The sequence below is a fragment of the Lathamus discolor genome, chromosome 3 (genome assembly GCF_037157495.1).
Source record: "Lathamus discolor isolate bLatDis1 chromosome 3, bLatDis1.hap1, whole genome shotgun sequence".
Taxonomy (NCBI): Eukaryota; Metazoa; Chordata; class Aves; order Psittaciformes; family Psittacidae; genus Lathamus; species Lathamus discolor.
In genome coordinates, this window is record NC_088886.1 from 42,561,009 (window position 1) to 42,705,187 (window position 144,179).

The 144,179-nt window shown below is 39.2% G+C and overlaps 1 protein-coding gene and 3 long non-coding RNA genes across 6 annotated transcripts; 3 read left to right on the plus strand and 1 right to left on the minus strand.

Moving 5' to 3' along the window:
• Positions 1-5,025: 5,025 nt before the first annotated feature.
• PLOD2 (procollagen-lysine,2-oxoglutarate 5-dioxygenase 2) lies at positions 5,026-64,818 on the plus strand. 2 transcript variants are annotated; one of them, XM_065674901.1, is made up of 20 exons: positions 5,026-5,382; positions 22,409-22,500; positions 23,984-24,120; positions 28,297-28,460; positions 29,713-29,825; positions 31,813-31,876; positions 32,547-32,644; positions 35,923-36,024; positions 45,249-45,374; positions 46,135-46,256; positions 52,606-52,710; positions 54,198-54,323; positions 55,476-55,617; positions 56,859-56,921; positions 58,281-58,394; positions 58,797-58,862; positions 59,800-59,904; positions 62,046-62,192; positions 62,419-62,544; positions 63,603-64,818. In XM_065674901.1, the coding sequence occupies exons 1-20, from the start codon at positions 5,271-5,273 to the stop codon at positions 63,756-63,758; spliced, it is 2,280 nt and encodes a 759-aa protein (XP_065530973.1). In that variant the 5' UTR covers positions 5,026-5,270; the 3' UTR covers positions 63,759-64,818. The 2 variants fall into 2 exon arrangements, with proteins under 2 accessions (XP_065530973.1, XP_065530974.1); XM_065674902.1 differs by lacking the exon at positions 56,859-56,921 and having other exon boundaries at positions 5,027-5,382.
• A 2,959-nt stretch (positions 64,819-67,777) lies between these two features.
• Positions 67,778-73,997, plus strand: LOC136012098 (uncharacterized). The gene is made up of 2 exons (XR_010611576.1): positions 67,778-70,989; positions 72,925-73,997. It is a non-coding gene; the product is annotated as an uncharacterized LOC136012098 (long non-coding RNA).
• A 25,128-nt stretch (positions 73,998-99,125) lies between these two features.
• LOC136010951 (uncharacterized) lies at positions 99,126-113,679 on the plus strand. The gene is made up of 4 exons (XR_010611099.1): positions 99,126-99,385; positions 103,427-103,524; positions 109,869-110,117; positions 111,548-113,679. It is a non-coding gene; the product is annotated as an uncharacterized LOC136010951 (long non-coding RNA).
• A 9,878-nt stretch (positions 113,680-123,557) lies between these two features.
• LOC136010952 (uncharacterized) lies at positions 123,558-131,254 on the minus strand. 2 transcript variants are annotated; one of them, XR_010611101.1, is made up of 3 exons: positions 131,168-131,254; positions 129,146-129,250; positions 123,558-123,983 (listed from the first exon to the last, which is right to left on the minus strand). It is a non-coding gene; the product is annotated as an uncharacterized LOC136010952 (long non-coding RNA). The 2 variants fall into 2 exon arrangements; XR_010611100.1 differs by having other exon boundaries at positions 131,145-131,199.
• Positions 131,255-144,179: the final 12,925 nt, after the last annotated feature.

The following is a 144,179-nucleotide window of genomic DNA, read 5'->3' on the forward strand; positions in this document are numbered from 1 at the left end:
ATAGAATGCGAGAGGAATTAATTTGTTCTTTGTAACAAATGACTAATGACTGCTGCTATTGAAAATATATGGAGAATGACTGACTTTTGTCCAGACAACCCAGACTTTTGGTCATTATATGTAAAATTAATTGTTTGTTAGAAAAATGTTTATTATCTGTATTGAAGTAAAGGACTTAGGATACTTGCATGAGTATTGTTTTTATTTTACTTTATTTATTTTATTTTATTTTATTTTATTTTATTTTATTTTATTTTATTTTATTTTATTTTATTTATTTTATTTTATTTTGTTTTGTTTTATTTTAGGAATACTGCTGCTGTTAAATTGTTGACAATTCCTTTTGTCCCATGGCTTTCCACAGACCAATGCTGTTATTTTTCTTTTGTTTTTATTTCTGTCTAATGAACAATTTCAGTATGATCTTTAAGGTCCCTTCCAACCCTAACTATTCTATGATTCTATGATTGTAAGATTAGGGAAGTAAGCTTGTGTGCCCAACACTGCTCCATTTTAGCATCTGTGGAAAAAGTACTTTAGTGGGGCTCCAGATGCAAGGTGAGATGAGTTCAAGGACAGACACAGCACAGCAGGAGAACAGACTGTGTTTTTTTTAAATACAGTGAAATGAAGAGTAGTTAGAGGATGAGAAAAAGCTCTCTTATAAGAAGCTTCTGTAGTTTATAGAAGGCAGCTTCCTATGACAGGACTTACCTGCCTCTGGCTGCAGTGACAGGCTGGCGATGTAATGAACCTCATCTGTTTCCATTCCATGTGGTGCTAGCTATGCATTTTGAAATATAAAATTATTTGTGGTTTGGGGAAGATGGGCATTGCCAACCCCATGATGAATTCTGACAGGCAATTAGGAGATGGGGAAAAGGAGATAGGGATGGTCAGATACAGATGGGGTTGCTGAGACTGTAAAAGAATTGTTCAGACATCTGAGCAAAAGGCACTGAGGGAATGGGGATTACTAACAGTTCAGGAAGCTGTTATCTCCTGCAAAGGTCCTGTAGAATTTTGCCCAAATATCTGCTAGCTGAATTCCAGGTATTATTGCTGTTCTGTTGAAAATGCACTGATTCTGAAAAAAATATTAAAAAATTAATCTGGAACCTGATTGTGGGGTTGTTGTGGTTTAACCCCAGCTGACAACTAAGTATCACACAGCTGCTCACTCATTCTCCCCTACTTTGGGATGAGGGAGCGAATCAGTAAAAATTGAGAAAACTTATGGGTTGAGATAAAGACAGTTTAATAGATAAAGCAGAAGCTGTGCACACAAACAGAGCAGGAAATTTGCAGAAAAACAAGGAATTCATTCACCACTTCCTGTCGGCAGGCAGGTGTTCAACAATCTCAGGGAGAGCAGGGCTCCATCACACGTAACAGTTACTGGGAAGACAAATGCCATCACTCCCAACAAGTGTGTATGTTTGTGTCCCCTTCCTTCCCCCAGTTGTATATGCTGAACGTAATGTCATAAGGTACGGGATATCCCTTTGGTCAGTTGGGGTCTGCTGTCCTGGTTGTGATCCCTCCCACCTTCTTGTGCACCCCCAGCCTACTCACTGATGGAGTGGCATGCAAAGCAGAAGAGGCCTTGGCTCTGTGTAAGTACTGCTCAGCAATAGTTAAAGCGTCCCTTTATTCTCTACACTGCTTTCAGCATAAATCCAAAACATAGCCCCATACCAGATACTATGAAGAAAATTAACCCTATCCCAGCCAAAACCAGCACAGAGGTTAGAAATTACTGTTCACAGTGACTTTCTGAAGTGGTAACTGCTACCAGTTGCTCCCTTTCTGGTTTTGCTCACTATTGCTGGATTTTCAGAACAAGAAAACCCCTTGGGCTCCAGTGTTAAAAGCCCCATAACTAATAGTAATGAGCTCAATTCTCTCCTCCATGCCTATTTAACCAAAGTGATTTATCTTTCATGAAGAAATTGCCTTGTTGCAAAGGCAAAGGAAGAAGGGTTGATAACGTCAAAAGTCAAAGGAGTGAACAGTGATAACAGCAAGAACATGAGACTTTTTTGGGATATTTGTAGGAATTGCCTCTGGAGGAGACCTCTGTAGCATATGAGCATACTTGCATGTTACATTACACACTGTGTTATTCTTTAAAATTATTTTGATTTGAGGGTGTGTTCCTACTTAGCAGTTCAGAGATTTAAGTGTTCAGTACTCTAGAACAGTTTTAAGTACTGAAGCAGCCTGCAACAGTATTAGGAGTGCTGAAGTCTCTGCTAACCACCAGTTGCCAGTTCAGGCCTTGAAGTTGATATTTCTGGACAAAAGTAGCTTTTCTAACCCAAGTGCCTGTGGAGGGAGGGCAAGACAGAGCCCTTGGGCACTGCACAGCTGGCGTTGCTCTGCTCTGAAGTTTCACAAGCATTTTCCCTTCCATCGGCCAATGTTTGACTAAAGCCTCTGGGGATAGGAGATGTTTTGGCCACATCTGTCACTTTGAAAGCAGTGTTTCAGGGTAACTTTCAGCTTTCTCTCTGGGAGCAAAGCCTGCATTTTCTAAGAAGAGCTGAAAATGACATTAGCCTTGAAAAGATCAAGAAAAATTACAAAATGTAAAAATTTCTAGTCAAAGTCTGGGCTCGCACTTACAGGTACGAGCTGCATTTGGATCACAGTTCTCTCAACCCGTTTCCCTCATGCATTAGAAATCTATCTTTGCTAGCTATTTCCTTTTCTTTCATTATTGTGTATTTACAGCCCTCCTTCACTAACGCTTTTCATTTGTCATTGCTGCTTACATGTACTTTTTGATAATAAAATGTCTCTTACGGTTTCTCTCAGATGCTCGCTCTTCTTTATGCTTGTTGGTTTCCACCTAACAGGGCTGTTTCAGGACCTCTGTATTAGTGTCCGGTGAAACTAGCTGCTTATGACAGAGTTGAGGTGTTGGTCTGTGATTTCTCAGGGCTCTGTGTATGTGCGTGATACTCAGCTGATTTACACTAAATTTGCAGGGCTGAAGCTTCATCTGCTTCCTGTCCTGTCTGTGGGAGCCATGACATCATCACCATGGCATTCTGCAATGGTGCCAAACGGTCCTGTCTTTTTCCCCTCAGACTTTATTGAAGAAATCTGTCATTTCTTTCATAGTTGATGGTAGTAACTGTGCTCTGCATGTCTCTTGTGATTTAATTCCTCCTCAATAAGATTTTTTTTTCAGCCTTGTAATTACACTTTCTTTATATCTTCAAGTGTTACTGTTAAGCTGTTCTGGATCTGAGGTGAGGTTTGTTCTGTTGCAGATCTCTTTTGAAATGCTTGTTTACCTGTTTGCTATCTGAAAACTACAGCTGTGATTTAGTAACTATTCTTTCCATCTTTGTTTTTCATAGTCACCATTTCTTCAACTTGTTAAAAAATAAGAATAAATAAATAAATAAATAAATAAATATAGTAGAAGAAGTACTTGCAGTATTGTCCAGTCATGGCACTGCTCGCTTTCAGCTAATGCAGTCTATGTACCTATGTAAGTTGATCAGCAGCAGTCATAGTGCTGGTTCTTGGAAGAGTGAGCAGAGGCCATTCATGGATGTGTGCATACACGTGGACATCCTGTCTATGATCAAAAAATATTTCTTCTCTGGTGAATCCCTGCACACCTGACAGAGGGAACAGGAGAAAGTAGGTCATGAGTAACTGTGCAAGAACTGGAGGGTCTTTTCTGTTTCTCCTATAGTTAGCAACTGCAGCTTCATCATTGCATAATTACATTTTCAGTATTTCCCAAGTCCTGCTTTCACAGTCCTTCTTGGTTGTAGGAGCTCCTTCGCACTGAGGACTCAGTCCTTTTCTTTGGTTTGCTTTACCTTCATCGCTGCTGCGCGTGCTGCTTGGTCCAGAAAGAATGAGCTTTCTCAATTAGCTGTGAAAGCATGTGGGCACATAATGCAGGCTCTGATTTCTACTCTGGATTCCAAACAAAAGCATGGAGTTCTTATGGTTGCAGTAGCCAACATCAAATTTTGCCTTCTTTTCCCCTTTTTTCTTTCCTCTGTGACTCCAAAAAAGCACATCTGTTAGGCCCATAGAGACATTTAGGATAAAAAATGAGGTGTCTATTTGACGATTATATAGGTGGATCTCAAAATACATGAATCCTGCTTTCAGCACTAATTTTTGTTTTGGATTATGCCCTTGGTCCTCAAATAATATTTCCAAGGTGTAAATCCACAGAGATTCCAATAACTCGCCATCTGCTTTTATAATTTTATATGACTTCTAAGCATCTAAGCTATTGTTTATGCTATTTTTTATTTTTAATATACCTTGTATTGCAGTAAGAGTGGAGGTGGGCCAGTACACTTCATCATCAGTATCTTAGGGCTTGTCTTCCATAATTTGGTGATTCATTGGGTGTTTCTTTAATGATAAAAGTGTAACAGCTTTGTGTGTTGAGATTAGGCAAACGAACTGTTTCTTTTATGGAAATCTGCCAACTAAGGAGTGTTTGACAGGCAAGTCGTCCACAAGCACTGTGGATGTACAGTGTGCTCCTGACACCATCAGTGCTACCCCCATATGCGAAAGGGTCAGATTGTTTCTGCTGGCCCCTAGAATCAAAGAATGCACTAATGGCTTCAGCTGCCCACAATCTCCCGAACAACATTTTTCAGGAATATGTTTATCAGGACATAATGGTGGGCAACGGAACCACTGACAAAACGCTTGCAGGCTTAGGCAAGTATTCCCCACATAGCCAGCACGTCGGGAGTGTTTCCAGCAGCGGGTCGGAAAGGCCACCACGGCCCCTCGCTCCGACAGGTACCGAAAGTAGAGGCACCGCGATGGGCAAGACAGACACGACCCGCCCCAGAACTGAGCGCTGACCCGCTCCGTTCCATCCCCGCGGAGGCGCGGGAGCGTGTGTAGCTCCGCGCACCTACGGCGGCGTCCGGGGCGACGAAGACCGAGGCGGGGCTTGGCCGCTGGTCCCTCCCCCGGCGGCGGCGGCGGCAGCGTGTACCGGGAGCAGCGCCGCAAGGGGCTCCTGTTGCGCCGCCGGGTGCCCTCGCTGCCCGGGTCCTCCCACCACCGTATAAAGCCTGGGGCGGGCGGCAGCGCCCTTTGCTCCTGCCCGCTGCGGAGGAGGAGCGGCAGCGCGAGTGAGGAGGCTGCCCAGCACCGGGTTTTCCCCCCTCGTTTTCCATCCCCCGCCTCCTTTCCCCCACCCCTCCTCTCGGGGGGTGGTGGCGCGGGGAGCGGCGGCAGGCAGGCGGGTGCGGAGGGGGAAGATGGCGTGGAGCGGAGCCCGGTCGCCGCGCCTCCTCCTGCCGCTGCTGTTGCTGGTCCTGGCGCTGCTGGCGGCGGCTGAGAGGCACCCCGGGCAGGGCCCGGGCCCCGCAGGTGAGGCGCGACGCAGGGGTCGGGGGTGCGGTGGTGGAGTACCGCGTCGCGGCCGCCTGTGGGAGGTGCGTTCGGGAGCAGTGAGGGTGGCGGCGGCGGCGGGGATGCGCTGCCGGCCGGGCGGTACCGGCGGTTTTGTGCCTCCCGGGTCGCTAACATCCGCCAGGAAGGGAAAACCCTCCCGTCTCGGGTGCGGTGGCCGGGAGCCGCCGGTTTCCCGGTTATTTTTAACCCCGATCGCTTCCTCCACCACGCACTTAAAAATGCTGCGCGGGAGCGGGCCCGGCGGTGCGGGAAGGGGCTGCGGCGCCGGCGGGAGCAGGGCTCCCCGGCTGCCGTCGGGAGGAACCTCTTGGCTGAAGGTGGTTTAACTGCCGAGGTGGGTCGTAGATGCGTAATCCCCTTGGGGAAGAAAATACATAGAATAATGGGAGCTGAATGTCCATGACTTTTTCCCTTCTTCCCCGTCCTGCCCCCCCTCCCTCCCCCTTTTCTTCCCCTTCCGCGAGGCAAGGTGTTGATGAACGTGTTTTTCCAAGGCTGGGAAAAGCATACCGTCAGTCGCTTCTTCTCTGAACTGTAGCAAACGCTGATGATGCATGCTACTTCATGCAAAAGTCAGCTGGAGGCTTCAGTGCTCCTTCCTGTCCCGTAGAGGCTTGTTGGCTTGTTGTGTTTTGTAGTCACTTTAACTAAAAGGATTCAAAAGACAGAGGGAAATTTTATCTTCAGCACGTAAATAAAAGAATGTATATACAGGAAATTCCCTCAGAGAGGTGTCCAGGAACATGTATGCACAGCTATATACCAGAAAGTATTTCTTGCTGTAATGCTGGTTTAGAAACTGTATTTCATACAAAGGCATTTCATCCCTCTAGATTATTACCACATGAAACCCAAAATAGTTTAATTTCTTGGCTTGTTTACTCAAGAGTGTAATCAAGTTATTTTTAATACCGAGATTAATTTTCTTCTGGTGTGCATGAGGAACCTCCTATTTTTTTATTTTTTTTTATTTTGAGAAAAGCAAGTTCTCATTTTGGTAGAAAAACTGCTAACTTGGTTGATAACTAGTGTAAAAAAAATTAAATAACTAAAATAAAAAAGGGTGCTGATGGAGACCAGACTCCACTCAATGAATTTCTTATTCTGAGTTTTCTGAATGTTTTGCTGCTTTTGGTCATTCAGAGGATTTCTCTGAAGGTTGTGGTATGTGATGTGGTTCGTGGTCTGTTAGGGGAGTGTGAGCATTACTGATCAGTGTTCACTGTCCCTTGGTGGTGCAGCCTAGGAGGATAGTTTGGGTAAATAGTTGAGCTTCTGTCTTCAGGGCAGTGATATTGCAAGTTCAGGCTCCTTTGGAAATCAGTTACTGCAATCACAGTTAAGATTTCTTAAACATATCTAATAAAATAATGCATCTTTTTCAACCTCATGCTTGAGATGCGGGACCTCAAGCTGACACAAATAATAGCTAGCATGGCAAGGATTTTTCTTTAATCCTGCTGGTGTTCAAAGGTGTGAAAAGTCTAGCGTGTAGTCCAGACAGCACTATACGATTCAGCAAACCCAAAATAGACAGCTACATCTGTATAATTAATCAATATGCTACACAAATTGCAGTGCTAGGAAGCACTGGTACATTTATATATAGATGTTCACACAGGAAGATCTTAGATCTTAGTTTAAACGTGAGAAGCCTGAATTGTAGAAGGCTCTGAGTTGAAACCACTCCTTGAGTAGTTTCGTGACCCCAGCCACTGCCTGCTGTGTTGTTTTTATTCCAGTTTTAACCCTTAAATGTTTTCCCTGAGTCTGTGCTGTGTTACTTGAAGGGCAGAACTTAATTTGCTTCCAGTTCTAGAAATCTGGGTTTTCATTTCTAGTCTCTTGATACTTTGTACAACTTGATGTAAAGCAGCAGGCAAAGACATAATTTACATGTCAGGTTTTAAAGTGGTCCATTAATGTTACTGCTTGCTTCAGAAATAAGTTGTAACAAGAGTATCTGAAACCGACTGCCAAACTGCATCTATATTTCTGAATAAGGCTTTGCTGCTTAACACAGAAAGGCTTGGAAAAGTTAGGGCAAGAGAATGGGCTGTTGCACAGGAGTGGTTACTTGAACAGTGAGCAGCCAGAGGGGCCCTGTGGCAAACTATATGCTGAAATCCCTCCTGTGCTCCTTTTCTGCAGGTTTGTGTTTCAAGCAATACCAGAGAAGAGCATCATTGAGCTTTGAAACACTGACTCCTGTATGGTGAAGACACAAAAGCTTCTGTCTTAAAAGAACAGCGTTAAAATCTTTCTGTTGCACTGTACTTGCTGCATGCATGTTGCTTATCGTGTAATGTAGTCCAGGACATACAAGAGAGCAAGCGGAAAAGACATCTGTCATTGTGCTAGAAGCAGACACTGCTCTTGGCAACAGATGCAAATGATGTTCCCACCTAAAATGTTTTATTAGTCAGCTGTTGGCACGGGAAATGGCTTCACTGCCTTTAAGTCTGTTCCCCAGAGCGGCTGTGGGGACTGGGCCAGCTGGATTGTGGCTGCGCTGAGGCGCTGGGGCCACAGGTTTGTAACGGTGGCAAACAGGCAGGTTTTGAGGTGGGCCCTGTGGTTCATTTCTGTCTCTGTGCTTCCAGAATGTGAGGGTGAGGAGGATGGGTTGGGAGAGGGTTTGTAGAGGGTTTCCAGAGCCAGTGCGGCAGGCACTGGGAGCAACAGGCTTTCCTCTACCCTGGTATCTGTCAGATGCTGGTCACAAGCGCTTTAGGAAGTAATTGCTGACCGGTCTAGCTGTGCAAGGACCTGGAGATACAGCACATACAGCCATTTCTGTTGACTTCTTTGGGCTCTGCCAGAATGGTTGCTGTGAGTGACAGTGATTGATAGGCCTTTCCTTTTGAGGCACCTGTGTGCAAACAAGGGAATTTGGTCATTCAACCATCTTGACATACTTATTAGAAGTACTAAAAGGCATGTTGGCCTGCTTGGTGGAGGAGAGGCCATAAGTACAGCACTGTATGGCTGCTTCTGTTTCTCTGCCAAATTTTCATGCTTTTTCTCTGATGCAACTTTTGTCCCATCTTGTCACTGCAGTATCTAAAGCTGCTACATAAACTTGTGCTGGGGAAAAACCTCCTCTAGAACACTTAGGAGTTTCATGCCGGTTACGTGAGGACTGTATGAAGTAGCTGCCACCTCCCCTTACAGATGAAGAGTTAAGGCAGAGTGATGTACCCAGGACCCAACACAGCAGGCCACAGCATCTGGGCTAATTGTATTCTGGTGCATCATCACCCTGACTCCCTGGGGGCTCTTTTGGAATGCATGTAGCATCAGCGTACACCCCTTCAGAGGGTATCACTCATGTAGATACCTTTAGGGTCCACCTTTGAAATAAATGGTGAGTGACAAACAAAACAGTGTGTGGTGGGCTAGGTGTGTGTTTGGAAATTTGCTAAAAGTAATCAAATGTGCCTTGGTGGTGCAAAACAGCAGTCATTCTTCCATATTTTTAACTTTGAAAATACACATCCCTGAAGACTACTAGAGTTGGCAGTCTGAGTTCTTCATAGCACCTGGTTTAGAGGCTGCACAATGCCAATCTCTGTTGCAAAATAATAATAAAAAAAAAAAGGTGTTTGGTTTGGTTCTTTTTTTTTTTTTTTTTTGGTCAGGTTTTTTTTTCTTTCTTTCCTTAGGTGGACAGAATAATTAGGCAGTTAAGGTAGACCACAGTGGTGAATGTGACATTGCTTCTCTCTGAGATAATGCGGTGGGGTTGGATAAGATCACTGCAACTTTGACTCTGCAACATATTTCTAATTAAAAACAAGAAATGGTAAACCAGTTGTGACCTGTATCATCAGCATTTGATGCTGTAAGTTGCAGTGTAAAGGTACAGTGGAATGACCACCAGGGGTATATGAGTCAGGGAGGTTTTGTGTGAAACACATTCCTGATCTAAACCAACAGATTATTTCTCAAAGTTTTCTTAATGTTGGTGCCGTGTTCTGAAAAGTCATGATTTATGTGCAAGTTCTTGGCTTTTTCCCTCACTGTTGCTTACTTAAGCAAAAGTGACTTAGTCTCTTCATGGACAAGGGTTTTGTTTGTTGAATTAACACTATTACATTGTGTAATCAAAACCAGTATCTTTCTATTTGTGTAGAGCTGCTAGTCCAAAATACAAATTACTTGACACACTGCTCAAGTGAATTCCCTTGTCATGAAGAGTAAGTATGGTTGTAATAAAGGCATTTTTGTTTTCATTCATGATGTCAGTTTTTCTTAATTTTTGAGGGACCACTTGCAAGGCCAGAGAAGTCTGAAGGTGAAGAGTATTTTTGTTCCCTCTTAATTTATACGTAGAGGGTGTTTCTTTCCAGCACAAAACACAACTTGACCAAACAGATGAGTAGCAGGAATGTGTGTCTGTATGTGTGGGAATGTTGTAGCTCTAGAGAATAAATGGCAGTTAATCATCAAGGAGTACGTGTCTGCAAGCACAGCCTGATTCCACAAGTTGCTTTAGGTGGTTTAATCGAACTGCTTCTGGAGTATTTCCTTGAGGTGGATTCATTCCACTCTTTTTTGTTTTGTTTTGTTTTGTTTCCGCTTTTAAATCGGGAGCTAGAGTTTAATTTACATTTTGCAGAAGGAAAAACAAACAAATGAACAACAAAGAAATGAGAAGTCCTCTAAGGAAACAGTAAATCTTTCATTTGATGATCAGCATAATCTGTCTTCGTGTTCTCAGTATGTGTGCATGCCTTTTTTAATATAAGATTTTAATAGTAATGGTACCGACTCAGCACTGAGACTGCAGAAGCTTAGGTGCCTACTAATTATTGAAATATTGAAGTTATTGACAAATTATACAGCTGGCATATTTGATTATTTCGTTCTGCTTCAGTTTGAACCGAAATTAAAGATACTGTGGATTACTGTATAATTTCTTTTAAAATGCATGACTATTTTTGTAATGGAGTACTAATTACAGACAATTTCCTTAATAGCTCAAGGTTAAGCAGTAGAACTGTTCCTTGGCTTAAAACATTCCATTTGAATGTATAGGTCAGTTCTGAAGAAACCCTCTTTATTTTAGTTGTTGACTCACCAGCTTTTATGGTCTGGCTGTTGAAGATATTCCAGGGTTTCTTCTTAGACAAGTGGCAAATCTATCAATCCACTCTGTATTTCTTTAGAAAATAGACACGGGGGAAAAGAAAAAGGCAAGGGTGTGGGTATTTCTTTGTGATGATGGTACTGATTTTTGCAGTGTAACTGCAGGCATGTTTGTTAAAGCTGACATAGGCAGTATTTGTAATTAAGGCAAACTGTAAGGGGAAAAAGCAGAAAAATGTGAAACAAAAATACGTTTGGCATTTAAATGCCATTCCTCTGACAATTAATTATGTGACTGTGGGTCTAAGTGTTAATGTACTGAATGAGTCCGTTAGGGGTTCTTGATGAAATCATCTGTGCAGAAAATAATCAGTATCTGATAGAATTGGATTTTTTTTTCTATTAGTTTTGTAGTTCACATGAAACTAATACAGCAATGTGTTGCCTTAGGCTATTCTGTAAGCGGTTTACCAATTCTATTTTACATCACTGTAAAGCAATTGTACCCGTTAGATCAGAACCAGGCCCATAAACTTAAGCAACGGAAATCGCTGGGTCAAGTGTTTGATGTTAAAAGCATCTTTAACCATGACAGGTGCAAGGTCCTACACCTGGGCTGGAGCAATTCCAGGCACAGCTACAGACTGGGCAAAGAAGAGATTCAGAGCGGCCCTGCAGAGAAGGACTTGGGGGTGCTGGTCGATGAGAAAATGAACATGAGCCGGCAGTGTGCGCTCGCAGCCCAGAAAGCCAACCGTATCCTGCGTTGCATCAAAAGGAGCGTGACCAGGAGGTCGAAGGAGGTGATCTCCTCTGCTCTCGTGAGACCTCACCTGGAGTATTGTGTGCAGTTCTGGTGTCCTCAACATAAAAAGGACATGGAACTGCTGGAACAAGTCCAGAGGAGGCTCACAAGAATGATCAGGGGACTGGAGCACCTCCCGTATGAAGACAGGCTGAGGAAGTTGGGGCTCTTCAGCCTGGAGAAGAGAAGGCTGTGTGGAGACCTCATAGCAGCCTTCCAGTACCTGAAGGGGGCCTATAGGGATGCTGGGAAGAGACTCTTCGTCAGGGACTGTAGTGACAGGACAAGGGGTAATGGGTTAAAACTTAAACAGGGGAAGTTTAGATTGGATATAAGGAGGAAATTCTGGAATGGGTTGCCCAGGGAGGTTGTGAGTGTTGTGTTCAAGGCCAGGTTGGATGGAGCCTTGTGTGGGATGGTTTAGTGTGAGGTGTCCCTGTCCATGGCAGGGGGGTTGGAACTAGATGATCTTGAGGTCCTTTCCAACCCTAACTATTCTATGATTCTATGGTTCTATTAAATATGCATCCATGTCATGGTGTCTCGTATCACAAGTAGGACAGAAGTTTTTGGTGCTATTGCATGACTTGAAGGACTGAGTAGTGGAAGTCGGGGTGCTATACGTCTCTCAAGTGTGGAGTTTAAGTCGCTTGGTCAGACAGAAGAGGGATCTTTGAAAAGGATGTTTTCTTCCTTTTCCAGGGTTACGTGGTCTATGTTTCTGTTTAGAGAATTTTACATGACTAGTATCTGGACATAGGGCCAGATGTGAAGCTGCAGGGCAGCTTTTTCAAATGAACTGACTAATCAGGGTGGTAGCATCTGCTGACAGCAGGAACCATGGTGCAGGCATGGACATTTATGCATCTTCAGGATGGCTCCAGTTCCCAGTTCCAGCTCCACTTTGTCTCTTTTTTTAAAGCAAAGACTAGTCTAAGTGTTATTAGACACTAATGTTATTAGACACTATTATTATTATCTAAGTGTTATTAGACACTAGACTAACTAGTCTGTTATTGCAGATGTTACCTGCTGAATTTCACTGATGGATTGATTAGCTGTCAGAAAATGGATTTTAACAGTGCCTAGTGCTGTGTCTGACCACTTTGCTTTAAACAGCTGGAGTTGTTAAACAGCAGCTTAAGAACAGCATGCTTTTCTCTAGATACAAGTTTGAGAGACAGAGGGCAAGGCTACAAAAAGGCAGAAGCTGAGTAAACTTTCTCACTTAAACAGCTGATGTTAATTGTGTCCTGCTCTCAGCTGCACAGCCCTGATGACAGTTTATAGCAGGGCCATCCAGTCTGTGCATTCAAGCAAGACCCAGCCTGTGCCATGACTCCAGCCATTCCCACTCTCAAGAAGATTTTTGTGGTTTGATTGCTATCTGTATACTAATAAACAGCTGTAACCTGATCTGTTCCCTGCTTGTCAGGAAGTTAGGCAGCTCTTGTTGGAGGAGTTGCTTCATGCATGGCAATGTCGTTTACAAACAGCTGCCTTTAATTTTTTTCTTATCTGGGAACTAAGGAAAGTGTCTTATCTTTGCTTTACTACAGAATAACTGATTCAGTAAACAGGGTCTGACTGCTGCTGCTTGTATCTGGTTTTGTTCAGCTATCAAAAGGAGGAAATTTTGCATTAGAATAGATGTGGGCCTGAGCACTGCTCAGTGCTTCACCCAGGACTGACATGGGTGATTGATGAGTGCACATACCAGTCTTAATGAGCTCTTGTTGACTGTATATTCTGTAGTACTAAATGAAAAGAGTAAATTGAGAGCTGAGACAGAATCAGCTTTCAAATGTTTTTATGAAATCAGTTGTGTATTAATGTTGGTAGTAACATCTTTGAAAGCATGTGAATATAGATACAGAAATATAGTTACAGAGATACAGTATGTGGGAGGCTGTTTAATTTTTTAGAACTGGCTTTATTCAACAGTTGATCATTTCCATGTAGACATTTTAGATACTGTATCTGTGTGATATCAGAAATGATGTGATAAAAGGCAGAAAGCAGCAGCTCAACAAGCTTGCTGTTTCAGTCAGTATGCAGGGAAGAAGTTAAAGCCTGTTTTCGTCCCTGTGGGCTGTGAATTAAAGAATGAGAGATTTTTTTTTTTTTTTATGTGAGAAATCTTTGGTATTTTCCTAACAAACTTTAGATTCTGAAATGCACTGTTTCTACAGTACTGTTCACCTCTTCATAAATGGATTTAGATTGCAGATGACGTTTGACAATAATGGTGTGAGAAGTCTTGAGTGCTAAGTCTCCTTGAAAGTCTCAGAAAACTTTAGTTTGGATTCAGTTAGTAGAAAGGGGTGAGAAGCTGGGGAAGGGGAGGGGATACTTAGCATCCTGTCCAGTGGCTGTGTTTTAGCAGGTGCTAATATAGCATAAATTTCTGTATTACGAGAAAATTCAGAGCAGCTCTTGCTTAATATAATCATGCATTTCTGCTAACCCAGTTTCTTTGTTCCCCTAAAACACATGGGAAGAGGGAGAAGCCTGTGACAGGTGACACTTCACTCCAGCTAGGGAAGTTGCAACAATACCAGTTACTCAAAATTAACTGAAACTGCAACCGTCCAGCCAATTCCTTATCTACCCGAGTGGTCCATCTGTCAAAGCCATGTTAAGACGCAGATATTCTGAAGAACAGTGTCAAAAGCTTTACACAGGTCCATGTAGATGATGTCAGTTGCTCTTCCCTTATTCACCAATGCTGTCATAGGAAGCCATCAAATTTCTCAGGCATGATTTTGCCCTTTGTGAAGCCATTTCGTTGTCACAGTCACCTCCTTATTTTCCATGTGCTTTAGCACAGTTTCCAGGAGGGTCTCCTCCATGTTCTTGCTGGACCTTGAGGTGAGACTGACTGGCCTGTAGTTCTCTGGTTCTGCCTTTTTTCCCTTTTAAAAATGGGGGTCATATTTCCCTGTTTCCAGTCAGTGAGAACTTCACTGGCCTGCCGTAGCTTCTCAAATATGATGGACACTGGCTTAGCCAGTTCATCCTCCAGTGTCCCTCAGGACCTACAGATGCATGTCACCAGATCCCATGGACTTGTGAACCTTCAGGTTGCTTAGGTGGTTTCAAATCTGATCTTGTCTTACAGTGGGCAGTTCTTCATGTCCTGGGTAACCAAGTCTCCCATGTTTTTCTGGAGCAGGCCCATATTTCCCCTCGTCTTACTTTTATCCCTGATTTGCCTATAGAAGCTTTTCTTGTCACCTTTAACATCCCTGGCCAGATTTAATTCTGTCAGGAGTTTAGCTTTCCTGAAGTTCTTAATGGGACTTTGAAATCAGTCTGCCTCTCTGAGAAGCAGTTAGACGTGGCATGAGTGGAGGTGTGCAGCAAAGTGTTTGTGCAGAATAGAAGCTGACTGTATAATATAGCAATCAGATTAAAAAAAACCCAGAACTTCCAAATATGAAGTAGTACTGTTTATGTTCCAGTCATCTTTCCCCCTCCTGCAGTATAATGCACGTTTCTTTCCTGAAAAAAGAAGATGACCATGTTTGCTATTTCAGCGCATTGTCATGTTTCTAAAGAATCCTGGGGGGAAATAAACAACTGTTGGATAGTTCTGTGTTTTCCTTGTCTATGCCAAAAGTTTTATTTGACCACAAATTCTTCTGTTGGGTTACTACTTTCTTTGACCATGGGCATGTCATAGAAACTGACAGTGGGTAGATATATATGTTTAAGGTTTGTCTTTTTCAGGTTATGTTCTTAAGATAATTTTTGTATTCTGCTGGATTGCATTAACCAAGTGTATAACTTACAGTCTTGGTTACACTGCATATGATGGGTTTCTCCTGTTTCCAGCTGTTTGACATCTTTGCAGAGTGTGTGAATTTTCAAGTTTTATTTGACATAGAAGTTTAGGCTATAACTCCTATTTATAGGGGAAAGAAAAATCTACTTTTCGAGGGGTCTAGTATTGCCTTCTTGAGTGATAAGTGGAAGATCATGTGCTAAAAATTTGGATTTTGAAAGTGCTGTGATATTTAAACATTTTAGTTGATTTAATAATTCTTTGGGTTTTGAGCATGCAGCCTGAGTCCATATAAATAGGGAAGCTGCTGTTGCCACCATCAGGGATCCTTTAGCTATCTGTAGAGCTTCAGCATAGCTTGCAAGCATATGGAAAAATTGTTTTTAGTACAGTCATCAAAACTTACACGGATAGAGAATTGGCTGTCGTGACTGTATTGACTCCATACAGTGTTGTGTAGCCCAATGGTCCATTTCATTTTTTATAATGTTTTCTTTACTATTGGTGGCTTAAATCTTGTGCTGTATTCTCTTTAAAAGCTCTTCACAGCTTTTCAATTAATTGGGAACTCGGACTGTTATGTTACTCAGTTTTATGGAGGAAGCAGCAATTGCTCCTATAAATATATTTTCCAACAAGCTTTATATCAGACATTTTTTTGGATCCCGGTAAGCTTCATCTTGTTCAGAAGATACTGTAGAGCATACTACATTTTCCAGGATACCTTCCAGAAATACAACTCATCTGTTAGAGAAATTACAGGAGGTTAGTTGTATAGCAACACTGCATTCCTAAATAGTTTTTAGAGTTTTATGATTCCAAAATTTATCAGTTTTATCATGAGGATATGAGAAACTATATATTGCATGCCTGTTGCGGATCAATGCCTTTGCATACTGTAAGCTGACCCACACGCAGCTCAAACTGCACTAACTCAATATGCTTATCAGGGCAGTGATATTAAAATGGCATGTTCTCCAAACAGGGCTGGTGACATGCTGGAAAGCACCCACCAGGAGCTTCTGATGTGCAAGCAGCTAGGCTGAGGGCAGAGCTGAGGACTGTGATTTCTCTTCCAGGCACAAAAATATTCCCCTTTCAGGTGAATACAGTGGATGGGGAAGTCAGGGAAACTCCTAATTACATTTTGTGTCTAACAAGATTACTGTAAAAGTCTTGCAATGTTTTCTTGATGGAGCATGTGCTTTAGGTGAGCTGTGTAAGGAAGGAAAATAGAACTTGTTGAGGGCAATTCCTCTAGTCCACATTCTGGTTACTGGCTCAGTAAAAGGTTGGAAGGGAAGGTGGCATGGCCAAGTCAGGACTCTTAAGTTTGAGATGATTATATATGAGTAGGTTGCCTGCCTTGGAAATAAACAGCCATACGAGAACTTTAATTTGCACTCTGACATCTACTCTCGGTTCCGTTTACTCTTGAACAGTCCTCATTACTGTGTTGTTAAAGCATAACAGGAGGAATCCGGTCTGAAAACACTTTCAGTTCTATTGTGTGTTAGGGTGCCTTTCCAGTGATGGGGAAGGATGCTCCTGTGTGGTGTAAAGGCAAGCTAAATCCAGTCTATGGGATGGGTGGGGTTTTTTTTTTTTTTCCCCTTTTTGGGTGTGTGCGTGTAACCTGTTGGTCTGCCACATCTCTGGAGGTGTGAAAGACATAATAACAGGCACAATTACATTGCTTAATTAAAGGGCTTGGATGTATTCATGTGCCTCTTCTGGGTATCAGTCTCCTCCATCTTCTCCTCCAGGTACGTGCGCAGACCGTGCCTTAAGGTCATGCAGATCACTGCCAAAGTTACTCCCTGACCTTCCTTTGACAGCATGCGTGTATGGGTTTGTGGTTTGTTTCTTTTTTTTAAGCCACAAAGATATTCCCAATATACTTCCACTTCCTAGGTTTTTCCACCCTCTCTAGCAGTTTGTTTATTTGCTTGCTGGAAACCTTTGGTGAATTGTTTTTGCAGTTGTGTGCGTCTTTGCTCATTTAAAGGAGAGGCTGATGCACAGTTGTTACTCCATTGAGCAGTTCTGAGGGCGATGTAATCTGCAAAGGAGAAAGTAGATTGTTTTATATAGATACTAGAACTGTAAACTGTATTTGTTTACCATTGTAAACCACTAGTTTTGAAGGTAGAAATAGATTTTAATGACATAATGTAGTACCATGCACAGATGTCCTATGATCTTACAGCTTACTCCTACTCCAGAGAAGTCCGTGGTGCTTGAATCCAAGGACTAAATGTCAGCTCCCATGCGGCTGTGAGCAACATCCTCAGTTCTGGCTGCTCTGAATCTACTGTACTAGTGCCCACAACCCCTGGTAGAAATTATATAGTAATCTCTGTCAGTGTTCATTCAAGATAAATAAGAACCATGTGGGTGTGTGAGGAATGACTGCAGTTCTTTGCTTACTTCTTTGCCAAAGTACAAGGAGAGGGGTTACTGCTACTTAAAGCAATCTTGCCATGTCAATTCCTTGCTGAGACCTTGCCAGGCAATTCACTGACGACAAAGGCATTGGTTTATAGTTCTTATATGTGGAAATAAATATTTATGATTCAGTCAGATCCCTTATGGTAGCAGCACAAAATACTGAATAAGAGTGAGATGTTTTGATAACCCTTCACTGGATTTCCTAGTAAGCTGCATGTGCTCTCTATGCAGTGTTGTCTTTCACAACTTGAGTGCTAAAGGGTTTCCTAATTTGCATGTAAAAATGAATTCTTTTGTCACCGGATATACTTTTCTTGGCCAAATGCGTGCTCTTTCAGGCTTGTTTTCAAAACGAAACAGCTGTTTTGTGACTATAACTATCGGAAAGCTGTGTGGAATAAATTCACTCTAGTAACTTCAGCATACTCATACCTGGCATGAAGCTCTTCAGAGATGTTTTTCATGCCTTCCTGTTGAACTTCAGTGTAGGGTTTTCATTTCCTTTTTACACAAACTGACTTTACATGTGGAAATAAGTGCCAAGCTTGGTAATCCCCCCCAGTGCCTGCCAAGATGCCTCTGGCAGGCTGCGTGCTGGGAGAGCCTAGTGCTGCCAGGCAGTCTGTACCCTCTGTGGCATCCCAGTGCCCTGCAAGTGTGGAGGGCTGTGACCACTTGCGGTGTTGGTTGTTTCAAGTAAGTTTGCATTTTGAAGATGCTGTTACTGTTGAAAAATATTACTAAAAGTGTGCATTTGTCCCCTAATGTGGGGGATAGGCAGATTTAAAGATAGCTCAAGTCTACATGTAACACCATGCAGCACAGTGTCTTAGCATAGACACCTACATGGAGGTTGGGGCAGGGGTTTGTGCCAAAGAGGGTGGTGAAACAGGAACAGTGTCTAGCTGCAGACAGAACTCATTGTGGGGGTTTTTGCAAACAGAGAGTTTTGTGGCTCGCTCCATTGGGGGTACTGGGCCACAGTAGTAACTTGGGATCTGAGTAATTGCAGACAGCTTTCCGCTGCTAGGCCTAGGTCTTCATTGCACAGCTGGAGCCCTGGAGCTGGCACGCTGATGCTGCTGGGGACTCTGGGCCCGTCACTCAACCGCTCAGAGCAACATATGTGTGCAACTCAGCCTATGATAAGGGCTCTGGTGCTGCACTGAACATCTTCACCAGTGAGGCTCTTTGTGTGACCGAACCTGCTTTGCGCAAAGGGACACCGTGGGTGGCTGCAGCGAAAATAGATGTAGCTGAGCACATCCTGAAATGGAAATGGCACTTGGATGAACTTACTCCCCTGGGATCTGTGTTGTACTTGCATGTTGACACTCCTGTGAGTTCATGAAAGTCACTTTGGATTTACATTAAGAGACACAGCTGGGACAAGTGTGCTAAGAGGTTGTTGTATCTAAATGTAGAAAACAAAGCGTAGGTATTTCAAAGTGAATAAAATTTAAAGGTTAAAAAGAAATAAGCAGAAGTATTTGGTGGGCAGAAGCATTCTCTTCCCTCACGTAGCCTGAAAGAAACACTTATCTCCCATGCTATGCTTGATGGAACTCTGCCAGTAAAACTGGTGCAAGTTGTCACTTGCCTCTAAATGAAGTCATTGGAGCCTACAGGAATTACATTAATATTTTTGTGATGCCTTACTAGCTAGAAGACTTCAGTGCATTTTCCTCATTTGGTTAATAATGCCCTCTGTAATGTTCCAAGATAACTATAATTTAATGCACTTTGCATTGTCTGTCCATACTCACTACAGAGAGAGTAAAAAACATGCTTTTTGTGCTCTTTGGTCAGGCACAGATTACTAAAAGCAAACAAACAAACCCAAACCAACCAAACAAAAAACCCCTACCAAAACCCCCCAAAACCCAACCACAGAATCATACTGATCAACCAACCCCGTTACCTCCCCCAAAAACCTCAACAAAGGCTTAGTAGTCTACAAAGGAAATCTAGTTCTACATGGACTCTAAATGCTATAATTACAGTTCTGCTACACTTAAATAATTTTTAAGTGTCACACGCACCTAGAATTCTGTGGTGCAGCAGGGACATGGAAATAGAATCATTGGATGGTTAGGGTTGGAAAGGACCTTAAGATCATCTAGTTCCAGCCCCCCTGCCATGGGCAGGGACACCACACACACTAGACCATGTCACCCAAGGCTCTGTCCAACCTGGCCTACAACACTGCCAGGAATGGAGCATTCACTACTTCCTTGGGCAGCCTGTTCCAGTGTCTCACCACTCACAGTAGAGAACCTCACCCTTATATATAACCTAAGCTTCACCTGTTTAAGTTTAAACTCATTGCCCCTTGTCCTATCATTACAATCCCTGATAAAAAGTCCCTCTCTGCCATCCAATCAGAGGCTGCTATGTGGTCTCCATGCAGCCTTCTCTTCTCCAGGCTCAACAGCACCAACTTTCTCAGCCTGTCTTCATACAGGAGATGCTTCAGTTCCCTGATCATCCTCTGGAATGGCTCCAACAGCTCCACGTCCTTCTTATGTTGAGGACACCAGAACTGCACACAATACTCCAAGTGAGGTCGCATGAGAGCAGAGTAGAGGGGCAGGATCACTTCCTTTGACCTGCTGGTCATGCTCCTTTTCATGTAGCCCAGACTCTTCATCTGTAATTTTAAAAAATAGACCATTGGCAAGTATGTTAAAAGAAACGTTTCCAATGTGAATCATACATTTATAAAAATAGCTTCCTGTTTTGTGACTGCAGACATAACTGAGGCAGCCTACTTAGATCGCTTCATTGGCTGTGAGTGTAATACAGGTTCTTCTGCAGTTTCATGTCAATATAAAGGATGTTATTTGTCTGCTCATCTTTGTCCATTTATATAGCTCAGGTTGCAAATCCTTATGATTTGGTACATCATTATCTTTCATCTTATTCCACAAAACTCAAGTAACATACCAGGATTCATATTGAATCCTGAAATACTTGTGTAGGTGGAATTACTTTGTCATTCTCTTTTCATGGCATCCAATATCCTGTAAAGAACAGTAGATTATTTTTTGCTTGCCAAACTGTAATTGCACATTGATTTAATACTTTCTTTGACTTAATGACTATAGGAGGAATCTGATGCAGCCCATGTTTTGTCATTTGCATTACGTTGTAAAGTACAGTTTTCAAATCCATGCTAGCATTCCTCAGGAAGGTGTTGGTGTGAAATGTCTACTCCAAACCAAATTCCGTGGTTATAGTCAGTGCTTGACTGCTTGGTCATCCGGATCAAGGACTTTTCAGTCTCTCATCATGGAAACTTTCAATAATGGGCTCACTTGGCTTGGTGATACAGTCTGGTATGATCAGATTTTTCCTGTTCCCTGTAATTTGAAAATGCAGTGCTTGGCAAAAAATTAATCATAACTTAACCTGTTCCATAGAGAAAAACCCTATCCTCTGCCTTCATTTCTGTTTTAGTCATAGTCTAAGATATCATGTTCTTTATTTATTCTGTGGTGACTCCTGTAGAATTACTTTAAACTACATGACCTTTAGAATAAATGATTTTGAAGGTACAGAACCATTATTGCTGTGTTTAAGTCTGTCCATTAGTCAGTGTGTCTGTGGACGTATTGCACCGAAATCCTCTGTGGAGGTCCTCCTACCCTCCTGAGATGTACTCAAGGGATTTCCTTCTGATTCTTGCCTACAAAAGACAACTGCCACTTAAGTGGGAAAAAGATGGAGCAATTAATCTTCTAAAACTGTCTTACCAGAATTCATAGCCTGCTACATCTGTGGTGGTGGACAAGGCTGAAGGGTTAACGAAATGTTTTTCACAGCAACTGCTTTTAGCACACGATACTGTGCTGATGAAGATAAACCCAGAGGATGTTTTTTGGGAAAGTGAGGCAACAACAGGCACTGTATCTGGAATGTTCATTAGAGGCGATAAATTTTACTTTCTTGTAAGGACTGATCTCATGGGCTCTGTTTAGAGGGCAGCTGTTGCTTGAACTTAGACTAAATTGGGGAACTGCAATGTGCTCTGGGATCCAGGCTGGTCTGATTAAATACTTGATGTTGGATAGTGGTACTGTCTTTCTCATAGCTTTGAATTACGTGCTTTGATTATACAGTGTATCGCACAGGGTGCTGAATGTTGTTCAGTAGTTTAATTGGGAAGCTGGTTAGCGGGAATGCATGGCATCATTTGAGCTATGTCAAAAGCCCTGGGATATGAAAAGGAAATTGGTTGCAGTCATTTGCCTGCATGCAGTAAGAGGGCACTGCTGTAATTTACAGAGGCTCTGAGTAAGAACAAAAACCCAAACCCTTGCTCTTTTCTCCTGCCCAAAGACTTAAAAGCACTAAATGCTGCCTGTTCAGGGCCTGGTTTCCATAGTTGTTGTTATTTTTTGTTTTTCCCCCTGTTTTTATGAAGACTATGAACACTTTATTTCAGGGGAATTACCCAGGCTGGATGATTTCTCTGGTACCATTCAGTCCTGTGATAAGAGATAACAGGATTAGCTTAGACTGAAAAGTAACAAGTTATTTTTGTTTTGAAGATTCCTTCCTGTCCAGTAGTCATACTAGCTTTATTTTCATCTCTTGAGTTAGTTGTTTACAAGAGTAGATAGCTTTCTTTGCTTCCTCTTCCTGCAGATAATTTTAGATACAGCACCCTTGTCAATAGTAGTTCCTGTTTGATAATGTCTCAAGCCTATAATATGACTGTGTATTTGCCTCCTATCTTGGAATGAGATGCAAGTCTCCTGGTGCAGTGCTGTCCAGTGCATTTTTTTGTTATAAACTGTGGCCTGAGAACATACTAATACATGTTCGGTGTTTTTCTCCCTTAGATAAACTACTAGTTTTTACTGTAGCAACTAAAGAACCTGACGGCTTTCACCGTTTCATGCACACTGCAAAGCACTTCAACTACACAGTAAAGGTATTGTATGTTTTCATAACAGATACTCATACTACACAGACTTTAAGACACTAACAGTGCAGTAGTAGCTGAAATTGCATTAGCTTCCTTGCATGCTGCAGCGAAATAAAATAACTCCACAGCTCAGGGGCAGGTAGGGCACTTGCGTGTGGCCAGGCTGCTCTCCCTGTTGCTTACCTGCTGGTTCCCGTCCTAACAACCATGAGAGAGTGCTTCTTTTCACTGCCTGAGGAATTGTTTTAAAGATCAGTAGCTATTGTGATCAGTGTCCTCAGTCACTTAAAGGTTCTGTCATGATTTATCATACAGCCTTGCTCTTCAGTGTGGCTGATTTTGTTTGAATTAATACTCCTGGAAGCAGTACGGTTCTCGAAGGGCTTTGAATGTCTCCTTCTTCCTTAAACAAAGCCAGACCTCTTCTGTGGGGAAGTAGGATCCCAACTGAAAGTTTTTCTGTGTTTCCCAGGAACCTGTAATTCTCTGAGAGGACAAAATGTTTCTATCATTCTTGCTCCATCTCTCCATGTCACATTCTGAGGTTGGCCTCTGCATGACCTTGGGAAAAAGGGAAGGCACTAAACCTCTTCTAAACTTTCCCCACAAATTGGTCTGCAAGAGAAAATCCAGGAACTGGTGGTGTTATGAATTTTTTCTGCTTACTTATGATGCTGTCTCCACCATAAATAGGAAATTATTTGAGTCTTTGAAGTTTGACTTGAACCACTGAACTTGGGAGACTGAGAGAACCTTTCATAATATGATAAGGCTGAGGCACCCAAGAAGCCTGAGCTCTGGGCATATCTATTTACTTTGCAGATTTGTCCAAAGCTTCACGCAGTGCGGTTCTTCCAGGTTTTGAGTTCCAAAAACATTATGTTCAAAACCCACAAAAAAATTTAAGTGTTTTTTGTTATTTTTTGAGCTGTAATTTGCTATAGTGCTTGGCTAGGGAGGAGTTTTGTTTAGCTGATTTTGGCAACCACCAGATAGGGGAATCTATCCTTTCCATATAGGAAAGTGTTCTGGAGGGATCTGAGGAAGATTGGAGCTTGCGATTTGAATTAGTAATACCTTGATCCACCAAGCTCTCTTAAGCTTCCTGTTCCCAAAGTGATTGCATTGACTTTTAAAGGTCTCACTCACTGTTTTTAATACAACTTTTGAAACTATTATTAGTGTTTGTTTCTGTTGTGGCTTGTAGTTTTTTTTTTTTCCCTGTCTGAAGGAGACTCATTTGAATAAATGGTGGTAGCAAGCAATTGCTCAATTCTTACTTGGTTAAGAAATGTCTCATGTTTTTGCAGTGATGTCATTGTGTTGAATGCTGCTTCGGACATGGAAAACTTATGATGCTGGAAATGCTGGCTTGTTATGCTTTAATATGTTGCTTCTGCTTTAACATCTGTTTTCAATAAGGTCCTGCTTTAAAAAGCTCTTGTTTTTGGATACTAGCAAAAATGCTTTTTTTTTTTCCTTCTTCCAGGTACTTGGAAAAGGTGAAGAGTGGAAAGGTGGGGAGCTGCCTAATTCTATTGGTGGAGGGCAGAAAGTTCGGTTACTGAAAGAAGGCATAGAAAGCTATGCTGATCAGGAGGACTTGGTTGTAATGTTTGTTGAATGGTGAGCAAACCTGGTTTGTTGTCTTTACATTTTTGTCTGAGTAGGCATGCAAAAGTAGCTGCCTGACATGCTGAAAGTTGCATGCTGCTTTTCCCCCTTACTGTTTGCTTGAGAGAGTTTGCTTCCATTTTTCTCCATTTATAAAAATAGTAGATTGCTCAAAAGAGCGATCATTACTTTTTAAACAGATTTACAGATGTAAGAGTTGTTCACAGTTCTGCTGTCTCAAGGGGCTGGAAGACTAGTTTTTGGGAGCTGACAGGCTTTTAGGCAAGCCTTCGTCCTCTCTGCTGCAGTGAGAGCTTGATGTGGCTGCGGGCTAGGAGTGTGGAATGGAGGAGGGGAGCAAAAGCAGCTCCAGAAATAAAGTGGTTAGTAGGGACCAGAGCATGATCTTGTAACAGTGATATGGAGGAAGCTTGAAAATGGGCCTCTGAGGAAAGCATTTAACAGGAAAGCTTCTTTTACATGTTAGTGGACCAAAACAAGAGGTGTCGTGCCAGATATATATATACCCCACTGGCTGTGTGGTGGAAAGATGGGGAGACAGTGCTGCTGCAGGTGCCAGATTATAGCTCATAGAACAGCTATGCTTAGACATCCTCACTGGAGGCCAGATAGGTTTCTCCGTCACAGAGAACAGGGAGCTCAAATGTGTTCAAATCCTACTTTTTCCATTGCTTTCCTCTGCTTCCCCTTTCCCTCCACCTCCTAATTGGTAAATGGAAAAAGTATCTTTCTAAAAGTAAATATTGCATATTTGTTCACAGTGTGATCTAACTGGTCATGCAATATCTGACACTTTGTAAATTAATTTGGGAGATAATTTTATTCTTTACTAAATGCTCAGATGAATCAGATATTTGCTACTTACATTGAATGTCTTTGGTTTTGAATTTATTATCCTCATTCATCACTGTTTTCTTCCTATATGGTAAAATGTGCAAATTTTTTTATCAAATTTGGGTATAGCTCCAATTCTTCTCCAACATAATTTATTCTCTTGAGGGGCAGGCTGTCTGCTGGCATGGATGAGAGAATACAGAGGACCATGTGCGTTGAAGTGCAGATGCCATAATCTATCTTGTCATGAAAAATCACAGGATTTAAGACCACACAAGTTCTTGAGGTCTATAATCTCAAGTACATATTGATTTAAAGTTGGTGGAACTGATTCCAGATAGAAAAAAATAGTTTGCTGATTCTAGCCTTATATTTTTATATTTCTAGCCTTATATTTTTATTCTCTGAGTTCTTTAATTTCTCAGAATCCTAGTTTGCAATTTTTAAATGTTGATCAATGTGTTTGTAACTTTGGAAAAGATAAATATAGCAAACTTTATTTTTCACGTGGTTTTTGTTATATTCATGGTGAAGCATTTGGAATATTAATCTTGGGGGCAGGGAGAGGAAATGTCTGGTTTACTTACTGTAACTAGGCAAGTAAATTCTAGTGAGCTGCTTGCTTAAACTTGGGTTCTTGCCTTTTTTTTTTTTTTTTGAGCTGTTTTTTGCATGGCTCACAATTCTGGAAAAAGTATATACAACTTCTGTGGGTAGCTTGTGTCTAGGTGCAGATAGCAAAATGCTTTGCCTGCAGATGGAACGCTATTTAAATTAGGCTTGTTTTTGCAAGAGCTAACTACTAGTTTTCTTTGGACCATTTCAGGTTGAACTGGCTAATGGCCAGTGTAGACTGGATAAAATGGTTGATGCTTTGACTGTTCATCCAGAACTATCACAGCCATCTGTTTGTGTTCTGGAAGATTTTTGAAGCCTTTGTTTTGTTTTGACTTTTTTTTTTCTTCCTTCCCTTCCCCTTAAATGATATTTATCTTTCAGAAAGTAAGGGATAACTACATTTTATACATATCTCAACGTGGTTAAGGTGTCATGCCAGTGGGGATACAGTATAGATGACAGAATGGCTGTGTGGCTGAATAGTCCAATTAAATAAGATGAGATAAAGGACCTGAATTGCTGGTTACTGGTTATCCCTCTCTCACTTGTATTTTCAGCTCTTAACCTGCAGCCCCAGTAGTAACAAATCCTTGTTATAAAAGCTGTGGGTGAAAAAAATGCATTTAGAATTCCAGAGGATCTAAGCCACCTTTGACATTTCCTTGTGTTGTTGGGTGTGTAGCTGGGATGCTTTGCTGCTGCAAGAGGAGGAGGGATGAGTGGATTCTAGCCCCAAACATCTGCCATCTGGGAGCTTCAGGAAATGGGACTGGAGCTGTGGAAACTTTGTTTTCTTTTTTCTTTTTTTTTTTTTCCCATCTTTCTTTTTCTTGCTTTCAACTTAATCAGAAGGATTTATGAAGACTAAATAAAAAATTGCCTGAGCTTTTCCAGCCTGCCAAGGCAGCCTGCATTTTCCTGGAAAAATCCACATTTTTTTCTTCCCTGTCAAATTTTGAAGCCCTGTTTAAAGTAAGTCATGTTGAAGAGAACTGATCTATAGCAAGTTCATCATCTTGTGTGTCTTACTTAGTGTAGTCTTTTTCCCTTTGCGTATAGCTAAAATATTTACAGTTTAAGATTGTGTGAATTAAATTACCTGGGTTAGTCACGCATTGGAACAGGCTGCCCAGGAAAGTGGTGGAATCACTGTCCCTGGAAGTGTTCAAAACCCGTGTTTTGAACAAGGCCCTTAATGACACAATTTAGTGGTCACCTTGGCAGTCCTGGGGTAACAGCTGGACTTGTAATATCAGAGGCCTTTTCCAACCTAGTTGATTCTGTAATTCTTTGTGGATCACTCATAGTAACAGTATAACCTGTCAAGGATAGTTCTGGAACCCATTTTGTGATAGATTTAATGGTGTAGACCTGTGTCCATGCAGGATTCTTACTCCTGCATAATATCCATTAGTGTGTAAAGTTTACAATAATTGGTAATGCAGTTTAATAGCTCTGTACTGTGTTTCTATTATAGACTGTGCTGTATTAAGTAGTGTATCCCTTTCACAAGCAGATCCTATGGCTAGCACAGCACTTTGCTCAACTTTGGCTTTCGTTTACAGAATGACAGTCCTTGGAAGCAATATTCCAGCTGTAAGTCATTGCAGCAGCAGCACTAACCTGATCAAAGAGGAGAAGCACAGCCTGCCATAAGCTATTAAGTTAAAGCCTCAGACAGATTTCTGGTTTTGTCTGTTTTTGACTTGTCTCCTATTTCTTGCTTGTTCTTCAGGCTCATTCTGGCTTTGAATCAAGTTAGACCAATTGAATGGAAAATGAGAGGGAAGCGTATTCCTGTATATTTGGGCAGAAACAGGCAGTTTTTGCAAAACTGGGGAAGCTTCAAAATGTACAATATTTTTTTCATACATTCTTCTGCCAAAGTTACAGGAAAACATAGCAGGGAGTTTTCAGAAACCCACTTTCTTTATATAGACTACATAACACACTTCCTCTCCAGCATTCATTCTTTTCTCTGCAGTGGAAATGCTCTTTTGCATTTGTAAGTAGATGAGCCCTCCAACTTTAGGTCTTTGTCATCAATAGGAGGTGGGCGTCAAATCTGACAAACACATAAAGGCAGGTGGAGTTTTTTATAAATACTTGTAAAGTTTAAAGCCTCCTGAAGACTTCAGCACATTAAAGAGGTTGAAGGAGAAAGCTATATATTGACAGGATATAACACAGTTTAAGTTTATGGGCAACTAGACTTTATTAAGAAATATCTAGGTACATTCTTGATAAGACTTTTCAGAAGAAAGTGCTGTTGTGTTTTGGAACAAGATCATCTAGAGTCTCTGAGTGAGAGATACCTAAATTATTTTTCAATCCAACTGTATTTCATCTGCTGAGTTTTGACTTTTTTTCTTTTATTTTTTTGGTAGTTGTTCATGAACACATAAAAAGTATTCCAAAGGAAAAAAATAATGTGTGGTTTGTTTTGTTTTGTTTGTTTTTTTTTTTTTTTTTTTTACTTGAAATACATGATATGTGAAAATCGATTTCAGGTTGCCTAAATCTGGAGGAGAAAGAATGTCCAAAATGTGTAAGGTTTAAAAATATATGGTGGTAAAACATGATTAGTGTAATTTTTCAGAATCAAAGGGCTGTTTGTATGATTTAAAAAACAAGAATAGTCTAACCACTTGTTACTTTGAACACAGAAGTATTAAGATTAAACTAGTGTAATGGGTATCTTTTCTTTGTTTTCAGTTATGATGTTATTTTTGCGGGGAGTCCTGAAGAACTGTTAAAGAAATTTCAGGAAACTAATCATAAAGTGGTGTTTGCAGCAGATGGGCTAATTTGGCCAGATAAAAGGCTAGCTGACAAGTATCCTGTTGTCCGGAGTGGAAAACGGTTCCTGAACTCAGGAGGCAAGTGTGATTCTTGAATATAATGAGTCGTTGAAGTTGAACATGACTTGTTTCTGTCACCTGTTTTATATATTTGCAATGGAAGCTGTTCCTGAATTCCCCAAGTGTAAAATTGAGGACTAGATTTGCTGTCCTCCTCTTTGCTGTCTTCCTCCCCAGTCAAATAGCTCCTCTTCTGTGCTCAAGAACAGTTTTCATTCAAACTTACATAGTATTTGCTGTCAATAACTTGTAAAAAGCAGGTAAATAAAGTGATGGCCGAGCAAGCAACTGTGTCTTGCAGTGAAGCGCTGTACAGGGGTGACCCAGCTGCCACTGACTGAATCTGCTTCAGAAACAATCCAGTGTGCAAGTGCAAAGCAGTACATGGCATTTATAGGCACTGTTTAGCTGCATCACATAGTTTCCTGACCTGGCTACCTTGTTCTGGTGATCTCTGCATACATTATAGATGTGCTGGTAGCTCTGCCTGGCCCATCAGCATGGCTAAGGCAGTTTTTTCCAACAGAAATGCTAGTCACTCCTGTTAATCTCAATGATGTGTTAATTCTGGAATCCTCCTTGATTTAAATGTGAGCTTTGATAATAATTTTGCAGTTGATTAATACATCCACTAACACCGATACTGTTTGCTGCAGAGCACAGCGTATGTCACTTCCTAGGTACATAGACAAGGTGCAGATCTGGGAATGTCCCCATTTCTTTCCCTCCCTTCTTTGTCTCACCTATCTGCATGGTTTTTTTTTGTTTTTTTTTTTTTGGGTTTTGTTGTTGTTTGTTTTTTTGGTTTTTTTTGTGTGTATTTTTTTTTGTTTTTGTTGCTGGCTTAAACATACTGTATATTGGTTTTGAGGTGAATTCTCTTTGTAGTTCTGGCAGTATTAGATTTAGGTTCCTCTGCCAGCAAGAAGTGATTGATGAAAATGAAACTTCTTTTCCACATATGGGGTCTTGGGGATAATGGTAATGTAATCTAATGCTTTGGTGCTCTTGGGCCATCCAAAACAGGTATCTGTTCCCTACTTTTCCGCTTAATATAGCATTTGTGTAAAAAGAACCCTTAATTGTGAATTCTTTAAAACAGAAGCTGTACATATGACAGGAAGAAAACTGGATTTTGAGCCAAATTTTATGAATTTCATACTTCTCCTTTGCTAGCACAAAACAGTAAGAATGAAGTTTCCGACTGGTGGACATAATTGGCAGAATAGTGGTTTTTATGGAAATAACTTATGTGTGTGTGATATTGCAGGATTTATTGGTTATGCTCCATATATAAATCGTATCGTGCAGCAATGGAATCTCCAGGATAATGATGATGACCAGCTGTTTTACACTAAAATCTATGTTGACCCATTGGCAAGGGTAGGTAGTGACTGGCTTTCTCATTTGTTTCTGCTTGAAATAACATGCTGCTCCTCATAAAAAATCAGGAGACAAAAATAAAAGGAATGCTGTCTCTTTATTCCTGAGTGCCATATTGACAGTTGTTTGTCCTCTGGAGGTTCCTCCTGTCGGAGTGATGAACAGGCTTCCAAAGGGTCATGACTTGATATATTATTCAGGCTGTCTGCAGATCCAGGCAGGTTGTGCTTTGTTTTTAGAAATAATAGCTCTGAGGTATATGAGCAGGCACATTCATCTCAATGAGGGTCCCATGTACTTGGCAGTTTGACAGCCAGAGAATGTGGCGTTTTTCCAGGGTGTCACTGAACTACTTGCTGATCCAGTGTTTTATATTTTGGCTTGCTGCCATTTCAGCTCCTGCCTGCAGCTGTCTCTGACTCTTCAGCTTTTTGTGCAGATACATTCAGTAAAGCTGCATCATAAATTTTTGGTGAAGACCTCTCTGTCCCCTAGCTTAACAAAGTTCTCTGCTGAGTAGGAGCATTAAAGCATGATAGATGTCAGAGCTATGGAGCTGATGCTGGAAAAAGGAAAGTTAACAGTGTATTGATGCAGAAAAACCTTTAGAAGCTGATACTGCTGAACTTGAGGTTGATTTTGAGCATTTGTAAGCTTAAGGCAGATGTGAAGTTGCTGAATTACATATATGTTTTTCCACTGTGTTATGCCTGAAACATCAAGCATGTTTAGATACAAGTGCAGAAATACAGCAGGAAAGGACTGACAATGATGATCTAGTCCGAATGACTGGCCAGTATGGGCTGACCAAAAGTTAAAGCATGTTGTGAAGGCCACTGTCTCTTAAAAACTTGACCCCAGTGCTTGGGGCATTGACCACCTCTCTAGGAAGTCTGTTCCAGTGTTTGACCACTCTCTTGGTAAAGAAATGCTTCTTGAGATCCAGTCTAAACCTCCCCTGATGCAGATCTGAACCATTCCCATGTGTCCTATCCCTGCATCCCAGGGAGAAGAGTTCCGCACCTCTCTCTTCACTTGCCTTCTCAGAAAATTGTAGAGAGCAGTGAGGTCACCCCTTAGCCCCTTTTTCTTCAAACCAGATAAACCCAAAGTCCTTAGCTGCTCCTTGTAGGGCATTTGTTTCAGTCCTTAATGTTTAAATTGATTTTATGCAAGTTAAGTCAGATGCTGCGTATGCAATTGAAAGGGCAGGGGACAAAGACATTAAAGCTGACCAGAGTAAAAAGTAATATAATTACCTGTCTAAATAGATTGTCTTCTAGACAAAAAATGTGTACTTCACAGTACACTACTGCACTGTGATTCAAAATGCCTCTGTGGTGCTTAGCTTGGGACTATACATTAGCACCAGTTCCCTGTACAGTATTGTCCAATGCTGTAACAAATTTTGGAAGACCAAACCAGAATGTGTTACATATATAAGGGTTTTTAAGTGTGTTTTAAAGGTTATGTACTTGTTGATCAACATGTTAAAACTTAAAAACGTGATACTTTAAAGAAGAATCTAGGTAGGATTAATAATACAGTATTAGGAACATGTGCTAAAACCACTGGTGTTTTCTATTGTGACATGATACTTAGATTTGGCTTTTATATATTTGAGACTATGAAACATAGTATGTTTTGTTGCTTGGCTAAGACTAGACTTGCTAATTTATTTATTTTTTAGGATGAGACACAAATTTTCTTTGGCTTATATTGCCAAATTGTAGTTTCTTTGGAGAGTTATGACGTCTATCCTTTAAGTATAGATAAATTTTTTGCATTTATAAAACTGACTGCTATACAGTTACACAACTCAGAAATACAGAAAAACTTAACAGTATAAAATTAATAATTATATCTGAGAGCTGAATATGTAGAGTAGTTTTGCCTGATTACTTGCTGCCACTGCAATGTAACTGCAACAGTACTGTAAAAAACATTGGCTTTTAGAATGCTTCAATAACTGTGAACTTTATTTCAGGAACGTTTTAACATTACTTTGGACCACAAATGTGCAATTTTCCAGACCCTAAATGGAGCTGTTGGTAAGTGTGTGATTTGCGTGTTGTGTTTTGTATTAGATGTTATTAACACCTCCTTTGCTTAACAATATTTATAATTCCCTAATCATACGCTTGTTTTAATGAAATATTTGGATGGATAAACCTGGTTACGAGATCACTTACAGGTCATTTGGGTTTAATATTAATTGCTTTCTCCCTCTGATAAAATACTTGATTTAAAAACAGGAAAAAAGTTTTCAATAACAAGTTAGCAATAAACACAAAGTTAACCACTTTTCCTTTTGCCTTTCACAAACTTAATTACAGGAGTAAGATTAGTAATGAAAATTGCATTTTAGGTGTTCTAAAATATGACATGGAATGTGGAATAATGCAGGATTTCCTTTATTCAGTTGTCATGAATTTAAACTGAAGATAGCATCTGTGCAAACTTCCTTTCTTACATTTAAACTCTAAATATGAAAAAAAGACCATACCTGAAATAACTGTGATAATAACTATGATTCCTCTATTAATATTATTTGCACAAAGTTAGTTAGCTTAAAGATCTAGTTAAAAAAAATAAACAAAAACTTCCAAATAAATAATATCGACAGTGATAACAACACCAAAGTATATTGTATCATCAAGAACTCTGAAACTGTAGCTTTTATTTATAAACTGTTATTACCATATGATCTGTGATTTGCAGATGAAGTCCTTTTGAAGTTTGAAGAAGGAAAAGTAAGAGCAAGGAATTCAGTGTACGACACATTACCAATCACTATTCATGGAAATGGTCCAACTAAAGTGAGTGACAGTTTGTTTTACTTCTGTGCAAAGATGGCAACTTTAATAGACGAATAAATAACGATGGAAGAGTCTGAAACAATGATAGCACACCACCACTGCTCATTTCCAATTGATGTCAATAAGAATTTCAAGGATAAACCCTCCCATTCTGATAGCTTTCTCCATCATGTTATTCTGCTATCACTGTATTATTCTGCATCTTGTAGGTCCCCTTTAGGTACTGGAAGGCTGCTCTAAAGTCTCCCCAGAGCCTTCTCTTGGCTGAACAAACCCAACTATCTCAGCCTGTCCCTATAGGAGAGATGCTCCAGCTTTCTGATCATGTCTGTTGCCCTCCTCTGGACTTGCTCCAACCAGTCTGTGTTCCTTTTATGTTGGGGCCCCAGAGCTGAATGCAGAACTCCACATGGGGTCTCACAAGAGTGGAATAGAGGAGAAGAATCGCTTCTCTTGACCTGCTGGTCATGCTTCTTTTGATGCAGCCTAACATATGGTTGGCTTTCTGGGCTGCAAGTGCACATTGCCAGGTCATGTTGAGCTTCTCACTGACCAACACCCCAAGTACTTTTCTGCAGGGCAGCTCTCAGTTCATTCTCCACCCAGCCTGTATTTTTGCTTGGGATTACTCCAGCCCACATGCAGGACCTTGCATTTGGCTTTATTAAAGTTCATGAGATTTGTACTGGCTCATCTCTCAAGCATGTCAAGGTCCCTTTGGATAGCATCTCTTCCCTCCAGCATGTTGACTGCACCACACAGCTTGCTGTCATCAGCAGCTTTGCTGAGGGTGTAGTCAATCCCACTGTCCATGTCATGGACAAAGATGTTGAACTGTGCTGGTCCCAGTACTGACCCCTGAGGAATGCTACTAATCGCTTGTTTCCACCCAGACATAAGGTCATTAACCACAACTCTTTGAGTGCAACCATCTAGCCAGTTTCTTATCCAGTGAGTGGTATATCTATCAGATCTTTGTCTCTCCAGTTTAGAGACAAGGATGTTGTGTTGTAACTTGATATCATGCTGAAACTCATTCTGCTCCCAAATTCATTGTAGCATGGGATATTAGAAAAGAGTAAGCCTATGTTAGCATGTTCACTGTCACAAAACATTTTTTGAACCTAGTGAAGAATGTTTATCTGGTTATTAAACAGTAATCAGAAGAATAGGTTTTTAGGGGGAGAAAAGTCTAACCAAGAGTGACAGGCTGGGGCATGAAACAGTAGCACATCTGATCCTACCACGGACCTTGGTGTGTGTTTGTATACACATATTTACAAAATGTATGTAGGCAAAAAAAAAAAAAAAGTGTAAAAACAAAGTATAATGTATATACACACCCGTGGCTGGCTTTTTGCATCTTTAGTGTCATTGATCACTGCTCGCAATACACCCATGACTCATGGACTTCGGTTTCACGGTAGAGCACCATCTGCCTTGTGAAGTAGCTGTTCTGACAGATTCTGTGCATGTGTAAGGATTCAGTGGTCTAGAGCAAATGGCACAGTTATTATATGGCAAAGAAGTGTAAAGGTGTATAATCTGTAATAGCCTCTGTTGGCTGAAGGATTGGGAATGGGTACTTCCTGACTTCTGAATACATGTTCCTTACTGTAGCTCCTTATTTTCAGAGACAAAAGTTCTTCTCACCCAGGAGAATGAAATAAAGTTTAAAACTCATTAATATCCCAGTGACTGCTGCTTCATAGGTTTTTTTGCACTGTATTTCATCTCTGGAATTAGAGAATATAATGATACCATTATCTGTTTGGCTTACAACTACTCAGTAGTGGTGAAAAGTAGGATTAGTTTCTTCCATGTTGCTGTAGTTATTTTTGCCTCAATTAAATCTTCAAGTTATCCATCATCACTGGCTTTGCTGACACTTTGCCAATGAAAAGAAAGGTACTGTATTTTATAGCTGGGCAAGCAGTTTAGGTTGGAACTCCTCATACTAGTCCATGAGTTATGCTGCATTAAGCAAAACTCCATTTCTGCATATATTCATGCTTTTAAAACAAAGAGGGAACTCTTGCTATATATATCACTTTGTCATCATGATTAAATTATTCTGTTCTAAACATAGAATTAAGAGGAAAATAGTATAATAGGATTGGGAAAAGTTTTCACTAGTTGGTAAATAAAGTAGCATTAAAGTAATTCCCAAAATTAACTCCAAGTTTTTCGTTTATAAGAACTTTCTCTTTTGTATTTACTATCTTCAATTTGCAGATTACTAAATAGCATTGGTCAGAGACATTTCTTAATGGATACTGAACTATCCCGACATGCAATATTTTTATTCTTTTCTTTTTCCTCAGGTGCAGTGGCTTTTTTGTAAAATACTTATTTTTATGGAGTTTATGAAATTAAGTTTAAGCAATTCTGTTTATAATCTGTCTAAAATGATTTTCAGTATGTGTGAGCAAGCACCCAGACTACGATAAAATGCAAATTGAGTACTGGCCTGAAATGTGTTTTCTATGCAAAACTGTACTTTATCCTTCCATTTTTTTGAGGGCAGTAGAGCAGGAATGAATAGCAGCCTTCCCTCAGACAGCCTTTCCCTAGCATAAGAGATCCTTTAACCACAGCAAATGGCAGTAGAGAGGAGTGAAGTTCTGCACAAACTTTTCTATGGAATCCAGGAGGACAGGGCAGCCCAGGCAGCCCATCAACAGAAAAAGTACATACTTTGTTCAGTGCCAAATCAAAATGTGTGAAAAAGCTAGATGCTCCTTTAAAATGTATACCCCTGGTTGGCTTCTGAAACTTGGCATGGCTTGTCAAAAATGCATCATCTGGGCATCTATCTTCTACATTTTTCTATGTGTTTGTCATATGTCTGTGTTTTGTGTAAAGTGTTGATGATTCTCAGCTTTGGGAAAAGAATTTCTCATTGAAATTATGCCTGGTGGCTTTTGAGAGCTGAATGATCTGTAGTCTGTGTCTTGGAAGTCATACAAGTGTTTAGTTAGTAGTAGTTGCAATAAATTTCTGGTTTAACTGAAGCAATAAATTTAAATGCTAGGAGAATATAGTTTTTGTTTTGTAAATAAAAGAAGAAAGTCTTCTAGCAGCTAATTTTGTATGCTTGCTTGTTGGTTTTTCTAGGGTTGTTTTGTTTTGTTTTGTTTTTTTATCATAAATTTAATAAGCCAAAACAATCAATTGCTTTTATGTATAAGAGATTCAGTGAGTAGGCCTGAACTGTTTTAATAAATCACCATGTGCATGCACCTTTAATAGATCTGAATTTTTCATTTATTTACCAGATTCACTTGAATTATTTGGGAAACTATATTCCTAATGCTTGGACACGGGAAACTGGTTGCAGTATTTGCGATTTAGACTTACTAGACCTGTCAACAGTAACGGTAAGAATAATTTTCACTAAAACAAAAACCCTTTTGAATGCGGTTGATAGGTGTATAGTGATTTCCGAGGCAAAGTGGCTTCAAGATGCAGTATTATGTTTTGCAGACTCATCAGAATATTTTTACTGCTATATGAAACTATAAAGATGGAATTTTAATGTACTGGAAATAGCAGTACTTTTAGAAATGATTTTATGCATGCACTTTGATATGGGCTTCCCCAGTATAACGGAAGATGATCCCATCCCCAAAAGCCTCCAGATCCTTACCTGTGTTCACTGGGTGTAAATGAATAACTTTTTGAATTGTGCAAGCTCTAAGTGAGTAATTAGAATTTTTGGGAGGTAGGAAAACTTTTTAGATATTTCAGATTTTCAACTGTAGACCTACAAAAAACTTGATATGCGTCATATTCATCGGTTTAACAATTTTTTTACAAATAGAAGTTAATAGTTAACTGTAACATGGCTGAAGTTACTATTTTCTAAAAGATCTACTTTTCTTCATAAGGAATGGTACAGATATCTGTATTGTATATACAGATGTATTTATATAGAACAAAATTGATGCATTTAAGATCGTATATTAGTTCAGCCTTCATAATTCTTATAGGACAAACATGCATGTACACATGGTGTGTGTATATTTGGGAACGTCGGTTCTTTGGCACTAAGCATGATGTCTTTAGTGTCTTTATGAATATTTCAGCTTGTACTCAGTAAATATTAGGCAGAGTAAATAACCATGTATAAATGTAAGGCTTGTACTTAAAAGAATACTCTCATTATTCTAAATAGGCTGTTTCTAGCAGCTGTTTCATTTCTATTCTATATTGAAGGTTTGAATGCGAACAGGTCTTAAGGTAGAGTTGAGGACAGCACAAAATGAGTGGTAGCTTACCTTTGTAATGAAAGGACAAAGCAAAAGAATTTCTGGACAGTAAGTAGCTTATGGACTAGAGCATAAATTTGAAAAGTTATTGCTGGAATTGTAATAACTTTCAAATTGTTATTTGTTTTTAATTTTGCTTTGAACATACAATATTCATATGGTGTTGTACTGAAATAATGTTTGCACTGCCAGCATAAAATTTACCTGAGGAAAACAAACTGAATTTTTCCTCATGGTGTCGGTAATTAAAACATGATTGGGGAGCAGTTAAATACTAAAGCTGGTAATAGGGAGTAACTTCAAATGATTTACTGGATAGCTTCCTATAGTTTATGTACATCTACTTGGAATGTGTGTTCCTTACAGTAATTCATTCCTTGGACTTCATGCCTCACTTCCTCTGCCATCAGAAATAACGAGACTTTTCCTTGGCCTCAGTGGAAGTGTTTACTTCAGGCGTTTTTAAGTACAAGCAGTATTTAATTTTCTGAACGTGCTTTCTGTTCAGGCCTGGATAATTCTTACTTAACAAGAAATCTTCAGTGAGAAGAGCAATACTAGCTCTGTGCCTCTAATAATTATTACCATACTGTTTAACTTTCTGCATTGATACACCCATATCTGCATTGGTACACCTCATTTGCCGAGGTACCTCCAGAGAGGAGCCTTCAACACCGGAGCGAGGGGAGACCCTGCGGACAGAAGCCTCAGTTCTGAGCGGCCCGATCCACCGAGGGAGCCTCCAGCCCTGGCCCTGGCCAGGCCTCGCCCGGGAGCCGGCGGCTCCGCTTAGGCGAGCAGGGGCTCACAGGGGGCGGTGGCACAAGGGAGCGCGCCTCCCTGTGTGGGTAGAACTCACCCCAGAGGGCGCGGCGAAGAGAGAGAGGAGCGGGGTGCCGCAGTCAGTGCAGGCAGGGAGCGCGGGCAGCGAGCAGGATGGTAAGCACTTGTGTCAGGGCCAGGGGCCAGCCTGGGAGCTCTGCTCTGGCTGCCCCGGCGGTGGCAGCGTTTGCACCAGAGCCGATGAGAGGGGAGGCTGCAGCGCAGAGCTCGGGGTGCGGAAAGTGCCTGCACCGGCCTCGTGAAGCGAGGGTGCACAACGGCAGGGCTGCGCTCGGTGCGCCCTGGTGGAGGCCCTCCTGCAGCCGAGGCTGAGCTGGAGGAGACTTGTCAGTAGGCTAAAAGATGTCAGGGAAGCTGAGGGGGAGTAGGGCAGCTTATTCCAGGCCCAAACTGTGCAGGGGCCACAAGCGTCCACCATAGCGCATACAGAAAAGAAGGAGGGTGTTAATGCAAGAAGCTGGGAGCTAGTAACAAAAAAACCCAAAGAAACAAAACCACAAAACCCCCAAAAAACCACAAAGGAGGAAGAGGACAGTTAAAGGCAAGAGGCTTACTCCAAAATCCAACATCCCAACCCAGAAACGCTTTGCAGTTCCGCGGAGGGCTAATGAGGAAGCACCCACCGCACCAAATGAACAACCAGCGGAGCTGATCACCAGCAACAGTAAAGACGATCACTACTAGTGCTTCTGCGAGAAAGTAGTGGGTCATAGTAGTGGCTGACTCTGCTTTGAAAGGCACAGAGGCACCCATCATATTTCAAAAACCATGGCAGTCAGGTGAAGATCGTGATGACTGAAAAAAGGGAAATACAACCCCTATTTTCAAGAAGGGGAAAATGGAAGACCTGGGGAATTACAGACCAGTCAGTCTCACCTGTGTTCCTGGCAAAATCTTGGAGCAGATTCTCCTGGAAGGCATGCTACGGCACATGAAAAACAACAAGGTGGTTGGTGACAGCCAGCATGGCTTCACTAAGGGGAAATCCTGCCTGACGAATTTGGTGGCCTTCTATGATGGGGCTACAGAACTGACGGATGGGGTGAAACAGTTGACGTCTTCTGCCTGGACTTGCACAAAGCGTTTGACACTGTCCCGCAAGACACCCATGTCTTTAAGTTGGAGAAACATCAATTTGATGGATGGACCACTCAGTGGATGAAGAACTGGCTGGATAGCCACATGCAAAGAGTTGTGGTAAATGGCTGTGTGTCCAGCTGGAGACCAGGAATGAGTGGTGTCCCTCGGGTTGGTGTTTGGACCAGTCTTGTTCAACATCTTTGTTGGTGACATGGACAGTGTAATTGAGTGCGCCCTCAGCAAGTTTGCCGATGACACCAAGCTGTGTCATTCGGTTGATACACTGGAGGGCAGGGATGCCATCCAGAGGGACCTCAACACGCTTGTGAAGTGGGCTGATGCCAACCTCATGAAGTTCAGTCAAGCCAAGTGCAAGGTCCTATACCTGGGTTGGGGCAATTCGAGGCACAGCTGCAAGTTGGGCAAAGAAGAGATTCAGAGCAGCCCTGCAGAGAAGGACTTGGGAGTGTTGGTCGATGAGAAAATGAACATGAGCTAGCAGTGTGCACTTGTATCCCAGAAAGCCAACCGTATCCTGGGTTGCATCAAAAGAAAGGCAACCAGCAGCAGGTCGAAGGAGGTGATCCTGCCCCTCTGCTCTCATGAGGCTTCACTTGGAGTATTGTGTTCAGTTCTGGTGTCGTCAACATAAAAAGGACATGGAACTGTTGGAACAAGTCCAGAGGAGGGCCACGAGGATGATCAGGGGACTGGAGCACCTCCCGTATGAAGATAGGCTGAGAAAGTTGGGGCTGTTGAGCCTGGAGAAGAGAAGGCTGCGTGGAGACCTCATAGCAGCCTTCCAATATCTGAAGATGGCCTACAAGAATGCCGGAGAGGGACTCTTCATTATGGACTGTAGTGATAGGACAAGGGGTAAAGGGTTAAAACTTAAACAGGTGAAGTTTAGATTGGCTATAAGGAGGAAGTTCTTTACTGTGAGAGTGGTGAGGAACTGAAACAGGTTGCCTAAGGAAGTTGTGAATACTCCATCCCTGGCGGTGTTCAAGACCAGTTTGGGCAGATCCTTGGGTGGGATGGTTTAGTGTGAGGTGTCCCTGCCCATGGCAGGGGAGTTGGAACTAGGTGATCTTAAGGTCCTTTCCAACCCTAACTATAATTTTATGATTCTATATCTTAGGGTTTTGATTTTTCTTTTCATAAGCAAATAGAGAATCAGATTAGTTGGTACCATCTATTTTTTTTTTTTTTGGCTTTGAGTCCCTTTTGTTGAATGCTGGTATAAATTGGTCCATGTCTTTATCTTAGGTGTTGCAGAGTCAGTGTTTTGGGCTGGGCTTACCTATACACCTTGACTTGAGCCAGTAGAAAACAGATAAGCTCTACTGTAGAACATGGAGCTAAAGTAATACTGCTTTGCATCATAGGCATAGGGGTATCCTTCCTTCTGTGAAGGTCAGGGGTAGGTGCATGCAAGGCAGAGATGGGTGGAAACATTGCCATGGATTATGTAGATTGGTTTGTGATGGATGAGCAGAAGAGCCCAAAGCACAACCTGCATCAGTGTGAGATGCTGGGATCATGGCTTGTGAAAAGCTAAGCATTTCACAGGGTTACCTGTGAAGGAACAGAGTGCCATGTACGCAGTCTTTTGCTCAGTCCTTGTCCTGTCTACAGAAGCAGGACACAGCTGAGGTGTGGAAATGCTCAGTAACTGTTGTCTTCTGCTAATGTCTGCAGCCCGTGCCACCCCCAAATTAGCTACCTGTCCAGGTCAAAACATGGTAATGAAAAATAAGGTGAGGAATTCATATTACCTCAATAAGTGTAAATTTTTATTACTTAAGGTGTTTCTTTTGTGGTTTTGTGTTTTTCATTGTTTTTTGTTTGGTTGTTTTTTTCCCCCTGTTTTTTGTTTGTTTGTTTGTTTGAAAAAACCCTAAATTAAATTTGACTTAATCTCCAGAGAGGCATGTCTTAAATCCTAATGCTTGTTACTGATGTGGAGGCTTTCTGGTGTGGCTGGAAAGGATGACCTTGCTCATCTTCTAGCTTCACTGGCAACTCTTGTGCCAAAAGTTCCTGGACTTTGCTCTTTGTAGTTGTACTGAGACATTGTCCTGTATTTCTTCCAAAGATTGTCATATGTTTAACTACTTCTTGTGAAAAAGTAAACTTTAAAAGGCAAATGTATGACCTTACAGAATCACAGAATCCCAAGGGTTGGAAGGGGCCTCAAAAGATCATCTAGTCCAACCCCCATTAACGAAAATGAGAAAATCTGTTGGAGAAAAATAACATCCTGGTGCAGACTGGGTATTTCTAAAGTGTTTTGGGAAGAACCAGAACTTCTGATTTCATATACTCAAAATGCTGGTTATTAAAATTGTTCACTGTGACCTAGTTTCAGATTATGCAGTGACAACTTCTTATAGTCTGGTGGACCAGGGTCTAGATTGATGAACTCTCTGCTTCAAGGAAATGCCGTGGGAGATGCATCAGAGGGCTATCCCTGCAAGGATGAAGCAGAGATGGGAGGTGCAGCAGAGAACTTTCTGCTTTGAGGAGGTGCAGTTTTGAGGAATTTTTACTCTTAATTTTTTGCATCTGTCATGCCTCTGGAGCTTGAATTGGGCTAAAGCCTGCTGAACTGTGCTAAATTGGTCTGGACAGGTCTGAATTGGTCTGAACTTGGCTGAACTGGGCAGAACTGGTCTGGTCTGGGCTAAATTGGTGTGGACAGGGCTAAAGTGAGCTGAATTGGGCTGGGTTGGACTGGGCTAAACTGGAATGGACTGTGCTAAAGTTGGCTGCGCTGGGCTAAGCTGGGCTCAACGGGCTGTGATGAGCTGTAATGGAGTGGACAGGGCTAAAGTGAGCTGGGCTGAAGTGGGGTAAAGAGTCTGAACTGAGATCAAGTGGACTGTAGTGGTGTGCAGTGGGCTAAAGTAGGGTGGTCTGGGCTAAGCTGGTCTAGGCTGGTGTAAACTAGCCTGGGCGGGGGTAAAACGGAATGGACTGTTGTGAGCTGGGCTGGATGGAGTAAGCTAAACTGGGGTGGGCAACATTGGGCTAAACTGAGCTGTACTTGATTAAAGTGGACTGGACTGGACTAAAGTGGGATGGGCTAGGCTAAACTGGGCTGGCCTTGGCTCCATTGGGCTGAAGTAGGCTGGACCTGTCTGAGCCTGGCTGGACAAGTCTAAAATGAGCTGAACTGGGCTAAACTTGTCTGGACTGGGCTAAGTGGACTGCCCTTAAGTGGGCTAGACTGAGCTGAGCTGGGCTGGGCTGATCTGAGCTGGGCTAATCTGTGCTAAACTGAGCTGTGCTGTGCTGGACTGAGCTCAACTGGGCTAAAGTGGGCTGAATTGTTCTTGTCTGGGCTTAATCGGGCTGGACTGGGGTAAAGTGGGCTGGACAGGTCTGAACTGGGCTAAAATGCACTGGACTGGGCTAAACTGTTCTTGACTGGGCTTAATTGTGCTGGAGTGGGCTAAACTGGGGTGGACTGTTCTGAATTGGGCCAAACAAGGCTTCATGGGGCTAAAGGAAGCTGGGCTGGGCTATACTGGGCTAAACTGTGCTGGAGAAGGCTAAACTGTGCTGAAGTGGGCTAAATCGGGCTGGGCTGGGCTTAGTTGAACATGGCTATACTGTATTGGTGAGGTCTGAAGAGAACAAAAGTGGTCTGAACTGGGTTAAAGTGAGCTGGGCTTTATTTGGGAAGTCTGAACTGGTCTGGACTGGGCTGAAGTGGGGTAAACTGGGTTAAACTGGTCTAAACGGGGCTAAACTAGGTTAAAGTGGTCTGGACCAGGCTAAACTGTGCTGAATTGGCTAAACTTGGCTGGGTTAAGATGGACTGGGCAGGGGTAAAAGGGGCTGGGTTGCTCTGGGAAAGGCTAAACTGGTCTGGACTGGGCTGAATTAATCCAAATTGGTCTGAAGTGGGCCAAACTGGGGTAAAATGTGTTGAACTTTGCCAGAGTGGGCTGAAGTGGGCTAAACTGGGCTGAACTGGTCTAAACTGGGCTGGACCAGGAGAAAGCTGGGCTGGACAGCTCTGAAATTGTCTAAATGGGGGTGGACATGGCTGAATTGGACTAAATTTTGCTGGGCTGGGCTGAACTGGGCTAAACTGGGTTGGGTTGGGCTGAACTGGGCTAAAGTGGGCTTAAATCGGCTAAACAGGTTTAGGCTGGGCTGGGCTGAGCTAAAGCGGTCTGAATTGTGCTAAACCTGGCCTAAGTGTTCTAAACTTGTCTTGGCTGGGCTGTAATCTGGGCTGAACTGGGTTAAATTGGGCCTGGGATAGGCTGGACCAGGCTAAACTCGGGCTGGACTGAGCTGGCCTAAAGTGTGCTATGTTGGGCTGGGAAGGGGTAAACTGGGCTGAAGTGTACTGTGCTGGGCTGCATTGGGCTAAACCGGGCTGGAGTAGTCTAATTTGGGCTTAACTGTGCTAAAGTGATCTAGAGAGATGTGAATTGGTCTAAACTAGGCTGAAGTGGTGTAAACTGTGCGGGGTCTGTGCTTAACTGGGCTGAAGTGGGCTAAAGTGGGCTGAAGAGGGTTAAGCTGCACTGTTTTTTTAGTGTAGAGCCAAGTGGTTCACATTTTGGTGTACTGAGGGAGTGATACTAATCCCTGATTTTCCGTATAACCTTTGCAGATCCAGCCAGAGCTTGCTTTTCTTTGTCCTAGAGAATAAGGGGAAAATGGCTTAGAATTATAGAAATACGCAAAATAAATTATTGCAGCAGTTTTAGTATTGGTAGCACATATGCATGTTCAGCTCAGTAAGCCCGATTGCTTGTGCTGCTTTTCTCATTACGCAAAATCAGTGGTACCAGTTACCATGACACCAGCCTCACTGGAATGGTTGCCAGAGAATATTGCAGTTGCTTTTTTTTTCAAGACACATCAGTGTACTTGTCTTTATCAGATATTTTGAAGGTTTTGGGCTGTCTGCATGAGTACATATTAGGTTCGCAAATGAAGTTGTGAATCGGAGGTAGTGAGGGTAAACAGTGGTGCCTAGTGTTTCTGATCTGGTGCACTTGCCAGTATGTTTCTGGATTTCCGATGTAGACAGTGACACTGTGAAATCTCAACAAGCACTGATGGTTTATCCGGACACTTTTCAAGTGGCTGTTGGCTTGCTGGAGGAAAGCTAACTTGCAGCCTTTTATACTCATATTTCTCTCTGAGCTTTGTAGTGAGCTAGACATTTATACTAAGTGTTTCAGAAGTGGAATTTTTTTTTGTTCAAGCAGTGCATTTCTTTTTGTAGGAGTGAAGCCTTTGAAGGTTAAATTTCTTTGGCATAATGTAATACTGTTAAGAATAAACAGAAGTGCTGTCTAGATTTGTTTTAATGGTCATGATCCTTATATCAAGCACATAAAAACCGTGAATTAATACCACTTTTCAAAACATGTGTATTCACATTAAAATAAAGTGGATAAAATTTCAGTTTCCTTGGGTGCAAAGAAAGAAGCCCTAGTTAATTCATCAAAGGTCTTGATTAAAATCAGTGAGACGGGAAGTTACTCAGAGACCGCTCCTAACGGTCAGGGGGAAATAATGAATGTAAGTGTATAGAAAGGTATTGTGGTCTTTGGTTTAAAGTACAGATGCATCATAGAATGGTTCAGGTTGGAAGGGATCTTACAGAACATCTAGTTTCAACCTTCCTGCCATGGACGGGGACACCTCCCACAACATCAGATTGCTCAGAGCCCCTTCCACCCTGGCCTTGAACACTGCTGGGGATGGGGCAGCCACAGCTGCTCTGGGCAACCTGTGCCAGTGTCTCACCACACTCATAGTAAGGAACTTCTTCCTTATATCTAATCTAAATCTAGTTTCTTCCAGTTTAAAGCCATTCCTCCTTGTCCTATCCCTACATGTCTGAGTAAAAATTCCTTTTCCAGCTTGCATCTAGGCCCCCATGGTCTCCCTGGAGCCTTCTCTTCTCCAGGTTGAACAACAAAATACTTTGTGGTATTTATCCTCAAACTATTTTTAAAAATGTGGTCTTAGATATATATGTTACATTTTCAAGAAAATATAGGAATACTTTAAAAAAATTAATCTGTCGTGCAGTTCTAGGCATATTTACGTGAATACATTTTTTTGCCATTGTAATATTTTTTTAATGTAAGAATTTTTAAAAATGTGATCCACTGTTTTCTACTTCTAGTTTCTGTTACTGGAATTCAGAGTTTTCTAGCAATAGTGAATCAGTTTGCTTATTTACTGAAGTCAGTAAAACTAAACAAAAGGCATAGCATGTCTGAGCTAGTTGGTTTTAACTGTTTCAAAGCTGTGTGGCCTGAGTTACTACAGCATGACATTAATTACTTTTTATTATGACAGTTCTTAGAAAGGAGGCAAGTCTTACAGGTTGTGCCAAATTTTTTCTTTTTCTTTCTTTTTTTAAGGACTATCCAAGAGTAAAAATTGGTGTTTTCATTGAACAACCCACTCCTTTCCTACCTAGATTTTTAGACAGACTGTTGACTCTGGATTACCCAAAGGAGGCACTCAGTATCTTCATTCATAATAATGTAAGTATGATGTTACCATTATGCAAAGCTTCACTTTTGGAAATTATGGTATAAATGAAAGTGTGTGAAGAAATATGAACTGCATAGGAAGAGAGGATCTTTCAGAGTTTACTATGCAGAAGTGGAAAAAATACACAAATTCTGGCAGTGCATGCTGAAATCTATGTAAAGAAACTGCATAGATTTTTTCTCTTTTACTAATGAAAAAGATTGTATTTAAAAGTGTCCTGCTTCTGGGAGAAGTACTGATTGCCGCAAGACAAGTAGGATAGGATAAGAATAAGATAGTTCCAACTGGAAAGGACCCACAAAGGTCATCTAGGTCAACTGCCTGACAACTTCAGGACTGACCAAAAGTTATATAGCATATTACTAATGACTGTTATCCAGTAATTGACATTGGATTTGCTTATTGATACTCCTGTGCATTCTGAAGTGGCATAAAAACCTCATGTGTGCCACTGAGGTTGTAGGATAGGTTTTGAACATTGTAAAATAAGTATCTTGAAAAAATATTGCCTAAACAGCCTGTGAATCATTGGTTTGGAAGTACAGCTTTGATTTTCATTGCTGATGTGTTGGGTTATTTTGCTAAAATTTTGGACACGAGCTTCATTTTAATGACATATATTGGAACATCTTCAAATACTGTTTGCCATCTGTTTGTTTAGGATAGAATACAATGTGCTCTTGGACACTATGTTTATGATTTCACAGCAACTTGTACTTTTCACTGTAAACAATGTTAACATGATTTCAGGAGGTTTACCATGAAAAGCACATCAAGAAATTCTGGGAAAAAGCCAAGAACATCGTCAAAAATATAAAAATTGTTGGACCTGAAGAAAATCTCAGTCAAGCAGAAGCCCGGAACATGGGAATGTAAATACTAATTGATACATCTGTTATAATGATGCATACATTAACATCTTTTTCATCTCATATATATTATTTGCCTTTTAAGCACTAACAACTTTACATCTTAAGATGCAAAAGTGGGAGCTTTTGTGGTAGAACAAGATCTAGATACAAGGTATGGATTGTTGAGTAGTTAATGGTTTCTGTCTAACATAAAAAGCTGTTGGCCACTGTGAAAACATCTGGTTTGTACTACTTCAGTAGTCTGTCATTTGTCTGTTAATGAAGGCATAGGCAATAGTAGACTACAAAGAAATAAGGTGTGTCAGGTTATTTTTACATTATAGTTAAACATTGATATTAAAATACGAGCATAAATTGTCAAGTTTTTTTCAAGAATGCTTTTGAAATAAAATAGATGGTACAATACAATAAACTTTTATAAGAGGTTTGTGCAGAGAATTGTATGTAACAGTAATTTAAAAAAGAATGTGTAAGCAGGTGCAAATGTAAATACAAATCCTAATTGCAGTGTATCTTCTGAAAAAAAGTATTGACTTGGGTTTTATTTTTTTGTCCAAAACCGTTTCAAATTAACTTATCTCACAGAGTGATTTCACAGAAATACCTCTTGCATTGAACGTGCATTTAACAATTGCACAGTTGTTGTCCTAGTCCCTCAGTTTTTGTTTTTTGTTTTCAATTTGGAATTTTTGTAATGATACTGCATTTCAGTAAAACCATGGTTAAAGCTTGATATGAATGTACAGGAGAGAATTGTATTTCTTTCTGCAGCTCAAGGAGACAGGAATATCCTTTGGAAGTGCTCTAGCAGAAGTTTCTGCTTTCTGGAGGGTGGGGAGAGAAAGGACTTGCAAAGGCAATTGACTTGATCTTATCTTTAGTCTTGCTTTTTTTATCTTTTATACCTTACACTTGCCAGGCTTAATCAGAACATAGGAGTATGTAGCCTGTGTCAGATTGCCTGTCTGAAGGGTCTCTTTAGTGGCTGCAGGGCTGGCTACTACCAGAATTGATCATGGCTCTTCCAGTATATCCATCAGACTGTGGAGTTTTACAGACCATGAAGACCTTGCTTGTGATTTTTGAGCAGGCTTCATTCTCACATAATTCTTCCAGTTTCTTTTCTCCCAAATGTACCGCGAGTGTCAGAGTGAAGAATTTAATTTCAAAAGGCCCTTTTCTTTTATATTAAGAGGTTAAGAGCATTGCATAGGCTGTTCATGGCATCAGTCGAAAAAATTACGGTCTAGTGCTGATGCCCCACGGTGTTCATCGAAATCTGTTTGAATGGGGTTTTGTTGTGCTGAAGCTACTGGGAAACTTATATTTGGCTGAGGTCCAAGCCTCTCCCTTAGGTTTTCTAGGAAACACTACAGATGTCCAGTGTTAGTGTAGGCAGCCATTCACATATTTATAAATCATTCTTTCTTTGTTTCTAATAATCTCTGGATCAAATGTACCATGTTTGCAAACTTTTTGTAGCAGTGTATGTTACATGTAACTAAGGTGGAATTTCTGGAGTTGCCTTTTCCTCTTTGTTATATAGACAGCATAAGGCATAATCTTTAGTGTAATTAATTTCTATACTGTTACTAAATGTCACCCAAAGATCTTTAAACCTGTCATATTTTGATAGAGCCTACTGATTTTAAGACAAGACAGGTTTTGATATGTTATATCTTTGAACTGTGGATAAAAATTAGTAATTTAAATGTATATTTGCACAAAATAATTTCAAATTCTGTTTTGTAAGGCAGGAGATAATCACAGTTGTGTTGTGTTCCACTGGATACACTACACTGTGATTTGCTATCCATTGTCTGGGTATAATTAGACCTGTACTGCTCCTGCTTTAAAATGAATCTTTAATGAAGATTCTGCCTTAAAGAGATACCTCATGTTTTCTTTATACATTATGTACGACACATGTGGAATCAGATCTTGCCAGAATACTGATTCATCTAGAAGGTATGAGTGTTAGTAGTAGGACCTTCTATGTGAACAATGTGAATATAGATTGATAGCTCCTTTCAATTTGACTGAAGCATGTTGAGTTCATCTGCTGTTTCCTTTGCACTACTGTTGTGCTTGGCTACTTTTGTGAACATTACAAACTTCTCTGGAACAGAAGTAGAGGATATTCATGGCAAAGGCAGCTACTATAAAAAATGACCTGCTTTCAACCCTTCAGGTTGCTTTCAATATAATAACCTAATTTGTTTCTCACTAATACTGTGATTGGAACAACTTGTAAAGAGTGATTCTTCAAAGCTCTTTAATGGTTTGATGTACAAAGATTGGTATATTCAGTCTTCTGATTATTTTTTTCCTGCTTCTATCTGCATTATTGACTGATAGTTTTGTTCCATCTGCCTCAAACACTTGCTTTCCTTCTTTTTCTAAATTACCTGATTTTAGCATCTCTGTTAATTTGCAGTAGGATTAGAATTAATTTGGTCTACTCACACATTTCACACAAAAAGTTTATTTATCTGAAGCAGCAAAACAGACTGAGAGAAAAAAAAGCCAAAACCCAACCCTTAGGCATTGAAGGCATGTTTTATTTCCAGCAGAATACTGAGTGCGCAATGCTGTTGGGTCAGTTTTCTTTCTTCTTATCTCTTTCCTCCCTGTCCCGCTCCATTTTGGCTCAGTAAAAAGCGGTGACAAATCACAGTGAGGTTCTCAGTAAATGTGAGACTCTTTGATGTCAATATAAATGTGAGAAAATAACATTTTTTTAAATTTCACCCATAGCTGTGCAGCAAGCCTCTGTCTACTTTTCTCATTCATACAAAGAATAATTGAAGCATTTACTTTCTTGCTTTGCCTTGACATGGAAAATTCCTGCACTTGCGAAAGTTGGATAGGCATTGGAAAGGACCCAAAATTGTGCAGTCAGCAAAAACTTATGATTCTGTTACTGCAAAAGGTGGTCAGAGAAACTGTCTAAGACTTGATTTTTAGAAAGGAGTTTTAGAAAGGGGGCATTCCTTATTGCAGTGCTGAGCACACATGCAAATAATTTCACAAAGGTGAGCTGCTTGTTGTCTACAAGCAGCATCCATATATCCAGCAACTTACACATACTTGCAACCTTTCTGGGAGATGCTTTACATATTCACTAGATTTCCTGGAACTAATTATAAGACCTGCATTTTAATTACACACGCACTTCCTTGCTGAGTGGTGGTCTTGAGGGGTCTCTGGTGGTCGAGGATAGTCTCCCTCACTGTATCCGCTGATTGACCTCTGCTTGCGCATGTACAAAAGACTCTTAGGAATTACTTAACAACTGTGTCTGTGTTTTGGGTCAGTTTGTTCTGATTTTTTTTCTGTCTTGAAGAACTGGTCCTATATGTCTTGGTCACTCGTTTCTTATCTTCAGAGGCTACCCTTGTTTTATATGTACCCCAAGGCCATACCTGCCCCTCTTGCTCTCAGCAGAGTGGTCCCAACTTACAACCTAACATCTTTGCTTATCATTAACAGAGTGATTTTAATTTACAACTTAGCATTTTAGCTTACAATTCAATAATACTGGCAACCAGGGGTGCAATACTTTTGTCAGTGTGGACTGAAACATAATAAAAAGGAATTAAAATAAAGCAGTGTAAAGAGAAGGAAAGTTTAGTTGCATGGTGTCTGAGTATTTTCTCTGCTTGTACATTACTTGAAACCCTAAAATAGCATTTCCATGTCGTGTTCCCTCCATCCCCAGCTTGTCTACAAGGACTGTATTAGAGTTCTTACTGTTGGTTCTTTCTTGTTTAAAAAAAACAAAATTTGCAAGTTTGCTTTTTTTGGAGATGAGATTTCAGCCAGCTGTTACAGAATTTGTTAAGATAGAAAATGTAAAATAACAATATGAAATATATTCAGGCAATAACAGAAGGTGGGGAAATACAGGAATTTATTTCATGCACTTTTCTGTGGTTTTATTTATAGAAAACTTGTTTTCTGTAATCTTTTTTCCCCTGGTACTTACAGCCTTCAGGGTGGGTTGGTTTGTTTGTTTACTGGGGAGGAGGGTAGAGGGTGTTGGGGTTTTTTTTCTTACTAATAGAACTAGTTAGGAATTTTCCTGGACTTTTTAAAAAATGACAGTTACCTCAACTTTTACTGGGAATGCACATATTTTAGTGAAATTTTCCATTGAAAGCTTTCAGAGGTTTCGGGAAGAATACTAGCGAGATCAGAATCAGTTATAGAGTTCATTGACCTCACTGTTGAATTTTGAGCTGAATTTGGGATCTCCTATGTGTTTTATGAAAGAGGATGTTAAGTCATTGTCTCTGAGCTCTCAGAGACTTGCCTTACTCAAAGGACTGGTTTCAGTCCTTTGAGTAAGGTAAGTATCTTGGCTATGGTTGAAGGAAGGTCAGGGATTAAGTCTCTGTCTCACAGATGTCAAGTGATTTCTGTTGGGAGTCTTGGATTTTCTGGAGCTGCTTCTCCTGAACACCTGAGCAGCTCAAGGTTTCAGCCTCAGATAGAGGAGGAATATTTTGAACTCTTGAGTGTTGCAGGAGAAAAACAACTTTCCCACCCATATCTGATTTCAGTAGCTTCCGGCTGTGGTAACTGTGGTAGCAATACTTAAACCCAAGATGCAAAACTAAACACTAGTGCTTTATCTGTTTTGTGGCTACATTTGTTTGTTTTTAGTGATTGTTGGTAAAAGTTTCTTTATACTGTTGTGGCCATCTGGAGAGATGCAAAATGCATCTCTAAACAGCAGGTCATATCACCCAGTTTTTGAGTGAGTGTTGCAGACTTGTATCTGGGTCACGTCTTCTTTCAGAGGTCTGTCAGGTAGAGTAAGTGCTTTCTCTTTGGGCTCATAGTCCACAATTAGAATTGTATTTTCAAACTGTGAGGGGTATAAAAATGATAAATGCATTAATTGCAAATTAAAACTATTTCTAAATTAAAAATGTAAGTGACTTAAGGGTAAAGAACGTGGGTAGACCGTATGTCTTACTACTATAAACAGATAGACCCTTGGAATACCTCAGTGGAAAGTTTTATGAAGAGCAGTGACACTTTCCATTTTCAGATGAGGTCACTGTTCTAGATGGGCTTGTGGTTTTTAAGCAAAGTTAAACATTGCTCTGATTGCAGAATACTTTAAACTGATCTGATGAGCTTCACATTTCCAACAAAAAAAAAAAAAAACAAACCTGGTTGTCTTCTAAATTTTTGTTAGGAAAGCCACCAAAATGGCTGTCTTTTCCTCCTTTGATCTTAGCTTGTAAGCAGGTGGAGTGTAAAGCAAGTAGATGAAAGGTTTTAGCCATTCAGTTCTAGATTAGGAAGTATGTTACTATACATATGAGTATTGCTAGAAAGCGCTTTCCACTTGTTCTTTGCTGCAACTTGGATATACGTAATAGTTTCATATGTAATCTGGTATTTCTACATCTGGTGAGGTTAGTACACACTGTAAGAAGGTAATACTTTAAAGCATGGGAATACTCAGGATTACTTCTGTTTCCTTGAGAAAACTACTTGGCAACTTTGAAAGCCTAAAAGACAAAATACATGAATTTCTTAAGAGTAGGCTTGCTTTATTACTTTTGACAGAAACTGTTACAACTCTTTCTGTATATCTGAAATATGAAGGATTTGTAGAGGTTTTTGTTAGTGACTTTAAAATGCAAGGGCAAAACTTCACATTTGACTTTGTGACTTGTGTCTGTAAACGCATTGAGAATTATGCTTCAAACATAGTTTTGCAGTTTGATCTAGTCTTCAATGCTGTGTAGCAAGAAATAAAGAAAAAAAGTGAGTCCAAGTACCATCAGAATAGTAGCTTTGATTTTTTTCTTTTTATATCTGTATACACACACACATATATATACACAATATATAAACACATATTTAATATGTGTATATATGTTATTTATACATATTGTATTATATATATTTTATATATTTAATATTCTTCATTACAGAGGTTAAAATCAGAATTGAAAGCAATAATGCTTTCAAAGAGTTCTCAGGTTATTGAATATATTACTGAGTGACTATGACTTTGACCAAAACTTAGTGCATAGTAGCTCTAACTAAACTTGATGAAGACTAGGGATCACTTCTTTTTTTCCTTTTATTTTTTTTTTTTAATAAATAAGGCATCTGATCCATGCTTTTAAATAATCTTTTAGTTTATCATGCTGTTATGATCTAAAGGCACCTTTCTTTTACAGTACTACACTTCAGAGGGCTTTTAATGCAAAGTATGAGTAGAGCATTTGGTTATGATTTGGGTTTTTTGAGGTTTCTGCTTTGTGGTTTGTGAGTTTTTCTAGACATGTGCAAGTTAACCATTCCTTTTTGGTTTATTTAGGGACCTTTGTCGCCAGGATAAAGCATGTGAATATTACTTCAGCATAGATGCAGATGTTGTGCTGACAAACCCGAAAACTTTAAGAATACTGATGGAACAGAACAGGTGTAGTATATCTCTTGATTTTACAGAATTTTCTCTAGCCTGAAAGGATTCTCTGGGGCCGTACAGAGAAAGATCGATCCTGTCTGTTCTTGCAGTTTGGTCCTCTTCGTTTATGCGTGGTATTTGATTACTGTATTTCATAACTGGCTCAGAGGTCAACAATTCACAAAGCATTTTGTTCCTGTCAAACAGCAGTTCCTGAATTACAAATGCTTCAAAATTCCTCTAAAGAGAATGGTGTGGTGCAAGCAGGTTTTTTGAAATGAGTTATGATTTCACTGACTAATGGTTTGGTCACCTGCAAAACTATAACAAAAAAAAAAAAAAATCCAAAACTCAAACAACAGCAACAAAAATGCCCCAAAACAAAACCTAACAAAAACTCCTAGAGTTTACTACTCTGGTATTACAGTAAAGAAGTTCTTCCTGATGTTAACGTGGAACTTCCTATGCTCCAGTTTACACCCATTGCCCCTTGTCCTATCACTGGATATCACTGAAAAAAGCCTAGCTCCATCATCCTGACACCTACCCTTTACATATTTGTATTACAGTATTATGGTTTTCTTTTTAAATCATAGATGCAATAAACTAGCGGAAATGTGTTGGAGATGAAGCAGGCATAATGACCAGTTTCATCTTGTATTAGTATGATCACTTAAGGTGTACAAAGCTGTGACTTTTATCATCAATACTGTTCGGTGGAATGGGCCTGCTATGAAAGCTGTACATTTTACTCCTGCCAATTTTTAAATTCACATTTCAGGTAGGTAGGTGGTGTTTGCCTGTTCATAGCGCATCTGGGTATCTCAGGTCCATCACAGGAAGATAAATGATCAGTGTCTGTTTCATTCTACTAGTGACAAGGGCTGAAACTTAAGTGAAGATCTGTCTGCCCATCGTTAGCATTATATTCCTTGTAATTTTTACTGTTACAGAAAAAGGCTAAAAGCCAGGTACTCTAGGTGGAAGAAACAGAAGCTTTGCGAATTATATCTACCAGTAGGCATCCTCTGAAACAAAGCGCCTTTTTATGCTTTTAATTCTGGTCAACTTAGATTTCCCCTTTTTACTCTGTTACAAAGTTTTGGGTAAGCAGAGTGGGTGGTTTGTGTTGTTTGTTGTTTGGTTTGGTATTTTTTTTTTGTCTTGTTTTTTTCTGCCCCCCCCCCCCTTTTTTTTTTTTAACATGTCATGTTGGGATTCATTTTGTCATTATGGCATGGTCAGCATTTTTTTGCTGAGTGAAAAATCAAGCCACCTCAAATTTACAGGGATCTTTGGTTTTATTGCATGATGTTGTCTCCGGGCAGTGGGTGCTTGGATGCCGTTTCTTCCGGCTGAAGTTCTGAATAGCTTTTACAAAATGTGACAGTCGTTGGTGTTTCAACTACACTGTACTCCAAACTGAGTAAAACTGGTATGTTTTGATGGTTTAGTCTGTGTGTAACAGTTCATATTTTCTTATTCAATATGTTGCTTCACAGAAAGATAATTGCTCCACTTGTAACTCGTCATGGGAAGCTTTGGTCTAATTTCTGGGGTGCTTTGAGCCCAGATGGCTATTATGCTCGATCAGAAGATTATGTTGATATTGTCCAAGGGAACAGAGTGTAAGTAACTGTAAGCTGATTTTTAGAGTTAAGGCACCTAGTATGGTTGTTAGCAACATATTCTTGTGTTTTCATGCACTGTGGTATTCCTGAAGAACTTAGGTTAGTCATATTGTTTAGTTTTTTCTGTTTCATTGACATGTTTTCCCATTTGTTTTTTCCCATTCATAATTCGAATAAAAAAGCAGTGTTTAAGCCAGACATAGTCATTGCTAGTACCTGTCTGACTGTGTCTGGTTACTCTAGCAGTGCATAATACTGAAAGTGACAAGACAAATAGCAAACCCAAACCCCTATATCCTGGGAGCCTCAGTCAAAAGCTATGATTGTTGCATTCATCAGATGACTTCTTCATCTCTTTGGGATAAATGTTTAATCAACAGCTAGAATTTCTTCATGTTTCTTCCTGTATATTCTGTTAAGAGACCAAGATGCTCATGAGAAATACTTTTGTCACATAGCCTTTTGGGTTTGTCCTTCCCCTAAACAAATGTGATTTAAGTTGTTCTAAGCTTGCCTTTCCCATATGGTCATGCCTCTTCATTGACCTGGAAGAACAAAAGGTCTGAAACAAATTGAGTGCTTGAATAGAACTAGTTCATTTTCAATTACACTGAAAGATGTGCTCGTGGCGCTGGGTGGGAAGAAATATGCAGAGTGAACATCATGACAGCAATGCTTTTTTTGTTGTTATTGGCTCAACTCACATAAGTACGTGGCCTGCTGTGGTCTGTGAGTATTTGTGTGAGGAGGTCAGACCAGCTGTGTGAAGCCTCAGTGAAGTCTTTAAACTCTTTTAAAAATGTTTTAGAATTGCTTTCTCCATCTACTAGGGTAGAATAATATTATAAAAGAGTTTTTGACTAATTGCCTTAACTTAGGAAACATGAAGTATATTTGTAGTTAAAACTGTCCAGAGAATTTGAGCTTTCTATTTTTTATAGCAGTACTTTACAAAAGTTGAATTATGCCTATGTTTGAGATGTTCACAATGTCCAGCTGTAGTTTTTCAAATGTCTGGGGAACCTTTCAGCTTCTTTTCCTCAAAACTTGCTTATTCTTAGGAAATACAGAGATGCTGATTTGATAAATAGGCACTAAATTAGTTTTCATGGCTTTAAACTATTTGCTTTTTTTTTTTTTTTTTTTAAGAGGAGTGTGGAATATTCCATATATGGCTAATATATACTTAATTAAGGGACAAACTCTCAGACTGGAGATGAAAGAAAAGAACTACTTTATGCGTGATAAGTTGGATCCTGATATGGCTCTCTGCAGGAATGCCAGGGAAATGGTAAGGTGTATCTGTGCGTTTAAATACACACAGACTTCTTTGTGTCCTGCTACTGTTTGACTGCTTCATTTGATTGATCTTGAATATTATATATTTACTTCTAATTCAAAGTACTAGCCAATTTTTGTGACATAGAACACTCTGGGTGTGTTTCTTTCAAATTGTTGAGAACAGGTTTTTTGCAAGGCCAGTGCACTGGCTGCATAGTGGTTTTTAGTTAAATTCACTGGAAATTCCTGTTGAGGTTAAAATATTTTCCTCATTGGCACAGCCTCAACAGATGACTTCAAACTTATCAGTGCAGTTAGAGCATCTCTATTATGCATGTTTTTATACAGTATGAAACTTCTAGCAGACTGAAGTTGGAATGTTTTGCAATTTTATGTTTAAGTAAATACATATTTAAACTAATGATGGGCAGTGCTGATATTAAAAGCCTTTACTGATTTAAGAAATGTTAGGAATCTTCTTGGGGAGCATGAATTGCTCATTACTTCTCCCAGATAGATTAAAACTGCATTGGGAATGTTAGGAATCTTCTTGGGGATCATGAATTGCTCATTACTTTTCCCAGATAGATTAAAACTGTATTGGGAATTTGTTACTTGCATTAAATTGTAAGTAATGAGAGAAAACTTACTTGTATTGTAAAATATGTGAATTTACATGTTCATATTCTACTGATATTTACACTAGTTTCAGCACAGAAACAAATTTAAGACCTAAACCAGACCTATTTCCAGACACTATAACATTGAAAAATAATTTTGCTGAGTTGAACAAGAAAAGTTGGCAAGTATTAATTTTTTATTCCCTCGTAACAAGGCATGATCTCCTTTGTTTGTACTGATTCTTCAGAATATCCCCATCCAATTCTGTTGTATTCAAACCTTTTCAGCATCAGTTATTGCAAACCTGTGCTTCCCATGCGCTCGTTAAACTAATCGGACTGGCTCATCAGAATATTGCTTTCTCTTTTCCTCTTTCTCAGTCTGTGCTGCAAGATGGTCTGGTATGTGCTTGTTTTTGTATTGCAGCAGATAAGAAGGGGCTGGTGGAAACAGCTTTGACATGTGGATTATGAGCTTTGCTTGGAGATGCATGTTGTCTGTAAAGGCATATCAGCTTTAGATCAAAGGCTGCTATTTCCCTAATGTAACTGTGGAAACTTAATAGTAGTCGGAAAAAGAGAGAGAGATTATGTAACGAAAAACTGATGTGATGATTCTCCTTCATTTTAGAGTTTACAAAGGGAAAAAGACTCCCCTTCCTCGGAAACATTCCATATGCTCAGACCCCCAAAGGTGTTGCTTTATTTTTTATTCATTAGTTACTATTATGTGCAGTATTATCCTACCACAGGAAGATACTTCTCTGTCCACTTACTTTAACGAAACGCTGCTATAGCTTTCTCTTCAGTCTTCTAAGATTCAAGTTTTTGCCAGGGACAGGTTCTTCATAACCAGCTCAAAGCATCTTAGACAGGCTTGTTGTTTCCTCAGGGAGGTTTCTCAGTGCTCCTAAGCTCAAGGTGTGCCAAACCTGTGCTTCCATAGCTAAAATTGATTTAGTATTCCTAGGAAAAACTAAAGCTCAAGTCACTAGCAGTTTTGCCAGGCTCTCTCTGTCCTTTACAGTCCAGTGACTGCACAGTCACTTTAAGCTGTTTTTCTTGACCCAGACCCTCCTTATTCTCCCTGCTGCTGTAGCTATTTTGTGATTTTGTAAGTGCCCAAAACTGGGCATGAGTTTAACATAATAATTATCTTTCTAACAGTTTTAACTGTTTTTCAGATGAAAACATAGACAGGAATACGAAAGTATCCAAATGGTAATGTCTTCATCTGCTGCAAATCCAAAAGTCACAAATACTTCAGAAATTAAGTGTTAGTCTGAAAAACAGTAAACAAAAAACCCCCCACAAACCTAAGTTTCTTTTAAAAAAGCCTATTTCCTGCTACTATTTCTAATCAAGATAGTTTTCTTAGTATCTTCTCTTAATAGCTTGATAATAAATCTGTATCTTACCGTATTTGATATTTTGCAAATACTTTGCAATGTTTTCTTAGGTGCTCATACTTGGAAGTGCTCAGCTGTTTCATACTCCGATCTGAATATTCTTATATGCTGTATTTGCCAATTATCTTTTTATTTCAGGACAGTTCACCAGAAGGATTGTGTAGTGAGCACTCTGAAATAAATTTCTTCTGACTTCCATTAGCCCTTTTATTGTTAGCTTATTCTTTCAGGTTTTGACCAGAAACTAAACCCTAGATGTTGTTTTTCTTGTATGAGTATTTTCAGTTTGAGAACAGGTGCCTCCAGTGTGTCTGCATAGGTTTTCTGGAAAACAAATCATCACTTCTCTTATTTTTTCCTTTCTATAACTGTATGTAGGTTTATGGTATGAACAATATCTGTTTTGGTTTAATGTGCTTACCAAATAAATTCAGGTGCTTGTAAAGAAGAAATTATGAACATTAGTTCATGATTATAATTAACAGTTTGAAAATTAAAGATGCTAAATGAACAGTATGTGTATAATGTGCATGTACAGATGTGTGTTAAGAGTTCATGAAAGTGCATTCATAAGCAAACTTTTTTAAAACATCATTTGTGCCAAGATGGACAGTTTTGCTAATGACGTTTTCTCTACTTGGTAGGGTGTTTTCATGTACATTACCAACAGACATGAATTTGGAAGACTCATTTCGACCGCCAATTACAATACTTCCCACTACAACAATGACCTTTGGCAGATATTTGAGAATCCTGTGGTATGCATCTTATCATTGATGAAACAGTTAGTTTGTTTGAAAAAATGTAAAATTTGTGTTTTATAAAGGACTTGGGATTTAAAGACTACATGGAGAATATTTGTTTCTTATGCATTGAATATTGTTTGTATACTAAAAGGTGTTCTCTACCACCTATTTTTGCAAATGACAATACATCATATGAACAAGCCAACTGATGACAAGTGTAAGGAGTTGGAGATATGGCTCTGATGTAATTTCATGATTTTTGACGTGATGAGAACCAGTTCATTTATGGCTGTAAGAAATTGTTTAATTGTTTTGAATAATTTCAGTAGAGCAAATGAATAGAATATGAATTTGGTTTTGTAATTTATGATTTAATCTATTCTGGTTTTAATGTTTTAATATCATGTGTTTTAGGACTGGAAGGAAACCTATATAAATCCCAACTACTCAAAGATATTCACCGATAATATAGTAGAACAGGTGGGTATAAATAGTTTTCTTAAAATTTGTGGGCCTGACTGATAGTAAGTTGGCATACAGTAACTGTTTCCATGTAGATTCTTTTTTGGTCTTGTGGCTGAACAGCTTTTTGTATTGGAACATAGCTTTTGCCATTTTGAAAATTAGATGAGGCTATTCCAAAAAATAATTGGTAGTAGTTGTTGAAGTAATTGCCTTCTCCAAAATACAGATATGCTTAGCTTATTTGTTTCAACTAGTAAGTACCACTAGCAGAAGGCCTAATAAAACTTCTGTAGCACATACCTGTGTGTTCTGGTGTCCAGTAAAGAAATGTTCATCTAGACTCTTTCCTTGGGGTTTGCTTTCCCTATGGATTTCTAAGGTCTGACTACCAGGAATATAAGGTAAAGCCTTTTGCTGGCTTTTTTTAACTCTCTTGGGTGCTTGTTTCTTGTCATGCAACTAATCTGAACAGAGCCCTTCTAAGATGGTAATTGTTGTACTGATGCTGGATGATCTGTTCTGCGTCGATTAGGTGATTTAATGAATTTTGCTTTCTTAAAAAGCTGCGATAAATTGGTTTTGTATTTAAAGCAATGTTGACTTTTAAACTTTTTCTTAATAGCTTGTAAATGTAGATCAGGGTTGTTATTTAGGGCAACCAAGGCACAGAATATGTGGGTACACTGATACAGCTGTTAATATTGGGTCATGGCTTACAAGGTAGCTCATAGTTGATTCATTCTGTGAGAATGTATTTGTGGATCAAGGCAAAATGTAATTATTTAAATAATTATTTAAATATTTATTGAATGAGAACAGCTGGTATTCTCTAAGGAACAAGAAAAGTGAAGATGTCCTTTTTTTAGCAGCTAAAAAATAAAAGCTGTTAAAGCTTAACTCCACTGAAAATATGAATGTAATTAAAAAAAAAATTTTTTTTTTTCATTTGTAGCCTTGTCCAGATGTGTTTTGGTTTCCTATATTTTCTGACACTGCCTGTGATGAATTGGTAGAAGAAATGGAACATTTTGGACAGTGGTCTGGTGGAAGACACCAAGTAAGTGGCACTGGAATGGGTTGCCCAGGGAGGTTGTGAATGCTCCATCCCTGGTGGTGTTCAAGGCCAGGTTGGACAAAGCCTGGGGTGACATGGTTTAGTGTGAGGTGTCCCTGCCTATGGCAGGGGGATTGGAACTAGATGATCTTAAGGTCCTTTCCAACCCTAACTATTCTATGATTCTATGATTCTAAGTGTCAGCCTATATATGCATGACCCTAATTAGTGAATACCTTTATAAGTTTACAGTTCACAGTGTGCTGCAACAAACAAGAATTTCAAGAATTGCCAGTGACCCGAGACATCTCCTTCATGGTGTACAGTGTGTACTTTAGTTTACCATGTAGCTTCTTGTTCAGTAGATTTAGAGACATTCCTCAATGAACTGTGTGGTGGCTTGACTGTGGCTGGACATCAGGTGCCCCACAAAGCTGCTCTATCACTCCCCTCAGGTGGACAGGGGAGAGAAAATACAGCAAAAGTCTCATGAGTCAAGATAAGGGCAGGGAGAGTTCATTCACCAATTACTGTTACAAGCCAAACAGACTCAACTTGAGGGAATCAGTTTATTACTGATGTAATCAAAGTAGGATAATGAGAAATAAAACCAAATCTTAAAAACACCTTCCCCCACCCCTCCCTTCTTCCCAGTCTTAACTTTACTCCTGTGTTCTCTGTTTCCTCCCTGCCAGTGGTGCAAGGGGACAGGGAGTGGGGGTTGTGGTCAGTTCGTCATCATCTCTGTTGCTGCTTCCTCCTCTGGGGAGGACTCTTCACACTCTTCCCCTGCTCCAGTTTGGGGTCCCTCCCACAGCAGACAGTCCTCCATGAACTTCTCCAGTGTGTGTTCCTCCCACAGGCTGCAGTTCTTCATGAGCTGCTCCAGCATGGGTCACTTCCATGGGGTACATCCTTCAGGAACAGACTGCTCCACCATGGGCCCCTGTGGGTTCACAAGTTCTGCAGCAAACCTGCTCCAGTGTGGGCTCCTCTCTCCACAGGGCCACAGGTCCTGCCAGGTGCCTGCTCCAGTGCAGGCTTCCCACGGGGTCACAGACTCCTTTGGGCATCCCCCTGCCCCGGTGTGTGGTCCTCCATGAGCTGCAGGTGAATATCTGCTCTGCCATGGATCTCCATGGGCTTCAGGGGGACAGCCTGCCTCACCACAGGCTGCAGGCAAGCTCTGCCTAATTCTGGGATCACCTCCCATCCTTCACTGACCTTGGTGCCTGCAGAGCTGTTTCTTTCACATTCTTACTTCTTTCCTCAGCTGCAGTTGTTGCACTGTCCTGTTACTCCCCAGCCTAACCTGAGGTGCTGTCACTGTCTCTGATGGGCTTGGTCTTGGCTAGCGACAGGTCCATCCTGAAGCCAGTTGGCTTTGTCTCTGTTGGACATAGGGGAAGCTTCTAGCAGATTCACACAGAAGCCACTATAGTCTTCCCCTGTTGCCAATACTTTGGCATGCAAACCCAGTACAGACCTTGGGTCAAAAAACCCAGTACAGACCAAATTCAGACACTGACTGTGCATTTGCTGTAGTAGTTACCCGACAGTTATCCGAGGCTGATCTTGGATAGATGTCCAGAAAAGTTTTACTTGTTTACCTCTTAAGTATTAATTTGTCACAGTTGTCCCCCTGGGCAGTTACTCACAGATGTTACAAGCTATTGTGTTTGTGTTTGCAGAAAGTTCAAGGTATTCATTAACTATGGCTGAAATTGGAGGAATGTTTGTTGTATTCACAAATGTGGTACCTTGGAAATGAGATAAATTGCATTCATTATTTTACTGCAAAGAGGAGCCTCCAGAAAGCGTTTTAACATACTTTTATCTTCAAATTATTTATTACACTGTTGAGGCCTGTATCTACATCTCAATAAATAGAATCATTATCTCAGGAGGCCCTTATTTACAGGCAACATATCCCAATATTGACTCACCTTTTAAAAAACTTCAAATTTTTGTTCATTCATAGCTCAGCGTTTTTTTCCACAGTTGTTAGCTGGTAAATGACTGTACAGCAAGCTCACATATGCCAGCTAAAGCATTGCTTTGTTGCAGTTTTCAAATAAATTTTGTGGAAGTGCCGGAAGCATTCCATTTCCATGTTTCAAGGTTGTTTATGGTGTTTTCATTAGGACAGCCGTATTTCTGGAGGTTATGAAAATGTCCCGACTGATGATATTCATATGAAGCAAATTGGACTGGATAATGAATGGCTACATTTCATAAGAGAGTTCATTGCACCCGTAACCCTGAAAGTGTTTGCTGGCTATTATACCAAGGTATGGGTTTAGAACTTACATAGGTGATTCCTGCATGGCATGACTGATTCTAATACATTATTGAATATATGCTATTTGGTTTGGTTGGGGAGTTCATGCGTGATGAAGCAGTAGTTATAGATGAATGTTGTGTTATAAACTCAGTTTTAAACAAAACACCAAACCCAAGAACCCTCTATGTGATGTGGAAGTTCACATGTTGAAGTCTAACTCTGTTTTGTTTAAGGGGTTTGCTTTACTGAATTTTGTTGTGAAATATAGCCCTGACAGACAGCGGTCACTCAGACCCCATCATGACTCATCTACATTCACAATCAACATCGCTCTCAACAAAGTAGGCGAGGACTTCCAAGTAAGTTGACAACTTACTGACTTAAAAAAGATGTCCTTTGAGTGTTTAATGTAATTTCAAAACTAGATCCTAAAAGGATATACTTAAAAACCAAGTCAAAAAGAAAAAGATGTGTATCACAAATTCAGATATTCCTTGGTGTTTTTTGATAAGTACTAAATTTGCTCAATTGCAGGATCCACAACTGTTGATGCCGTCAGGCTGAATTGGTCAAAATTATTTCAGATGGTGAAGGAGAAGAGGTTTAAAGAAAAAACTTTGGAAATGTTAGCCATTTCATTTTTAACATTTCTGACATGCTTCTGTACAGTGAAAACTAATTTTTTTAAACACTTTAGTCCCAAATTGACTCAAACCGTTTTTTTTACAACTTTTTAAATGATTCTTTTTCAAGATCAGCCACATAATTAACATTTTCGTCTGTTGCTCCTTTTTTTTCTTTGTTTGAGGTTTTTTTGTGAGATATAAATTATTTTCTACTCTGATTCAAGTAAACAGTCCTCAGAGGATGGAGAAAGGAAGGGCAGTGGCATTAATATCCAGCTTTGACTAGTAGAGAAATTTAACCTGTTTTGTTTATAAACCTGTATTATTCACAGTCCTACTTAACATAAATGTGTTTGTCAAACACTACTTTAGAAAACACACCTTCAGTTTGAAAGCAATAGCCAGATTAATTTATTTAAGATTTGTTTAAACACTCTCCAGGATAGGATTGCAGTCGTGGAACAAGGCCTAGGAACATGATTTGCTTGTTTCTGGTATCATCTACAGTAAAGTTGTTAAAGATCTGTTTGCCAGAGTTGCTGCTTGCATAAATTGTTATCCAGAGAATGCTAAAACAAAGCAAGGGAAATTGATTTTAAATGTGTGTCTGTTATGTATTGCTCTGAAGATGGTGTCATTTTACAACCTTGTTAGTAGGGATAGTAAAAAAAAATAAATTTGTTAGCAGCCTGTTAATAATAGCAAAATGTTTCAAGTTGTGGATAAATAGAACTTTACTAAAACACAAAGTAAATGTTTGGGGTTTTGTTTTGTTTCTGTTTTTACTACAGGGAGGTGGATGTAAATTTCTTAGGTACAACTGCTCCATTGAGTCACCCAGGAAAGGATGGAGTTTCATGCATCCAGGAAGACTTACTCATTTACATGAAGGACTTCCTATCTTGAATGGCACAAGATACATTGCAGTATCATTTATTGATCCTTAATTTTTTTTTTGTGCCCTCTTCAACGGCAGTGTTTGATTCTTTACATAAACATTTATTTATAGATTTCTTCTGGAAGATGGTGATAAAAGAAACTGTTTCTGTTCCTAGACAACAAAGTTACTTTGGGCTGAAAGAATGAAAAAAAAAGAAAATGTTTTGAAGATCTCTCAGTATCTGCTCTGAGCCTTGAGTTACAAAGTAAACATGTCCTGCTTGGTTTTCCATTCTGCTGTCTTGAAGAGTAGGTAAGGAGGGAAAATGGAAAAACATTTTATAATGAATCCATTTCTTTGTTTAAAAGCCCCTATAAACTGTAGATACAAAATTATCTGAAAAAAAAAGATCGTTGTGGTTTTCATTCAGTAAAGTAATATAGCTAAATTTTTTGTGGTGTGTATGTTTGGTACCAACCAATTAAAAACCACGCATAAAACCAAAATTAAGTGAATCTTGTATGCAGTTGTTGGGGATAAGCAATAATGTCATATGCTGGTACATGTTGAAGGGAAAATATCAGTAAGTCCATTATCTAAATCAATTTTTAATACTGAATTTAATACCTTTACATGAAAAAATAAATTTATTGTGTAGATGGAGCAAGGATTAAATAATTTAGCTAAGAAAACATGGTTTATCTTTTGGTTCGAAAACTCATCATGTTGAAAATACACTTATCTTCACCAAGTGACCTTCATTTAAAATGAATTATTTTTCTAAAGGTGTAATTGCACCCAACTGATACTGAAATTTAATGTTTATTTTAAGAATGTTGCTTAAAATTTAATAATAGGATGTTTTATAAAGACAATTTTCTACTCTTTTTTAAAATTACTTGAATTTTCTGTCAGGAAAATGAAGTGGTTGCAGTCTCTCTCTTTTAAAGCTAAGGGTCTTAACTTGCCATTTATTTTAAAGAAATTGGTTTAAAATATTCCTGCTGTATTTACTGTTTGTAATTTAAAGAAACTTGAAGCTGACTATCTCAAAGTCTACTGTGCCAAAAGGCACAGCGTGTTGAAAAAACTTGTGAAAAATAAAGGGTAATTTAAAATTAATATAACAGCTTTTGCTTTATTAGGTATTTTTTATTATTTTGCTGTATTAGGTAGTTTCTTTGCATGTTGCCATTGTTACAGAAATAATATTTACTGATGAATATTTTTCAAGGCGGTGTTGATACGTTTAAATTGGAGGTTTCTCTAAGTATCAGGTTTTGGTTTATTTGCTGTGTTACTTGAATTTTTTCTTACTGAGTTTGTGCCTGCTTACCAAACCTTGCATTTCACTTTCAAAATGACTTCAGCAGGATGAATGCTTCTTGTTTTCTATACCAACCTTGCTTTTTTACATAGAGGCTTTTTGATGATCAGAACAGTAATTCACTTTTACCTGCTAATATTTGAAGAAGCTTTGTATCACATCCCCTAAAAAGAAGCTTTATTTGGAGCTGGAAGGATTGGGAGCAGAGTTCAAATATTATTCTTTTACCATAAATAAGTGTCTGCATATATCCGTTACGCTGTTTTGCGGAATGGTTTGTAACTATACTTGAAATTATGCTGAAGTAAATGCATCAAAATGCAGTAACTGCAATAACGTACTAAAGTGGACTGGCTTGAAAAGGATGGGCTTTTCACAGGAAGTTGCTTTGTTTTAATTTCTGTTTATACTGTAAGCTTTTCTCTGTTTCAGGCTAATATTTGGAGATTGATATCCCTTGTCTTTGCAGACATAAAATATCTCTGTCTTAGTGGATGCCTCTCTCTGTACTGCCTGTGCTTAGGTAAAATTTACAGATAAGATCTTTAGGCCTTCAGAATTAATGTGACCTTTGTTAATCTCCTTTTTCTGAGCATTTGCCTTTGATCTCTTGAAACAGAATAATATTTCAGTTTACTATTATGAGGAGCTTTCTTGGGGAAAAATACAGTCCACAAAAATACAGTCCTGCAGCACATGGGAAGTTCTTTTGCATACTGTTTCCCCCCTCCCCCTGCCATTGGTACCTTCCTGATGAAGATATCTGCATCAGGAAGAAAGCAGCAGCCTTAGTTCCAGCAGTGTATTGAGAAACCTTGGGAGTACAAGGCTATAAAGGTGCTTTACAACAGATGAGATGTTTTTAAAGTATTTTATTTGTTCCACTTTCATCTAGCTTTATTATTCACTGTTAAGTACTTGAAGAGGCTGTGGTGTGTGTAAGAGGTGGAAGAGCAGTATATGGGCAAAAGATTTCATAGATTTCATAGATTTCTTAAGAGTTTTTACCAAAAGGAGGCTGAGTATAGCTTAGTTTTATTTCTTATCCATGAACCCATTCCAACTCTACTACTAAACAATGTTCAGGGCATTTGGTAGATTTTACACATTTAATCTTTAACATTACTGTGCAACAAATAATTCCAATATATATTTGTCACTTCATTTCAAATAAAACTGTGACAAGCCCGAAAAGATTTATTTTCAGTGAGGCAATAATAATGAAATGTGTTTGATTATGCCTTTTTCTTTTGTAATGGATTTCCCCCCATATCTACTGTATTTGTTAAATAAACATTAACTGAATGCAGGACTTCCACAACAGTTTCTGTTTTGCAGCATGAAAGCCATAAGGAGACCAAGACATTTAAAGAGATGGAAAAGTCTAGAAAGGACCTGTATAATTCCTTCCTCCCATGTGCAAGTACTAGTTTTTATTTTGTTATTCTGCTTAAAAGGGTTTGTTCAGATTTTTCTTTTCAGCTACCATAATGAGTTTTAAAAGAATATATGCATTTCCTTTGATTAGTTTCTGATGTGGTCTTCAGTGGATTCAGTTCTGAAAGAAATAAGTATTTTTGGAATCTTCACTTCCCTTGAATCCTCACTTTCTTGCATGGCAGAGTAGACTGCTCTGCCCTTTTTGTGAGTGAAAGGAAAGCCAATGCCTGTCTCAGCAGCCCCTGTGACTAAGGTGTCAGGTAAATTACTTGACTACAGCTGGGTTTTTTTAATTACGGGTTTGTTTTTCTTTTTTTTTTTATTCCATAGCAGAGCATGAATTAGAGGGCAGAGCCCTTATAAAATGCATTTGTAGAATTAATATTGGCAGTTCAAAGAGCTGAGATTTGCACTAGTAGAGTTAACAGTAGGGTTGCAGGAATAAGGAATTGATTTGTGACTGCCAGGAAGTCACAGTTTTTCTCTTTCTTCCCTCTAGCTTGTGCCAAGAAAGATGGTCTCTGACAGAAAGTTAGTTTCCAGCCAACACTAAAACTGAAATGAGAACTGATGGTGTAGGATTTTGTTGTACCCGTATGGTAGAAGTGTCACTACAAATGACTTGCCAACATGGCTTCCCAAGTACTTTCTTTGTCTTAAATACAAAAAGTTATTCTGAATCTAATGAAACAGATGGTCTTGCTCAGCAGTACTGAAGAACCTTGTTGTGTACTATTCAATCTTTAAACACAACTGGAAAGAAATGCTTTTATCTTCAGCTAAACTTTATATTTGCTAGTTATATTTTTTTTCCTTCTGTAATTATCTTCCTATTTGCCATAGCTTTTAAGATCTGTAGAAATACATCCCACTTACAGGATGATGGCTGTCTTTTAATGCATTTCATGGCTGAAGGGGGAGGGTGAAATGAGGAGGGGCTGTGTCAAAGCTCAGGAGAGTTTGGGAGCCAGATTGAGACAAGAATCGTAGCACCATAGGGTTAGGATTGCAGAGGACCTTAAGATCATCTGGTTCCAACCCCCCTGCCATGGGCAGGGACGCCTCATACTAGACCATGCCACCCAAGGCTCTGTCCAGCCTGGCCTTGAACACCACCAGGGTTGGAGCATTTAGCACTTCTTTAGGCAACCTGTTCCAGTGCCTCACCACCCTCATAGTAGAATCATAGAATAGCTAGTGTTGGCAATGACCTTAAGATCATCTAGTTCCAACCCCCCTGCCATGGGCAGGGATACCTCACACTAAACCATGTCACCCAAGGCTCTGTCCAACCTGGCCTTGAACACCATCAGGGATGGAGCATTCACATCTTCCCTGGGCAACCTATTCCAGTGCCTCACCACCCTAACAGGAAAGAGCTTCTTCCTTATATCCAATCTAAACTTCCCCTGTTTAAGTTTTAACCCGTTACCCCTTGTCCTATCACTACAGTCGCTAATGAAGAGCCCCTCCCCAGCATCCTTATAGGCCCCCCTTCAGATACTGGAAGGCTGCTATGAGGTCTCCATGCAGCCTTCTCTTCTCCAGGCTGAACAGCTCCAACTTTCTCAGCCTATCTTCATACGGGAGGTGCTCCAGTCCCCTGATCATCCTCGTGGCCCTTTGGACTTGTTCCAACAGTTCCATGTCCTTTTTATGTTGGGGACACCAGAACTGCACGCAATACTCCAGGTGAGGTCTCATGAGAGCAGAGTAGAGGGGCAGGATCACTTCCTTCAACCTGCTGCTGGTTGCCTTTCTTTTGATGCAGCCCAGGATACAGTTGTCTTTCTGGACTGTGAGGACACACTGCTGGCTCCTGTTATTTTCTTGTCAATCAACACCCCCAGGTCCTTCTCTGCAGGTCTGCTCTGAATCTCTTCTCTGCCCAATCTGTAACTGTGCTTGGAATTGCCTCGGGCCAGGTGTAAGACCTTGCACTTTACTTCAACAACTCATCCCACCGTCTGTGTCTCCTACAAAGATGTTGAACAGGATTGGTTCCAACACTGACTCCTGCGGGACACCACTCATCGCTGGTCTCCACGTGAACACTGAGCTGTTAAAGCTTCACCAGAAAAGCTGTTTTGGCAGTGTTTAAAGCTATGCCCCTCAGGATTATTTTGCACATGAATCAAATACAGGGTCAGCGATCTGATAAAAGCATTTTTGTCTTAAGATATTTCATAGAGTAAGGCAACAGTTCAAAAGTAGGATTTCAGTCAGCATGGTTAGAGCCTTTATTGGCATCAGTGCAACTTCAGAAGTAGCAAAGCTGAGAGCCTGGCCAGCATGGAGGATATTTGCCATATTGTAGGCAGGGCTTTGGGTGATGCCACAGCACCTTTGCAGTTAAGAAAACTGCATTTTCTTGGGAAAAAAAAAAAAAAATCACTTGTGTTTTGGGTTCTGAATGTTGTTCACTTTGTGCTTGCCTGCACTACTTACTACTGGTTTACAGCTGTTGAATGTCTCAGGGTGCCTGAAGTTGGCAAGGAAGGTGCATAGTTGCATAGTAACAGATTTATTCAGGATCTAGTCTTTTGGCTTGAAACTAGAATTCTTCGATTTCCAAGAATTTTGCTTACTTGTGAAAGGAGTTGCTCAGCTCCTAATTGCTTTACACCATTTTGTTTCTGCACTCTTTTGGGAGTGAGGAGTAGAGAGGAGGAAGGTAACAAAGCAAATTTAGTATAAGCCTCTTACTTCAAAATCTATAGTACAGACAGGGCATGAAAACATAGCATTTTCACAGTCTCATTTGGAATGGAGTTAATTTGAGCAATACTTTATGCTTTTGAGATGGTTTACCATCCTAAATACCTTAAGATATCATGACCTACCCTTCAGAGTGTGTTTGACTAATACTTAAGGCTTTAAGCTTTCTCAGACTTGGGTTGCTTATCTCTCATAGCATGCAGTCATCCACTGGCAGTGTGTGAAAACGTTTGCAACCTCACTGTTTTCCACTTTGCTTATAAAGTAGTCATTTCCAGTTTTCAATTAAAGGATATTCTTCCATGCATATAAAGTAAATTGTCTTCTCAGTGTGTGATAGCAACAGAACTAGCAGAATAACTGCTCAGGGGTGGCTGATAACAGTTGTTATTCTATTGCAAGGGGAAGGTGCATCCAACTTCTGCTGTTAATATGAGAATGATAGGTCTTTGTCTATCCTCTTGTGGCAGCAGTGAGGATGGAGAGATGGAGTTGGTGAGGGTACCTGAGGGGGCCAGCTGTTTCCTGCTCCAGTTCCAGGTTGCACTCACCACACTGATTACAGAGAAATTTGGGGTTTGCTGTAGTTGGATCCAGCTTTTTGCCTCCAGGATGTGTGTAAGAGAGCTTGGAGAAGATGGAGTCTGCTTTGTAAGGATGAGCTCCTCTGGTATTTTAGCTCCTGAATTCTAGCAAGTCTCTGAGCTTACAGGAGATGAGGATTTGGGGGGCTTTAACTAGCACTTCCCCTCTCCCACCCCCCCACCCTGAAGGACTTTTAACTTGGACATGGTGGTAACTGAAGGCATTTCTGTAAGATTTGGTGTCCCTTAGTGAGTTTCAAGTGCCAGAAGCACAAGGCCATTGCATCATTTTAAGGAATGTTCTCTAGCATAACGTAAACAGAATGTATGAAGAAGCTGAGGCAAAAAGTATTATGTATAAGCTGCTAAAAGCTAGTTTTTAATCTTTGGAAGTACTGGGTGAGTGTAGGAGGCGGGCAGGTACACAATGCAACAATGAACTTCTGGCACATCCAAATTTAGAGACTTGTCATCTCTGAATCACTTTTGCAAACTGATTCACCAGGGAGCTATTTCAAGTGTTTGGTCCTTCTTTAAAACATGTGCCATGTAAAGTAGGACAGGTCCTGGTATATAAAGTAGTGCTTTGCCTTAAAATTTCCAGATCCGACTGTCTCAGACTTGTCTTCACTGTGCGATCATGAATTGTAGAATGGAGATCTTGACAGCATTGCAAATAATCTTTGCATTGCTTGCAAAAAGAGGAAATTCTCAGTTCTTGTACTTCAATCACATGTTAATCTGTATGAGAGCATTTTGGCCATATGAGGTATGAACTTTTTATTCTCCTAGACTCCTTGCCCATGCCCCCATCACTCAGGCATACACATGCATGTCACTTCCCATCCAAACTGTGCTCCCTTCACATCTCATGTGTTTGCCAAATGTCAGCTTTCCAGCAGGGATAAAAAGCAAAAAAACCGCCACAAACCAGGCATGGGTAGCCAATGGCATTTGCATAAATGCAGGCAGGAGCAGGGAAGGCAGAGACAAGGGAACTTTAGAATAAAGTGTTCTTGAAGTGTAAATTTTAAACTACAGTGGTAATGAGAGATGCCTTAGGATCACAACTAGGGAGCTGTGGTATATCAAGTACAGCTGAGTTATGTTCTGTAAAAAAGCACAGATTGTGTTTCCCAATTAAACTTTTTTTCTTGTAGTTTATGCAGCCAATGGTCTGAGATGGAGATAGAGGGCCACTGGTGAGTGCAGTTTCTCAGATCCCACAGGTGAGTCTTTCATCCCAACCTGTGGCATCGCTGGTGGCTTTTGGAGCGGGTGTCTGCTGCAATGTTTCGCTGTTGTCATATGTATTTAATCAGAGCTTTTTAGCCTTCATTATTACACGTGTGTGTGTGTGTGTGTGTGTGTAGAAACACAAACTCATGCTTGATCTTTTTTTATAGCCTGTCTGTATCTTGGCCTTGCTCTACAAAGAGGATGTTTTTCACTGAGCTGCTCAGACTTGAAAAAAAGTGTTTCCCTTATTCTGAAAATAATGGTGCACAGAAAAATATACAGACAAGGCTTGATTTTTCTCTAAATATCATTGACACAAAGGGAATGTGAGCTTTCCAGGAATTGAATCTATCCATATAAGTCATTCAGATGGCAAAAGTAGGAAAAAGAGATGTTCTTAGCTGAACATAGGGATATGGGAAACACTGTGCATTTTTCATCGTTAGGTAGACATAATCTGCCTGAAGTTGGATAAGACAAACGTAAAAGGCTGATGAAGATACCAGTATGTTTCCAAAATAGCTGTGCAGGTGTTCTTGAAATATTGGTTGAGCAAATAAATGGATCCATTTTTTGGCAAGTTGTTCTCATTCTTACTTACTTTTAGTCTGAAGGGAGCAAAATCACATTATGAAGCTATAGCAGCATTCAAATGCTGCGAATCAGAAGCTCATAAAAAAATGAAAATAAATTGAGATTATGTTGCAGAGGAGAGAAAAGCTTTGTAGCCATTAAGACAACAAAACTACTCCCTGCATGAAGTATTTTATGACGAGAACCCCAAAGAGGCACTTGAGGAATGTCTTCAAAATACCGCAGCCTAAAGACCTATTTTAATTTCAGTACACATTTAACTTTCTGTAATACTAAAAAAAGAAACAAATGGGAAGAGCTCCTAGTTGCAGACTTTGTTCCTGAAGGGTCTTTTCTTCATGTACAATTAAAAATGCAAGGTAACATTAGAGCATATATATTCAGAAAAAAGGCCAAACTTCCAACTTAGTCATCATTAGGTGAGAGGGCCCCCAGCATGCAATGTAGCTCTAATGCAAGCTCTAATTCTTGGCATTAAAATTCTATGGCAACTAAGTTGTGAAGTTAACAGGAAAGAAACAAGTATAGGGAGGGGTAGTTTTTTGACAGATTTCATGTAGGAATTGAAATTTACTGCATTTGTGAATGGAGGTTACTGATGTATTATAGAATCATAGAATAGTTAGGGTTGGAAAGGACCTCAAGATCATCTAGTTCCAACCTCCCTGCCATAGGCAGGGACACCTCACACTAAACCATCCCACCCAAGGCTTCATCCAACCTGGCCCTGAACACTGCCAGGGATGGAGCACTCACAACCTCCCTGGGCAATTGATTCCAGTGCCTCACAACCCTAACAGGAAATAATTTCCTCCTTATATTCAATCGAAACTTCCCCTGTTTAAGTTTTAACCCATTACCCCTTGTCCTGTCACTATAGTCCCTGACAAAGAGATCCTCCCCAGCATCCCTATAGGCCCCCTTCATATACTGGAAGGCTGCTATGAGGTCTCCACACAGCCTTCTCTTCTCCAGGCTGAACAGCCCCAACTTCCTCAGCCTGTCTTCATACGGGAGGTGCTCCAGTCCCCTGATCATCCTCGTGGCCCTCCTCTGGACTTGTTCCAGCAGTTCCATGTCCTTTTTATGTTGAGGACACCAGAACTGCACACAGTACTCCAGGTGAGGTCTCACAAGAGCAGAGTAGAGGGGCAGGATCACCTCTTTCGACCTGCTGGTCACGCTCCTTTTGATGCAGCCCAATTTCAGCTGGAATGAGAATGTGTGTGTGACTTCTGAGTGTCCTTTGCTTGCACGTACCTGAGAGCTGATATCAAATTTGCAGAATATTTGCACCTAAACAGCTAATTTATCTCCTTCCTTCAAAGCAGGTCTCGCGATTTTATGTTGAAACCACTGAGGCCAAGGATTGAGAGGACATAAATCCACCATAATTTTCTCTTGTTTTTCCTGGACAAGCTCCACATTTATGGTAAATGAGACAGTTGTCGAATGAAAGACTTATCCCAAAGGATGCTGACATACCTCCTAGCTCTTACAGGTTGGAATTCAAGACATCCTCCTTGCCTATGGGCGAGACTGAAGCTTTTCTTGTTTTAGTATTTTAGAACTCCAGTGAGAGCGCTCTGTTTCTGATGCACAGAAACATCATCTGTTTCTGTGTAGGAGCAGCCTGGCAACTGTAGAATAGCCGTAGGCTTGATGCACATCCGAGTAGAGGCACTGATATGGAGCAAAGCCCCTGGGAAAGAGGAGGCTGATAGCGTATTCTGTGTGGTTCTTCCACAGCATTGATCTGGAGTGTTCTACCACACCCTTTCTGGTTTTTTCTTTGTTTTTAACTTTGGGAATGAAGGAAAGCTAATACAGTTGTTGAGCAATGTAAATCAATAGAATTACAGAAATGTGTTAATACATGAGAAGTGGACATTTCTTTCTTCCAGGGAAATAGATAAAATACATAATCTGAGTGTTCCAATATAAATTTCCTGTATAGGAGGTCTGCAGTAAGCAAAATTAATTCTGTAAGGAAATTTCCAGAAAAAAAAATCATTCTTTGAATAATGGAGCTAAATATGCACAAAATAAAACTGTAGCTCTTTTCTAATGCAAAAGGAATTGGTCTCACAAAGCTGAAAAGTATTTCCTTACTTCACAAAGAAACTTTAGAGAAGGATACCCTGGTATTTATTACAAGTAACTCATACATAAAGACAGCTACTGTACAGTTAGGTTTTATAAATGTGGGTTGTTTTTTATCTTTTGTGTATGTAAAAATACTGCTATTCTTTCAGTTTGATGTGTTTATCTTCAAGATGAAGATTTTATGTGGAGCATACTGTGTTAAAATGCTACTTCTTTACGTCAAAAAAAACTTAAGGAAGCTCTTCCAGACTGAGTATCTTCCACAGCATATTTGCTCAGAATAAAAACTTACAGCAAACTTTACTGGATTTTTATCTTTTTTAAGTATCTAAGAAGAGATAAAGAGTTATTTATTGCTAATCATGTTTTCATTTTTCATTCTGCAAATGAAATTTGCAGATCTGAAAAAAACTACCAAAGAAAACTGGTTTGGGATTCAGTTTTGCTTTTCACAAGGAAAGAAGTAGAACCTTTTTCCCCATAATGGACCTAAGTGATTGCATACAAAATGAAGTTTAAATCTTCATGTATAGGTAACAAGTTTAGAAGAAGTGCAAGGCAGTGGAATTGAGTAAGCTAGTGACAACATTACATATTATGGTCTACGATTCATGATAAAAATAGCATTAAGTGTAGTGTCTTTTTTTCAGTCCCATTGCCAAGCCATAATGGACAATGAAATATATTGATCATGTTAGAAGTGATCAGATATGTTGCTGTCTTTTATTTTCTGCTCTAAGGGGCTGAATTCCCAACCGACATCTCTGCTGTCATTTGTCATGTTTGGCCACACAAAACACAGGATTATTTGAAAGGCAACTGTTAGGAACTCCTAGGTTCCTCCTACCCCCAACTTAAGCTTACTTTTTATGTCTCCTTATGTTTCCTTCCTTCATCAGCTTTTAGATAACTTTTATTTGTTATTCTCTGACTTTACAGTGCTGCTTTCTGTACGTGTTTCTTGGTGGAATGTCTCATGGCATTTATCCATGCTTTTTGCCAATGTCTTTCTTGAATCCAGTATTTTCCTAAATGCCTGTGGTCCACTGGTAAAGCTATTACAGAGATGCCTGCAGTCCTTCCTTACCACTTTATTAAACATTTCACTTCTCTTGGATTCCTGGAAATTGGTTGTAGATATAGAGCTTCTCTCTGTGTTCCCACCTGGCTTTAGTTCAGCATGTTGGTAGGTAGCCCTCTGTGTAAAATGAACCTTGATAAAGAGGATATTCATCCTTTTCAGCTGGCTTTCCAACCTCCTCCCAAGTTTTGAATTATGAATGTTCTTCTTTATAATAGAGTGTTGTGGGAAAACAGAAAACACTCCAATAGCACGGCCAGTACCATTGGCAATATAAATGCTACTTAAATGTGGAACTTGTTTTCTTCATGGTATGCTTCTTCAAGCTCCACTTCCACTCTTTGTCTCTATCCCTCTTTCAGTTCAGAAATAAATATATTGAAACCAAATACAAGAGAAAAACTGTCTTCTCCCTTTTAGAATACTAATCGATTCAGGACTGTGTAAAGACTTGCATAGGTAGTGAACTAATGAGTTTGCACGGTGTCAATCTTGTACTTATTTATTGCTCAGGAAATCATTTGAAGGAGCATTACAACTGTATGGACTGTACTGCTGCCCTCTACAAATTGGAGTGCAGTATGGTTTGATTAAATGATAACACATAAAGCTCAAAGAAAGCCCTCTACAGTATTTAATGGTTCTTTCTGTACTCATTTTCTTTAGAAGCTGGGAGCAGAAGGCTGTTAAGAATCTGTTAAGAATTCCAAGTTCACTGAACTTAAACCAAGAATAATAACAGCAAGAAAAAAATGCTTGTAATTTAGGAGTGAATTTTGGGTAGTCCCACAATAGCCTTCTGTCTGCTAAGCTTCTGGTCATTTATTCTGCTATCTTGGGTACATATTGACTAAATATATGGCAACAACATAATTTAATTTGTTTAGTGGTTACTTAAGGCTGCTTGCAAGAATGATTTTTAAAACTCTGTTAAATAAAAAAGAGGTCACATTACTTGTAGCATAATTAAAATAGCGGTATGTATGAACAATAAAATTGTGAGATCTATTCTAGGGCCATGCCTGCAGATTGCTGAATTTCTGCACATCTGACTTGAGCCTTGGAAATGGCCTTTCTCAGTTTAATTTTTTGATATGTTTGTTCTATAAACTCTCTTCTGTAATTTGCTGGGGAGGTTAAAATATTTAACCTAATTAATAAAAGTATGAGCATATGGAGACAGTGGAAAGAAAAAATACTTTGCCATATATATATATACACACACATATACACATTTCTTCCCTGGTGAGTGGAAGTTGAAGATAAAGTAGTGTCTTTATACTCTGTCTGCCATCCTGCATCCAAAATCTAATTTTACAGATACTTATTAAGGATAGAATGGAGCATGGATAATAAAAATTAGTTAAGATAAAAATAATAGGTGCAACAAACCATAATATTTAAGGTATAATTTTGGAATTCAGGTCTAGGAATGTTCATCTTTGGCTGTGTGCATTTGTACATGTATACATAAAAAACTATGTACACCCACATTTTTAAGTAGAAGTTGCAGTTTATAACCTGAGAGAGAATGAAAGTGTCTGGTAATCGGGCAGTAGTTGCATAGCCTTTCATCTAAATGCATCAAAGTATTTTGCAAGTAGATGAGAAAATTGAGGCTCAGAAAATTGATTTGTTCATGCCATTTGGCAACAGATCTGGGAAGAGACTGCAGAGTCTCCGTTTACAGTCTTGGCTTTGACCTCTGGCTGAGTGACTCAGTAGCCAGACGAGCATCCATGATTCATCAGACCACCTTCCCAGCAGCCCTGCTCCAGTCTGGGGGCAGCAGAACAGGAGGGGTCTGCAAGGGGAAACATGCTTCAAATACCAGACGGAGCTCTCTGCCAGCTCAATGTGCAGAGCAATTAGTAAGACAAAACTTTCCCAACAAACTGATGTCTAGTTTGGGCTCTCTTCCCTGGTCCTTTTCTGTGTGTTTCTAAAACTGTCTTCTGGTATGAAAACAAGATCTCGTAGACTCTGAGAGCCAAGAATGACGCCAGTCAATGCAATGCTGTGGGAGCATCCCTTCCATTGTCTTGTCTGCGGGGATCCCTCCATCTCCCTGTTTTACACAATCTCTTACACCTGGCATTTAGGCAAGTGTTTGACATTCTAATGAAATGTTTTTTTCTGAATTGTATACTGTTGTTTGAATATTAATATATAGAGGCTGAGTTACTACGTGATGGAGCAAATAACTTGCTTATTGTTTTCCTAAGTGTCAGTTGGATATGCTATTTCAGTATGGTGCTGGTGGTTGAGTATGAAGTACCTGGGAGGATGGGACCCCTTTTCAAGCCTTACTGCTAACTACTTAGATGTGACGAAATGACTGTTACTGTGTGGAATTCAGTGTCATCCTTTCTGTTTCTTTGAAATTGCTTATTGCTCCAAAAATTGAAACCCAGGTTTTAGTTTTTGTTGTTTTGTTGGTTTTGTTTTTCCTGGATTGATATCTCTAGTCCTGAAAAAACACCGTCAACTATTCCAAGTGACCACTGACATGTTTGGTTGCACCTTGTCAAAGCCAGGTCAAGAGAGGAATATAGAACTTCTTAAAACTTTATTAAAAATGTATGTGCACAGAACCATTTATTGAAGTCTTTTAACAACAAGAGGTAGATGGATAGAGCCATTTTTATCAGCTCTAATTTGATGGGTTTGCCTACTCATTTTAGTCAAAATGAGTAGTAAACTCTTTTTTTAGTCAACTTTATAGAGAAAAGTCAAATGGAAACTATACTTCAGAAGTGTTAACTGCTTATGTGGTTTGCAGGCTGCAGAGGAAAAGATAACATGGAAAAATGACTTATTTTACACCCTAAAACTGTAAAATGCTAGGGCTATTATGTTTTATAAATATTCATTGTTAATGATCATTCTATTTCCCTCACCTGCTCTGGACTGGATCTTAAGCTGCTGACTCCGATAGCACAGAGATTTCACTTTCTATCTCATAAATTCTCTGTTGGCAGAGTTCAGTTGTTTCGATGTAATTTTAATGTCGAAGTCTCCTGGGTAAGAGGCAGTTTCTCACTGAGTAAAGCCAGTTTGAGTTTTTTGGATTGATGTTTGAATTTATGGGTGTGACAGATCAGAAAATACAACTGCAGAATTGTTTTCTTAATAGAGATTATTAACTTCCTCTTCTATGTGAGCTGAAAAGTTACTGTTTCTATCCACATGGAGCCTTTTTGTGCTATGGGATTTCCTTTTTGGGTGTGAGTAGGAATAGCGTTTTTAAAATACTGACTGGAAAACAGAAATTCCTAAACTAGCCTTAAGTACAGCAAAATATCCTTATCTTGTTTAGTGGTTACTTAAGGTTCTGCTCCTTTTAACTGTGCTAAAATCCAAAGGACCATAAAGGGTTAAGAACCTTCTTTCCTATAAGAATGGAAAATGTAGCATGTATCTTTAATTACCCAGGGACTTCTGTGGTTGCTTGTACTGAGTCAGGTTAAAGCAGACTTCTGGAATGAGGGGGAAATAACTGCTGCTGGAATTTGAAGGTACATATTGTTGCTCTTGTGCCACGTGTCAGCACTGTTTCACAAATGCCACATGGCTGGTCTTCTCCAGTGTCCCACTGGATGCTCTGGTTATCTTACAGCACTCTTCAACCACAGCTGGGCTGTCAGCTGGGTAAGTCATGCTGTGTTTATCGTAAGAGGTCATTCTTGGCCAGGAATGAATACAGATCTGACAATACAGATAGTTTTGAAAGTACGAAGCAGTTCTGGAGAAACCAGGGTTTCATCAAATCAATGGAAAGTTTAGAGTTGCAGAGCAGGCTTGGTGTGCATGTGGGGCTGCTGGGCAGTCGCTGGGAAACCTGTTTTCATGGCTCTGCTTTCCTTTGGCAGCCATCCCTGCTGCAGGAGCAAAGGAGGAGGTGTGGATGTAAAGGGCAGGACTGCTACACTGCTGCCAGAGGATGCACTTCCTCTATCACCTGCTCAGCTTCATTGAACTCTGGTGACATGTTTGGGAAGCTACAACAAAAATGCCCTGTTGCTATTTTAGTCCTGACTGACGTGTAGCACCAGGCAGAGGTGATGTTGCTCAGCTCTGAGTGAATGAGCCCTCTAAATCAAGAGCTGTATGGCTGCTAGTGAAACAGCTGCTTACTCACTGGATCTCACCTGCTCACAATTTCTTCACTTCTTTGGTCAGGTTTTATTTCCCAGATGTATGAGAAGTATATATCCATCAAGGAAGGTGCTATAAAGGACAAATAAATGTCTGTGTGTAGTATATTCTATTCGAATTGTCATTTGGTTGAAGGCACTTTCAGAAATGGCTTTTTAACTGGAAGACTCTCCTAGAGCTGAAGTGATTTAGAGGAAGAGTAAAGCCTGTGAAACTCACTTGAAGCAGGACTGGAAAGGGGCAGTAATTTGTCCCTTGCTCCATTATATTTTGACAGTAGGTTAAAAGGACTTTGAGTTGCAGAACCAGCTCTTCTAAAATCAGTTTGTAGAGACAACATATTTTCTTGTATCCTAAATTTTGTGTGGGGTCTTAGCTCCTGTATTTGCAGCCCATGAGGAAGAATCTTAGCTCAAAGGCATGTGCCAAAGCATGTGTCCCTGGGGACACTTGCCATGAGCCCTGCCTGCGGGTGGACAGGAGCTCTCCCCACCCTGATGGGAGCTTTGGCCTCCTGTAGAAAGGTGTTGGGAGCTGGGAAGTGGAAACCAAGCCTTGGCTGCTCTTGGCAACATGAATCTCTCTTTTTTTGACATGTAACAGGCCTCCATTTTACTGCTCCTCACTTTCTGCCTCGCAGAACAGAGTAAATATTTGTGCTGCATCTCTGTCATCTCCTAATATTTGGAAGCCTGCCCTGAAGGGGTGTGTGTATAAGAACTGGTTGGGGAATATGGAGCAATGATACTGTTGAAGCTGCTGGAGGAGAGTGAAATGTAGCTCTTTTTTTTTCCCCCTCTTTTTCTTCAGCAACAAGCCTGAGCAAAATCACCTTTTCAGGAAATGCAAAGATTTGCTTTAAAAATTTCCATCTGCTTTAACATACTTTCTTTGCCAGACGGTCTCTGGAATTCATTTAAATTCTTTGTGTCAGCAGCCACCATAACCTGAGCGTTAATGTAAAAGTTTCCAGTGGCTTTCATTGACTACCCGCATTATCCTAATGCTTAATCAACAGATTGATTGTGGCAAGAAGGATTTCAGAAATTTTACTTTTTTTTTACTAGTTTGCTGGTGCATGGCAATTTCTAATACAAACTTGGCTATTGTTAAGGAAAAATGGTGGTTCTTACAGGCTTTATTGGACAGATGTATATGACTTGATTATGCTGTTTATTGTGGAGATCTTGACTGCATGCTGATCGGCTGCCTTTTCCTTAGCTACTCTGGAGTTGTTTTTCTAGCAGTTTCTTCTTTCCTCATTCACAAACCACATATGTACTTTCTCTCCTAGTCTTTTATTCTACACAGATGCTCTGTTGGTGATATTTAAACACAGGCAGGGAAAAGCCCCTTGTCATAAAATATTTTTTTCTTCCTTTTTGGCAGTGAAGCATTTGGCCACGTCTCCATTTTCTCTTCCTACCAGTATTGCTTCCAGATGTTTTCTTGCAGCTTCTTTCTTTTTTGCATTTGGATTGTTGCTTGATCATTAGCACTCTGTTTTCGAGAGGGGAAGCCTTTGAGTTGGTAGCAACTAGACATGAACCCAAGCCACAACTGTCTGACCTCAGTTTCCTCAGTTTGAGGTTATGTTTGGATTTGAGAAGTTGGTTTGACTTATACCAACAGTCAAACACAGCCACAAATTCATTTCTGAATTCAAAGGTGCATTTTGCCAATAATCCGAGACTACTCAACTTCTTGCTTTGTGTTCGCTACATGTAAAGTCAAACTGTTGCTAAGGATTTAACCCCCTTTTTCATTTGGAGCAATGCTATGGGAAATTTGTATCTTCAGTGTAAATAAATTACCTGGATATCTGAGCCTTTTCCAAGGTGATTATGCTCCAGGATGCCATACATGTAATCTTGGGAAGGAGGACGGTCTCACTTCAGAGGCTGGAAGTAAGACCATCTCCCCCTGAGGTTTGCAGTGACCCTGGCACAGAACTGAGGTGTGCTGCTCTGATAACAGGAACTGAAGCTCAGTTTCTGCCTGTGGCTGCCTCAAGCACCATTTCCTTCCCTAGCACTCTGCAGGACCTAGAAGAGTCTAGGGGAGTCAAACTTGTTGGGGTGACAGCACTATGAAAAATTCCCTAGGGGCTTTGATGTGGGACAAATGATTAATTATCAATTTAAATAACAAAACAAGCCCTACTTTCTGTGTTCATCGGGGTTCTCAGTAGTCATGCATCATGCACAAGAAAAGGAGTACTGTTTTTTCTTACATAGCCCAGGTATTTCCATCCTGTCTCTTGGCCATTGCTTCAGGCATGAAGAAATTAGCTTACCAGTATTTAACTGCTTGCTGTGTTTCACAAGTTGCTGGGTTTGGAGCATTTCCTACCTCCTGTTGGTGGGGACTTTGCCCCTTATCCCATCCTGATGAAATGGAACACTAACTGGAAACTAACTTAAATACCTGCCATCCCCAAATCAATTCAGCCGCAATTCAAAATTCACAAGGGTGCCAAATGCAGTCTGTTACAGAAATAGGGACCTACAGTTCCCAAGTGGCAAAAACATGGGAAGTGTATGAGTGATGAACATTTAAGTGCATTATAATGAGGCTGTTTCAGAGAAATCCATCCCAGCCTAGGCAAGGAAGAGGCATTCATCAAACTGGAAGCAGAAATGGTTTTTGCTTGGGGTTCCTCAGGACTGAAGACCCCATTGTGGGACACCCATACTGTCATGAGTCTGGCATTCAAACCTACTGAAATAACTGAAGAGTAGTTGGGGTTTGCTTTTTGGGTTTTTTGTTCCAGCAAACTTCATGTATCACCTCTTGCCCCAGCTGGAAGAAAGTCAGCATGAATACTAGTGTAAGCTGTGGCTGATTTGGCAAGATGCAGATGTTTATTCCTATGGCTGATCTGGAGCAACCTTTTAACAGAAGTAGTCCAGAAGTGATTAAATGTGCAGAACAATGTTACATGATTTACAGGGACACAACTCATCTGTGCTTACTCTGTCTCGGCTGGAAAGGAGTGTACCGTGCCCAGATTTCTCCTGATACGGTGAAGGTGTGAATCAACACAATAGCTCTCCGTTTTTTTGGCCCACAGGAGGGCAACATCGAGCTGCAGCTGAAACGAACAGGCTTTGCCAAAACAGATGTACAGTTTACTAATTTGAGAATTAATAAATTAAAACAAATTAGCCTATTCAGAAATGTTATAGACTGTGGCTATTTAGTGGTGTGTCAGTCTGCATCCACCCTTTGTGTTTTGTTGTATTTGTGGTTAATCTGTAATTGTCATCTGTGGCCAACAAGAATGTGTTGTGAAGAATAAGGCAAAGATATTTGTTAGATGGCAGCTATGTTTTTTCCTTCATGCTTCCTTTCCCAAACTGCATTAGTTAAGTGTTGTGCTGAGGAAAATGGACTATTAAGATTATGATTTTTGAATTTTTGAGTTATCTAAGAGTACATGTGTGTTATGGACTATGTTATAAGGATTGCAGGCTGAGAATTGCATGGTACTAATGGTTCGAAGTTATTTGGGCAATACATCAGCTGTAGTGTTTAATGCAGGTAGTTTTCAGTAGTCACAGTAGTATAGGAAATGTAGCTGCACAAAAGGTTCTTGTTTTGCAATAACCTGTATCTCCATAAATTCTGACCAAAGTATGGATCTAGGTGCTTTGAGAGAAGCTTGACTCCAGAGGAGCTGAGACATCAGTACACATCCAGATCCTAAGAGGCTGAGAAGGCAGATCAAAGGGAGCTTGGCACTCATGCTTTCTAAGACTCTGGATATGTGGTGTTTTCATGTTGCAGTCAGTAAGTAAAATAAAGCATTTCTTCCTCTGCACAAGTAGTGGAACATTCTAGAAATAGCATGAAAGTGCAAAGGTACATCAGGTCAGGAACGGGAGCAAATGTTTGGTACCTTTGCCTGCGTTACACACAGGGGTGAGTAGGCTCAGAGCTGGAGCATGGCAGAATAGTCTAAGAAGCATGTATAGCACCTTACCTACCTTGAAGTTCTGTGCTAGCCAGGTGGAATGAGGGCGCTGGGCATCATGCTGATACATGAAAGGGTGTAGAGACCTTCAGGAGGGCAAGACAAACAGGCTGCTTCAAGCACAGAACCTGTGAGCCGTGGCCTCAGGCTGAATGAAGAGGGCACTACTGAGGTGTTTTGCTTATTTAAAAAAATAGAGACCTCTTCATCATTATTGCCACAACCACTCTGTATAGATGAAATGGGGAAAAATAGTAAAAAATAAGTGACAAAAGACTTAGTAAGGATATGCAGGGCCTTACTCTAGAGTCTGGAACCCATTTCCATTGGAGGATGCTTGGGCCCCAGGTGATGGCTGAGCTGGTGGTGAGAGATAAGAAAGGGAGGGCCAATGACTGCAAAAGGAACATCACAAGCCTTTCTTCAAACCTCACCTCTGCTGTATCCCTTTGGCTGGTGAAGCTGGTTTTGCCAGGGGAATTGCTAGGGTGCCTGAACTTTCAGGCCTTCTTTTACAAGGGGCATGGAGACCAAGGTGGAGGTTGTGGTTTACCAGGCACTAATAACATTGGTGTTACTATCCAAAATAATCTGGGGGGGACAAACAAGGCAAAGTTATGTACTAAAAAGTGGTGTCTTTTATTGGATTGACTGATCCATAGTCAGGTTGAGGGAGCTTTCAGGGTTTACTCCCATATTCCATGTGTGGTAATGGTATGGTTTAAAGATCTTCAGTCAGGTGCCTTGTGGTTTCATAGAGACATGTTGCCGATTCAAACAAAATTAACAGTTTGGAAGATCTTCCCCCTCCACCCCTGCCAGATAATGCAAAAGCATTTTTTGAAAGTGAAACCCAAGAGTCTGTAACAAGGCATGGATTTTGTGCCAAGTTCCATCGTTCTGCAAGTGGGTAATATTTTAAGTCCCTTTCTGATGTTCAAAGCAGGAAAGAACGAGCTAAGCCTCCTGCCCAGCCCCCCTTTTTTTTCCCTTTTTTTTTTTTTCCTATGGACTCCCAAAGTATATTGGCATATCTTAAACTAGCTTTTGACGGGACGTTATGGAGGATGGATTGGTGTGTGAAGGATACCTTCTAGTATTTTATTAGAAAAGTAATTGTTTGGATGTGTATCACTTCTAGTTTAGCCAGAGGCAGATATATAGTTTTGTATGGCCACTCTTTGTGGATTAACATTTTGGGAAACTAGCAGCCTTGCAAAGACTCAGAAAAACTCAAGTAGAAGAAAAGGCCTGCGTCCATTTCTTTGTTTAACAGCAATTGCCCTTTTGGATACTTGGGAGCCAAATACGTTTGAAAACCATTCCAAATCATTATGCTTTACTGAAGGAAAAAAAAGAAGTCTGGAAGTGATGTGGCCTACTCTATTTGCCTTGTATTTTGGGGCTATATAACAGCAGATTTCTTTATGCTGTCCTGACCTTTCCAGTAAGAATGATAGGTCTTCAGGTGTGCTTACTCAACTCATTATCAATAAAGGGTAAGTACAGATACTATTAATCAGAATGGTCTGTTTCAAAGTGAATAGTAAAAACACATAGTGTTACGTAAAGTTCAATTATGATAATAAACTAACTTAAAAGACAAAAAACCCCCAACAAAACAAAAAAAAACCACAATCAAACAAGCCCAGGTGCTTAGCAGGGAAAGTAATTCTAGTTTCTGCATGTGCATTTGATTTATTTTTGATGGTTTATGTAGAAAAGTTTCAGGGGGGTTGTCCCACTATATATTTCCTCGTCCTACTGCTTTGTCAAAATCCAGTAAGAGCAAAAGATGTTCCATCCATCTTTACAAGGGGAGGACTGGCCAATAAAGATAAGAGCAGTCAAGTATATCAAATCCAGGAGAAGGAAAAAAAAAAGGTGTGGGAGATACAAAAGAAGCCAATAGAGGTATGCACATGGAAATATGCAAGTGTGGACAGTGGATGAGTAGGTTTGTGGGCTCAGGTTTGTGTCCAACACATTTTCTCTGGCTATAGCAGTCCCCACAGCAGAGGCAGCCACCAGTCCTCAGCCAGCTGTGACATGCTCACAATAGGTGAAGCAATCCCAGGCCTGCAAAGTCCTATCTTTCACTCCTTGATTTACCTCGAAACCCTAGGTTAGCACAAGAGTAGGTAAGACATTCATTCAAATGAGCACAATATCTGCCCTGTCTTGCCTCAAACTGAAGTACTACAAGTCTTTGAATGGGGCCTTGAGTAAACTGTTCTAGTGGAAGGTGTCCCTGAAAGTTTGCTGATGACACTAAGTTATGTGGTGCGGTTGATACACTGGAGGTAAGGGATGCCATCCAGAGGGACCCTGACATGCTTGAGAGGTGAGCCAGTGCCAACCTCGTGAAGTTCAACCAAGCCAAGTGCAAGGTCCTGCATGTGGGTCAGTGTAATCCCAGGCACAGCTACAGGGTGGGCAGAGAAGAGATTTAGAGCAGACCTGCAGAGAAGGGCTTCGGGGTGTTGGTCAATGAGAAACTTAACATGAGCTGGCTTCAGTGTGAGCTCACAGCCAGAAAGCCAACCATATCCTGGGCCACATCAAAAGGAGCATGACCAGCAGGTCGAAGGAGGTGATCCTGCACCTCTATTCTGCTCTCATGAGACCTCACCTAGAGTATTGTGTGCAGTTCTTGTGTCCTCAACATAAAAAGGACATGGAACTGCAGGAACAAGTCCAGAGGAGGGCCACGAGGATGATCAGGGGACTGGAGCACCTCCCGTATGAAGATAGGCTGAGAAAGTTGGGGCTGTTGAGCCTGGAGAAGAGAAGCTACGTGGAGTCCTCATAGCAGCCTTTGAGTATCAGAAGGGGGCCGATAGGGATGCTGGGGAGGGACTCTTCATCAGGGACTGTAGTGACAGGACAAGAGGTAATGGGTCAAAACTTAAACAGGGGAAGTTCAGGTTAGATATAAGGAAGAAGTTCTTTACTGTGAGGGTGGTGAAGCACCGGAAGAGGCTGCCCAAAGAAGTGGTAAATGCTCCATCCCTGGCAGTGTTCAAGGCCAGGTTGGACAGAGCCTTGGGCAACATGGTCTAGTGTGAGGTGTCCCTGCCCATGGCAGGGGGGTTGGAACTAGATGATCTTAAAGTCCTTTCCAACCCTAACCATTCTATGATTCTGTAAACATGAAGGATTTCTGTTCCTTATTCCATAGCTTTGATAAATCAAAAACTTCAGATCACCTCTTAAACAACAATCAGCACTGACAGCCTCTTGGAGAAAGCTGCACGCATCAGATGTACCAGTTAGGATGTATCCAGCCCAGTAGTTTGCTGCTAGCAAATACTTATGTGTACTTCCTGGCCTAGTTGGATTTTTCAATTGAAAAATATTAATGCATTTCAAAGTGAAGCATGTGGTTTTGTATGCATGTATGTGTGTTTTTGTTTAAACTCACTGATTTCAATTAGTTCCTTGGCCTCTGGGCCCGTGGTATGTATGCCAGAACTAGGCTATGATTCACTGCTCTTGAGACCTTCTTCACTAACAAAGGACGTGACAGAATTCCACACAGCTGTAGTGACTGCCTTACTCAGGATATTCAGAGTCTATGCCTAGGTCAATGAAGTAGATGAAAGGATAAGAAAATGTAACTAATGTTTTCAAATTTTGTCACTGACAAATTTGTTCAAGTCACCCCTGCACTTGCACACACAATTATTCTCCATGAAAAGTACTCAACATTCACTGTACCCTCTATATGTAATCTCTGAGACACCTGACTTCCTAGCTTTTGAACATTCATAAATTATTTGAAACTTGTTCCCCAGCATTGACTTCCTACTTTGGAGGAGGAGTCAGGAACTCTACAAAATATTCTGGGACCAGTACTGAGTGACTGTAGGCAAAACCCTCAGATATACCTTTGAAGGGCTGGGAATATGAAGAGAGCCTTTTATAGCAAGGCTGCAGGAGGTTTGGGATGACACATGGGCTGGTAGGAGGCTGCACATCCTGGCCTCAGTGAACTTTGTGGCAACAGTGAGAGTGTATGGAGCTTCTGCAGCTAAAAAGCATGGACCCTAGTAATGAGATAAAAAGGAAATCGCCATTAGTTCTTTACAACACAGGCTGGTGTTGCTCAGTTGTGTCTTGTAAATCTCACAAAGCATCTGTGCTTCACAAACCAGTGAGCCTGCTCCCTAGATGAGTATCATGACACGGTACAAGGCAGAAACAAGCCCAGCCTGGTGTAGCCAGCTGAGAGCTACATCACAGTATTAGGGTGGTACTACTGAGCTAATAAGCTCTGTGGAGAAACAAGTGCGGGCTCTGTGCCACACTCATGTTTTCAGGTGGCTTTTAGATCAAGGCTAGCTTGTGTCCTTCCACTCCAGGGCACAGGCAGAGTGAACCCAAGCTGGCTGTGATGTCATATGTAGGTAAAAGACAATCTGTTTAATTGTAAAAAGGATGGGAAGCTCTCAGGTGAGAATAAATACCTTCATTCTCCTGAAATGGCTGGCTACAGATCTCATACAAACCTCTCACTTTGAGACTTCGGCACTTGGCGTATCATGATGAGTTGCAGCCCAGGAATTCTAAATCCCTGATGGCACTAAGGACTTAAAATCTAAGCTCTGGGCCATCACTGTAAAGAAAGTACTGTATAACTTAACTTCATAGAGTTCAGAGTTTTCATTCCCTTCTGCAATAGTGGAAATTTCTTTAAGCACATGGAGAGCTGTCCATTTTAGGTAAAGTACATGTCAGAAGAGCAGAGAAGTATGCATGGATTAGGAGCATGATTGATGGGTGGATGGAGAATAACTATTACTCTGATTTTTATTATTACAGGCTAGCAGAAAACATAAATGAATGTTTTCATTACATTTTCTGTCTTCAAAAGATGGTAAGTTAAGGGTGGTCCTAGATAGCAAGGTGCTTTTCAAAAGAAGTAAGGGAACAGCGCTGAAATTGATGTATTAGTCATTCTGCTCTTTGTCCTCTGAAGGATGAAAATGCAGCGTGCCAGATTATGGAACAGTGCTTATGGTGTAATTTGTCATGAAAAACTGCTTTCTTTCTCTACCATCTTTGCTAATAATTGATACCTATTCTAAGATCAAAACACTTAGCATTTGTGCAGGGACAGAAAATAAAACCTCCAATAGAGGGCCACAGATAATAAACCAACCTTCTCTTATGTCTCTTATGCCTTTTCTACTGGTATTTTGAGAAGAAATGTCACATTGGAGAAAATGCTTATAAAAACATTTTAGAGTGAACAGTGAAGAAGCCAGTATATCTAGAAATGGTAATTACAAGGAGCATGTGATCTCATTTTGGGGAAGCAGCAGTATAGATGGTCCTATATGTTTGCTTTAACTTATTCAAAATATCTGCATTGATAGGTGAGAAAACAATTTTTCAATAATAAATATAATAAAGGAAAGAAAATAAAACCACTACTATTTTCAATTTCAGATTATCTAAAGTTTTTTTGAGGATCTATCAATCTGATTGCCAGGAGCAATTCTCTGCCTAGCAAGTATAAATAAGTCCGTGCTCTCAACTGTCAAATTTGAGTCAGGATCCATTAGATCCAGCAATACGTTAATGCTGTCTTGAAGAGCAGAGGTCTTCAGAGCTGGTGTTTGTGTTTCTCCGGGTATTCTTCTAACCACCGGGAGCAGTGACTATAAATCAGCTCTTGACTACAGGATCAAATATTTGGTACCAAACTCCTTTATTGAACAAGGGGTCCATCAGACTGTAAGATGCAGTATTCGTTTTGGCTAGACAATTAATACCACTAACTCACAAACCTGGTATCCCTGAAAACCTTGTAAGGACCACATGCTGTTGATTTGAACTGACTGGATCCTTTTGTCTTAGGTGCCTCTGTTTAGAGTTCCTGAATCTAGAAAGCTGTGCTAGATTTCTTTTTTTGGTGTTATTGTTGTTTGAAAAGCTGCTTTTCAGATAGTTCATTGAAAAGAAAAAAAGATTTCTCTTTTATTTCTGTTCCTAGAAAATTCTGCCAAATGTCAGCAGTGGTGGAAACTGTGAGTTCAGTGTATGCACAAAGTGAGCAATACCAGCACTGGCACTGAGCATTGGCAAATGGTGCTCAGCTGTGTTTTGAAAGGGCCACCTCCAGGAGCAAAAGGCAAGTTCAACTACACAGCTGTCATAATATTTTCCAGTTTGCTGAGAGTGCTGATGATTTTCATACTTCAAAGATGTATTCATTCCATCAAGCTGTAGAAGGAAATACCAACAACATAAATGTCAGAATATTCTGGTTTTATCCAGCTCTTCTTGGGTATGGCTGGTTTGCAATCTTACATCACAGCTATAATAGTTAAAGCAAGGCATTCTGACTATCATAGCAGTGGAATTATTTCCAGCAGACACTTTAAAAGGCCCTGGAAAAGGACAAGCAAAGGGGGTGGATTGCTAGCAGTTCTAAATGCATATTAGAAGAATTTATTTTAAAATTCTTACGACAGATTTGGATGTAAGCAAAAACCCTAATTCAGAGTACTATTAGACAGCAGAAAGTACTGCATATATTAATTTTAGTTAGTAGCAGGAACCTAGTCACCTTCCTAAAAAGACATGTTATTTCAGCGTATATACAAGAAGGAACTGCTAATCCTGTCTCTTCAGTAAAGTAACCAAGAGGCAAACATTCATTTCCCAAAGTTTAAGATTTAATTATTACTTGTCCTATGCATTTTATTGGTCTTTATACATACCCTGAGTTTACTCTCTGCTTGCTATTTATCTTCTCCACACATTTATATGGCATACATTTAGCAAGGAATGAGTTTTGGGTAGTTGCAATATAGTAAAATTGTGTGAGTACTACCCTTTTTCATAAGTACCTCTTCAGCCCCTTAAAATTAACTGTACAAACCTTACTCATTAAAAATAATTGCATTGTTCAATCCATTATTTCTTTTGCAACGAGATGCTATGCTTTTTCCTGTAGATACAATTCAAATACATATTAAAATATTAATGTGCTTTTGTGGGAGACATACATTATATAACAATATTTCTGCATTTGGTACCTTAGCATCAAGCCCTTCTCTTTTATTAAACTAAATGCGTATGTTGTCTAGTTTGTACTGCCTGCTGTTAAGTATCTTTGACTTTCTTGGTATATACCTTATGTCTTGAAAGTATGAGAGTTTGAAGAGAACTCTGTCTTGTGATTATTGACCATCACCAAACTTCCATACAACTGATTAAGCAGTCTCTTTCTGATATAAAGAGTTCTTACAGGGTGCTTTACAAATTATGAATGAGTGGTGTTTCTATTAGCTGTGATGTCATAGTCATTCCTATTTCACGTTTAGACAATATATGTATACATATGTAATAACAGTGAAAATAATAAAAGCAAAGCCCAGGAATACAGAAAACACTCCTACTGGGCTATGGCTGGAGAATAGCCAATTTAGCAGAGATGGGCCAAAACCATGTTTGTAGTAGCTTTATCTTTAATTCACTACAAAACTTAATAAACTGGTAGGTTACATTTGCAGTTAAATGCAATAATGTTGAATAGAAAGCAAAGTTAAGTATTAAATAAAAGAATAAGAAAAATAGTTTTACAAGACCAGAACAGCAGCATGTTTCTCCTGGCAGTTATGTTAATTCCCAGGAAATACTTAACCATTTTCACATCTTTTTTGGGCAAACAAGGTCCTTATGCTAGCACAAGCCACTACCATTTAGTCTGTGTCTGCAAACAATCTGACAGTGTTGGAGACAGGTAAGACTCAGGAGAACTTCAGTGTTCCTCAGTGAAACTCCTCATGACATGAAAGAGAAACCACATACACAGATTTGCATGCTGTGCATATGTACTTTTGGAGGAAATGATTAATCCAAAACTCTGAAAGCTTTCAATTTAATATCAAATCTATTTCCTCCTCAAACAAAAAAAAAAAACCAACAAAACAATAACCCCCCCCCCAAAACAACAATAACAAAAAAACCCTAAAACCCAACCCCTCCCCCCGCCAATAACTAAACAAAAACCACCAACAAAAAAGTATCTAGAAATGAAATTTATTATTTTGGTTGAATAGACTGTGTCAGCATACAAACCTGGAACGTAAATTCAGATTTCAACTATTCTGAAGATAGCACACAAAATTTCATAGGAGGATTTTTGAACAGAACAACTGTGTGTGTTTTTGTTGTTGTTGTTGTTTTTTGTGATATTATGGCCATCTAAAGGCACATGTGTGATTTTGTGGCTTCCTCTATAGACCTATACCTGTGAATGTGTGTGTTTGTATTGCAGATTCCATATAAAAAGTAGAAAAGAAACCTCTCTCACTGAAGGAAGAGTTTGAGGGGATGCGAACTGGATGTAGGGTAAATATAGCAGATCTTGCTATAAAGCAGAAGGGTGGAGTTTCCTAACTTTCACCGTTTCTGTGCATGTGTTACTATTGCTTACTGTACTTTTAGGAGAAGATAAGATAAATAGATGCTAAAGAGAATATTCAAATACCTTTCTGAGATTATGTTTGCCAAATGGCATTCAGCATTCCTGAGTCTGCTTGAAAAGAAGTTTAGTAGACACTTTAATTTCAGCAATTAGGGTAATATTCATGTTTAAGACATTAAATTTAAAATGTTTAACTGAATCATGTGTTTCTCCAATGTGCTCTGCAGATCTTCTGACATTTTTCAAATCTTGATTACTTAAAAGTCCAAGTATAATACTACATTAGTATTCAGAAAGAATGTTTGAATCTTCATGCCTTATTTGATCAGGCTAAGTATGCATCCCGCTTTGATTAAGACTTTGCTGATCCTGGAGTAAAAATCATTAAACATTCATAAAAGACCATTGCTTTTTTCTCCACCTCAAGAATGTACTGACATATTTTATGCTATTATTTGCCTAAAGTATCTTACTGAACTTTTAACCCCCTTTACAGTCTCTTATGCCTATTTATATGAAGTCCCAAACCCTTCATTTCAAAGCATTTTTAAAAGCTAATATACAATTCATTTGAGTTCAGTGAAAGTAAAGTTATGAAAAACACCCTGTCATCGAAGGACTCATTGCTAATTAACTACATGGGCAGCTTCCTTTGAGGAATAATTCCTCTCAGTTCTTTAACTCCCAGGTTAAAATGCCTTTGGGTCTAGGCTCATCTTTTTGAAAGATGCTTCTGAAAGTGATAGCCGGATACTGCTGTCCTCCAAGGTAAAGTGTGATATCACATCTCCTGCTCACACAGCTCAATGGCATGAGGATAGGCAGGGAATTCACTAGCGATTTTTTTTTATTATTTTTACTTTTAACCTGGATTCTTACATACACAAATTTTATTCTTCTTTTAGCACTCCTCAAACTCAGTCTCTCCATTCTTTCTCATTATTTGTGCATGGTCTGATGTGAGAGAGAGAGGGAAGTTTCCAGGGCTCCAAGCCATGCATTGGAGCACTGAGCCCGTGTTCAGCCCCAGACCATGCTACTGCTGCCAGGCACCATCTTCTGTTCCCAGGGACAAGATGCAAGCCCCCATGAACTAAGTTTGTCTTTTTGGTGCTCATGGACCTGTCTGAGTACATGTATAAGCCTATGTCATAGTTTGGGGATTGTCTAGCACTGTGTGGAGGAGTGGTATGTAGGGAGAAAGGCTCACAGTCCTGCAAGACCCATGGCAGTAGCCTTTCCTTACTCCTGTGCTTTGTAGTCTCATGCTCTAACTCTGAGCTGAAGATGTAAAGGCCCAGAAGAAACAGATGTATGCCATTATATTCAGAATCTGCAATGTTTTCATGCTGGAATACTTAGAAAGGAATTTGAATTGGTAGGTATGCAAAGCTGGGAGAGTAACCAGCCTTTTTCCATCATCTATTCAAACTGTAAAAATTCCATTGTAGAAATCTATATAAAGTGCTCTTAAATATCCAGTTTTTTATTAAAACTTCATTATTTAATGTGTTTAAAAATTTCAGATGTGTGCTTATTACTGATTATAAACCCCCATTGGCTTCAAGAGTAGGGATTAATCAAAGTACTTCATTAGTTATTACTGGAAAAATGCCTGCACAGAATTTTAAGTTATCATCAGACTTGTTTACTTTTGATGCCTTGATTTAAATGTAATGTGCCTTGAAGCCCAGGAAAGATTTTGGTACAAAATAGGAAGGATATGTCTATATTTAAGGAAGAGATACAGTTTATGTTCTTAGTAAAAGCTAGATGGGCTTCATTTAAAGGTGAACTTAAAGCTCCAGAAAAGATGTTTTTCTTACTTCTTTTTCTTAGAGATTCTTTGCTGCCCCCTCTTTTTGTGCTGTGTGCTTTAATTAAAAATCTAATGCATTACTGACATCAGAGATACCAGGAAACAAACTGTTATTCACTAAGAGCAAGTGAGAGTTTTAATCAAATTATTAAATAAAATTCAGGGTGAATTGCTTTTTAAACAACTTTTTATATCAGAAATCAAGAATGGAACAATTTGTTATGTGTCCATGCATTCAGAGCATAGGATTTGGAGCTGTAATAGTCATCCTTGATGCTGAAATTTCAAAAATGGGTATTGCTGATATTTCTAATTCCCGAAAGAGAAAAAAACTCTGCAAATAAAAGCCACTCAATATTTTTTCAGTCCTCCTTTACAGTTGTTAAAGCTATGAGGCAATTTTTTTAAGTAAGCGACTAGCTTGCTCTTACATATTTAGGACTTTTAGGTTAGCCAAGGGAATAAAAATTTCCTCCAATTCCTCTGATTATGTTGCTTACGTCACGTGTAATCTGAATATAGTCAGAAGTACCTAAATAAATGAGTAAAAGGGTCCTAGTTTCTGTTTCAGAATGAAAAGCGAAATGCATCTTTTGGTGAGCCATGACTGAGACTTGTTTTCAAACATTTTGCAATGTTTTTTGCCATTCATTGCTTTGCTACCTAGATGTGTGTTTTGTATCTCATATTTCAATTTTTTATTTTTGCTAAGCTGTTAAGTAGTCATTCTCTTGAATAAAGTTTGTAGAAACTACTTGTATTATTTGACTTTCATAAATGCATTTAATGAACAACTTGTGGAAATTTTGCCAATAGAATTTTTTCCTGGATGTAGTCTTTAGTATTACAGGCAAAGGAAATTTAGGAGTCTTAAAAGATTACCATTCTTGATAGAGCTGTGAAAAAATAGCTGTTGTCCAAAAATCCCCATCAGGTATTCTGACTCCATTCATTGTCCTCAAGGTTATCTAGGCACAAACACAGGCAAAAGCAGAAAAGGCACAATAACCTTGGCTTTGGAAAAAGAAAAGAATTGTACGTGATTTCAACATCTTTTATAGATGAGAATAAAACCTGAGTGCTGCTTTTCCAGATTCTGCTCATTTGAACCACAGGATTTCCTGGCATTGTTATTTATAACTATAATGTTGTCAGCTAGATCTATATCCATGTGTATAAATATACATGCTTAATTTAGAGTAAATACCTGCAAGTATAACTTTCTAGAGTACATTAAAACATCATAAACCTGCTCGTATTTCAAACCACACTTGCATTTTTTATTTATTTTTTTTTTAAATTTGCCATGTTCATTACAAAGAAGTTGTCTATAATTTAGCTCTTAATGGAAACAAATTCCTCGTCAGTAAAATTCTTAGCTTATTAAACTTCAGGATCTATACAGCAAGAGTAGACTAGAAAACTACAGGGGATGGTGCTCGTAAAACCCTTTCACTGTTAATATCAGAAATCTGTAAAATTGAGTTTCATTTGTTGACAACCAGTGAAGCTGCTGAGGCCAAAGACAGGCTTCAGGCAGTTTTGTCTTTAGAAATTGCTCTGCGATCTTTGATGATTATACATTATTACTTTGGCAAGACTTGTGTTTCACTTCCACAGGTGGTTTGCTGTTTAGCCAGAACCCTTATCAGAAGGTTCTTCAGTGGCAAAACAAAGAGATCTTGGTCTTGAAGGGTTCACATATCAACAGGTATGCATCTTGTCTCATGTTGCTCCTTTTAACTGTAAGACTTGTCTTTTCAGTCTAGCTTAAGAGCAGTAAGTCCATCTAGAGCAAACCTCTCCTTTGCTGAAATGGTGGTGCCAGCTAGTGAAAAGTGTTTGAAACCAGCAATGCAGTGGGCAGCATTCCCTGCTATCATAACATAACCCAGCTACCATCCCATGTTAATCTAGTTTTCTCAATCATCTCCCACATTATTACTGCAGTTTCACAAATGCCTTCCTAAATATAGAAGGAAATTCTTGCTACCCAAGAAGTCTCTGTATTGCCATTGAACAGAAAACAGTTTTTTGTAACATAACCTGTTGTGCACTGAAAACTATATCCTCTTTCTGCATAAAGCTTTCTAGGAAGCTTTGGGTGGGATGGAAAATGTTGTGGCAGTATTAAAAATACATTTATTCCCACTGCTCCCTGCCCAATCCATTCTTTATGTTGCTCATTTTGCCACAGAAGTTCAGTGATGCTGTGTTATGCAAATTGCTCCATCACTGTTTCCATGACAGTAGAAAGGATCAGTAAAATGTCTTTGTGGATGTCTGTTGGTTTTTCTTTAGCAGCATCTACAGCTCATAAAGCCCATAATGTTTAGGTGGGTTCTGTGGCAGACAGAATTACTGGTTATTTAATAATGAAGACAAGATAGAGTCAAGGCACAGAATCTTTATCATGGTGAAAAAAATAGCACTTAGGTGCCAAATAAGCATCATAGTGTCCGCAAACTGCCTAATACAGCAATTTCAGTACCTGGTCAATAGGCTGGGACATATTAGATCTATTTTAGTTGTATAAAAAGTTTATTGAAATATTCTGAAAGGGTTGCAGTAAGGCGGCTTTAAAACATGAACCTTTTATTTCAGGATCAATATTGTAAATGAACTGTTTGAAGCCAAACTGTTTCTGTCACTGCAGCAGTGAGTTACACAGGTATGTTATACTCTGAGTTAGGGGATATTATGCAGCACGGGGAAAATATTCTATAGTAATTCACATTTACTTTCAGATGCTGCCACTTGGACACTCTACAACATCCACAGTGCTGAGAAGGAATCTGGTACTTGCTTTGAAAATCTTCAGGCAAAAGGCACTCTGTGTTGCGTACAATGTCTAGTAAACCACATCATTACCTGAAGCACTTTCTGAGGCAGAGACATTACTGCTTCTTTCCTGAGGAGCTGCCTGGTTTTCAGCATGGAAAAAAACAGATTGGAAAAACACCTGAGACTAAAAACAAATTAAGCATCTCCCTGTTTTGGAGATTGGTCCTGTCTCTCTGAAGTCAGGAGTGTTGCATTCTGCTACGGGTGCCAAAATATCTCCTCTTTCTCTGTGCCTTGAAAAAGTTAGGCGCAGATCTAAAATATTGAACTCTGTATGTGTATCTGCAATGTGTATTTGGGACAGTCATTTCAGAGGCAACAGGTGTATGGCAGTTTGAATTTAGTGATGACCACTATAGCTTGTTCTCATCTGTGCCCTCCTATGTTGCCTATGTGATAATGCAATTACTAGTTGCAAATGTAGCAGAAACGCCTAACTGCAAATCATCTTTTTTTTTTTTTTTTTTTTTTTTTCAACCATTCAAATTTTGGTTTCTTTTTCACAAAAAATGAAATTTAGAAATCTGCAAGGAAACCTGAGAAACCTGAGTTTTGGGCCTAAGTATTGAACAGATTGTGTCATTATGCTTACTAAACTGCATCATTATTGTTGAAGCTTATGCTAGTGTTGCAGAAGCTAATCTACCACTTCATTACATTTAGTGGAGGGAAACTGGGAGGAGAATTAAGTCCTCTGCTTGACCTGCAGGCATAACTTTATAACCCTAGTGCACTTAATACCTTGCCAAATGCACTGTAAAGTCCGTGTGATTTGGCAGATAAGTTAGGGGGCTTGCACTTACATTTTCCTGCTATTTCATTTTATATTGTTTAAGTGATCTATTTTTTCTGCATGAGCTTCGTGTTGTTTGTATTAATGTTTTGTTAAAGCTTGGTTACAGACCAGTGGTGATAAGCAACTCAGTCCTCAAACTGTTCACAGCTGGAACTTTATGTTATGATAAGGATAAGGGAGAGTGGGAGCAGCAAATTGATGAGAATCTCGGGAGTTCCCTGCTTAGGCACCATATTGCAGAGATCAGATCTGAAATCAGAATAAAATCCAAATGTACTTTCTTGCACATCAATGGTCTGTTATTAAAACCCAGTATCTGTAGCTCAGAATTAATTAAATTAGCCTAACCTTAATAGGATGGCTTTAAATATTCATCTGCATTGTCCAAGGACCACCTAAATTAAGCTAATTGAAAACCGCTCATAAATTGCAAATGTACATTGATCCTTTCTGCACACCCTTGCTTTGGAGTGGAGTTCATTTGCAGAAAACCTTCTCTCCCTGAAAGCCTATTTGTATGTTTGGAGCAAGTGCAGTCAATACATTGACAGCACACACACCATTTGTAAATAGATGAGGATAACAAACAAGTCAAATTTGTTTTAATGAAAAATACAAACTACCCTGGATGGAACCTCACCATTACTGTGCTTATCAAGTCCCAGTTAATTTTCTCACAGATTCAGCTGCATCCCTGTTATCAGTAGAACTGACCAGAATTTTAACGCTGAGATAAGCAGAATACTTAAATGCAGTCCTGCTTCCAAATCCATCAATGACAGTGTTTAGTCTTCTTTGGGCAGGAGCATAAGACCCTAGAATAAACTCTATCCCATAAGTATGGATCTTTAAGTTTCTTGAACCACGTCAATATCTACTCTGAATACCCCCATTAGAAACTCTTAACTGCTTAGACTGATCACCTTTGAACTAAGGCAAGTTATCATTGTGGAAGAGCTTGCTAAGATACAGCAGCAAAGGAGCAGATCTTGTTAGACAGAAGTCTCCTCTAGTCTTATTTTCTGTGGAATAAAGAGGAAAGGAATAAACTCCTAAGGCTAGCAGAGAAACAGGACTTGAGTCCTGTTAGGCTACAGCAGTTGCCCTTTGTATAAGGGCCAGACTTCAGCAGATGACACAGGAATGTCCTGGGTCCCAAGGCTGGAGGACTGAGCTCTGGGTTAGCTTCCACAAGAAAAGTAAATTCCAGCCTGCTGGGGAACTGCTGGCATGAACACAGGGGTGTGGGAGGGAAGGCCATTAGTTTCTTCCCTAGCATGTATTTCTTTTTTTCTATTAGACCACAATGCAGCTCCAAGCACTTTGAGTACTATTAACTCCTTAATGCTGCCAGAAAAAACACAAGGAGTAGTTGTGTGAAAGGAGAAAAAATCCTGTGTATAATAATAATGCAGGACCAAGATACATAAACAGTATTTTCAATAATGAGGTCATTCAAATATTTCCAGTTCTTTCATATTTATTTATTCTAGGTAACCATTACTGCTTTGCCATTCTTGCTGCATATGAAAGATTAGCTATTTTGTATTCTTTAACTTTCCTGCTTGATTTAGCCATTTGGAGACACGATGACTTAGAGAAATAAGGTGAAAAATCCCATAAACCACTCAAAAAAATCCCAGTTGCACATCTAGAGGCACATAGTATTCAGAGCCAATATTTCTGCTGGAATAAATCTGCAGAGCAGATTGCTACATTTTCATTTGGTCACGCTGACTTTCCAACTTACTGAACACTGCTATTGACAACAACATTCCTACTGCTTTTTGTGTGAAATCCAAAGCTCTATTTTCTATCAATAGATTTTTCAAGAGGTTTTTTTTTGTTTGTTTGTTTTTGTTTGTTTTGTTTTGTTTTGTTTTTTGTTTTTATTTTAAGTTCATACATCCAAAAAGTAATTAGTTTTCTATACTTCAAAGTGCCTTTCTGTCAGGAACAAAATAACATTCGGTCTCCGACTGTAGAATGTCCACATTCTTGGTTTAGTTGTCTACTAAAGCTGAACTCATATCAGAAAAGAGGTTTTGTGAAAGATTCAGAGAAGGTATTTAAAAGTAAAAAAGTCTACTAGTTTCAAAAACAGATGTGATAGGCCCCTATGAAATCATTTCCTACTGCTATCGTGTTGATTAGCTGCAGAGATTGTATTATTGGTCTCTTGAACAGATGGTCTATACTTCTCTTGTAAACTCCAGAGTTACTGGCTGACAGAGGTATTTAATTTTGATGTTCTTTAATAAAATAATCCTGTTTGAGATTTATTTCTTGATGAAGATTCACATATTTTTACTGCTGAGTAGATTTGTCCAAAGCTTAAATCCCTGCCACTTTATTTCTGGAATTATTCACAGGCTTTGCCTCCAACTTTTGCTGCATTATATTGGTCTGACTCCCAGTACTGAGTGCTCTGTTTTATTTTCTGTCCAGTGACATCTACACTCCACCCATCTCCCTATGTGACTGAAAAGAAGGCAACATTAAGCAAGCTTTGCTTACAGTAGCATCTTCCAGAGGATCTCGGATACTTTCAAACTCGCTGTTTTCTTGGGTAAGAAAAGAACTATTGTTTCAATAACAGTCTTGAGAGCTTCTAGATAAACATGAATAGTTGTATGAACCAACTTCATAACTACGACTAGTCATAGTATGATACAATCCAGCAGTCAAGTACAGAATACACAGCTTGTTCCCATCTGTCTTTATGTAGCACATATTTTGTCTGGCAGGGTAGATCATGCATATATATTTAAGTAAGTTTAAATACTTCCTGGCAGTATAAGGCAGTCCTGTAACAGCTATCAATGCTGCAAATTGCACTGAACATTCCATGAACTCAGAATTTATGTTGCTGTTTAGTTTTGTTTTGCTTTTCTGCATGGGTTTTCTTAGAAAGGCCTCGAGCTGAGAATATATCAAGTGAGCTCTAAGTTAACAACTTTACTGCCCTATTTTATATTTCTAAAAATTATGTTGGAGGATTTAGTGCCTGTGAAACTCTAATAGCTTTAGGGCTAAATTCAATACAGCACAGCTAACACACACTATGGATAAAGAAGCTGCAACTCCATTTGTTCAAGAGTTGCATAAGTCAAACTTGCGTGCAAAACCTGTGACTTTATGGTAAATACAGAGTCCTACCAGGCACAGTCCCATAGGGCTTCGGAGCTCATCTAAGTACTCTTCCAGCTGCTCCTACATGGGGAAGGGTGCCTGGTCCCTAAGAAACCACTTTCTGGACATAGGGACATCCACACTGAAGAGTGTGACTAAATGTCTCTCCAAACTGAGAGACTGAGTAACTTGACTATAGCCTTACTCTGGAACACAGAGTTTCCTCACCTATCATCACCTCCACGTTGGCTGGCAGCACCACTGCTTTTCTGGCTGTTTGTCTCAATCATGCAATAAAAACCAGTGGCAGATATAGAATAGGATATTCTCATCATATTGTTTACAAATCTGAGACCATCCATCTTTCATAGATCTGACATAACAAAATGACAGACCTGACAAAATAAAATCGATTTTAATTTTTTTTGTAGTTGAGTTTCCTGACTCATCATCTATGTGAAGGTCTAGCACATGGGATACTGAAGACAAACACTTCATCATGGAGATTGATACTGAGCGTCTATTCACACTTGCTTGAAGGAGTTGTACTTTTACACTTCTTGCTGAGCATATAATGGGACGTAAATTCCCTGACTCACCATGTAGAAAAATGGCTTACACAAGCGGTTTTCTCTTTCTCTGTCACATAATTCAACAAAGCCAGGTCTCTGCTTGCTCTTTTACCTGATTTAGTACCCTCTTACCCAGGAGAAGAGATCAGGGAAGGCACCTTTCTTACATAGTTTTTAGTACCTTCTCAAATAATTTCTTACCATCCTCCCTGGGTTTAATTTTTAACTGAGATAAGCCACTTGAGGGGGCAGATCAGAAGACAAATTCCCACAAGTGAAAACTGACCCCAGAGTCTAGGGTGTCCTTAAGGAAAACCTTGCTCTCCATATTCCACAGGATTACCATCTTCCTTCCTCTTCTGTCCTGCAAGCACTTTTCTCAGAGGATTGTAGGAGTTGTACATGTCTCATGTATTTTTTCACAGAAAGAGATGACATGACTTTTATTGCTTTCCTTTTCCACTTTGTTAGTTACCAACTTGCAAGCTTTTCCTACAAATAAGTAAGTCATTATTGAGTAAGCTGAGATGCTGGCTCTGCAGAAGAGGACCTGTCTGTGCTTGTAATCTGTGAGAATTTATTTTCTAGCATCCAAACAGTCCATTTTTTTTTTTTTTGTAAGAAAAGTTCCAGGAATAGATTATTATTCCTGCAAATATTCATTATATTCACAGTGTGAATGGCTTTAGTGTGCTCTTTTGCATCACTGAGGCTTTCTGTTCTCCATAGGGAAGGAATTTTAACTGTAGAGAGGTGACCTTATGTATTGTTATTAATTAACACTTCCACAGAGAAATTAGCACCTCTATCACAGCATGCAGAGAGCCTGCTGCTTGAGATGCAATGCAGGCAAGGATGTTACCATCAACTGTGTCCAAAAGTGGGCAGTTCCTTCCTGCAGCTTCTGTCAGACGAAGCAGAAGTATACGCACACATCAGTCCTCAAGACAAAGCAACATTCCCGAGGATGTTAATGAGAAAGTAAGTCATACTGCCAGAATGTGTGATCTTTAACACAAGTCACATTTACTGGTCTCCCAGCATACCAAGGGCTTCCCAACTGCAGGAAGCACATAGACTGAAAACTCTTCTGGGATGCCTAAATATGGGTGAGTTTTTTTTTTTTTTTTACATCTCCAGGATCCAGAAGATTTCATTTCCTCTCAAACTTTTTTTATTTGCTCTGAAAATCTACATGGTTGTCTGTTAACATTAGAAAATTTAGAAGTCTGTGGGATTGCTTTACAATTTTGCTTGAGTTTATATGCTCATCTAGCACAAAGTCAGACTCTAGAGGGACCAGTTAGCTTAGAAATTCTCTCAAGGCTGTAGCAAGAACATAACTAGTTATTTTTCAATATAGCTGTTCCTTGCACCTTCAGCTTGATTGCATAGTGTGGATTTATAACCTCCTTGATGCTAAACCAGCTTTTTCAATATTGTCTGGAGGAGGGCCATGGATCTGCCTGCTACGGGATTGATCAAATTAACTTTCTGATAAATAGTAGGCAGTTAGACTGCCAATAGTCCAAAGTAACAGTCAGAAACAAAATGAAGTGTGTATAGAAAAACTTTACCCTTTATTTCATCATAATAAATGACAAAATACTTGTGCTGAATATCAACACTTCTGGCAGTAAGGCCTTGTTTGTAAAGATAAAAAGTTCTCTGGCATGTAAAAAGTGCTATGTAAGAAAAATTTAACCTTTGCTCTTCAAATACTTTTCCCCATATTCAATGTCACTGTTGAATAGCGAAAGGACTGGGTGAGCTGCTGAGGATGGTATAACCAGCTGGCACCTGGCATTAGGCTTCTTAAGTCTTGGTGTTAGGGAGCCATTGGAGATCCCTCACAAGTTTTCTTCTGAGCAATTAATTCTCCTCTATCCTTCTTTCACTCAGGGCTCCTCAGAGGCTTTGCTTGTAGGGGCTTGGCTTTGCTGTTTCTGGGGGCTTGGCAACACAAGTCAAATCCAGAGACTCAAGTACCTGAACCCAACGGCCAAGAAGGAAATATGCCTTTTGCAACCTTTACTCAATTGAGTCTATTGGACCTGGGTGGCCTCTGTGTTCCCTGGGTGGTTGTTGGGGGCATCTTAAGGAGGCAGTTTCTTGAGGCAGAAATAGGAGCCCCATGCTAGAAGGCATCCCTCATGCTGTGAGGGATAGACATGCTCCTGAAATGGAAGCTATGTCTATTCTCCTCCCAGAATGCCTCCCAGAACTCAGTGTGCTCCAGTCTCAGGGGCTAAACTATGGCTCAATTGCTCAATCAATGTCGGTGCAATTGCTCAATCAATGTCGGTGCAATTTTTAACTCTGGCTGCAAGAAGTCTGTTTACTTAATGTATATTTAAGCCAGGGAATAGTGCCACTTTTCTTATGTAAACAGTCTTGCTAAATGACAGTGGATGGTACCTGTAAAGTTGGCATTCCTAACATGTAAAAGCATGGCAGGTACACCTGCTCTGACAAAAGCCCTGTCAGGTGCAGTCAGGAGACAGGAGTGAGGAATTTGGGTTGAGAACCCTCCCTTTTTAGGTTAGTGGTTGTGCATTTTGGATCATTGGCCATAAATGTTAAGATTCAGCAATGAAGTGACAAATCCGTGTGGCATCCTGAATCTGTAGTTAGTGTTGGTGGAGCTTTAATTGAGTTTGAATGATAAATTTTATTTAGCCTCAATTTATTGGCTCCCTGACAAAAATGTATCACAAATGGGTAGAAAAATATTTCTAGCAAGCTTCTTTTCAATTCATTCAAAGGAGAAACAAGTTTGTGGTTAACATATATACAATCCTGAACCCCGTGAGTTTGGCATTTACTAGCTTTATGCCAATGAGAGAACCACAAATGTACATGTACCAATTCCTTTAACTGAAATGTCATCTCCTTCATCCTCCCAGGGACAGAAATGTTTCCATTTATGAAAAACAGACCATCAAGCGGTGCGGTGGAACTTACTGCCACAAATGAAGATCTTTGATGAAAATCACATGGATAGGTTTGTTCAAACTCTACAATATATAATTTGCCTGCTCCACAAATGGAAACAAAAGAACTCAGTGTCAGATGGCCCTTGCAGGCTGCTGTGTGTCATATTGTTTGTTTAAACAGATCAATGATTCTTAGGATCCATTGCACAGCTTCACTGATACAGTGAATAGAAATGGAAGGTAAATAATTCAGCTTTACCCTTTTCTTCCCTGCTTGAGGGACATAGTTAGGAATAAACATTTCCACTGGGACATAGTTACAGTAGCTGAAGTGTAAACACTTTGCACCGGTAGCGCTAGGTCCCATCTAGAACTAAGCTATTTACCAGTTCAGTCTGAACTGGTAAACTCTCTGGTGAACTGGTAAAGCCACTCTCCTATTGGGAGAATTCATCTAAAAAGATATTTCTCAGGCAAAAGTATTTTAAAACAATTATTTAAATTACTCTTGCTGTCATTTTTCTCACAAAGCCTATCAGAAGTAAACCAGTGTAATTTTACTTCAGGAAAACCCATGGAAGTTTTTCCCCTCAACTTAGAGCTGGGCAGGCTGGGAAGCTTTCTGGCAGTTCAGGATCTCATGGCGAGAGGACTCTGCAAAATCTCTCACAATTCCCTGCATTCAGTGCTGTGAGTACTGCTGCATGTTTTAGCCCTATGGGTTCATTCTTGCATTTATACACTTTCAGCTGCCAGGGTGTTGATGATCCTCAGATATATAGCAGTCAAAATGGGTAAGAGACTTAAACTAATATTGCCAGTCTTGGGAGAAATCTTGTAGAGAATACATGTAAAAGTTATTAGAGACTAAACTTTAGGCAGAAGAGATTCTAATGTAATTAAACCAGTAATATAATTTAGCAACACAAGTGGGTTTTGGTGAACAAAAATATAAAAAATAATTCAGAAAAAGCATGAAAGTTTTTAGGTAATGATCAAGCTATTACCCTATTGTGGATGCGAGCAATTAATACATAGTCTTGATGAAGTACAAACAGTGGGTTAGGTTCTGTAAGTAAGTGGTTTAGGTTCTATACGTAAGCTTGGGAAATGCACCACTGGATTTGAGTTTTAGTGGAAATTTACGTAGCTGAGACCAGTATAAACATCATATATATCCTTAACTTCTTTTTTAAGTGCCCTTGCTACTTATTTCTCTAAGTTGTATTATTTTTGTCTGTGTCAGTAATTAGACAGAAGGGCCCAAACATTTAGCTGTGTACTTCATTCCACTTCTGATGGGTAAATTTCAGAATGCAACAGCTCCTTACTTGTCCTTTGGGAACTGCCCTATGTTAGGAATTGAATTGATAGAACTTTTCTACTTTTGCTTTTATTTTATGAAGATGACAGACATGAAATGTGGATCACTCGAACAAAAGTATATTTTTCAAATTAGAGACAGCTGTGAGGTGGTTTTCTATTGTTACCTTTGAATGTTTCTAAAACCTCTATGCAGCTTTGTTAACAAGTAGTCTCTCATCAAACAGACGTCAATAACAGTGAAAGTCAGTTTTGACTTCTGCCCAGGAATGAACTGAATGGGCTTGTGTCGTGGTTTAAGCCCAGCCGGTAACTAAGAACCACGCAGCCACTCGCTCACTCCCCCCTGCCCCCCTTCATCACCCCAGCTCCCAGAGAGATGGGGAGGAGACTCAAAAGAATGTAGCTCCCATGGGTTGAGATAAGAACAGTCCAGTAGCTAAGGTATAACACAAACCACTACTGCAACCACCAATAATAATAATGATAAGGGAAATAAGAAGGGAAGAGAATACAACTGCTCACCACCCACCGACTGATACCCAGCCTGACCCGAGCAGTGATCTAGCCCTTCCAGGTAACTGCCCCCAATTTATGTCCTGGGCATGACGTGCTGTGGTACGGCATACCTCTTTGGCTAGTTTGGGTCAGGTGTCCTGTCTCTGCTTCCTCCCGGCTTCCCCTCCTCCCTGGCAGAGCATGAGACTCAGAAAGTCCTTGGTCAGAGTAAACATTACTGAGCAACAGCTAAAAACATCGGTGTTATCAGCGCCGTTCCCAGACTTAACTGAAAAACACAGCACTGCACCAGCTACTAAGAAGGAGAAAAATGACTGCTACTGCTGAACCCAGGACAGCTGGGATGAAAATTATCTCAGGCTAAGCAGAAATATTAAGTGCTAGAGACACGATATTCCTGTATTTATTATTTTTTAAATCCTCCTCAGTCAAGAGGGCTAAAATTACATTTGAAAAAAAAAAAAATAAAAATCCATAAGGGCAAGTTCTGATTCTAAAGAAGTTGAATCGATAAGGGCAAGTGAGTTCAAGGAATATTGGTTATTACTTGTCTCTGTATTTAAGACATGAACTGTATGTAAGGAACAGAAAACACTGGTTTGGGTCCTCTCACAAAGTAAGCAGTGCAAGCAAAACCAGTCTTTCTCTCTCTGTTTTGAGCAGATGTGGCACTGCCACACTGGACCTGAGCCACTGTCCCATCCCATGGGGAGAACCAGGGAAAACACTGATGAAGCCTCTCAGATGGCACAGATCATGAAGGCAGGGGTCTCTGCTTATCTCTGCAGTCTGACTTCTGAATATGAAGAGCTGTGTACATTCAGCTTCATTAATGGGAGTTTTCTCCATAGAGATGCTGAACAGCAAATCTTGAAATAGGAATAACTGCTTACCTTTTAAATTGCAATCTGCTGCAAGACATGTTTGCTGAAAACGTGGTGAGAGCAGTTCCTGGGCGACACATAATAGAACCACAATAAATCAGAAGCACAGGAGACTGAAAGGAAAAAGAAACACCCTCTTGTGTACACTGAACCAGTTACTTGATAAACTAGAGCTGTAGCAGAGCTGTGAACTTTGTCAAATAAGGCACACCACAAAGCTTGAGATTTTGCCACTGCTTTTCAGTACACCGTGCTTCAATCAACTGAATAAAGGCTTAGATGGAGCTGGCAGCAAAACCAGAGCCACGACAACAGCAAGCCAGTATTGTGCCCCACTGAGCCAGCATGCAATGCAAACTTCCCAAAGAAACCAGGTGGCTCGGGGTGTCATGAACAAATGTTCCACTGTAATTATGAGCTTCAGCACCTCTGATGGATGTCTCAGCAAGCTGGCTGATACCAGCATTAAGAAATGTATTTCTGCATAGACACAGGAGAACGAAAATAGCACTTTCATTTCTTGTTAGATGTCCGTGGCCAGAATATTCCTGCCCAGAGTAATGAAGTCATTATTAATTTAGAAAAACATGTCTCTTATATCCCTTTATGTAAATCTGCCTCTGTGGTGATAGCTAAGCAGCAGGACATCTTAGTGCACCACCTGCGGCAGCCTGACTAACAACCTCCCACTGCATCAACCAAAAGTCACAGGCAGTCTCCAGACAATAACTGTAGTCATACGGGCAAAGCAGCTGATGGTGCACCTCTAGCTCTACTTAGAGGGACTTGGAAATGTACAATGATATATTAGTAAGTAAAGCCTCTAGTTAGGCTAACTTAAAGTAACTGTTAATCTTTGCTAATGAAAATCTGTGGCTATGATCCTAACTGTTTTTGCTGTTTCTCAAATACTTCTGAAGCTTTGGGTGCAATCCAACACCTATTGACTTACAAGCAAAAATCTGACTAGAGAAGGCCACACCTGCTGACAGTCCTGTAATTGAGCTCAGAGGCTGCTCAACATGGAAGGAGTCAGAATTCAACAGAGGCTTCCCTGATTAGCCTAATACTCCTGTCATACTCACATGAGCCTCCTGCACATGCCACAGTGCAGTCAACAGGCACTGTGCATCAAACTCTGGCATGGGATGGAGTGTCTACTTGGTGAAAATTACTGCTGTTATAGCTCAAGTGCTCCTGCAGGTAGCTCTTTCCCTTCTGAACTGATTTTGAGGTTTTTGCACAAGTGGAACCTAGGTTTCTAGTTTTTACGGTAGCAGGAGTTGCATACTTGTGGGCTGAAAAAAAGACCGATCAGATTTGTTATTTTTACTCTTCTGCTTATCCAGAGTAGAGATGGGCCTCCAAGCAAAATAATCTGCAGCTTTAGGGGACCTGTGGACTTGGCACTTGAACTTCACTTTGTAAGCATCTCTTTTGCCAGCATGTCTAAGCTAGAAATGTCAAACCGGGACATGACAGCTGAGGAAAATGAGAGCAGGTTAGGAAAGCACTAATGACTGCAGTTCACTTTCAGACTCTCCCCATACCTGGGAGAACTGACTAATGAGTTTTGACTAGTGTAACATTAATGCATCTGTGCCTTTCTCCCTTCTGTAGCCCCGAGGCTGCCTTGCCCAGAAGCAGTGTTGTGAGGGCGGGCTCTGCGGGCGCTCTGCCACTCATGTAGTAGTTTCCCTTACTTTGGGAGGATGTCTGTGCAATCTGTTAAGTAAGTAAGTTTAAAACTGCTCAGCTTTGCAGAGAAAAGCAGAGGAGCCTCAGGAGGGCCAGCGCATGCTTGGAGACTGCCAGTGTGGGGACATGTCATTATGCCCAGGGAGTGGCTGCAGAGTGGGCCCCAGGATGGGAATGAGCTTTCTTCACTGTGAACATTGACAAGCCTCTATGTGAAACTTACTTTCATTAGTGTCATCACTGTATCCTTATGTCGTGTGTAGAGAGACAGTGACAGGCAGGACTTAAAACTCTTCAGGAAGACACCACCTCCGCTGGTGAGACAGGACCTCCGTTTCTGCAGCCTCTGTACTCAAGTCCTGAGGTAACATTTCAGCAGGCCAAAATAACCCTATTTAATGAGGTCTGGGGAGCATTGTGCCTCTTGCCAGCTCCTCATTAGCAAACTGACTGCACTACAAATAGGCAAAACCCATCAAGCTATTACAGTCAGATACTGCTGCTGGGTCTGTTGCTGATTTACAAAGATCAGCTGTTCTGGGTTAAGCAATAGCATATGGGAACTTGTCAGGAACTTCCTTGAAGTAAGCCCTAAAGTAAGTTACATCTTTATGGGAGAATATTTAAAAATAAAACCATATGAAGGAGCATGCAGGAAAAACAGCTCGAAATAGAAAAAGCTCTGTTTTTATTTTGCTATAACTCACTGTCTGCATCTGGTAAAGAAAAAAGAGGAAGAAGCAACTTCACTAAAAGTGAAGTTACTACTTCAGGGGTGAAGGAAACGGTGGTTATTCCAAACTTAGCATCAAAGATTTTTGTTGATCTTGGAATTATTTATTCTTTTTCCCCCTCCTCTATCCAAGCAAGAGAATTAAAGGGTTTTTTTGCCTTCATTTCTGTTTCTTCAGTTGTGAGAAATTGTTGCGATAAGGGCAGGCAGTGAAAATGGCATAGGCTGGAGTTGTCAACACTCTCCCATGTCCATGAGTATTTCAATATTTTCATCTGTACTAGGCTAAAGTAGATCCTCTGTGTGGGATGGTGATTCCAACAAAGACAAGACTTACTTAGAAAAAAATGAGCTGGTTTCAGTGCAAGTGTAACTGTAAATTTGACCATATGAAAAATACTGCATATGTGACTCTAGGACAGCTACCCCATCAGTAAACTCCAGTAGCTGAGAAGCTATGATACAGGGCCCATAGTAGAGACCATCATACATGAACTGTATATGAAGGACATCGATTCATATGGCTTGTTCTTACCCTGATGCTAGGAGAGCACCAGGGTGAATCTTTAGTTAGGAAATGCAGTTGTGGTTTACAAGAGATTTGACAGAAGCTTCTCAGGAATGATGAGTTTATGGACCACAGAAAATTGTTTAATTCATCGTCTTATTCATGAAATGGCTTCTGCTGGGCAGGCCCAGACTCTCCCTTCCTGCAGTCTGATTTGCTGGTTTTCACACCTCTAGGAAAAAGGCCCATATATATCCACTCATAACGTCAAAAATTAATTACTGGCCACTTTTAGCCTCTGTTCTATTTCAGTGTGTTTCGCCTCAGGATTTGGTTTGGGGTTGTTTTCATAGTCAACAAGGCTGAAGGAAAACATTTTGAGAAGTTGGCAGGAGCATGCTAAGAATTTAGTAGGAAGCTGAACACTGTATTTCCATAGAAGTGGATGAACCAAGGTCTTTTTATAAGTAAGAGGAAACGAAGCTTATGTTTTGTGGGTTTTAAAAATAAGTTGTTGTATCTTCCACATATTACATGCAAATAAAAGGTCAAGAAAGCTAAAATTATTCACAAATGCACAAAGTGGCACACATAATTTAATCTTACAAGTATCTGGATTTGATATATACTGATACATTGATACATTTGATACACTTTGATACATCGATAGCTAAATGGTATCTGTGACCTCTTCAATTTTGTTTATCTTAGTGGTCTCATTTTTCTGCTTCTCTCTTCTAATTACAGGGAAGGTGCAGCAGATCTGCAGAGCTGCCCAGCGTGGAAGAAGACGATTGTAAGACATAAGAGCAGATGGATGCAGAGGGTTCAGCTGCCTGGCTTGGATGCTCCTGGATTCCACACGCATTCTCAGCAGCCCCAGGAGACTCCTCCAGAATACAGAGTGCAAACCAAGGCTGCCCCATTCTCATGTAAACACCGTGGCTGCAAACTAGGGGATATGGCATAGCAGTTACAGAGCCTTTCCTGAAACAGGTGAATGTTCCTTGATATCACATCTTTAAGAATGAACATTTTAATTTCAATGATCATGACATGCTTCTTTTCCCTTTTTGTAAATTCAAGTTTTATTTTTGCTTTCCCCCTATCACAAAGCATCTCAGGTTTGATCCTGTGCCAGTTCTTTTAGTACTCTGGATGGAGATTCCTTGTGCGAGCACATAAATTTCAGCCTTAAATGAACCACGGCTATGGTAATTTTAATTTCTATAGTTACAGTTCATTAGCCAGACACAGTTTTGTCCCCATATTCTACTTTATTATCATTATTAAAAATGTAAGCATATGTTACATTTCATTTTTGACTTAAAATTCTTTAAACTTTTTACCATCCTTATTGTATAACAGTTCCACTTCATTTTTTTCCTGCTTTTTTGTCTATTTATTTGTCTAATGACCCTTTCAGAATGCATTTTTTTAACTGAATTTGCAAATTCAACCTGACCATGTATTTTGGCAAACTTCATTTTATTTATTTTGTGTTTGTCCATTACAACTTGAATATTTTATTTTCCAGCCTGTCTCTATTTACCTGCGCTGTAATTTAAACAAGACTCATAAGTACAGCAGAGCCATCGTTCTGCATATATTTGTTGAAAAGTTGCACTTACTTACTATACAGAAGTGGCTGAATATATTCTTCATTTTGAAAATGAAAATCAACAGGGTATTAGCAGGAAGGGGTAGCTGTAGAAAAGGCACATAGAAGCTAAATGCTTTTTATATGCAATTGGTGGATGCCATTTTCACCAAGTATAAACAGAAGAAAATAAGAAAAACATTAATATTTTAATCTTGTCGATGGACAAGGACAGAGCTTCCAGAATACAAATTCAAGGCTCTTTTAAACAGGGAATATCTGTCCTCTGAGTTCACTAAGGAGTTAAATTTCTAATTAATATTTTTTTGCAAGTCTTTTCTAAAGCCTTTTGAGAAAGATGACAAGAAATGCTGGCACTGCATTTGTCATAGAAACTGAGAGGTACAAGCTATACTATAAATGTTGATGTTTTTGTGAATTTTGTTTGTGAACTACTTGATAAAATTGTCTAAAAAATGTAGTCCTCTGGCTAAAAATAGCCTTTCTGGAGTTATGCAAATAAACAATAAAAGAGGGCATTTTTTCCCCCCTATGTGGTTAATACTGGGCATAAAATTAATTATTTTTTAAAAATAAGCCTGACAGTATGGACTCAGCTAACGGACTTAGAATGGACTCATGCCAAAATCCTGTCAGCTGCAAAGGTATTGCTCATTTTTAACACCTTCAAAAGGCTGAAGAGAAACAGAGAGGAGAGGTTTGAGGTTTGTGAATTCACTGAGAAGTGAGACAGTTGTAAACAGATACCAAAATTAGTCTCTTTTTAGTGAAAATACTGTTTACTCTCTCCGGTATTTTCTTACAGCTCCTGGATGTTGGCTGAAGACATGAATCTTATCCTTGCATAACCTCTCAAGGATTATGCTGGGCCTTTACCAGCGTCCTCTTGCCAGTAGACAAAGACGTGTATTCAAAAGCCGGACCTTCCCTTTGATGCCAGCAGTTACTAGAATAACTCCTTACAAAAGCAACTCTTCAGCAAAATGTCGGAGTTGTAAAGACTTATGCTCTTCTCACTGGACCTGAGATGACTGCCTACTTCTTACTAAAACACACAGCAAAGAACTATCTATATAGTTCTATATAGTATACTATATAGATAGTATACTATAGTACTATCTTTTTGTATTTTCTTGAAATGTTCACAAACATACCTGACATTCTCAAAACAAATTTGTTTATAGCTCTGACGATCTGCTGTGGTAGATACTAAAACATAAAAGAGAAAGCTTTAGAAACAAGGTTTCCAAGAAAAGGCCAGTAGAAAAGTCATCAACAGAATTCTAGCTCAAGGCACCCGAACAAAGTATGTAACAAAATAAGGTACAGCAGGGGTGATGTGAAATTCTTATTAAGACTGAGAAATGGGGCTGTGATTTCTTTTTGTGTTCTTAGAAAGACTTTCCCTTTGTGATTCTGTACCCCAAGTCCCACCATCCTGTTATTTCTTACACTGTACCTGAGGCAAAGGAACAGTTGTCTTGTCTGAGGTCTCTGAATATCACTCTAGTCTTATCTCCTGGGCTTCAGTACTAATGCTGACATTCACTTTCTTTGAGCCTGAGTAAGCAATCTAAATGTATCTAAGTTTAGCAAACTATAAACTGATGAATATTATCTTTATTGTAATCACAGAGAGCTTTTCACACTTTCAGTTTCATGCAAAATACAATACAGAAATACTGTCATATTTATACTAAAGACATAAGGACTCTCCTGCTCTTTTACTTAATACCACATTAGTAACTTTTCTGGTCCATACAGTAAAGAGCAGCTAAGACCATCTATTTCACTCTCAGCTTTTTCACTTATAAGTGAGTCTTCTACAGTTTCACTTCAGGAGTCATATTCAATTTTTGTTATTTGAAGTTGTCTGGTCTGCCAAATTCTTTTTCTTCTTACTTAGCTGCTTGCCTCCTCTCTGCTGACCTGTTCTTCAACATGTATTTTTTCTGCACCATTGAGCACACTGGACTCTGGAGCCAGTGCATCAGCTTTTACACAGATATCTTTATTCCCTCCTAGCCCTTTCCTGTTTTGGCATTATCACATAGTGTTGCTGCTCTGAAAGTTACGAAAGGTTAATCATGTACGACAATATAATGTTTTTACAAAACAGTTTTGCTTTGCTAATGCCTATTCAGCATCACAGAGAGAGTGGAGAGAAAATCCTTTACAGAGCAGTGGATTTCTTATGACAAATTTTAGGCTGTGCTATATGAAGAGGTGATGGAAAACAAAGAGAAAGTAAGTAGAGTCTTTAGGCATAAAGTTCTCTGGGCTACCTGCCTTTGGTGAGGTTTGGTGATAGTTGTATAACCTCTGTAGGAAATCTCTGAGTATATGGAAGTGTTAAATAATAGCATCAGCAATAAATAGCCCAATAATTGACTGGAAAATGTTGTGTTTTTTCAATGATTTTCAAGTAGATAACACACTAAATTCATCATTATTTTCTGATGTTTTAATTTTGATATAATTTTTGCACTGAAACAATTCCTTTCTACACAGGGGCATTATAAAAAGCAGCAGAATATCTACACTACTTATCTTTCCTTGGTTTTTGTTTTGATTTACTCCCTGTGCTATGAAAGTTGCCAATCAGATATGTATGATAGCACCTTCTAGGCTTAGCTAGGCCAGAAATGCAAACATTTTACAATGAGCCTGAAGGAGTCTGCTTTAGATTCAGATTGCAACCAAGTAGATTAAACTCTTTTGCCAAAGGCCTGTAATTCTTTGTCACAGCTCTTATCTCCTTTTCCACCTTGTTTTCTGTTTCTGTAAGAGAAGCTCTTTTCTTGGAATATTTTCCTGGTTTTTCTGTTTTCTCTAGTTAATGATTATCATGCTGTTGTTCAGCAGGTTTATGCACCCATTAAAACACTCTAGAAAGACTTTGACTTTCTTACTATATTTGTTGAACTATTTAAACAAGCAGACTGAATTTGTTTGAATCGCAATGTTACTGAAATGTCTAAAAATGTATTATTTTCAGAATACTGTGAGACATGTTTGTCTAACTGCTTTGTTCAGGTCTGAAACATTTTAGACCAGTGCTGAGCTACATGAATTCATTCTTTTTTCATGTTTTGGGAACTTTATAACCTTACAGTATGCTAAGCTGTCCGTGAAGTAGGCTGACAAGACGACTGGAATGGCTAAATGATTTAGCAAACATTACAGATCAAAATCCATCCAGAGGCTTGAGAGTTGGGGGAAGCTCATGAAGTTCAACAAGGCCAAGTGCAAGGTCCTGTACTTGGTTTGGGGCAATCCCAAGCACAAATACAGGCTGGGTGGAGATTGGACTGAGAGCAACCCTGAGGAGAAATATTTACGGGTGTTGGTTGATGGGAAGCTCAACATGAGCTGGCAGTGTGTACCTGCATCCTAGAAAGCCAAACATATGCTGGGCTGCATCAAAAGGAGCATGACCAGCAGGTCAAGGGAGGTGATTCTCCCCCTCTACTCCACTCCCATGAGACCCCAGTTGGAGGTCTGCATTCAGCTCTGGGGGCCATGAAGATGCTTGATGGCTGAAGCACCTCTCCTATGAAGACAGGCTGAGGGAGTTGGGCTTGTTAAGCCTGGAGAAGAGAAGGCTCCAGGGAGACCTGAGAACAGTCTTCCAGTACATAAAGGGGGCCTACAAGAAAGCTGGAGAAGTACTTTTTATAAGGGTATATAAGGATAGGACAAGGAGCAATAGCTTTAAACTGAGAAAGGGCTGATTTAGATTAGATACTAAGAATAAATTCTTTACTGTGAGGATGGCAAGATAGGTTGCCCAGAGAAGTGGACGGCCTGGAGCAACCTGGTCTGGTGGAAGATGTCTCTGCCCATGGCACAGTGGTTGGAATTAGATGATCTTAAGGTCCCTTCAAAACCAAACCATTCTATGATTCTATGAAAACAAGAAAGCAGTAATAAACAACCAAATGAGACTATGCTGTAGACTATCTTAGTCTCTGTACATCACACTTAGAAACAAATGCTTCTTTGGCTTTTGAGACTCAGTATACTCAATATACTGGGAGATCCTTGCTGTATTACATCCTAGATCTGTGTGGATGTATCTACTCTTGTACCCACTTTAGAAAGCTGCTACTTCCATATTATGTCTTTATTTTGATATTTACTTATTTTTTAATCAAGTTGTTTAGGCATGAAGTATGGGAAGATCAACGCTTAGCTATTTAAATATATTGCCAGTGTTTCTTCTTAAAGCAGTTGGCAAGACCCTTTCCTTTAACATACTTTATGGTCTAAACAGTTGGCCCGTGCATTTAATTTTAACAGCTTTTCATATTGGTGTCTCAAAAGACAGTGAAGTATATTTTCAAAGTATATTTTTATTAGACTTTGGGTTAACTGTACTCCCTTGCATGTTTACACATCTATAGCACCAACAGTGTATATTTTTCAGTACTTGAGAAAGTAGGGTTGAAAACGGTATGGTCAGTGACAGCCTGTAAAGACTGTCAGTGTTATATGAATAGTATTACAAGGAATAAAGCTGGAAAGATGTGATTTGGCACGCTGAATCTAGGATAGAGTAGTAGCCCATGGAGTGCTTCTGGGTGATGTAGGGACTATGTAATGTCTTAAAATTATTTTCTTCTGCCCCTTCCTTTCAGTCAACATGCTGTCATTTAGAAACACCAGGATTTGCCTCAAATGAAAATATTGTGGCTCTGTTTTACTTACAGAGAATATGTTTCTAATTTATTTAAAAATATATGAGTCATGGCACACTGTCTCACTCAGCTCACCATCTGCTAACCCACTATGGAGTTACTACAACTCACAAGTTACAGAGAATGTGCCAACATTTTAGCACTTCAGCAAAAATGTGTACACTATTACACTTGTCAATGATACTGTACCCATGCATGGGAGGTTACTGATCATTGTTAGGCAATTGCTTTCTCTTTGTGCAACAGTCCTTTAGGAGAAGAGGGACCAGGGCACATGATCTCTGTTTTCCAAGGCCTTGTTACGGGCTAGGCTACATCAAATCCAAAATGGGGAAGGGTAACCAAAATGAAACCTTGCCAATTAGGGAATATTCTGTCCATCTGCAAACTAGTCCCACTTCTTTTAACACATGATCAGTTTTGCATAGCTTTTTAGAAACCTAAAAATTATGGTTTTCTTATTATAAAACTCAAATGACCAAAATTTCCCGTAACCTTTGTTTTCCTTTGAATTAGGTGAGAGTGGAAATTTTTGTCTCTCCCAGGCACCCTTCTGGAGGAGCATCTTTCTTCCCACTTCATTTTGTCCAGTCTATTAAAACTTTAAAAGGATGAAGAGGTTGTACAGGGCCTTGAGCAACCTGATCTAGTGGAAGGTGCCCCTGCCCATGGCAGGCTGGTTGGAACTAGGTGATCTTAAGGTCCTTTCATGAGACTGACTGCCACCTATTTCATGGCCATGGCTTTGCCCCAAGGAGTTTCTAATGTCTCCTGGAACCCTTTGACCTTAAGACATAGTGTTAGCTGTGGCATTTCTCTGTAACAGAAGCAATTAGCTGACCTTGAGTGTGAATTCTAGTTAGAGAGGGAATCCCCAGAAGACATGTGTACCTGCTGTAATGTTGTGCATCAAATATTTCTGTTTAGATTCTTGTGGCACATTTAACTGAGGATTATTCACAAGAAATAATAAGAAAGCGCATTTTTCCATACTTGAGTTAAATGGTTCTCACTTTGAGAGTTAAACTTTTTGGAAGAAATTGGAACTGAATTTTAATTTACTTCAAACATATTTATTTTTGTAAGCCTACAGCAGGCCATTTCTGACCAATTTGTAGAAGTGAGTTTCTACAATTAAAACCAAAAAAATTATTTAAGAACAAGTATTAGACAGCCTAAGCTGTAAGCAGCACTGAGATCTGTGCAATGAATCAGAAGCTTCCTCTGTGACACTCGTTTGCCCTTTTTACTGAATTCACAACTTCAAGGTACTCTGCAATATAAAGCTCAGGATTTACAGTTTGTAAAAGACTCGTGCACAGTGAGAGAGACTGACTTAAAGCACTTCAAAGCAACACTATGATGGACTACAAAGCTAGGGCACTATAATGGACTGTAATGATAGGAAGGGGTGAGAGTTTGCTGCAGCAAAAAGGAGAAATGATAGGCAAAATAATATCAAGTGAACTGTGCAGGGTGTAAAACTTCATCATCCAATACATCATTCACTTTATGTTGTGTAACATTAGTATTTATTGATTGCACTCATACTTCCTGTCTAACTCTCTTTTAATACATTTTGCAAGTTTTGAAGTTTGCTTGTTACTAATATGTGTGTTAGAGAACCTTCCAGAGGAGGGAGGGTTTAATGGTGTGCAAGGACTGTTTAATGAAAAAACCAAACCCACTCTTTCATTTTTTCCTTAAGGGGGGAATGGAGGGGGAGTAAGAATGAATGGGACGGGAAAGCTTTTGCTAAAACTTTTTTGAAATTCTCTATAATAACAAAGCCTTCAGTGAAATTAGTCTCAGGGACAAAGGGCTGGGATAATTGCTGTCTCCTCTCAGTCTCCTCTCAGGATGATAACATTTCAAAGCAGCACGCTCTCCCAAAGCCCTTCAATTCTTTACTAGTAATTGCACACCTAGCCATTGCTATAGTAAAAACTGTTGTATAAATCCAGGCTTTCGTTGAATAAAGAAGTCTCTGCTTTTGTCAAGTAACAAAAATAACTGTAAGTCCAATATGTAAGTGAAGAAGGAGGGAGGCATACAATAGGCTTCAGCAGCCTTGGCTGCTGGCTCCAACACTGCCACAATCACACATGCTGCCTTTGGGTGGGCTGAAATTCTGTGAATAATAGTGACAACTTTCACAAGGGAATAATGAGGGTGACTCTTGATCTCTCTTTGTGAGAACATTTTCATGAAGGTGTTCTACACCAGTGTATCTTGGTAAAATTTAGTATGAGTAACACTATTGTTAACATACCAATACTGCAGCTACCCATGTAATGACAGAGGCTCAGGGATCTGGATTTGCTATCTAATTGGTCTTCATTTTCTCTCCTTCATGAATTCTCAGGGAAATAAATCACCCTGACAGGGTCAGAAACCACAGATGTCTGCTCTGCTTTGTCTCTCATGTGCTTTGCCAGGAAATCACATGTATACCCTGGCTCAGTTTATTTACACTCTATCGGTCAGAAGCAGCCCTGTCTTGCTAGGCTTCATAGCAGGAAAAATGAAACGTGCAAAGCAAGTTTGTTCCCCTAACACGAGCCCCATAGACAGCTACAGTTTAAAAGACTGGGAGGGCTATTACACAGGATCATTAGAAATATTCTGTTAACTAAACACATTACTTTGTGACCTATGAGCTATTCTGTTTGAAAAAGAGCCAATTTGAGATACAAAGAAAAGTAATAAGGCACATTAAGAAACACACTAAATACAAAGATATACCTCATGGTTTTGTTAATGTCAGTACTATTGAAATGCTAAAGAATGCTCAGGTTTTTTTTCTGAGTAGTTACTCAGGAAGCTTCACACAAGACTCATCGCTTTCAGTATGTGCTGCAAAATCAATGAGCTGCAGGTGCTTTGACAGGGTGTACTACTTGAGCAAGTGAAGGAAGGTTTACCTTATTTTGGTCAGTTTGGGAGTGGGATCACGGGGTTCCACAGAGCAGGATGCTTGCTCTGTAGTCCTTCTCTAACTAAATGGACTAGTTCAGGTTGTCCTATTGATTTTAACACGTTTCTGTTACAAACATCTGATGTCATTAATGAAGGTGATTTAAAAACAGCTTACTCCAAACCAAGGATTATTTACTGCCCAAGTTCTGTAATGGAGCAAAGGACTGAAATAAACCAACCCAGAAATATTGAGGTCCCTGCAAACAGTTGCAAATTTTTTCTGCTTTGAGCATGGTTCTGTAAACTGGTCAATACGAACTGCTCTGCTGCCTTACCACCTGGGAAGCTTGAGGCCTATAGTATCTTTAAGCCAGTGATCTTAAAGCTTGGGAAGATTCCCAGACAAACTGGACTCAGGCCATGGATATTTTTTAATTAAACAAGCTTAAATAGTTAATGGCCAGCTATAATTCTTTGAAGTCTTATATCACAATGTAAGAATTGTAGAATACCACAAGATGAAACAACTGCTGAGATGCCCACAGAATCACAGAATCCCAAGGGTTGGAAGGGACCTCAAAAGATCATCTAGTCCAACCCCCCTGCAAGAGCAGGGTAACCTACAGTACATCACACAGGAACTTGTCCAGGCGGGCCTTGAATATCTCCAGTGTAGGAGACTCCACAACCCCCCTGGGCAACCTGTTCCAGTGCTCTGTCACTCTTACAGTGAAGTATCATTATATCAAGTATCATAACTAGCCCACGCTAGTTAATGAAATAAATTAGTAAAAATAGTTTCCATCACTGCTATATCTGATTAGTGAGTGGTTCTCATCTCCAGGGGAAATTGCCCAGTGAGCATGTCTACATCTAGAGAGAAAAACGAGACCTAAGGAAGATGTGAAGAGCAACAACTAAGGTGGACTTTATATCAAGTAAAGAAGAGCTACTAATAACAGTTCATAGTTTTGAGGTATTAAAAGACATTTGTAAAAAGCTGAAAATTCAATAATTTCAAAATTACAGGTTTTTAATAGCTTTCTGATGATAGCTTTTCTTAACAAACAGAAGAAAAGAAGAATTTTAAAGATACAGAGCAACAGCCACAGAAGATGGAAAACCATATCTAGAGAATGATAAATTAGAAGTCGGATGTAAAAGAAAACAAAAGTTAAGAAATAGGGATTCGATAATAATTTCTGTTCAGCTTGTCTGTGATAATTTCTGTGAAAAATCCCAGGAACAGTTCTTCAGCAGACTAGTATAAACCCTGACTTGACTGCTTCCTTTTGCAGAGGTGCTGTGCCACCTGTTTCATTAAACTACCCTTCTGCTGGTTATGCAGCAAATACTGCCTCCTTTAAAACCCTACAAGGTTTATGCAGTAGTGGAAGCTTCTTCCAGATAGATAGCATAAACTTCTTTTTGAAAACATACAATTCATGAAACATTAAATGCTTTGTGGGAGAAGGAGTGTGTCTGTAACACAAGATGGGAGTCAATGCAGCCCTGGGTTGGACCAGGCATGGTGTTAAAGAGCATGAAAAAAGTGTCTGGGGCTACCAGTACCTAGTAAGTGAGGCATCATTTGGTGTTCCACTGAAATAGAAGGTCATAGAAGCAGTTTTCAAGTTTGATTTTCAGTAAAAACTTACTGAATGGTTCAGGTTTCAGACAAAATTTTTTTGAGGTCAAGTTACTCAATTCAATCTGTGATCAGTTCCTTGAAATCCAATTTGCAGAAAGGAATAAGCCTGAAAAAAATATGATATGTGCATAAATACCTGATTTGAAATCCATAGTGGTTGATGGCATTCTTCATTCTCACTGTGAGGTAGTTCTGGAAATCATACTATTTTTTTTAAATAACTGTTCCTGTGTGCTCTGGGTTTTCAAAACTTCCCACAAAGTAAAAGAGACCTCAAAAGGGCTAAATGAGTAAAGAACCTAATGATTAAGCTAAAACTATGTCAGATTCCTCCCAAACCAAAGAAGTGTTTATTGTGAAAGGTTTATGATGTCTAAAGGTTTAAAATAAATCTAAAATCATATATTTATGTCCTTGCAAACAGCTGCAAATTTCTTCTGTCTAAAGCCTGATTCACTAAAATAGGAAATCTGGACTGCAGCACCCCAGCCCTGCTCTACTAGCTGATATTTAAACCTATGCATGTTTAATCAATACACTTAAACCGAAAAACAATGGCTCTACCAAATGATATAATTTGGTCTGGAAGCATATGTCCTAGATTCAAAACCAGAATTAACTGCCTGCTCCCATATTTACTTTCTGACACATCTGTGTCCTTTTTCAGTAATACTTGGAAGCATATTAAGTGAAAATTAGGACTGGCTATCTCACCAAAGGCATGTTCACCATGCCCATCTAATGTTAACTTTAAGGTTCAAAGCGTTAATATAAGGCTCCAAAATGGTAATATTATAATTTAGTAGGTTTATATATTATATTATTAATAATTATATTATATGATATTATTTTCCTGGGGTAACAGCTAGACTTGATAATATTAATCTTAATTCCAACCTAGTTGATTCTGTGATGAAACTACTATTAAAATAGTAGTGTTCTAAAGTCCTCATTTTGATATAAACCAAAATGATATTTGATATGGTGGTTTCAATCTAATTTCATGCAGGTTAGCATTTGGATACAGACTTCTGACCCTCACATACAGTTGTCTTTATTTTAAGGGCAGAGAACAGGCTCCCTGTGACATCTTTCCAGGAGCAGTTAATGCTAAAGTCATAAAACTAAGTGAGCTTTGCAGCAGAACACATGTAAAGGTACATCCCAGTATGGTTTACTTTTGCACAAGAAACAAAACATTTACAGTCAAAGCCAGCCACACAATATATTTTCAAAACTATGTTAAATGTGCTTTATACATTCAGAAAAAAACCCCAAATGTCAAAATGACTTAAATGCAGCCTGTGCGATTTTTAAGACATAAATGAGATCAGATGAATAAGTACTTCGGAGAAAAACTGTGAAACCTTCTAAGTTGAAACAGAAGAGCAACTCTGTGCCAGTCTGAAATTTGACATGTATTTCTACGGAGATATTTCTTTGATACATATAAAAAGCCATTTTTGACACCTTATTTAAAAGATTGCACTCTGTATAAAACAATTCTGTATTAAGTGGAAAATAGTTTAGAATGCACCCTTGACTTTTCTGTTGCAGCAATGATTTCAGCAGATGGTTGAAATTCTGTCATATGTTCCTGTGATTTCCATAACCCAAAGGCAGCTGAGGAACCATGCCACAGTCCAACATCCTTTGAAGTCAATATGAGTCCTTCCATTGAATTAATCAGATTTGGGATTACAACTAAAATTTTATTCTAATGTGAACTATACTGCATACCTCATTGCTTTTAGATCCACCCGTGATTTGACCCCTCCTGCCTCCTCCCCGCCTCCACGCCCCCCCCGCCATTGATAAACTGTAGAGCAGATTTCTTTTTTCATACCTCACTTTTACCAGTCAGGTATTAGCATCCCTTTTTGGCTTGTGGTCAGTATTTTCCAACGTGTATTCAGACACTGTTAAAAAGTCCACTGACCTCCTCAGGAAAATGATGAACTCATCCAGGGGTACTTTCACACAGGTAAAATAAATGGGGCAGTACACACTTAGATTTGGATGCATCCAGTCTTGAAAACTAAGTTTGGGCTTCATGGTCACTAACTTTTATATATGGAAAATCAGAAAACTGAATACATCTCTGTCTCTTGTGAAATTTCCAGCTATAAAATTACTGTATAACAGAATAGCTATCATAAATAGTTTCCTGAAAAACACTGGGCCACAATACTATTAACATAAACTATATTCTACGAGTTAGTGTGATACTGCTCACTAGTCTCTTTTGTGAGAGACATTAATGGGAATCCTCCTTCTCCCATTATGTAGAGGAGGAAAAGTCTTTCTTTAAGGCTGTTGTGCAGCAGGACTTGGAATAGGCCAGCACAGACTAAGCTGTTTCTACTTTTCTAGGGATTTTCTAACATGAGAATCTCCTTTATTTTCAAGAACAACAAACCCCCCCTATATTTTAGCTGTCGGCCAAAAAGTTAAAAACCATAAATACAATGAAAATGCAGACATGTCTGCTCAAGTCTGTTGATCAGTGAATGAGCAGGTTTTTTAATCAAACAATCTTCAGTTTGATCTTTCATGAAGAATGTTGGGAAAATTCTGGCATCATTCCATTAATTCCACCCCCCCCCCCGAAGGTCAAATTTGAAGATGAATTCAAGTTGGAGAAACAAAAGTAGTAATATTTGTGGGGATACTTTACTTGATCATTTCATTAATTTTTTAAATTGGAAATCAATAAAAAGCGATGAGGGAGAAATGTTTAAAACTCTACATTCCAGGAGAAATAACATGAAAAATATTAGGAGCAAAATACCCCCCAAACCAGTTGTGTTTCTTTTTCTATTTACACGCAGTGGATTCTTTAAAGTTTTTTCTATGTTCGTGATTTTTGCTTTTTCTTGACAAAATTAAAAAAAAACAAACTATGAAAAACTGAAACCACAAACCCAAAAATATTCTTATTATAGGAAGAATTTCCATTTCTATTTTCATATTGTTGAGAATGAGGAGAAAAATGAGCACAGTATATGGTCATAAACTTCTGGCATTACTTATAAAGGTGGCAATGCACTACTCCAGCAGGGAAGGGATGTCAAAGTCCTTGAATGCTCCACAATTTCCCATGGTTAAAGCTTCGGTGTTTTTGCAATGTAGGGAAGTTGCACTGCTGTTTCTGTCTTCTGAGTCAATCAGAAAAGGGTTAAAACTTAAGTGCTTATTCAACACTGTTAGCACAGCCAAATCAGAAGAAAGCAAACCCCAGTATAAATTCATGTTCAGAAAAATACATATAATCACAAAATGGGTGTCAGCAGTGACATACAAGGACCATGTTTTCCTCTCATGTACTGCCCAGAAAAGTACTATCTCCTTATTTTCACTGATGTTTCAACCTTTGGGTGTTGCTGTCTTTCTGCTTTCTGTAGCCTTGGTCAAGACATGATTTCTACATAAAATATTTTGAGGGTATTATGGTGAACTTTCATTTGATATTTCTTCAACTGTGAGAAAGAATTACTGGATTTATTCTGCTGTAATGGTGAAACCTTCTTGAAAATACCCTGGCACATATAGGAATAGTTTATTTTGTTCCAGCTAACATGTGGAGCTATTTGCATTATACTGCATATTCATTTAGCTGTCATCACCATGGGTGGGTTTCCATTTTCCACTGGATATCTGAATAATGAGTTGCTAGAAGACAGCTACTTTGGAAACACAGGAAAAAGGTGATCTATAGTAGCCATAAAAACAGGCTAGGAAAAAACAGGCAGGAAATCTGTCTTACTTGTGGGTATTGATATTTCTTGCACACTTCAATCCCTATTGATCAATTGCTCATAAAAATAAAATGCTGTGCTTTAGCTGGCAAAAATTAGAAATGCCGTATATACTGCAGACTGGAGTCTCGGGGAAGTAACAGTCCATCACTCAATTAGAGTCCCATTGTGCATGAGATGTAGGTCTTAGACACCCCAGAGAGCATTCCTGGCCTGGAAAATGGACATGCATAAATGATAAATATGAGAGAGGAAATAAATAGATAACAGAAAAATCATAAGTGCGAGGATCCCATATCCTGAAATGGAAGTAAAGATGGCATTTCTTAATGAGTAGTTCCTATTACCAGAGGGCAAAAAATCCAACCCTCCAAGCCCCTAACTATTGCCAGTATTTCAATGAATCCCTTAACTGCATGGTGCTCTCTTCTGAATTACACTACTGCTAACAGAAATGGAACAGAACCAAACTAGTTGTTTAATTCCTCAATAGTACAAAGTATATGCATTTAGTTGATTGAATGATACTTAAGTTGCCATTTCTTTTGCTAGGCTTGTCATTTATTGTCTGTGCACACTATGCTTAGCGCACATGCAATACCTATCCCTTTTGTGCCCATACCACTTGGGCAGTACTTATATATGAAAATAAATAAGCATTTGCCTAGTGAATTTTTTGTACCAGCAGATTGAAATGTTACAATGAAAGCACTGAAGCAGTACTTTCTTCTGAAGATTTAGAGAGTTTTATACTTCAGATTTTATTTTAGCTGTGACATTTTAGAAATTGAAAGACAAAGATTTCTAGTTTTCATGTGGGTTTTGTTGCGTTTTTGTTTTTGGAATAGGTATTCTGAACAACACGAAGTATTATTCACTAAAGCTGCATGTGGCTGTAGAGCCCTACAGGATTTTTGGATTACTCCCATAATTACATTGCTTTTCCGTAAGCCTTCTATATAAACATCTTGCTGTTTGGAAAAGCATTTATTTTGGTCTTCTGTATTCTTTGTCTTTATGATACTTGCGTGACTGAAAATCTTTCCTGAACAGAGCAAATTACAAAGTGTAACAGGAATGGCTAAATTCCATAGAAAAGGCCCCTAAATAACAGACTTAGAAGAACCACGAGATGTTGACAAAAAGTTGCAAAAAAGTTGTACCTTGTCTATTCTACAATAAGCCCTACTGTGCTAAGGAAAGAAGGTGGGAAGCAGAGAAATGTAAGAGATTCACTCTATGATCAAAATCTTCTGTCTGAATGTTAAACCCTGTTCCACGCACGTATAACTTTATTTAAAAATATTGTTCTCTGCTTGAGATTCAGAGAAGATACAGTTGAAAAGTCATATTGTTGAGTTAAACATACTAATTGGGAATAAACAGTTTGGGACAGGCAAGCTCATTTATCTGTGTTTGTTCATGTACAATCCACCTAAAGAATGGTGCAGACCAAGATAAGAGCATTTGCAAGCACTCAGTGCTCTTTCCGAAGCCTAAAGGCTTTCTCTTTGGGTGGACTTGAGCTCTCTTACAAAATCTTACCAGTCTAGTAACAGTGACTACTGAGAGAGATGTAAGAGAACAAAAAAAAATCTCTGAAAATCCTGTTAATAAGAAAATGTTAGGAAAGCTTGCATGTATTTAAACTACATTTAACAAACATTGGAACAGTAAGCATGGATGGTGTTTTTACCTTTTCAGGGAAATAGTATTTTCAAGTTCAGCCATGTAGGAGGTGCTGTCCTCTCTTTTCTGTTTGGTAATTATTTTCATTGCTTACTTTGTAAGAACAAGTCACTAAAATATCTCTAACCACACTTCAGACATGACCTTAGAGATCAACCTCTGATTAGCTTACTGTCCTCTTTATGTTCCCTGTTATTGAACTTGTCCAAATCCCAGCAAAAAGGGCTGGCTTGAGATTTGAAAGATCTGCAGCTTGATTTTACCTCTGTTCCTTTTCTGATGTGTGCTTACTTCTGCATAGACATGATTAAGGATATAGCAATTGGGTGACATCACCCTGGCATCCCTGCATCATGGCAGACCCAAAGGACACCATCACAGACATAATAAGGCTGAGCAGATGCACACACACTTGCAGTCTGATATTGCTAAAATTTCTGCTGAAGAAATGGGTCCTCTAAGTGCTGTGTATACCTCTTAAACCATATCTAAGTTGATAAACTTGAATATTTTGAGGATGACTATAGAGTGTGTGTATGAAATCTAAAGGTCTGAATGAAGAAAAATGTAAAATTCTCTTTGTCCTTGAAATCTATAAATTCTCTGATGCTTAAAAAATTGTAGCCATTCAATGAAATGGTGAGGAAGGACTTGAAGAGGACAAAAGAGCTGAATGTTGCAGCTGAAGAGGAGCTGAGCTGAGGGATTGACTTGAGAGCAAATAAACCTGAGGCATGTGGGCATTGACAAGGTAAAGCTAGTTTGTTCAAGTGCAGAGGGAAATAGATGCATAAGAGAATATCTGTGCCTCTCTGAGAATTGCACAAAAGAAAAAATAAATATATCTCAAAGGCCAAGGGAAGATAGAGAACAACTTGGCAAGAGCCAGGTAGACCCTGATTTATTTATTATTTACAGATAATGTTCTTTGGCAACCTAAAGTAAAATGATGAAGAAATTTTCTAGGCTGAGACTTAATTTGACACTAATTTTTCAATTTGTTTAATTTTGAGCTTAGCATATGAAGGAGGAGACTGAAGGAGCCCAATTTTCTCTGTGATTCGTATTTAATAAAAAAATTGTGATTTTTATGAGTCATTATATGCTAACAGCTTTCCCCTATCAAACTTTATTTACATTATTTGTCACTCACATTAAGCTGTTCCTAGCATATTTTCAAAAGATGTATGTAATATATTATGCTGTGCAAATTTCTTCCAAAGTAGCTGACGAGGATAACTAACTTATCTAGAAATAACTTTTTTTACTTCTATTGCAATGCTCTTCTGAAGCTGAGTAGAGACTAATTAAAATACCAGTGATTAACCTGTCTCATAGAAAGCATCGTAATGCAAGTGTTGTTTCAGGGAAATTTCTGTTGTAAAATCAAAAAGACACGCGGGGAGCAAAATAATATTTAAGGCGAGCTGCCAGTCAAATTAAATTTGGACAAGTTTAGTTCAGTTGATTTAATGTTCCTTTGCTGTCAACATTACAGTTTTGAAGAACATACTAGAAGCATGTAACTAGGCATAAATATAGAGGATACAAGATTGAATAAAACCAACATTAATTAATAAAAAAAAAAATTGAAAAAAAATACTTGTGGGAAATAAAAACAAGCCTGATGTAATTAGGCTTAGCTATATTATTTATGGAGCTCTATTTTTTTATACTTCTTACTGAAGAAATTGTTTAATTTACTGAGGTATGTTGGTAAAGCATTGAAAAATATTGGGTACAACCAAAGTTCCCAGTATGCTGTTCCAAGCAATGACCAGAAGAAGACGCCTAGGACAGACCAAAGATGAAATCAGAAAATATTTTGGCTAGAGAAAGTTGGTTTGTTTGGTTTTTTTTTTTTTTAAGGTTTTTTGTTTGTTTGTTTTTTGTTTGGTTTTGGGGGTTCATTTTGGTTTTCTTTGAGTTTTTGTATGTGTGTATGCTTTTTTGTGTGTGTGGGTTTGTGGGTTTTTTTAACCTTGTTCTTGTTGGTCCCTGATATTTGGCTTTATTTTTCTGCTCCCTGAGCTGATGTTTTCATGGATTGTGTATTATTCTGCAAGATGCATTCTGCAGTGATTAAGAGCCCATCATGTTATATATGAAATTATAATTTATCTTTCCCCCATCTATATAATTTCACGTTTATTTTTTTAATTTTATCTGTTATTTCAATGACCAGTCACCCACCTCAAAGTTGTGGGGCTTTTAAATTTATTTCATGAAGATTCAGTCTCTACTCCTACTCTGTTTTTAGCTCTCTAATTCTTTCCTTTGGTAAGGAAGGTTTTTGAGAGCCTTTTGTAAAGCCAAATACATTATATCAAGTGGATCTCCTTTATCACATACTCTTTATCTCCTTCAAAGGACAGTACAGAATAAAGACTCTCATCTATATTCTAGTTCATATATTTCCATTTTTCTTTCACTTTCTAATGATTCGTAAGGTAAGGCCATCAAATTTACTGGCTTGTAATTATGTGACTTTCCATGACACATGAAAATATCACACATTTGTGATATTTTCTGTTTTTCAGGCCTCAAGTACCAAGGTGATTGTAAGCTAGAGTTCATAAAACAGACACAATTTAGTTATTAAATGCCAGAGTACATTTAGAATGGCTGGAGATGGTCCTGGCAAATCTGCCTCTTACGTAAACTAGTCCCTTATTTGGACCAAACTGATTTTATTGATGCTGATGTTCAAAAGTTCTTAAATAGCTTTAGATATCTCATATCTACTGTGTACTTGAGTTTTGACTGCTCTGACTCTGCAGACAGGCAGTGGACCCAGGAAATGCCATAGTTTTCTTCTGCTGGGCTGTTACTTCTTCCTTAAACCAGCAGAACTGGAACCATGCTATAACACAAGACAACCCTCTTATACTCTTAAGGGGAGGTCTGGCCTCTGCTGGCTGGAACTTTTGCTGCTAATTCTAATGGATGTAAGTTGCCAGATTCCAGAATTTAATTTCCCAACTCAATACTTGCCAACAAATAGAAGCAACAGGAATATCACTTTTACAGGCAGAGGAAGAGCAAAGCATTCATTCCATTTGTCTGCTTGTTGAGAAAAAATTGCCTGCACCTAGAAGCACAAATACTGAGGAATATCTAGTACCAAAAATCTAGTCTTTTTCATTCAAGAACATGGACTCTTCTCTCATGAAATTCTGGAATTATCAAAAAGAAATGAGTCCCCATCTCTCATTCATCTGCCTTACTTGAACAATATTAGGAAGCATGTAGTGGAGACCTGACCTAGCAGAATCTCTCACTGTATGTACTTTAATCAAGAAAACTCTTCTTAAATGCACCTCTTAAAACACATAATGGCTTTCCAAGGACTCAGAAAATATTCATAATGCCACAGGCTACAGCCGCACCAACTGCATGAAAGATAACAAAGGATTCCTGCTAATATAAAAACAATGTTCAGACCATGAGCTGCAATGTCATACAATTAGGTTCAAAGAGAAAGAAATAACTGAAATAGTTAGTAAAAAAAAAAGATAAAAAACCCCCAAAAAACAACCCTAGGAGAGTAAAACAGGAATTAAGAGTTTCTGCTGCAGGAGGAGTCAGATATTGTAGTGACAGCCAAACCACTGCCATGACCACATACACATCATGGGCTGATGGCATGCACTGCTTGGGATGCTGGTGAAAGCTGGAGAACTTACCTGGAGCCAGTCCTTTAGAATTACTGTAGATTAATGTCTGTTGGTACTGAAGGTGCATCTGTCCTAAATCCTTTGCTTGTTATGAGTCTCCTTTGCTCAAGCAGACTGGAAAGGCATAAGGTTGAAAAAGACAAATATTACTAGGGAGACAAATACTGCTGGGATCTATACCATCATGAGATACTTCAACTTCCCAAATGAACAAGTATTACCAAGATGATTCAGTCACTGTGGGTTGTAACAGGTGAAAGATTTCTTCACCATTTATAAAGCAAAAGATACTCTTCATTCAGCCATGAATTTCGGTGAAGGGATTAGTTTGAAACTGATAATGGCAGAAGTGATGTAAATTGAGAGCTCACGCATTAATTTTGCATAAACATCATCAGCAAATAGTAAGCTTCAGCTGCAAAAGGACAGACTTTTAGAAAGTAAGAGAACAGTTTATGAAATTGGATGGGATAGAGAGGTTAGGTTATTTTTTAAATAAAGGCAAATGCTGTCTGAAATTTTATCCCAATAAGATGTGAAAATCAATAGTTGAGAGATTACTGGACAAATAATCTCCTCCGGTAGGATAACAAAGAGCAAATAAAACTTGGAATAGAAAGAGAGATTTATTTGTAACAAAAGGTAAATATTGGAGATTTAGGCACAGAAAAGAAGATCTAGAGAGAAGAAGAGAAAAAGTGGAAACTGACTTTGCAAATAAAATTAAGAATTCCTGGATAGGCAAATGAAAGAGAACAGCAGAAGATGGGGTATTTAAGGCAATGCAGAGAGACTCTACAGGGTATGAGCACATTATATTTTCAATAGGAATATGTAGTTTATGGCTGTGAAGACAGGCTAGTTAATACAGGATTGTACTGGCTAGAAAGCATGACAGCCAAGCTGGCAGTCAAATGCAAGGACCTCGGGACAGTCACAGTGGACTTACTATTCCACCCCCACAGTGCTGAAAAACCTGGCACATAATGTTGCAAGACTATAAAGAAGAAGTTCAATAATTATTTCAGATGTTGGTATAAGTGGCAGAAAATACCTCATAGCTGTGAATATAAACCATGGAAATGACACTGAAGAACAGAAAGAGATAGGGAAATAGGTTTAGGAGAAAGTTATGTGATGGTAAGGAAACAGAATGTGAAGACTGTTCAACCCCTTGTCTTTGCTTTTGGGTGGGATTTTCAGTTGTGCCTCAGGTCAGGAAACTAGTCTAGTTTGGAGGGTGAGCTCTCGTTTTCCACGTATTAAAGAACTGCATCCATTCCCATGCTACACAATACCACGCATACTTGAATGTGGATTCACATGGACCATAGATATTTAGATGCTGACAGGCAGCAGCTAATATGATTTCTAAAAAAGTAATGAGGGAAGTTCAGTGCCTCATCTCATAACATCTGCCTAGTAAGATGGAGTGTTAGTGTTTGTAGACAGCTATGGTATAAGGCATTCTTTCTGGACTAGAGAGACATTTATCTATTACATTTGTCTATTTAACAAGGACATTGTGTTGTCAAGCAAATATGGATAAGTGACAGTAGCAAGTTTAGTAATTATTTTCATTTTAATCTGTGGATTTCAATCTATTTGACATTTCCCATTCTGTGGTCAGCAGGACATAATCATTTTTATCAGCACTTCAGGCTCTACAATATGCCACCAAGACTGGAGAAAAATGGGTATATAAAAGTAATCTCTGCAACAGGTAGGGGTTTTTACATATAGACAGCATGTTTAGTTTGACAAATAATTCTTCACATAGTCAGATATTTTTCTAAATACGTGCTATCAAGAAAACACCCAGAAAATGCAAAGTTCCATTTCTCTTTTCTAGATACAACCAAATGGACTGAATTTATAAATGCCATTTGTATGCCACTTGTTTACTGATATTAATTGTGAAGAAGGACACAAAATGATAAGCTATTTCATTTTAATATAGAAGTGACGGTTCTGTGACCTTTTTATGTTGTGTTGCGTATGATCTTACCAAGAAACATAAATGAAAATTACATTTGGAATGTGTGTCCAGCATGGTGAATGTAGACACAACTGGTTGTTTTTTGTTTTTCCAGGTATCTGTCTTGAAAAAAGGGGAAATCTGAAAGTAAAAAAATAATAAATTGTGAATACAACATAAAACTGAATAAAACTTTATGACAAAATTTACTGTATTAGTTCACCCTGCCAAAAAAAATAACTGGGTTATTAATGTCTTTGTTCTTTGCTTTGTTTTGCATTTCCATGATGACCTTAATTTAAAATAGGAAAACGTATATAGAGAATTTGTTCTTCTAAAAGAAAATATATGAATATGAAAACACAGTGTTAGCATGGTAACAAAAGCCAGACTTCTGAATTTACCAACTGCTGGTTTGCATTTTTTTTTTCCCCAATACAGATTACTATTGTGCCAGATTAGAAAAAAAAGAAAAAAGAAGACAACATCAAATATGACGTAAAACATACACTAGTGTTTCAAGACTGTTTTTAAGCATAGTGTTGGAACATGGTATGCAAACTACATGGGTAGGATATACTGACTACACTGTTCCATGTGAATCTGGATCTGATTCCCCACCCGCAGCAGTGATGACACAGCTAAAGCCTAGGAGGCGGCTTATGCTTGATCAGCACCTGTCCCCAGGTTCCCCCCAGCTCTAGAGATGTGATGCTGCAAGCAGGTCAGCGGCATTTTCGTAGCTTCACCCCTGGGTAGCCATAGGCCAGTCCAACATTACATGGCGCACAGAAGGTAAATACTTGGGAAGCAGCACCCCATGCTTTGCTGGGCAGCAAGGAGCACTATGCTCACACTGGAATGAGTGTACCCCCCTGCTCCCAGCCTAATGACTGACTTTTTCAAAATGCAGGAAAGAACTGATCACACCTTACAGCCTTATTTATTGTTGGTCTTTTCCTTCTTGCTACTTCTTTTATTTGGCAGATCTTTCCCTGCTGTTTTTTTTTTTTTAATCCTTTTTCTTCTTCCCACAGAGGCTGCCTCCATAGTGGCTGCAGGTCTTTCCAATTTAGTTGAGTAGCCAAGGTTAGGCCGAAGCATGCTATAACTGAGAGCTATGTGTTTCTCCCAGATCTCAGTTCTTCTGCATTATATATATGTATTTATATATAACAATACACACATACATATACATACACATGTGTATATGTTACGTATGCATAGATACGTATGAATATGTAAATCAGCATTTATACACATACATATGAGAAACCTAAAAAAGAAAATTTGCCTTGTGGATTTATTCCCTGGGGATTAGACTGATCTGTAGGAATTCTGATTTATAACAAGATACATTGCCAAAATCAGCAGTACAGTAATTAAGTATCTTCAGTCAGTGCTAGTTTTTGGCACTGTTGTTTCATACTATTGATGATCTGGTTTATTCCATTTTAAAGATGAAATATCTACCATTCTGGTTTGCAATAGAATTCACAGAGAATACCCATTTCCACAGCGGAAACATTTCTGCAAAACTGAAGCAGGCTTTTCTTTTTTCCTAGATTTCATAATAAAAAAAGACTGACTGTCTCTGCTAGAGGGACTTAAGTGATGAAAAAAATCTTTCCCTATTATTTTTTCATTTTACTTTTTAATAACCTATTTATTAACTATATCCAAAGAAGCACATTTGTTGCCTTATTTAAGTACCTTCCTTTATAGCCTCTATCGTTGTTACGTCTTAATGGCATTTCTTGGCATGTAGCATTTAGATGAAACTCAGAATAACACTATGAACTAGTCACTGGGGTAAAATATGTGGAGGGAAGGAGGAAGAACTTGACTCTCACTCTCTCTGGCATCATTTATTTAGATGGGAAGAAGTGAGGCCCTAGGATTTGAAAGAACTGCAGGAAGCTTTTAAGTTCCCTCTGTGCCCAGCACTACTTTCCTCCCACCTAGCACACTCACATGCCTCACAGGGATGAGGGAAGCAGGGTGCAGGAAGGGTTAGCAGACCAGAGCAGTATTTCCCCAGCAGGTAAAAGTCCCTCTTTGCCTTTGTAACAATTCCCTTTTATTTATTTATTTTTAATGAAACCATATATGCTTTTTTTTTCAGTTTCTAAGAAAGGATTAATTGATGTATCTATTTTAACTGATCACAGCCTGCTAGGACAGACTACAGCTGCAAAAAGATTTTAGCAGCTTTCCCAAGCTAAATCTTATTTTTCATGGCTAATTAACTTCAGTAAAATCCGCTCCAGGCTTAAATTTTACGAGATGATTCTAGTTCTTAAATGCTTTTCGTAACAACTGAGAAGTAAAAGTGGTTGGCAAGTTCAATGTTATATAAAAATAAATAAGTTGTTAGTGTTAGACACTATGTATTTACAGGGCTTGAAAATGTCTTAGAAAAATGTGGCAAACTATTATCACCACTAATTACCTTCAGCTCTGTTCTGAATACATTTACTGTAGCTTTGAAGGAAGTGGTATTCTTCAATGCACATGAAATAGGCTTATATTATTTTGTAAAAACTTCAGTTATAATGTCTTTGTCAAAGGTAAAGGGTATTCAAGTTTCAAGCAGAGAATTATCTTAGCAGCAAGCAAACTGTCCTTTCCTTCACGCCCTCTCAGTGCTGTGCAAGAAGAGGAACATCTGGCTAAGCTTTCCTCATTCCTTCACTGGCTCATTGAAGGCAATAGTCACACTAGGGTGCTCACGGTCTTCACAGCAAGCCTTTACTCACCACACCAACCCCAGAGAGCAGCACAGGCCTGCTCTGTCCTCTGGGTAACATAGCCAGAGCAGAGCCCAGGGAAAATGCCCAGACCTGCTGCCAGCTGACTGAACTCCCCATTGCAGCTAGCAGCAAAACAAGGCTATGAATTTTCAATCCCAGCATCAGAACTCATTCCCCAGTCTGAGCTGTGTGGCCTTTCTGATCTTCTCAGTCAAAGGTAGAACAAAATAACTTTCAGTCATGGAATAATAATTAAAATGAAGACTCAAATGTGTACAACCTCTCTAAATCATCTTTGGGTATACAATGGGACTTTGCCCATATAGGACAGCTATTGCGGATGTGGATTACTAGATTATTTAATGCAAAGGGTGTGTTCTCCTACTACCCCTCCCACCACCTGCAAACGTGCAATAGTGACATGTTGCTCTTCAAATGGCCCTGGCTCTCCTGATAGACCACAGTCTAATACTTACGGAGCAGGAAGGGTAAGTGTGTATTTGACACGGCTTAAATTACTGCCACATACTTAGCATGACATGGTTAGTAAGAGGCCAAGGCTACTGAATTAAAAATAGTCAAGGATAGAGTTAACAAGTTTTGTTTCTGTTACTACACTTGTGACTTACATTTTCACATACTAACAGAGCTTGGTCTTTAATTTCCTGCCAAAAAATATGGTTGATTTTTTCTTGTACTCCCTTTCAAAAAATGATTTGGGGTTTGTCTTTTTGGAGGGGTTGGGGAACTAACTGCCTCATTTGAACACTTAAAGCAACATGGACCTTGATTTTCACACAGTAAGGGTAATGTTTCTACTATAAAGTCAGTTTGAAAAAAACCTTTGAGAGAGATTTTGCTACAGAATCCAAACCCAAGTCAATAATTTATCTTTTCAAAGTCAAATTACTTTTTAAAAGTAATATGTACTTCATAGAAATCGAATTTATTGATGAAAAGATTGGAGAAAAGATGTTTCCAAAAGTAAGCTTTTGTTGTTTAATATTTTTTTTATAGGTTTCTTTTTTTGGAAATGCTTTTTATGCTATACCGAGTATCGTATGACTGAAACTGCTTGAAAGAAAGTAAAATGGTTTCAATATGTATGAGGAATTTCCTTTAATATGTCATCAGAAACTGTTTTCTCATGAGATGGACAAGACTTACATCTTCTGAGATGCGGTAACATGACACCAGCCAGGCTAGTGAACAGCAACGTTTTAAGTAGGCAGGAGGACAACTGGTCCAAAAGACGTTCTTTTTTTTAAAAGCCAGCTGAAATGACCTTTCTCTTTTTGCTGGTGACTGGAGGTCAGCGTTTCTCTTGGGTTTGAATAAATATGATTTGCATAATTATTTCTTCAAAGTTTAGCATCCTTTCTTCCTCCCTTGTCTAGCAGTTCTGTGCTTTGTTATATTCCTAACAGTGATGTCTGGCACCTAGTTTTCTTCCTTTCCATTTTCAAAGATGACCTTGCTGGTAAATCTGTTTTCACAGGTCCCACAGCTCCATTTAAAATCCAGACCTTTAAATGTGGTCTTTAATAGCTTTAAAATGTTCTCATAAATTCCAAGCTATGTATTTTCTACATTGTTTCTTTCTGGTTCATTTAGTGTGACATTATATAAAGTTTCTAAAAAGGCATTTCCTTTGCTATCACTTTTGAGTAAAGTGTCTGGAAAAATCACTCATAACTTTCTGCTTGAGCCATTAATTAGCACACTGCTTGTTAACTGCTGCTGTTACTTTTGATTCATTGGCACCAGCACACTTCTGGTGTGATGGATGTGCTAGAAAGGCTTAGATAGGCGGCCTGAAATGTATTACATGTCAAAGTAAAATGAGATGTGACATTCACTTTCAAAATGATCCTTAGAGGATAATACTTTTTAGAAGTGATGATGTCGATCTGGATGCTGAAGCTAAGTAAATACAAATAATGCTCCATGTGTTTTATCAGCCTTTGTCAGAGTAACCTTTAACATAAAATCAAGAAAAATTCACTGCAGTATTTTAAGATGAAATAAGCATTATCATAGATAGCATAAATAACAAGTAAATAATTTATGCAGGCAGCTATGAATAAACATACAAAGGTTTCCTGAATATAAGAAAAGTTCTGCTGTGAGGGAAAATCATAGAGCCACATGGAAGTAGAAGGAGCTACTGGAAATCAGACCTCTTGAGATGTAGAGAAATTTAATAGATGTGGATTTATTTTGATTCTTCTCCTGTAAAATAAGTTTTAAGATTGCCCAACAATTTTCTATGTGAATGGTGTATAACAAATTGTGGTGTAGAAAACTTTTTGTCTAAAGGCAACCAGCAACCAAGAAAAAACAAAAGACAGAGATAAGTATGTGGAGTTACCACAGCACTGGTCTCCATCCTGTTTCTTGTCTTGATGAAATGCGGGGCCATAGGACACTTGTCTTCCAAATGTCCTGTAGTGCTGTCATAGATAAAGCAGTGTGGATGCAAGGCTTCTGGTTACTGTAACGGTGTTCACCTACACAAACTTGTTAATATGGCTATGATGAGCTGAAAGGCCGCATCTACCAGAACAGTACTGGGTACCCAGCACAGTCCAAGCATGGCACTACAGACAGATACAAACAGTGTGCAAAACTTACCCAAGAAGGTGGTTGAGTGAGCTCAGGCTGGCCTCTGGGCTTTCAGCATCTGCCTTAACCCTCTTTGAAGATCTCTATGTGCCACGGTGGTGCTTTAGGTGTCCTGCTGCAGCTGCAACTACGGGCATGGCTTTGAAGCTGCTGAGAGATTAAAGGCAACATGGTGGTCAGATGCCACTGTAATGAAAGGGCTGGAAAAGTACACCAGAGAGAAGACAAATAGATAAACCACAACAGATTACTCACTCTGGTTTTGCTGGTCACCAGCAGCTGTAACACAGCAGCAAAAAGTAAGGCTTAAGCAACATGTGTTGTTTGGCCAGAATGAATGGGCTCTGAAAGCAGTGCTACTGCTGGAGTGAAAGCCATCCTAGTGCTATGACTTTGCATGGAGAAACAGGGCTGAGTGACTACCTGTCACTAGACCCTGCTCCATTCTCCTTTTGGTCCTTATATCTAGTACTTTTGTACGTGGCGTAATTATAACACTTTTGGGGTAAAGAAAGTTTCCACTGACAGAAATAGAACCAAGCCTCAGTTATGGGAGAATCATGCAGGACTTTCTTTTGGTTGATACCAGTAGAATTAATGAAAGGACAAAAATATAGTATTGATAGAAATAAATGCTTTTGAAAGCTGTATTAACCTAGTGAATAATTTCATCAAGAAAAAAAAGGGGGGGGGGAGAAAATATCAATACTCAGTATGACATCTACCTTCTACAAAACTTTGCATTATTAAGAAAACTCAAATGGTTGGGTTTTGGCTGTTGGCATTAAACAAAACTTTGTTATGTTGCTGTGCATCACCACAGGACAGAAAAGTACTACACAATGCTTGTATTTAACATATTCTACTTATATCAGTCAGTAAGTGATAGCATGTCCTATCTAATTAAATCCAGATCTCATGTGCATCTTTTCATTTGCTTACTGTGCAAAGAATGGAAACTAACATTAAAGTATTAAAATCGGATAACATTTCATTTCATATTAATACTGTGTGTGGAAAAGTATAATTTAAAACATATCTTGTGAAATATAATCTCTTTTATATATTGCATAGAGCTCTGATATTGATCAAGAATTTCCCAGGAGTGTATGATGAGAAGAGAAAATGAGTGTGTTTCCCTTCCTCTAGGGATCAGTCAGCTTCTTGCTGATCTTTCACGCTGCTGCTTTGATTAAAACTGGTTCTTGTTTGGCTTGTTTTCTTTTTGTTGTTTATTAAGGAAGATTAGTTTCTAAAAGGAATATCGGAATTCAGTCAGCTTCTCTCTAATCAGATATTTTGCAGAGCAATGGGTTAGCAATCCATGGCCTCTTCAACTCCATCCATTTTCTGATCTCACTGGAAATGAAACACTCTACATCTGGTATATAGTTTCCTAAGACAAACTTTGTTTTATTTTCTGACTTTCAGACAAAGAAAAGCCTATGGGAGCCAGTACTGTCTCGCTGACAAAGGCACAGATAGCGGCTGGACTCTTGGTTTGAAAGCTGCCCATAGCAAAAGGAAGGCACTTTGAAGTGCTACGAAACAGGCAAACTGCAGTTACAACTTGAATTGACAGTTCAATTTGTTGCAGAAGGTAGGTGCACTTTAACTTTGTATCCAGTTTAAAAACTTAGCCTGTTTAGAGATGGAAAAGGTTTTAAATTTACTTTCCTAAGCACTGCATCCTTCAGGATAGTGTGTTTAAGCAGACTAGAGCCAGCCCTTTTATTGTTTTGGTTCTCACATCATTCACACTTTTTGTAAATCCTCTAAAGTCTATGGAAATCGTGTTGGGAAAATGCAGTAAGAACCAGGTCCTGTATATTTCTTGTGCAGGATCTTCTCTTTTCCAGAATCTGCTATACCCATGACGCCTATCGGTGACTAAGGATTAGTATTTTACATCATAGTATTTATTTGTAACAAAATCATTCAAATATAGCCACACTGTGCTAAATACATGCACATTTGCAATTAAAGCTCTTCAAAATCATTGTCTCTTATTCCTTGTGGAAATATGTCCAACAATAAATCCTGTAAAAATTCCATATAGGTAGACTTAAGGTAGACACTCGGTACTATTAAAATTAAGAAGGGCTTTCAAATTTTGGAAACGGTATAGCATTAGAGACTTACCTTTTAATATCAAAAGTCAATGCTTTTAAAAAATTTATTAAACTTTATACACCAGCAATATGGAAGGTGTCAGCTGTCCTGCTACACTTCTGGAGACCAAAAGCAAAAATTAGTGATGCAGGAGTCTGAAAACTGAAATAAAAAATGAACTCGTAAAATGATGACAGGAACGTTGCTTATGTCCACAGAACAGTAATTGTTACAGTTGTTCAGATCTTTTAGCTTTTTCATGACAAAGGCAGTTGAAAATGTTCAAAGAAGAAAATTATCTCAGAGAAATGAGACCTTAACACTTTTCACTCAGCGTTGTGTTCTCCCTTGGAGAAGCAAAATTATCTGCAAAATGAGAGATGATTCCTTTGTTTAAATCCTGTCGGGGGGGGGGGGGGGTGGGGGGGAGGGGGGGGGAAATCTGCTCTCTGCTAAAATTCTTTAATTTTGTAGCTGTCTCAATAATCAGCTGCTTTTATCAAACAGTGCCCTTTCTTCCTTGCTGGTGGAATACTCACTTGCAGTTCATAAACAGTCACTTTGTATTATGTAGACTATTTCAGAAGAAAAGTGAAGAAGTGGGCTTTTGACAATGACAGGAACAACAAAGCATGAAGAAATCAGAGAATATCAAAGATGCTCATAAGTTTAGGTGGTAAGAAATAAAGCCATTAACAATAACACATTATCTTTCTTGTTATTGCTTCATATTGTATGAAAACCTATAATTGTCACATCAGAAAAAGCCTAATTTACTTTTCGATAATCAAATATTTAAAATAGATCCTTATGCTTTATATGACATAGTAGAGGGGCCTCCTCTTTTACTGTATTACTTTGATTTTTTTTATTACTTGAAAAGTCAATTCAAATTGCTGAGGTTTTATGAATATTTTATAGACTTGGTGTTCTGACTGATCAGAAATCTCTCTCCCTGATATGCTCCGGGCTTACCTCTTTGCTGTACTCAAACTAAGCCAAGCACAGGAATAGACTGAGGGAGCAAAACCCTAGCTGAATTATCTCCCATATTCCTATATTTCTAGTCATAACTTTTCCAGAACAGCTACAGACATTTCCCATATTTATATAGCTAAATATATCAATAGTGCAAAGTAATTTCTTTTTCATGGCTCTTTTCTGGTAAGACATACTTTTACAGAGGGAGAACCTAATTTGGGCAACTGCATGTTACAGCTTTTGACTTAGTTTAACCTAAAACTAGTCTTGATATTTTCTTGCATTAAATTATAAATATATGCAAATCTCCTAGTAAATCGTTTATCTGTTTTAGTGATACTCTTTCCCTGCTCCATTTGAATTTGAAGGATAACAGTAATACAGCTGATTTAATTAAATTTTTACTACTTATTTATGCCTGCTTTTGATTACAAGACTGTTGCTCTATGTATATATACTGAATTATTTTTATTCAGTAGCATATCAATAGTTACTAAATTGTATTCACTGTGGGCTTGCTCCCTGTATATCCTGATGAAGAAAAAGGGAGTAGTGCATTTATGATATTGTGAGGAAAAATTCTGGACAAAGCAGTAGATACATCAGTCAAGGACAAATGAAAAGCACATTAAAATATACCCTCAGCATCCATAGCAAGCAAAATGCATAGTGAAGAAACTAGCCCACTCAATGCCACAATGCTCACATAAAGTGCTTGTTCATAATATAATGGATAATGAGTTCATTTCTATTTGCTACTAGTGAGAAAAACCTCATCATGCTATTTCTGCTTGCTTGCACAAGGTCTGTGTAATCCACATTGCTCAGAAGAGCAATACTACTTCAGGTATTAGGTCTCAACTACACTGTAACAGGGTTGAAAACCTAGACTGCCATCAAGTTACACAGTCAGCACTTCACCTGCTCACAACAATTTTGTATGTGCTGTCTAACGAGTAAATCAGTATAAATGGTTTAATGACATTTTGCACTTACTTGAACCACAAACTTACCAATATTACTGGGTTTACACAGCAATGTATTCCTATCATGTGAGCATTTGGTGAACTCCAGAAACAGAGAAACTTGTGTCTGTGCTTTAAGAAGTCATTGTATTTTCTTCATGATGAACAGACAGGAGGTTAAGAGTACTCTGAAGTTGTGGGAAACATCCATTAAGAAAGAGACGTGGGAGGGTTTGTGCAGTTCCTCTCCTTCATATTATGTTGTTGCAGAGTCTATCAACAGTTGCTGATGTGGTTAACTGTTAAAAATGATAAAATACCAACACTGGCAAATGTATGCAATGATATGGGTGCACTGTGAGAGAAAGAGAGGGAGGATGGGAGGGAAGGGAGACAGAAGACAGATTTTAATCACTTAAGTCTGCTCCCAAGATAGAGACATACCCAATGTCATTCAGCAACATGAAGATGATATAACAATAATCTTTAAAAAATGGTAATAATGAATTAAACAATGCTTCTCTGTGCTCCAGAGTTTGCTAAGAAAATTAGATCCTGCATCATTTGCTAGGAAGTCTTACCTTACTCCAAAAACCCCACAGTACTGCACTGTTAAATAGATTTTGTATTCCAGTTAGGTACTAAATTTCCTTTATTAAACATGAATACTTGGAAAAAATTCTATACTGTGTTAAAAAACACAATTTCAAATTCTTTTCTAGCCTTTTAGCTTACCCAAGACTGACACAGAAAGGAACCCTTGAAGCACATAAAGGCTATAGGATTAATTCCTGTTTACATTTTCCCTAAAAAATTATCAAAACCATGCTTGAGTAATCACTTTTAATGAAAGAACGTATCTCTGTGAGTTAAATGCTCATCATAAGGCTGATGTGAAAGAAGTGCATCTTAAGAGTATCAGCCCTAATTACTCCATATTTTCAAGACATCGTTATTAAAGCAAATACCTTTTAGCGCTTGTTAACTGTCACACTGCTGATTTGCAAGTATATGCAACCCTCATATTTTTCTGATACTGTATTCTGATACTTTTTTCTCATTGTGCCTCAGTACACGGAACAGGACCCTATTTTCAACAGGGTTTATTGTCTCCTATCCTTGTAACTCCATCAGCTAATGTAAAAATAAGGTGAGGGACGTATGCATCATGCCCTGAAACATACATGTAAAATACCACACATTTTTCTGGTGTTCAATTATTTAATACACTTATAAAGACCATACCGAAAGGTGAGGCTGTAATACGCAAGCCAGCCACAAACTAGCAAACATGCTGGTATTTTCTCCACCTATGGTTCAAATATTGAGGGGATAGGGGAAGGAAGGGAGATCTACTACACAGTAAAGATTCTCCTAGCTCAGTCTGAGGGCAGAGACATTTTTATGGTTCTGTGATCCAGATCAGTCATGGGCAAGATCAGACCTAGGCAGATGGATCTGACCAAGGCAGAACAAGCCCAGCGATAAAAACCTCAAAGAAATCTTTCAGTCTGCATATCCCAGGCTCTTCAGTATGCTCAGAGCATCATTACTCTAAGTTTTGAAAAGCAAAGTGTAGGAAGCAAAGCCATTTGCCTGCCTTTTTTACTGAATCCTGCATTATGTTTTCTTTTATACAAAGCAGGCTAAATATAACAACTATAGCCATCTTACAACCTACAGGCCATTTTCTGCCTGCAAGCTGTGATTTATGAAGTATACTAGAAAAAAAAGGGCAGCCCAGAGCAGGATGCAAAATCTGCTGTAGATACCAGCTCTCTCCCAGGTGCCTGCCTTTTTGAGCAGCAGCACCTCCAAACTCATGATATATGGTAAGAAAATTCTTGAAATAAAGTAATTGGCAACAGTAATATCAGCACTGAAACTTATCATAAAAAGCATTTCACTTCACTGATTTCAGGGCAGTCAAAATTTACCTACAGCATATATGAATTTAAGTAAAAGACTCAAACTGTGTCAGCTTTTAAATGATTTCTTGATCTTCAAGATACTTGCAATCTGATACCAGAAATTCCACATCCTTTTGTCTGTTTTAAGAAAAGCTTACAGACCTAGAAGTCATTTTCCCATTCTATCACAATTCTACAAAGGACATGAGAAAGGTCAGAAGAAAAGCTCTGGTTTCTCTGGTTTCGACCACACAAGTTCTTCAAAAAGCATATTGAATATCATTGCACCCAAACAGAGAAACTTCATACCATCATCTTTTTTGTCTGTGATGGAAGGCATTATATGGTAATAACAGAACAATACAAGGGCAATCTTGTCTTTTTCTGGGTTTCATGTAAACCAAATCCCCCAAATGAATTCCAAAGTATAAAGAAAAACAAAGTGACTTTAAATGATAGATTACATAGGTGTGTCAGTTCATTAAGAGTTCTTCAGGAGTTCCTTTTAACTCAAAGCATGTGCAAGTTCAAAATCCAAATTCAGAAAACCATATATTTTTCTCAGGGTGGCCTGTGTGCTTTGGTGGATCTCAGGCTCCTAATTATCCAGATGAGGAATGGGACCAGAGAAGCAATATTGAAGCCTATGGGGGTCTGGCTTTATTTTCCCTAGAAACCGAAGTGCAGGAAACAGAAGGAAAGCTCTTAATAGTTTGCACCAGGGTCTCACCTGTGTAGGTGAGGCCTTGTTGAACCAGTCCTTCTGATAGGCAAACACATATCCTTCCAGATAACAGTGCAAAATTCTTGATGTAAACCATAATATTCTGAAGCTATGTTAAAATCTGGCAACTAGTGAGAATAAAAAAAAAACTATTTACAGTTACACCACAGCAGACTTCCTTTTAAAGAAAAATGTCAGGACCAAGTCATGTTTATTTTATAACTATACTGCAAAAAGCATCAGATATCTCTATACAACATTAAATGCATAACATGAAGGTATGGTGAGGTTTGGAGTTTCAGGTTTAGGTTTTGGGTCAAGAAGTTCTGGTCTTACGATATGTGCTTTTATCTTCCATCTCTTTCAGTGTGTAAATGCAGGCAACACTTTTGTAATCTGGCCTCATAGCTCTAAATAGCACTGAGGGATTTTTGTGGTTTTTAATTGTTTATTCATTTGTTTGGATTTTTTCCTGTCTGTTCTCTTCAGGAAGAAAGTAAGTTTTGTTAAATCAGTTAATTTAAAAATGGGCTTGGAAGCTACTGAATTGACATTAATAGTGTAATGTTAATTTGTTTATTTGAATAACAAACTATTTTGATTACTTATTAATGAACAAATGGTGTTAAAGTATTCTAAGTCAATGTCACAGCTCAGGGAAAACTCAGAGCTTGCTGAGTACAAATTGACCAAAAACCTCAGTCAGCTCTGTGTGAGCTCAGGCTGCTCGTGATTTTTCACTGAATTTTTGATAGGTCACATACAGCTCAAAAGCAGACTGATTTTTATTCACCACGTTATCCTACAGCATACTATTTTTGAGCAGATTTGATGCTAAAAGTATGTGAGTGGAAATAAAAAGAAAAGCAGTCACATCTTGATTATACTTACCACAGAAATAAAATAAAGTTTCTCAATATACCAGAAAATAACATCTAAAAGTATTCAGAAAAGACTTCAAATTATTCATTGTAGCATTTTATACAGTCAGAGAG

Coding starts and splice junctions, on each gene's coding strand:
- PLOD2 (XM_065674901.1), top strand. CDS start 5,271: ATGGCGTGGAGCGGAGCCCGGTCGCCGCGCCTCCTCCTGCCGCTGCTG. Junction 56,922..58,280: donor ATATGCTCAGACCCCCAAAG/GTGTTGCTTTAT, acceptor TCTACTTGGTAG/GGTGTTTTCATGTACATTAC. Junction 58,863..59,799: donor CCGATAATATAGTAGAACAG/GTGGGTATAAAT, acceptor TTTCATTTGTAG/CCTTGTCCAGATGTGTTTTG.